Consider the following 144,179-nt stretch of genomic DNA (forward strand, 5'->3'; position numbering starts at 1 on the left):
GTTTTTCCAGGGGGAAGTTAAATTTAAGTGTAGCTAAAGCATCTGTGAGGATTGGTCCAACAAGTGGGCGGAAATTTTAGTATAAGACTCAAGAAAGAAAGAAAACTTAGACAGTTGTAACAGTCACCGCATAGTGATACTGTGGTTGTGAGTAACATAAATAAGGGCAGGGGAGAGAACCAAGTGTGTCTCCATTAGAGGAAGACAAGGAGGCAGTTTAGAAGGTCGGATGCAGTGGCTGATGTCTGTAATCCCAGCATTTGGGAGGCTGAGGAGGGAGAATCACTTGAGCCCAGCAGTTCGAGATCAGCCTGGGCAACATGGCAAAACCCTGTCTCTACAAAAAATACACACAAAAAAAAAACTATCTAGGTGTGGTGGGGTACACCTGTGATCCCAGCCACATGGGAGGCTGAGGCAGGAGGACCACTTGAGCCCAGAAGGTTGAGGCTGCAGTGATCCATGAACACGCCACTGCACTCCAGCCTGGGCAATGGAGTGAGACCCCATGTCAAATAATAATAATACATTTTTTTAAAAAAATGAGACAGTATAGAAGGAGAGTCTGGGAAGATCTCAGACATAGGAAAAGCACCAAGTAGTGTCACAGAGTCAAAGGAAAGGTTTCATGAGAATCAGCAAATGATTAAGGTCAAGCAACCTGAAGGCTGAGAAAGTCATTGCTTTGATGAATAAGGCATTATGGGTGATCTTCAAGACAACAGCATCAATAGGGTGGTGGAGAGACACCAAATTACATAGGCTGGGAGCAAACAGAGGATGCGCTGGAGGCGTCACACGCATATCCTTTTTAAAAGTTTTGTAGAGTGGAGAGATGTGATAGCACATTGCAGGGATAGCAGAATCCAGAATAAAGGTGGTTTTCTGAATGGGGAGACTGAACCTATAAGTAGGGGACAGAAAATAAATCAATGGAGAAAGGGAGATGGAATGTACAAGAGAGATCAAAGGAGCAAGGCCTCCTAGAAGGCAGGAGTCAGGAGAGAAGGTGCAAAGATAACCAATGGTCTTGGAAAGAATATTTTTCCTCAGGGACTGTAGAGGATATGTGAAGATTCAAAATAATTTTAAGGAGGAGATTGAAGAGGAATATTAGAAGTTAAAATCAGATAGATGTGATTACAGTAGGGTAGGAAATAAGGTACTTTCCAATTTAGTAAATATTGGAGTGCCTACAATATGCCTGACACTACAAATACACAGATGAATACGGTATCTCCTGCCTCAAGATCACGCTTAATTAGTGTTTATAGTCCTCAAAGTTATCTCAACCATTATTCCAATGACCTCCTCCTCACTCCTTGAGGGAGAAAGGCAAATATTATTCCTTCTTAACCCCAATGTTAAATATTCAGCCAAAGTACATTAAGTGAGTTTGCCAAAGTCTCAACAGACAGTGTTGATAATGAATATTGCGCTTGAACATAGTGTCATTTCCTGTATTTAACTGCTGCTATAAAATATGGCTTCTGCCATATCTTACTTCACAAATCCTTGAGTCTTTTCAAATGTCCTTAGTCCACCTCTCATAAATGCAAAATTTAAGAATCATAAAAAATAAGACAATAAGAGGGATAATATATACCCTAATATGCTTCCTAGATCCTTCAGGAATATCAATATATCTTCAACAGACATTACTATCTACTATATGCATGGCACTGTGTCAGATGCCAAAACTACAAACATTAAGAATAATGCTCTGCTCTCTTGAAAGAGTGTCATAGAAGAAATAAGAAAAGAATGAAAATAAAAACAATATAGAGAATTTGTAATGCCCAAAGATAAATAGAACTAAGGCCCTGAAAGTTACATAGAATTTATAAAACAATATTTAATTCATTGCTTTAATGCATCCTATGGACTTATAACATTAAGCAGGTTATTTCATGTCCCTGGGCTTCTGTCTTGCCAAGCACAAACATTCTATCAACTCTTCATAGTTTTTACAACTATCATTGGAATAAATTGTCAAAAGTATAGCTACTTTAAACTCTACTAAAAAATGGACTTTTGCCTGTACGCAAAATATTCAGTAATAGAATTATTCATAAATTACATGGATCTGTATCTGTTCAATTGGATTTTCAATGAAAAAGAAAGATCTAACAACTACCAACAAACATAACTGAAATGTCTTTGGGGTTTAATAGAACAGATCAAATTATTTCCACATAGTATTTTCCAAAGCTTATGTAAGGTAGAAAAAATATAGTTGGAAGTAGAGAGGTAGAAAAAAGATAAAAAATATTTTTTAAAAAAAGTGCATGCAACATTTGGGACAATATAAAGAATTATATGTGTAGTCTAAGTCACATAAGGAAAGGAAAGAAAACTCAAATGATATTTGAAGAACTATTGGCCAAGCATCTTCCAAAACTGATAGGAGACATCAAGCCACAGATTCTAATAGCTCTAAAAAGTTCAAGTAGGATGAACATAATAAAAACACACCCAAGCACATCACTGTTAAATCACCAAAGGAAAAAAAAAAAACAAAAAACAAACAAACAAACAAAAAAACACTACTTTCCAGGATACAATAAGATCAACAGCTGACTTTTCAATAGAAATAATGAAAGCCAGAAAACTATGGAATGGCGTATTTCAAAATGCTGAAACAAAATAACTGTCAACCTAGAATTCTATACCCAGAGAAAATATCATTTAAAGATGAAGGTAACCTAAACATGTTTAGAGAAAAATAAAAATAGAGAGGATTGTCTGCTGGCAGATCTACATTAAAAGATTGCTAAAATGAGTTATTTTGTCAAAAGGGAAATAATCCCAGATGGAAGCATAGTAATGCAAGAAGGAATGAAGAGTGCCAGAGAACTAAACTAGGAGGCTAAATCTAAGCCAACATCCATTATTTAAAACAATGATAATAATAGTATAGATTCTTTCCATTGAACAAGGTTTTGAAACTGTGCTCCAAAGAGTTGAAGAAACCAATGACTAACAGAAATTATTGAGTTTTCAGGATGGCAGATAAGAAAAGAAAGAACTTGATAAAATGCTGAAACTACCTCTGCTTATAAGATATTTTTTTAACTAGCTGAAATTGGTTTGAACCAATATGGCCAACCAGAGTCTGTGCAGAATGAGCTTGCTGATGTAGCAGCCGCAACTTCTACCATGTTTCATACTAACGTCTCCTCATTCTGTACATGCGTCCCATGAGGAAGCATGAGGAAATAACCCATGAGGAAGCATGAAGACCTTCCAGACCTTCCCTTTCCTTCCACCAATCACCTACTAATCCCAGAACCTAGCCACTAAACCTTTTCTAATAAAAATACTGTCTTAGACCCAGCACAAGGAGACAGATTTGAGCTGAATTTCTATCTTCTTGTTGGTCAATTCACAATAAAAGCCTTTCTTTTCTCAAAAACGCAATGCGACACTGTTGGCTTCTAGCACATTGGGCAGCAAGCCCTTTTGCTCAGTAACAGTTTTCTTCCACACTTCAATAAAGAGCCAATTCTAGATATTGTTGGTCTATGTTGGATATAGTGAAGACACACTAAAGTTCACCAAATCATTCCTTTTGTTTGGACAAAATAATTTTTTTAACTTACTTTCCTCCAAATGTTTGATCCCATCAAGTCAGAGACATGAGAATGACAGTCATGTTCCTTTCCCTGTTACTATACCAGGAATCCTGGCACATCTCAATTAACAGGCTCCAAACACAACCCTGCTATGAGGTTGTTTTCATGTGAACAGAAGTTGAGCCCTTGGCAGAGAAGCTTGGAAGTGGAGTCCAAAGGGGACACAGCCAGATACTTAGAGACTTGGCGACTGAGCAAAAACTCAGCGATAGTTGTCTGTGCTGGGAAAAAAAAAAAAATCCTTACTGGCATTGAAGAGTAGCTAAATATCATTTCCACCAAACAGTGGTCATTGGCTTCCGTGGTGAGAATGGTTTCAACTGAAAGCAGGCAAAATGGTACATTGTTTGAGTACCACTCTTAAAGGCCACATCTCAGGGGAGTGATTTTAGTATGTAAAAGAATCTCCCAAGAAACTGTTAGAAATGGAGGGTTATACTTTCCACTCAATGTTGCTGAGAACCTATAAATACTCAAAAAATAGATCTTACCAAAAAAAAAAAAAAATACAGAGCGTTCATTTTTGAGTCCAGTTGCACAAGCAAGAAGGTAGTAGCCTTGTAGTTTGAGGAATCTCAAAACAGATACACAACTTCATGCCTCCAGCCAAGGCTTTAGTGCCTCCTGTCTTCCGATGTCTACCTGAGCCAAAAGCATGTACCCAGTTGAGGCCAAGAGTATAGCTGAAGGGTGAGGGCTGACAGGTTAAACAGCGCAGGTGGATGAGGCTCCTGAGGATTATCTACCATCAGTCCAAGAGCAACACCTCAGCCCAACTCAGTACCTTTGCAGCATCTAAGTTGCCTTAATTCCAAGTATTAGTGAGACAAAATATTGTGGTTATTTAAAATCTCACTAGTGGTTTTAATGCATTTATAGCTTTGTCCAGAGTAAATTATTTTCTCAAATGGAACTATTCAGTGCCAAAAATTAATTCCATTTAGTGTTTTTGTAAATCTCAACTCCTTAGGACACAGCCCCTCCAGCCCCCAGGATTCTAGCTTAGCAAGTCAATAGAGAAGCTCAATGATCTGCATTTTTACTAAACTTCTGAAGTAACTCTGGCACTGAGTTAAGCGGGCGACACTTTGAGAACACCACCTCCAGGAAAGGGAAGTGGAAGAGACGGCTCTCACCTCTGACCTGCAGGACACCCAAATTCAAGTTTTAGAAAGACCCAAATTTGTTTACATAAAAAGCAAACTGAGCCCTTTGGGCACACATTTCAAAGAAGAATAAGAATCATACTGAAAATATTTATGATTTAATCAGTGTAAAAAATGTAGACATGGGGGAAAAAACATTCGTAATCAACATGTGCTGTTTTCTACTTCCGGTACCAGAAAGGAAAAGCATAAACTTTAGGATTTCATTGTCTCTTGGTAAAACAAAAAAATCCCACCTAGACGTGACTCAGCAATTCAAAGGACTCTAAGCTTCCAAAGGCTCCCAGGTAGCAGAGCTGACTTGTACCAGTAGACCAGGAAATAATGTGTTCATTGTTGGTACTGACCCACTTAATTTAGTGTGGAACCTAGAGTCTTGCCTGATTTGAGTTCATTTTTTTTGCTCATCAGGGGAACTACCCACTAGGCATATAACGGCTTGAAAAGAAAACATGCCATTTTAACTTGACATTCATTTGCACCCATCATACATGCCTCAGAAACTTTGCACCACTTCCTCATAGTCCCTCTCCAGGGCTGCCAGATCTTCCCTGGCCTCCAAGAACTCTGCTTCTTCCATGCCTTCTCTGAGGTACCAGTGCAGAAATGCTCTCTTGGCGTACATGAGGTCAAACTTGTGGTCCAGGCGGGCCCAGGCCTCCACAATCGCCGTGGTGTTGCTCAGCATGCAGATGGACCGGTGGACTTTGGCCAGGTCCCCACCCGGCATCACCGTGGGCGGCCGATTGTTGATGCCCACCTTGAAACCAGTTGGACACCAATCTACAAACTGAACAGAGTGCCTCGACTTCGTGGCTGCGATTGCTGCATTCACTTCCTTAGGGATCACATCCCCTCTATAGAGTAGGCAGCAGGCCATGTACTTCCCAAGCCGAGGATCACACTTGACCAGCTGGTTGGAGAACTCAAAGCAGGCAGTGGTGATGTCTGACACAGAGAACTGCTCATGGTAGGCTTTGTCAGCAGAGACGATGGGGGCGAAGGCTGTCATGGGGAAATGTATTCTCGGATAAGGTACCAGGTTGGTCTGGAATTCAATTAGGTCCACATTCAAGGGCCCTTCAAACCGGAGGGAGGCAGTGATGGAAGATACCACCTGAACCACCAATCTATTGATGCTGGCATGAGAGGGGCATTCAACACTGAGTTTACGATGGCATATATCATAGACGGCCTCGTTGTCCACCATGAAGGTACAGTCCGTGTGCTCTGTGGTGGAGTGGGTGGTGAGGACAGAGTTATAAGGCTCTACCACGGCAGTGGAGATCCTGGGGGCTGGGTAGACCGAGAACTCCAGCTTAGTCTTTCTGCTATATTCTCCTGTGAGCCTCTCCATTAAGAGAGACGTAAACCCTGAACCAGTGCCTCCTCCAAAGCTTCGGAAAATCAAAAATCCCTGAAGTCCACCACACTGTTCTGCCTGGAGAAAGTAAATGAGATGTGAGAATTCAGCTGAATAAATCCAGAAGCAGTGAATTGGACGGTAGTGGTAGGATACAACGGGTTTCCCCAAAACAAAATCTTTCAGAAAGGACTCCTTTGCCTTTGTTAACTCCACAACAAACATAGCTACTTTGAAATACTCTCAAGGGGACTTCTGGAGTAGGCAAAGCACTTCAGAGCTTTACTATAAGCAGAGCATAAATATCCACCTGTCTTTCACTGACCTCTGTGCATTTATCGGTATGTGATCGCAAACAAGGCCTTCATCAGTAACAAAGAAAATGACAAAACACTGAAGCAAAATAACACTCCCCACACGTCTATGCTCCATCTGGCATGCTGGTGTAAAAGGCGTTGTAGTAGCTAACAAATGTGACAAACACCAAAACTCTTACTTAGCAAAGGGTCTCCAGACTCAGGCCCCTAAAGAGGAATTAACTATCAGTAAATAGAGTCACGCATCTCCAGATAGGGAGTGCCTCTTGCTAACTTCATAAACATCATTTACTCTTGGAAAATGACAGGTTACTCTTGGAAAGTGACAGGTTTTAGAGTGCTATGGGAGTCTCTCATAACAAGATGAACCCTGTGTTAGGAGAACCAGGGATGATCAGGTGATCAGGGGACCCCCCAGTAAGTATAAAAGTTTCTGTCTCCTTCCTAGTAACAAGGGGAAATCAAAGCCAAGATGAGAACCCCTCCCCAGTTCTGAGCACCCAGACCAGAGCCCAGGGAGAGACGGTTGGTGGCGATGGTGACAGCAGATAATGCTTGTGAGTTCTGCCGCAGGACCCCACATGCCCCAGGCACAGCCCACTCGGAGGAGAGGGGGAGCCACTTGCCAGCTTCCGGGTCCTCTCCAGCACAAGGTCGATGACCTCCGACCCCACAGAGTAACGGCCTCGCGCGTAATTGTTGGCAGCATCCTCCTTTCCGCTAAGGAGCTGCTCGGGGTGGAAGAGTGAACGGTGCTGGCCCGTCCGGATCCCATCTGCAGAGGGTGAAAGGAGGTCAGTGCAACTCACCCAGTGCAATTCAGCCGTCCACCTGCTGCTAGTCCTCCTGGAGCCTCCCCGTACTTGACTCCCATGCTTTCTCTCAATGTTGTGGTCCAGGAATGGAATTTAGATAGTGCTGAATTAGCCCGTCTTAGTCCAGGAAAAGTGGAATTTTTTACATATACGTGGAAAGTATGTTTTTCTACCATGCACCCCTTATTAGTTTCCTAGTGCTGCCATAACCAATGACAACAAACATCATGGCTTAAAACAATAGGAATTTATTTCCTAACAGCTCCAGAGGCTGGAAGTCTAACATCAAGGCGTTGGTAGGCTTGGTTCCTGCTGGAGGCCCCAGGGAGCGTCTGGTCCAAACATCTCTCCTGGCACCGGGTGACTTACAATTCTTAGCTCTCCTTGGCTTCTAGCTACCCCCTTCCGATCTCTACCTCTGGCATACAAGCCTTTTCCCCTGTGTGTGTGTCTGTGCTCTCTCCTCTGATAAGCACACAATTCTTTAGCTTTAGGACCCACCCTAATGCAGCAGGACCTCATTTTAACCAGCTACATCAGCAAAGACCCTGTTTCCAAATAAAGTCACATTCTGGGATTGCAGATGGGTATGAATTTGGGGGGACACACTTCAACCCACTGCCCACCTTAGGACACATTGGCATTTTGAGACAAGTATTTTTATCTACAAATTGCCAACTGTGTGCTGGAAAGGCACACAGAAAGGCATATCCAGGGCGCAGTGGCTCACACCTGTAATCCCAGCACTTTGGGAGGCTGAGGCAGGTGGATCACTTGAGGTCAGGAGCTCAAGACCAGCCTGGCCAACATGGTGAAACCCTGTCTCTACTAAAAATACAGAAAATTAGCCAGGCAGGGTGGTGGGTGCCTGTAATCCCAGCTACTCGGGAGACTGGGGCAGGAGAATCATTTCAACCCAGGAGGTTGCAGTGAGTGGAGATCACGCCATCGCACTCCAGCCTGGGCAACAAGAGTGAAATTCTGTCTCAAAAAAAAGTAAAATAAAATAAAATGAATTTTAAAAAATAAAGGAATATCCATCTTTTAAATCTGCTTTAAAAGAGGATTTAACAGGGAAGGCACGGCAAACTCAAATGCCCACACGACCCAAATGCTGAGTGCATAAATGCATGACGCAGGACAATTGGCGTTAAGATGTTGGCAGTATCCAATACAACTGAGGGTAGCCCCTGCCAGGTCTCATTGCCTTTTAAAAACCTGGGCAGCATGCCCTACTCCTCCACCTTAGAATTACTCAAATAGCATTATTCCTGATGATTAAACAGCAGTGTTTCAGGGCTAAGTAGGCTTTGGGACGGCTGCCCTGGTTACTGTGGGATACTGCATTGCTTAGTAGTTAAATGCATGTTTCAAGAATCAGTTTCCTGGGTTCCTATCTTGCCTTCCTCACTAAGCTAGAGAGAAGTTACTTAGTCAATGATTTTAGCTCATAAATAAGGATTATAACAAGATCTACCCCATTGAGCTGTTACGAGAACATAGGGCACAACGCACGGCCCATATAACAACAGCAATTATAAGTAACAATGATAGAACTGGCTTCATGACATGCATTTATGCAGATTTACCTCATTATACACCACCAGCCTTGGCAGCAGATAGCTGAGCCAGTCCTAGAAGCTCACAGCCTAAGGAGAAATGCATTGTGTTTCTGTTTAATAAGAGCACGATTGTTTTTCAATTCACCATGCCTTCCGTGCGTGACCATGAATTTCTAAGCTCCAATTTTGCAACCTCTCAAATAATATTTATTGAAATTGAGTTTAAATAACTTTTAACTAGCTTACACACAAACCTCCCCCAGAGCTAGAATGTTTAAAAGATATATTTATAAACAACATATAAGTGAAAGTGTAATTCTGGGTGGACTATTTCCTTCTTATCTGAAGCTATAAGGCTGCATTCAGGCTAAGAAGGTAATTTACGGAAGCTTCCTTCTTCATGACAATGTTGAGTCAGGATCTTGAGGGTCAATAGGTTCGTAAATTATTTCCATAAAATCCATTATCTCAGGGCATAGTGGTTGCAGCACCTGCCATTCATAAGTAATCCATGCCATCCACTCTAACTTCCCGGGCACAGGTTGCTCAGGGGCTTTAGTACCCAGCATGGTGCCCTTAATATCCTCAGAGACATCAATGGCTTTTGAACAATTACATGATGGCTCCTTAGCTTCCTTAACTACGGTGTCATTCAGCTGCATTCCACTTCAATCATCATCACTCAGAACTCTCCCACTTCCAAAATCTTAAACATGCAAATTCCTTTTTCTGACCACAACGTCCTCACTTTGCCCTAACTTCACCTTTGAGCCTGCCCCAGACCATCTTCCCAGCCTCATCCCCTGCTTTGAGCTCCTGCTCACACCTATGCCTGGCCAAGCTGAACTCCTGGTTACACTTGCGGGGCATTCCTTCATAACTCTGAATTTGCAAATGCTGCCACCTCATGAGAACGTGTGTGAGGCTGGGTGTGGTGGCCCATGCCTGGAATCCCAGCACTTTGGGAGGCCAAGGTGAGAGGATTGTTTGAGGTCAGGAGTTTGAAACTAGCCTGGGCAATATAGTGAGACCCTATCTCTATAAAAAACAAAAAATTGGCCGGGTTCAGTGGCTCTTGCCTATAATCCCAGTAGTTTGGGAGGCCGAGGCAGGTGGATTACTGGAGGTCAGGAGTTCAAGACCAGCCTGGCCAATGTGGTGAAACCCTGTCTCTACTAAAAATACAAAATTAGCAGGGCATGGTGACATGTGCCTGTAATCCCAGCTACCCAGGAGGCTGAGGCAGGGGAATCGCTTGAACCCGGGAGGCGCAGGTTGCAGTGAGCAGCGATAGTGCCATTGAACTCCAGCCTGGGCAAAAAGAGCAAAACTCTGTCTCAAAAAAAAAAAAAAAAAACTTATCCACATGTAGTGACATGTGCCTGTAGTCCAAGCTACTCAGGACCCCAAAGTGGGAGGACTGCCTGAGCCCAGGAGTTCACTGAGCTATGATTATGCCACTGCACTCCAGCCTGGGTGACAGAACAAGACCCAGTCTCTCTCGCTCTAAAAAACAAACAAACAAACATATTGGATGACTCCCTAGTTATTCATTCCTTCTGCCTTGCAGAGCAAGCTTGTCCATCCTGCAGCCCAGGATGGCTTTGAATGCGTTCCCACGCAAATTGGTAAACGTTCTTAAAACATTATGAGATTGTTTTGCAATATTTTTTTGGTTCATCAGCTATTGTTAATGTGAGTATATTTTATGTGTGGCCCAAGATAATTCTTCTTCTTCCAATGTGTCCCAGGGAGGCCAAATTACTGGACACCCTTGTTGTAGAAATGTCTATTAAGTTGTATCATATACAATACAATTAACTTTTTTAGATTAAAAAATAGTCATACACTGGCAATTTTATATGGCTCAATTTCAACAGTGTTGTTATAACTATTTATTTTTTCTTCTTCATTAGATTAGGCTACTTTCCTGTTAAAAGACAATAGATTTAATAAGAAGGCAAACCTAGGACCAAACCCAGCTCTACTCTAATAACTCAGTGATCTTAAGCAAGTTCCTTGACTTCCCCAAGATTTATAAAGTTCCTCATCTATAAATTGAGGATGATAATAATGTCTCCTGACAGAGTGTTGAAAGAATTAGAGGAAAATACCTGTGCAGTTCCCCAACTAGTAAACAATAGCTGCTGTGGACTAAATGGCTGTGTCCCCCCACAATTCATGCATTGAATCCCTAATCCCTGATGTGATGGTATCTGGAGATGAGTCTTTGTGAGTAAATAGGTCATAAGGGTAGAGACTTCATTATGGGATTAGGGCCCTTATAAGAAAAGACACAGACTATTTCTCTGCCATATGAGAATACAGTGAGAAGGCAGCCATCTGCAAGCCGGGAAGAGAGCCTTCACCAGAAGCCAACCACCAGGCACCCTGGTCTCAGACTTCCAGCCTCCAGAATCGTGAGAAATCAACAACTGTTGTCTAAGCCACCGGGTCCATGGTGTTCTGATACAGCAGTCCAAGCTGACCAAGACAGGCATCTTCATGTCAAAGGCAAAAATCAACATTTAGTCATCTTTGTACTTCTATCACCCAGCTGAAGTGTTTATGGGGTTGTATTCAATTCCTTCTTATCATGACCTTGAATTCGTCAGCCTCTCGTTTTCTCCACCCCTCCCACTCTCTCAGTCAACAGCCAGCACCAAGGGGCAACGATGTAAATGAGTGACTTTCAAAGTGGATGCCCCAGTTCCCACTTGAGCCTTCCAAGCTGGTACCACATGGAGCACAGGAGAGCTGTCGCCTCTGAGCCCCACCCAAACTGTAGATTCATGAACAAACCAGCAATCATTATTGCCTTAAACCACTAAATGTAGGGGAAGTTTATTACACGCCAACAAATAATGGAATGCACAACATCAAACCCAAATCTACCCCACTGTCTTGCTTTTCTCTTAAGTCAGTAAGAGCCCCTTCTCTCTCCTTTATTTTTCTAGCTCCATTTCAAGAGTTTTTGCATGACATACTACAAGTCTATTGTTAGTAATCATAAAATTGTACTGTTTTTCCCATAACTAGGGTATATATTTGGCCTCTTGTTCCTTTAGGATTCTTTTCAAATATTCTACTCTTTTTAAGCAGCTATCGAAAAACTTTTTGATTCTTTGCCAGTGCCTTCTAGCAAATGGCTCTCAAACCCAGGAAAAGACTTAGCGTTCTGTTATGATATATGTGTGGATCAATTAGCAGGTCTTAATTCATTTCATCACACAGGTAAAGAAGGCTAACCTAGGCCAAGCGTGGTGGCTCACGCCTGTAATCCCAGCACTTTGGGAGACTAAGGCAGGTGAGTCACTTGAGGTCAGGAGTTCAAGACCAGTCTGGCCAACATAGTGAAACTCCATCTCTACTAAAAATACAAAAATTAACCAGGCATGATGGTGTGTGCCTGTAATCCCAGCTACTCGGAGGCTGAGGCAAGAGAATTGCTTGAACCCAGGAGACGGAGGTTGCAGTAAGCCCAGATCACGCTACTGCACTCCTGCCTGAGTGACTCATCTCAAAATAAATAAATAAATAAATTTAAATTTAAATTTAAAAACACTAATCTGGTCTTCCCTTTGGGTGTGTTTGTCATGTTAATCACCCATGGCCACTGAGTAAGCCTCTACATTTGGGAAAGGTCCATGTGATTCCATTCAGATAGACCTGTATAATCTGCTAATCCCACCCACTTGATTTGTTTGAGTGTGGCTCCAGGTAAGTATGCTAGAATGGAACATTTATTGTACCTATAACAGTTGGCTCCAAGTCCACGAAGAGTGCTCTAGGCACATGCTTCCCAGCTCTTGTCTCACAGAAGAAGGTATCGAAAGATGCATTTGTGTGCTCCATTTTTGCATTTTCCAGCTGATCCTGCTGACTGTCAAGAACAACACCGTTTGGCTGGATTCCATGTTCCAGGCAATAGAGTTCCCAGCAGGCGTCCCCAATCTGGATGCCAGCTTGACCGATGTGGATGGAAAGGCACTCCCTCTGAAATAAGCCATGGTGAGTTGGAACTGAGCAGGTGTTTAGAAAACAGGAGATCTGTTACTCAGCCCTTCTGGTTACAAATGACAGAAACCAAGCTAGCTTAAGGCCACGGAGGAATGTGTTATAAGGATAATCAAAAGCATTTCATGGAAACCAAGACCCAGGGTACAGCTAAGCTTCAGGGAAAATTAAACATGGGATTTAAATTCCATTAAAAAGTTTATTTTAACAACATAAATTAAGCACCTACTCTGTACTGGGCTAAGAATTGAATTAAGACAAACACACACAATGCAAATCAAAATACAACTAATTTTACTTTATTCTTTCAACATAGGTGAGATGTATATGTGTGTGTGTATGTGTGTGTGTAGTTATATATATCAGGTGGGCTTGTCTAGAAAGAAAATTAGCTAGTTATTGGAAAGAAATAAAACTAAAATCAATATATAGCCTTGTCAAGTACTAAAACTCATTGCAGATAAATTTAAAATGTTATCTTTACCATTCATAGGCACTCTGAATAAGGATGGATATACTAAACTTAAAACTAGTGGGAAATTTTACAAGGCAAAATGCAATAGATTTAACAGTTCCAAAATGTAAAAGTTTTATAACAAACATATAGAGATAAAAATTGATTTTATATACATCAACTTTCTAAAAAAAAACACTTAAGACATCCACTAGATAGGCAAATGATATAAACAAACAAATTACAAAAGAAAGACTCTAAAATGCAAGGATGTAGGCTGATGGCATTCACAAGCATCACAATTCATAAGCATGAAAACCAAAAACCAATCTATTTAATCTAACCATTTATATATTGTTGAGCATTTAAAGGATGTTACATCAACACAATGACATGTTATGCAACCCTTAAATATTTTCCCAAAAAAAAAAGATTTATGACATGGGAAATGCTTATGATAACATATTAAGTAGAAAGCACATAAGATGCATAATTGCATATAGAGTATGATGTCCAATATGTTCAAAAATAGGCATAAAAATCTAAAAGAAAATGCATCAAGATATTAAGTTTAGTAATATCTGGGTAGTGATTTTATTTTCTTGTCTAAACTTTACTATTTCTTCCACCTTCATATTCCCCCATCCCACTTTAAATCATCTTTTTTTTAAGGCAAACAACTATTCTGTTAAACAGACAATGATCTACGTTTTTAAGAGAGGGAAAGAAAAAAAAAGAGAAGGAAAGTAAAAGCTAAATCCTAAGAAATCTAAGGTGATAGCAATCGCTGTTCTCAATATTCTTGTGGTTTGATTGACTGTGGTGCTGAAACAAATCTATTTAGGGGGTCCTGTAGAATGAGACCCCCATGTCTTCTGCATCATCAGGACCCTTTGGGCTGTTTGACCAGATAAGCTGAGGGGAGCCCTGCCCTTGTTCATGGCTACACTGCCCTAAAGCCTGAGATTCAACTACTGAAAGACCTCAGGCCTCCTGTCAATCCCTCACCTGTGGTCTACACAGGGGTCCCCAACCCCCGGACCACAGACCAGTACCAGTCTGTGCCCTGTTAGGAACTGGGCTTCACAGCAGGAGGTGAGCAGCAGGTGAGTGAGCATTACTCGCTGAGCTCTGCCTCCTGTCGGATCAGCGGCAGCATTAGATTCTCATAGGGGCACTAACCCTATTGTGAACTGCGCATGCAAGGGATCTAGGTTGTGTGCTCCTTATGAGAATCTAACTAATGCCTGACGATCTGAGGTGGAACAGTTTCATCCAGAAACCATCCCCACCGCCGACTCCATGGAAAAATTGTGTTCCACAAAACTGGTTCCTGGTGCCAAAAAGTTGAGGACCACTGGTCTACACAGACCACTAGTCAGAGGAAAGTAAGGAGAGGGCTCTGGTCGGCCACACCCCTGCAATCTGACTTGGACTCTGTTCATGTTCAATGGCATCAAACCTTTGTACTTTGTCTCTGTGATTCACAAGGCATAACAGCCCTCTTTGCTTCATGACCAATTCAAGTTCACTACCTTAGTAGGGCTTCCATCTTGTTTATTTTCTGTGCAACTATCAGTCTCTCTAATTTAGAAAGCACTTCACTTAGGACAAACTAATATTCCACCTCTCAGGACAGCATATTCTGTTATAAACAGGCTTCGGATACCCCTTATCAGGCTTCAGATAACCTTAATCTTATTCCTCTCCCCGTCTGTCGGACTTACAGCGCTGCAAATACATCAGCTGCTGTAATCTGATCAAAACTTGGCTCTTTAAATTTAAGTTAACATTTTTAAAGGAGAGGGTGAATGTTCATTGTTTCTACATCATTAAAACCTCTTACTTTGTAAAGTTTACATGTAGATTTCTCTGTCTTCTCCACTGGCTACCACCCAGTCCTGTGTTACAGTGACGAGTAAAATTCAGGTGTACATGTGGTATTTGTTCATAATAGTCACAGTAAAAATAATCACTAACATTAAAAAAAAAAAAGATTGTTCCTCTTCACGTGGTCTGTTCAAGTGACTCAGAAAGCAGAGTGATGCTGTTCTTTTTGAACTCAGCACGAATAGCCTGGACTAACAAGCATCCTTCATCTTTGAAGGAGCTTAGCTTATAACATAACTCTGTCCAAGGGTGTAGAAGACTATCTTTGCCTTATTCTTCTCTTAGCCTCTCCCTTTTTTCCAAATTCTCTATGAAAATATTAGTCACACTATAAAGTAGAAGACTATAAAATGTCCACTGAACGTCAACACTGATAAGTCATAGCACATTATTAAACGCTGCTATAAGGATTATTTGAATTACTAGAAAAGCATAACTCTCAATTAAACTTTTAATTTTGAGATCTTTGTAGATTGATATGCAGCTGCAAGAAATAACATAGGAAGATCCCTTGTATCCCTTACCCATTTCCCGCAGTGGAAATATCTTGCAAGACCATAATACAAAATCACACCCAGAATGTTGACAGTGATAGTCAAGATACAGAACATGCTATTATCACAAGTCTCTCTCATGTTGAAAGACATAATTTTTAAAAGCAAAACAATTTAAAAATTTTTAAATGTTGGACAGAGAGACCAGTGGGGTGAGAAATCAAAGATCAAGAAGCAGTTCGAAATGTTGCTTCCATTGAAGAATTAAAAATTCAAAGATACTGAAAAACTGGCACAGAAGAAAATAAAGGGGAAATGGATCTGAAAAGGTCATCCCAAAACAGAATTATTGTAAGTTATTCTATTCATTGTGGTGCCCAAAGAACTAAACTCAAGGGAGGGCAAGGAAGATGTCTGCGCACTTTACCCTGCCAGGCATTTATGAGGTTAGCCATGGTTACCTAAGTCTGAAGTCCTCAGAAACTCTTAACAGCCTAACGAAAAGTGAAGCAATGAGTATCTACAGAAAAATCAGCACTCTGGGCCTAAAACAAAGGTGAAAACTAAAGGAAGGAAAGGTTTTTGCTTCAGTGCTTCAATTAATGGCAGTGAGATACTGCAAATCAACTGAGCTTTACCTTGAAAGAAGCAACATTACAGAGGAATAGATTATAGCCTGTCCACATCTGCTCCCAACTCATCTACATGGACATTGAAAGAAACAAATGTTTCTTTACAAATGTCTTCTCTTGCATTACAATTTTATTAAGAATTGTTTGCTGTGGGAAAAGGGCCAAATATGATTAGTAAAATTTCCTACAACAATGCATAGGCGTGTAGTCACTTACCATGCTGATGAGAACGTGCCCCTCCTGCCCTGTAGTAATGATTGAGGAGCCTCCCAGCTGAGCTTTATCACAGGGCCCGGAAATGACTCCACCTGAGGGCTGGAGCTTTCTTCACTTAAAGCAGTATAGCTTCTTTTTAGTTTTTTAGTTATCTGGTCTCAGAGTAGCTGTGTTGGGCCTGAACAACCTGGGATAAAGTTTGTACACAGCTACAGATGAACTACTGAGAGCTTATCCAAATCTGGGTCCAACTTATAACTATGTTGAAAAGAACATGTGTCTTTTAAAAATCACTCTTTTGGGTTAAGAATTTATTTAGCATTGGCAGAGAAAAGGAAGGAGTATGAGTAAAATTTTCTGCAACAGCAAAGTAGCTTTTTCTATTGCATGAGTACTATATGAATATCTTCTTAAATAAATTTAAACAATCCCTGAATACATACAGCAAACCAAGACAGTGTCCTTTTTACATCTGTGTCCTATGCATGCCTCTCAACCACTACCACATCCAAACATATGGGAATTTTCTGTTTTTATTATTATTGTCTTTTGAACTTTTATATTATTATACATAATATATACTTATGTTATTATTTTTTATTAATTGCACTAAGATCAGATCACATCTTAATTGATTTCTCTCCTTATATATTTGCTAAAGCTTCCTTTATATTCTACTATATGGTCAATTTTTGAAAATATTCCATGAGTGTTGAAAAGAATATGCATTCTACATTTGTTGGATGCAATATTTTAGATAGACCGATCACTCAATCAATCTATTAAATCAAATGGATTTATTGTGTAGTCCAAATTTTGTGTATCAATTATTTCAAAAGAGGTATTAAAAATTTTCATTATAATTGTGAATTTACCCATTATTTCTTTTTCTGTCAATTTTTCCTTTATATATTTTGAGGCCATGTTATGAAGAGCACATAAATTTTAAATTATTATATTTTCAAAAACTTTAACAATTTTTTATTTTTAAATTACCCTCCTTATATACATTAATGATTTTTACCTTAAAGTTTTTTTTTTTTTTTGAGATGGAGTCTTGCTCTGTCATCCAGGTTGGAGGGCAATGGTGCGATCTCAGCTCACTGCAACCTCCACCTCCCAGGTTCAAGCGATTCTTCTGCCTCAGCCTCCCAAGTAGCTGGGATTACAGGTGCGTGCCACTATTCCTAGCTAATTTTTTTGTATTTTTGATAGAGGCAGGGTTTCACCATGTTGGCCAGGCTGGTCTTGATCTCCTGACCTCGTGATCTGCCCGCCTTGGCCTACCTTAAAGTTTTTATGATCAAATATTAATATTACTACTTTAATACAGTTTTTTGGTTCACATTTGAATGATGTATTTTCCCATCATTTTACATTCTTAGAAACTTAAAACCTTTCCATATTCTCATATTTTGGATGTGTTCTTTGTATGCATTGATATAACTGCATTTTTTTTCTATTTTTGTATTTGAATTGGAGAATTCAGCTCATTACATTTAATATAATAACTAATATAGTTGGGTTTAGATATAGAGTACTATTTTATTTTGTGCTTTCTGTTTGTCTCCATTTTCTAAGTTCTCTTTTCTTCCTGATCTTCTTTTGAATTAATGACATGTTTTGTTAGCATAGTAACAATTTTATTATTCAGTAATCAAAACAAAATTTCTGTTACTCAAGAATCTTGGTTTCTACCAATTCTTCCTTACAACTTTGAGAAAATGAAGAAATCATAGTGTTCTTCAGCAGTTTTCTCCTGAACTTATTATAAATTATACTCTCTCTCATTTTGATCTTCATAAAGTCAATCCTATCTGTCTCTGTCAATAACTCCCCAAATGTTTAGCATCCTGGTAGTTCCATATAATAAAAAGAAAAATTAAGCCAGTTCCATTTTATAAAATCAGAATGATATTTATTTTGTTGCTGTATCAAATTTTCTCCTACTGGTCCCAGATATTTTCAGTTTGAAACAAGATGAGGGAAAAATCAGATAATGTGAGTATCTCATTTCTGGTCCACTGATGTACTCAGTATCTGTCATTAACTTTTAAAAATTGTCAGTCTGACGTGGAGCTATGATTAACTTAGATTTACATAGGAATTAGAAACTAGAAAAATCTCTTTTGTAGTATAATTTAAGAAATGCATCTTATCTTTTAGTAATTCCTTATTTCTTTGAAAGACTAAGTCTTAAAGAAAAAAGTTTCCTCAAGTGATAATAATTGGAATTTCAAGTCTGAAGAGGCCTTCTGGGGTGATAGTTTTTGTGTCAACTTGGCTAGGCTGTGGCACCCAGTTATCCAATCTAACACTAGTCTGGGTATTGCTGTGCAGGCATTGTGGAGGTGTGGTGAACATCTCCAGTAAACTTTGACTTTAAGTAAAGGACATCATCCTCAATAATGTGAGTGGGCCTTATCCAATCAGTTGAAAGACCATAAGAGTAAAATGGAGATTTCTCTGAGGAAGAAATTTCTCCTAAGGATGGCACCTTTAGTTTCAGCTTTAGCTGTTACTCAGGAGTTTCCAGCCTGCCAGTCTGCCAGCCTGCCCTACTGATTCCAGACTTTATAGCCCCACAATCACACTAACTTATTCCTTAAAATAAATCACATACACAATACTGACTCTGACATAATTGGTGGCCACCCTTAGGTTCTGAGAGTGAAAAAATGGCAGAGTGATAAAAGTATGGTATTTATAGTTACGATGTCCTTGTTCAAAGTTCCTTTCTTGGCCAGGCACAGTGGCTCATGCCTGTAATCCCAGCACTTTGGGAGGCCAAGGTGGGCAGATCACCTGAGGTCAGGAGTTCAAGACCAGCCTGGCCAATGTGGTGAAACCCCATCTCTACTAAAAATACAAAAAATTAGCTGGGCGTGGTGGCGGGCACCTGTAATTGCAGCTACTCTGGAGGCTGAAGCGGGAGAATCACTTGAACCCTGGAGGCGGAGGTTACAGTGAACCAAGGTCACGCCATTGCACTCCAGCCTGGGCAACAAGAGCAAAACTCCATCTCAAAAAGAAAAAAAAAAAGTTCCTTTCTTAAGTATTTTTCATTGTGAGCCAGTCAATTCACTGGCCAAGTAATGAGACAAACAAAACCTTCTAAGCATGAAAATTTGTTACAAAAAAAAAAAATTATTCAACTCTGAGCAATAATTCTGATTGACATCCTGACATTTCTGAAGTTCTCTTTGGTAACTCTCTGTTGGCAGCCTCACAACCACAGCCAGATCACTGTCCTTTGCCATTCTCTCTGGCCCCTACCATTGCACTGAAACCCCTTTCTCCTTCCTCCTCTGTTCTCCTCTCCTACTACTAATATAAATCAGTCTTTTAGACCTGCAATGTCTTTAGGAAGACAGTCTAAGCATTAAGAAAAATGAATTACAGTCTACTTTGGATTAATAGCAACTTCTCTGGCCACACATATTTCATCTCAAATTTTATTCTTCTCTAAGCTCAACAGCTAGATTTTGGAGTTTTCCATTTTCCTCATTGGAATACCTAAGAGTAAACCAATATGGTAAACAAATGATTCATAGATGATTGATTGATTGATTGACTGATTGAGGCAAAAAATGAAACAACCTCCCCCTACATCACACATACACACACAGTGATAGATTTTAAGGGATGACAAACCTGATTTCAAATATTCTGCCCTATTGTGCCTCTAAGTACACTTCTGCTTGTCAGAATGACAATCAATGCAGTCCACATACTTAGCTGTTGGACTACACTCCCTTTCATTTGGCAGGAACAATTAAGTTTGACCCAATTAAAAATTACAGTCTAATAAACAGTTTTGTAAATTAATCAATAGTAGATATAGTAAATATATTTTTAAAAATTTCAGACTCTTATAACATTCTATATATAAATTATATGTATATGCACACATGCAGACATTCATTCTCCTGAATGTAATTGCTGTTAGTTCATGAGAAGCTATGAGAAGATTCAGACGAAAAAGAAAAACGTTGATGCAAAGGGCAATTCTCTAGTTATTAAGACTACTAGTTTTCTAATGGTAGGTCATTGTTTGCAAATTTGCTACATTTTTCTATGGGAACCTACAGACCAAAGGGGAATCATTTAGCTAGTGATAGCAATGGCAAACAAAATATCATATCAAAATCATCAAATAATTTGGAAATTAATAGAGTGTTTTGATGAACACTTTGTACTCTAATATATACGTATATATATATATATAAAACTTGGTAAGCAGTTTTGCAAAAATAGTTTGATTTACTTAGATAATGAAAGAAAATAGATTTTTAAATTATTGATTTACATAATAATTTACATTCATTTATTGATTGTTGAATTTATTTAATATCAACTTGCAAAATGATTGGTGTCATCACATAGGGCTGAAGGTTTTGGAAATAATCTTTGAGGAAGTTCCCCAAAAGAATATTTGTTTTGCAAATCCATGGTTGAAAAAGTTTGGGTTACACTTTGCTCTAGTCAAGTTAGCAGGAATATCTTCTCAGAGAGGGAGTTCTAGAATCTGATTTTATATATATGAAAGCTGAAATCGAAACAATTTCCTCAAACCCTATCCCGGTGAATATTTTAAGGGAGAAGGATGATTTGTGGGGAACTGAAAGAGAGAGGATTCAGAAAACATTTGTCATGGTTTTGGGACTGTTCTATACAGTGTAAGACATAGAACATGGGGACAATGGCATTCAGACACCAGAAAGTTGATCTCTTGTAAGATCAAGAGATGTCACCAGCCTTTCCCAGGTCTTCAATGACCAACCCTCAGAGCGGTCACTTTTCTTTGTTCTTCTTCTATGGTACCCAGCCATTTTCTGATGAAAATTTGTCTTCTATTCCTTATTTCCCTAATGTCTAGCACAGATCCTGGCATATTATAGCAGGAATTTAATAAATTCTTGTGAATAATTGAACAAAATCATAAGTTCTCAAGTGAATGAAAATTGAAACAGTTGCTCTGCATAAAACAATAGTATTCAGGTCACTGGAAAGAAGTGCCCACCCCCACCACTGGAATCCCCACATTGACATCCTGCAGTATCTATCACTTTGTGAGTAGTTATTACAAGTTACCAAAGGACTGACCACCTCTGATGACACAATCAAAACCAGTTTCAGGACCTGCAAAGCTGAGGACAGACCCTGAATTCTGAGGATCTCACCGAAGTATGTTGAAACTATTAATATGAAACGGCTGTTTCTGTGGGTAAAAAGACCAAGCGTCAGCGATTCACATGGTCCTATCTTGTGAACAAAAGTTCTCTGAAAAGGAAGTTTGGAGAAAGGAGACTTTATTCTAGTGAACAGTTTGCAAACCAGGGAGACACAGCCTTCGAAGTAAAAGAAAGGTGATTCCAGAGAATAAAGGGGAGGGTTTGGCTTCTATAGAAAAAGTTCTTGTCCAGGTTTCCAATCAGATGTGTTTATGCAAAGGAAAGATTCAGACTTGCTCAGTTCAGATTGGGTAATACAGCTGAACCCTGATTGGATAAAGCAGATGAGTTCTGATTGGTTACATCAGGTGAGCCCTGATTGGTCAATTCGGGTAAATTGTGAAAATCCCAAAGGGGTGTGAGTTTTCTGGACACAGAGTAGTTGTGACCTACTTGGGACCTGACTTGAAGAATTGCTCTTACAGGTTTATTTTTGTTCATAATCTAAACATCTGCATCCTCTGAAGCTCTGTCTTGGTGGAGACCAACTCCCCAAATATTAAGAACATTTCTGTATTCTTACACTCTAACTGCTACAAAGCAGTACTTTCTTCTTTAATTTTTGGGGAGGGATGGGGAAGGTAGAACAGAAGTGGTTCTTGACCAAGGTCAACTTGTGTTCAGAGCTGGTTCCTTCCGGTGGGTTCATGGTCTCGCTGACTTCAAGAATGAAGCCATGGACCTTCATGGTGAGTGTTACAGCTCTTAAAGGTGGCACAGACCTAAAGAGTGAGCAGCAGCAAGATTTATTGTAAAGAGTGAAAGAACAAAGCTTCCACAGTGTGGAAGGGGACCCCAGTGGGTTGCCCTGCTGGCTGGGGTGGCCAGGTTTTATTCCCTTACATGTGCCCTCCCATGTTCCATTTTTGTCCTATCAGAGTGCCCTTTTTTCAATCCTCCCTGTGATTGGCTACTTTTAGGGTCCTGCTGATTGGTGCTTTTTACAGAGCACTGCTTGGTGCATTTTACAATCCTCTTGCTAGCTACAGAGCACTGATTGGTGTGTTTTACAATCCTCTTGCTAGACAGAAAAGTTCTCCAAGTCCCCACTCTACCCAGAAAGTCCAGCTGGCTTCACCTCTCAATGTTACTCCCTAATTTCTTACTCTTTTTAAAACAAAAACATTTTTCCCTCATGTTATAAAGGTACTGCAAATTCAATATGTCCTTATTTTTAAAAAAATTAAATGCAAAAAATAAAAATAAAAATTTTGAATACCTAAAGTCTACCTAGAGACATTTTAATACATTGACTTTTTAATACATTTAATACATTTTAATACATTATCTTTTTTCTTTGTATAATCTCTTGTAATTCATAACTTTGAATATACTGAATATACCTCTATACTTCATGTTTTTATTTCAAATTACCAGTATACTATTACATACTTCACACTTCATTTTTGTTGGCTGAAAATATTCTTCTCAGTGGATGAGCTGTAAATCATTGTTTATTTAGGTTGTTTTAAATGTTTCTATTATAAACAATGTCATTAATAGCTTCATGTTTATATAATTTTATTTTTTTAGGATAAATTTCCATAAGTGGAAATATACTGGCAAAGGAGAAGTTTTTTTTTGTTTTTTTTGGAGACGGAGTCTCGCTCTGTCACTGGGCTGGAGTGCAGTGGCACGGTCTTGGCTCAATTCAAGCTCCGACTCTCTGGTTCAACTAATTCTCCTGCCTCAGCCTCCTGAGTAGCTGGGATTACAGGCATGCGCCACTCTGCCCAGCTAATTTTTGTATTTTAGTAGCGACGGGGTTTCACCATGTTGGCCAGGATGGTCTTGATCTCCTGATCTCGTGATCCGCCTGCCTCAGCCTCCCAAAGTGCTGGGATTACAGGCGTGAGCCACAGCGCCCGGTCAGGAGAAGCTATTTTTAAAGACTTTGACACATATAAAGCAATATTTAAAATCAAAGAAAGTGTAATTTGTTTAACAATTTTTTTTTTACTTGAAGCGGTCTTTTATTTTATATTATGTCTTTTGCTGACTTTTACAAGCAAAGGATGAAGTCACTTCATTCTGTTTTGCTAGGGAGAGACTGTGTCATGCTTATTGGAAGACATAAGGGCTCATAATTAGATTTTGCTGGTTCCCTAGATACAGTCCCGGGAACACACTTGCATAACCTTTGGTAATTGGAAATATATCTCATATTGGCCACGTGCACAATAATTCAGTGTGAATATGGCCAATAAACAAGCCTTGTTTACAGGTCATTAGTTTGGACCTCTCTTCTCCTCAAATGCTAAGAAAGATATGGGGAATTAAAATGCTTGCAGTCCATTTGCCTTGGCCTGTAGTGAAAGTCCTAATGAACAATGAAGGAGGTACCGGGCCTTGGGGACTCAGGGATGCGCTCAGGAGTTAAGGGCAAATTTTCCTAGGTTCTTTCCTAGGCAAGTAGATCCCGGGAGCGGCGGAGGGGCGGGACTCCACGTCTCCTAGGAACCGCTGCGCGCTCACTGATTGGCTGGTCGCTGCTCAGCCGCCATTTTCAAATCCCCGGATGACGGCGGTGGGGGCTGCAGTCCGCTGACAGGCGCTTTCTGCCTGGCAGAGGCTGGCGGGCATCGTGCCCGTCCCTGCCGGTCTCCCGGGCACCCGGCCACCGCCCCACCCCCTCCTCCGTGCCATGGAGCCCGAGCTGGCGGCTCAGAAGCAGCCTCGGCCGCGGAGGCGAAGCCGCCGGGCCTCTGGGCTCAGCACGGAGGGAGCGACGGGGCCTTCGGCCGACACCTCCGGGCCGGAGCTGGACGGGAGGTGAGTGTGGGGGAGGGGAGGGCCGAACGGGAGGTGAGTGTGGGGGAGCGGAGGGCCGAACGGGAGGTGAGTGTTGGAGAGGCAAGGGCCGGGGGGAGGGGAGGGCTGGCCGGGAGTTGGATGTGGGGGGCGGCGAGTGGGGGTGTTGGTGAGGGCCAGGGGGAGGCGAGGGCCGCTGGGAGGTGAGTGGGGGGTGGGGGAGGTGACCGCGGGGTGGGGGGTGGGGGGACCGGGGCCGCTGGAAGTGAGGGTGGCACAGGCTGGAGTGACAGTGTGCCTGGCCTTGGACCGAGGTCGGTCCTGAGACCCCAAACTGCGATTTTCCCTGCCTGTGGCAAAGGGGCGGGTTTATTGAGTCTCCTCGCCTCCTGACTGTTTCTCAGGGGAGACTTAGGAAAAACCACAATGGTTTTGTTCTGCACACCCAACTGGCTGTAGGCTGGAGTTCCCAAATGCCTTTGCTCAGACCGAAACTGTCATGGTGAGCACCACGAGAATGGGCTTCCATGTCCTGAGAAAGAAAAGACTAAGGGATAAGTTGACTTCGGGATATGTTATGAGATGCCTATTAGAGAGTTCATCACAACCATTTTCGTGTTTTTTCTTTTTACTTTTTGTGGAAGTATACATTGAAATGAGAGTGTATGGCTCGTGTTTGGCTCAGTGAAATTTCACAAAGCGAAGCTCAGGGGATAGCTAGTGAATTAGGAGGAAGGGAACCAAGTGAGAACAGTATCCAGGAGGCCAAATGAAGAAAGAATTTCAAGAAGAGGACGTGGCGAGCTATGTCAGATGTTATTGATAGGTCAAATAAAATGAGGATTAAGTAAAATAAGATGAGGATTAAGCTAGATGAGGAATGAAAATTAAATTTGGTAATGAGAAGAGAGTATTGATCTTAGATGGTTTCCAAGAATGGTTACAATATCGAACTTAGAGTGTTTTGCAACAGGTTGAGAAGAGAATGTGCGATTTGTTCAGAAAATAATGTGAGTGCCAACACTAGGAATATGGAAATGGAAAAATATTGTTCTTACTATTTAAAATTTATAATCCAGTGGGGAAGAAAGATAAGTAGGTTAATAATTATTATAATGTGTGATAAAAGTTATTATAGTGGTATACACAGAATGCCGTAGATTAAAAGGAACACTTAATCCTGACTGGAGAGAATAGGAAATGATTTCCTATTGTAATCCCTGAGTCTTTAAGGACCAGTTTAGAGAGCAGATGTAAATGGATGATTTCAGGCAGAGAAGCATGTAGAAAGGCCCTGAAGCAAATGAGTCTGATGAGTTCTGGGTATATATTCTATTTTATTACTATATTAACAGTGCTGTTTGTATAGAGGAGAGGAGACCAATATGGGGAGAAGGAGGAGGTAGTCATGAGAGATGATGCTAAAGAGGTAAGCGCCACGTCATGAAGAGACCTTGTATGCCTTGACAGAGTTTGGGTTTTATCTTCATGGTAATGGGGAAATACTGAAAGACTTTAAATGAGCCAATGGCATGACATATTTGCATTTTAAAATATCAGTTTGTCTTCCATGAGAAAAATAAGCAACATTTTGGAGTCATCTCACTCTTCATATTTTATGAAAACTATTCCCCAAAAATGTGCACATATACATAAACATTTCAGGAGATTTGTGGACCCAGCTGTGTATACCAAATTAAAATTTCCAAGTTTAGCTGATGGATTGGTAGGAAATCAGTCTGCAGTAGTCTAAATGAAAAAATGATGATTGTTCGAATCTGATAGCTGGCAATGGGATTGGTGAAGAGAAGTTTCACTGCAACAGGAAGACAAGAAAGAATAGAGAGAAATAACACAATTTTGTGGGATAGACTCTTAAGAAAGAATAAATTCCCTTGATGTGCTGTGCTGAGTTAACAAATAGAGGGAGAGGTTGAACAGACAGTAGAGGAGAAAAATGGTTGAACAAGGATCCAAGAAGGCAGAAAAGGACAGAATCCAAATTCAAGGTAGAGGATTTAGCCTAACAAGAAGCTATGGATAGTATATAGTTTTGAAGAATGGGGTGTGTTGTGAGCAGGAATTTGAGGACTTTCCCACCAGGCCTCTATTTTTTGTGTGAGGTAGGAAATGATACATTGTGAGAAAAGCGTAGTAACACAGGCAGCATGAGGAGAGTGAGACACAGTTAGAAGAACCATGGAGGGAAAATGGAGAATTAAATAACATATTCCTTTTCCAGAAAAGATATAAGATCATCTACAAGAATACGTAAAATATTACAAGATAGTATTAATTGTGAGGCAAGAAGCAACTAAGCACTGTATCAGATTCAGAAATCATAAGGAAAAAGATTTGTGTGTATGATTATGTGACTATTGAAAAACGTTCTGCAGGCAAAACTCAGTATAAACTAATTTGAAAGACAAATACGTACAGTACAATTTACCCAGTTAAATCATACTACTTAGAACATTTTCATCACCTCAAAAAGAGCATTTGTACCCTTTAGCTATTGTTCCCCTCCTACCCCTTCTGCCCCAAAACCTAATCTGTCGGTCTGTAGGAATTTCTCTGTTCTGAACATTGCATATGAATGGATTTATGTAATGTGTGTGGCCATTTTTGGTGGGCCATCCTTTGCTCTTTTTTTTTTTTTTTCTTTTCTTTTGAGACGGAGTCTCAGTCTGTCACCGGGGCTGGAGTACAGTGGCGTGATCTCGGCTCACTGCAACCTCCGCCTCCCGGGTTCAAGTGATTCTCCTGCCTCAGCCTACCAAGTAGCTGGAACTACAGGCATGTGTCACCACGTGTGGCTAATTTTTTGTATTTTTAGTAGAGACAGGGTTTCACCATGTTGGCCAGGCTGGTCTTGAACTCCTGACCTTGTGATTTGCCCGCCTCGGCCTCCCAAAGTGCTGGGATTACAGGCATGAGCCACCGCACCTGGCCCTGTTCATTTTTAAATTTCTTTTTTATTGAGTTGTTAAGAGTTCTTTATTCTGGATACAAGTCCCTTATCAGATAGATTATTTGCAAATATTTTCTCTTATTCTGTGGTTTGTCTTTTCACTTTCATGATGTTCTTCGAAGCACAAAAATGTTTTAGTTTGTAGTCCTACTTGTCTATTTTTGCTTTTGTTGCCTGTGTTTTGGTGTCACATCCAAGAAATCACTGCTAAATCCATTGTTATGAATCCTTTCCCCAGTGCTTTCTTCTAAGAATTTTATCATTTTAGCTTTTACATTTAGGTCTTTAATCCATTTTGAGTTAGTTTTTGTATATAATGTGAGATGACGGTCCAACTTAATTCTTTTTCATGTGTCTATCCAGGTACCCCAGCACCATTTTTTGAAGACTCTTCTTTCTCCCACTGAGTAGTCTTAGCACCCTTGTCAAAAATCAGTTGACCTTAAGCATGAGAGTTTATTTTTAGACTTTGACTTTTATTCTCTTGATCTATATGTAATAGCCCTATGCCATTACCATGGTGTTTTGATTACCGTTGCTTTGTATAGTAAGTTTTGAAATTGGGATATGTGAGTCCTCCTACTTTGTTCTTTTTTCCCCAAGATTGTTGTGGCTATCCTGGGTCTCCTGCAATTCTATGTGAATTTTAGAATCAGCTTAATCGATTTTTACAAAGGTGTCCACAGGGATTCTGATAGAGATTGCATTAAATCTTGTAGATCATTTTCAGGAGTATTGCCCTCTACAGAGAGTTAAGTAGTCTGATCCATGGACAAGGGATGTTTTTCCAATTATTTAGATCTTTAATTATTTTCAACAGTGTTTTGTAGTTTTCAGAGTATAGTTCTGCATGTTTTGCTAAATTTATTCTTAAGTATTTTGTTCTTTTTGATGCAGTTGTAAATGGATTCATTTCTTTTGAAATGGGAAAAGTTCCCTTTTCCCCCTCGCAGGGCGTGCACTGGAGGTGTGCTCGCTTCTTCGGTGCCCTGCTGTTCAAACCTCTAGGGGAACATGTAGATAGGCAGGCTGTGGGGCTCCAACCCCATGGCCATGTCTGTGGGTGAATGTTTACAGCTGAAGCCTCAGTGGGCTTGTGTTACAGGGTACTCTTAGTTTAGCCATCCGTAGGCGGCTTGTATTCGTCAGCTCAGTTAGACCCCTGCCTTATTTCAAGGACAGGGGGCCTTCTGTATCCCAGGGTTCTTGCCTTGATGTACTGGAACAATCAGATGACACGTTGGCTTGGATAATGATTGCAAGCTTTTATAGAGTGGAAGTAGCTCTCAGCAGATGGGGGAGCCAGAAGGGAAATGGTTTTGCCCTGGTGTCAGGTTGCCTGATTCTCCTCCAACCTCCCTGGCCAAGCTCTGCGTCATTCTGCTAATCGATGGCCTGCCAGCGTGCTGGTGTATTCCTATGTCTATGTGTTCCTCTTGACATCCAGCCACCTGTGTGTCTGCCTGCTAGGGTCTCGGGGGTTTTTATAGGCACAGGTGGGGGCGTGCTTTTATAGGCACAGGATGGGGGTATGGTGGGCCAGGGTGGTCTTGGGAAATGCAACATTTGGGTAGGAAAACAGAAATGCCTATCCTCACTTAGGTCCGTGGGCCCAGGCCTGGGGATGGAGCCCTAGCAAGGGACCACGCTCTCCTCTACCCAGCACTTCCCTGCCCCGCTTTGTATCACTTTATTTTCAGTTTAATAATTTCAATTGTATAGGAATACATACAATTGATTTTTGTATATTGATCTTGGATCCTGCTACCTTGCTGAGCTCATTAGTCCTAATAGTTTTTTAGTGGTTTCTTTAGGACTTACTGTGTACAGGGTCATGTCATCAGCAAATAAAAATAGTTTTACTTCTTTTTCCAATCTCTGGATGCCCTTTACTTTTTTCTCTTTCCTAATTGCCCTGGGTAGGGCCTCCTGTACAACGCTGAACAGAAGTGGAGAGACGGGAAATTCTTGTCTTGTTTCTGATCTTAAGGGGAAAGCATACACTCTTTCACCATTAAGTATGATGTTAGTTGTAAGCTTTGTAGATGTCCTTTATCAGGTTGAGGAAGTTCCATTCTGTTACTAGTTTTTGAGTGGTTTTTATTATGAAAGGTTTTAGGGTTTTTTTTTTTTTTTGTCTATTGAAATGATCATGTGGTTGTTGTTATTATTGATGTGTTACATTAATTGATTTTTTGGGATGTTAAACCAACTTTGCCTTCCTGGTATAAGTCCTGCTTGGTCATTGTGTATAGCTTTTTTTAATATATTGTTGGATCCATTTTGTTAATATTTTGTTGAATATTTTTGTATATATATTCATGAGATATTGATCTGTAGTTTTATTATCTTGTACTATGCTTGTCTGGTTTTGGTATTGGGATAATACTGGCCTCCTAAAATCAGTTGAGAAGTATTCCCTACTGTTTTGTTTTTTTTGAAAGAGTTTGTAAAGAATTGGTATTCTTTCAATGTTTGGTAGAATTCAGTGTAAAGCCACCTAGGCCTGGACTTTTCTCTGTGGATAGTTTATTATTATTATTAATTCAATCTCATCTCTTGTTGTAGGTGTCTTCTGATAGTTTGTTTCTTATTAAGTCAGTTTCAGTAGGTTGTATCTCTTTAGGAATTTGTTTCATCAAAATTATCTAATTTGTTGGTGTACCCTTCCTTGTTACACAGTATTTCTTTATAATCCTTTTCATGTAATGTCAATAGTAATGTCCCCTCTTTTATTTCTGATTCTTGTAATTTGTGTCTTCTTTCTTTTTATGATGATGGTCAATCTAGCTACAGTCTTGTCAATCTTGATCTTTCCAAAGAATGTGATTTTGGCTTCATTAATTTTCTTTGTTCTTCTATTCTTTATTTTATTTTCACTTTAATCCTTATTGTTTCCTTCTTCTTGCTCAATCTGAGTAATCTGCTCAGATTAGTCTGCTTGCTTTAGGTTTAGTTGGCCCTTTTTGTTTCCAGTGTCATGATTATAGATTAAGTTACTGATTTGAGATCTTTTTCTTAATATAGGGATACAGCTATAAATTTCCCTCTGAGCATTGCTTTAGCTGCATCTCATAAATTTTGATATATTGTGTCTTCACTATCATTAATCTCAAATTCTGATTTCTTTTTGACTTCTTTGAGCCATTAATTATTTAGGAATGCATTGTTTAATTTCCACATAATTGTGACTTTCACAAATTTTTTCTAATTTCATTACATTGCAGCTGGAAAATACACTTTGTATTATGTATTATTTCTATCCTTTTACATTTATTGAGATTGTGCTGTTTTTATATGCACATGTTTATAATTGTATCTTCCTGATGGATCAATCCTTTTATCACTATAAAATATCCCTCTTTGGTAACATTTTTTTCTTTGAAAGGCCGTTTTGTTTGATGTTAATATAGCTACTCTAGCTTTCTTGTGGCTTGCTATTTGCATGATACGTGTTTATCCCTTTATTTTCAAGCTGTTTATATCTGTGAAACTAAAGTGTATCTCCTGTGGACAGCATATAGTTGGATCTTGGTTGGTTGGTTGGTTGGTTGGTTGGTTTTGATCCTGTCTGGCTGTCCACTTCTTTTGATTGGGTTGTTTACTCCAATCACATTTAACATTATTTATTGATATAGTTGGATTTATGTCTGCCATTTTGTTGTGTTATATATGTCTTTTGTTTCTCTATTCCTCCTTTATTGCTTTCTTTTGCATTAAGTGAGAATTTTCTAATTTATAGCATTTGAATTTCTTTACTGATTTTTTTCATTGACACTGCTTTTACTAGGCTTTTTTGGGTTTTGTATGTGAACTCAGATTACCGTCTGTGGTCACTTGCTTTCAGCCTGAAATTCTTCTTATGGTATTTCTTGTAAGGCAAGTCTGCTACCAACAAATTCTCTGTTTGTTTTTTTCTTTGTTTTGTTGTTGTTGTTGTTGTTGTTTTTATGGGAATGTCTTTGTTTCTCCTTCATTCTCGAAAGATAATTTTGATACTATAGGATTCTTTGCTGAAATTTTCTTTTTCTTTTGAGCACTTTGAATGTGTTATCACACTGCTTCTGTCTTCCATTGTTTCTGTTAAGAAGTCAGAATCTTTTTGGGGTTCCTTGTAAATAACAAGTCTTTTTTTCTCTTGCTGCTTTTAAGATTTTCTTATCTTTAACTTTTACCATTTTTACTATGATGTGTCTGTCTGTGGATATCTTTTTGTTTATCTTACTTGAAGTTTATTGAGCTTTTTCCAAATGTGTAGGTGGTTGTTTTTCAATAAATTTGGAGAAGCTTCAGCCATTGTTTCTTTGAAGTTTTTTTTCTGCTCTTTTCTCTTTTCTTCTCTTTCTGGTATTCCCATTATGTGTATTTGAAGGGAAATATAGCAAATAAAACAAAATTTTAACGCAAATATTTAAACCAAGCAGTTCTACCCACAGAAATTTATCTTAAAGTAATGGGCAAGTATGCATGGATGTATGTACAAGAAAGTATATCCTAGCACATTTGTGTAGTAGAAAGTTTAGAAAAAACAGGAGGAGGAAGCTAAATACATGATATTCTGTACAGTGATATATTATAATATAAAATTTTTATAACTCAGGTGGAATTTATTTGGTATGTTGTATAAGATGTATTTGGGATTTTAGGTTGTTTGTTGATACATCTCCTCTATACACCTGTGCAAGTTTCTCTAGGGCAGCAGTTATGTTTTCTATGTAGATATTGCCTACAATATGACAGGCCTCTTAACTTCTTTCTCCTCACCTCCCAGTTCTGGGTAGTAGGTAGGCAAAGGTCTTTCTTTTTTATTTTATTTTATTTATTTTTTTTTTTTTTTGAGATGGAGTCTTGCTCTGTCGCCAGGCTGGAGTGCAGTGGCGCGATCTCGGCTCACTGCAGCCTCCGACTCCCTGGTTCAAGTGATCCTCCTTCCTCAGCCTCCCGAGTAACTGGGATTACAGGCAAGCGCCACCACGCCCAGCTAATTTTTGTATTTTTAGTAGAGATGGGATTCCACCATGTTGGCCAGGATGGTTTTGATCTCCTGACCTCGTGATCCGCCCACCTTGACCTCCCAAAGTGCTGGGATTACAAGTATGAGTCACTGTGCCCGGCCAGCAAGGGTCTTTCTAAAGAACCTTAGGTTATACTACATGATTGAGAGCTCAGAACGAGGACTGCTTTTCTGGCCTAGTTTTTTTGATACCAAGTCTGTTCTGGCCTCAGCTTTGATTTACCTAATTATTTTCTGTCTTCTCCTTTGAGAATGTATATTCTTTTAACATTCTTTTAGACTAAAACCCATAGACAAAGAGTAATGTTTAAAGATTTTAGGCATTAAAAGCAGTCAGACTTCCTAGGTTCAAATTCTGGCTCTTAAGGACCTTGGGCAAGTTACTCAGTCTCTAAATCTCACTTCATAGTACCTATGTCTAAATTCCTGAAAATTGGACACAAGTAATGTTTAAATAATTTTATTTCTGTCTTTCGGGGCCTTAGGGAAAGCCATAGAACTTTACATATCACCCATATGGCAGAAATATAAATACATACTGATCCTTTTAAGGATTTTATATTTTCCTTTTTTGCAGATTTGAAATAATGCTGTCCATTGGTAGAAAAATAATAGTATGACCTATGATCTACCAACAATGATAAGGCTTACTCTTTGAATTTTGTTTTTCCAGTAAAATTAATTGATGGATTTGTACAGTGGATATCCAGAGTTAAAGGTATAGTCTTAAACCAATTCTTGACAACCCAGGATCTTTATTATTAGTAGTAGTAGTTGCCAAAAATAAAAAGCATGCTCACAAAAGCTTGTAAGGCCATGTGCTCCCAAATAAGTTGACTACGTTTTTAAATAGTTTATTGAGATATGATTTGTATATCATAACATTCACCCTTTGTAGGTGAACAATTCAGTAATTATCAGTAAATTTATAGAGTTGTGCAGTCATTACCACAATCCGTTGTTAGAACATTTCATCACCCCAAATATCCCTGCTCCCACCCCAGCCCTAGGCAGCCACTGATCTGCTTTCTAGCTCTATAAATTTCTATTTTCAGGACATATAAGTGGAATCATACAATGTGTAGTCTTTCTGCTTCTGCCTTCTTTCACTTACATCAGTATTTCATTTTATTGCCAAACCATATTCCATTATATGAATATACTACATTTTGTCAACTCCATTTACCAGCTGTTGTACATTTGATTTGTTTCCAGTTTGGTGCTTTTATGGATAATACTGCTATGAACATTTGCATGTAAGTCTTTGTGTAGGCTGGGCGCGGTGACTCACGCCTATAATCCCAGCACTTTGGGAGGCCAAGGCGGGTGGATCACCTGAGGTCAGGAGTTCAAGACCAGCCTGGTCAACATGGCCTGTCTCTACTAAAAATATAAAATTTAGCTGGGCGTGGTGGCGTGCACCTGTAATCCTAGCTACTCGGGAGATTGAGGCAGGAGAATCGCTTGAACCCAGGAGGCGGAGGTTGTAGTGAGCCGAGATCGTACCACTGCACTCCAGCCTGGGTGACAGAGCAAAACTCCGTCTCAAAAAAAAAAAAGTCTTTGTGTAGACATACGTTTTCACTCCTCTTGGGTAAATTCTTGGGGGTGGAATTATCAGGTCCTACGGTAAACTTACCACTAACATCTTAAGGAATTGCCACACTATTTCCGAAGAGTACTGGATTTTTAATGATGGAAGCCTTCAGAATTTCTCTTTCCTTCTGTTACTTGCTGTTGTCATTATCCCCTGTTCCCTCTTCCCTGAATTTGCTGCTGTGGGCAAGGCCTGAGAATTAATGCAGGACATTAGGATGTCTGGGGTGCTTTGGGGGTGGTGTTTGCTGGTTTCTAGATGCTCAACTGTGTTCTAGACAAGATATTCCAAGATGTATGTATTAGTTGAGACTCTCATGCAGATGAGAAAACCCTAGTATGATAGGAGACATAGTCTACATGATTGTCAGAAGTGGAAGAAGAGACAACTCCTTAATAGCAAAGATGCTGAACAGCCAAAACAGTAGTGGATGTCTACTACATCAGATATTTGACCCAAATAAATGAATTGTTTCTATAATAATTTAGTTTGTTTTTGCCTGATTTGCAAATAAATGATAACATTATCCTTTTTAAAATCTTTTCCTGAAACTCGTTTTCATTCTACATCCATTTTTTTATGGTGAATGCATCTTGAGGGTAAATTATGCTTTTAAGAATGCTTTTTTCCTGTTGGTAATAGTAATTTTCAATACGTTTTTTGAAAATATTTATAATTTCAGGTCAGGTCTTATCTGGCATGATGGAGGAGGTGGTGACACAAATCAGAAACTCTGAAAACATAATTTGGCTTAAGAATGAATTAACAAGATGCTTTTCTTTTGAACAGTAGCTTTATCATTTTAATTATGATTTCTTTAGACTAAACCTAATTTAGTGTAAATACATTGTTCAAAAACATACCAAATGATATGAAAGGAAATACATTAAAGGCCAAGGAAAATCTACAGGAGTCAAATCGGGAACTTAATTTAATACACTAAGCTAATTCCTTAATGTATTAGTTTATTTTATTCCTTAAATGTTGTAATTATTTGGATATATAGAAAAATACATTGGATATATGGACAAAAATTCTTGAAAAGGTGGACTGCCACTTTTTGCTCTACATTTCATCCTTTAAGCCCTCCTTTTTAGGAGGTTATTCTGTGTATCTTCTGGAAAAACAACTTGCAATCTTAATGTTTTATGAAATCATTTTTTTCCCCACAAGGATTTAAAATAGCTATTACATTTTGAGTCTGACCCTTGTGAAAAATGAGTATATGTCTTTCCAAGATTTGTGAAAGTTGGCACTGTCTCACATACTTTGTGGGCACACTTTGTTTTTTGGGTTCCTTTTTTCCATGGGTATTCAAAATAAATAGAATCTTGTTATTGAAGTGGGAAAAAATAGCATTACTGTAAAGCTGGTTACAGATACTGCTGGAAAGAATTTTATCATATGATTGGAAATATTTTTCCAGTTAACCTTTTAAAAATTCTTAAGAACCATTTTTCTTTCCAGCTTTTAGATGGCAAATGCATTCTGAGGTTAGTGTGGTCATTTCTAGGGAATAAAGAAATTAGTAGCTTTGGTTTTGTAATGCTCCCTAATACTTAAACCTGAAAGGAAGTATTTACTGAATATTTTAAGTGCCAAAGTTAATGCCACCTTGTAATGTAGATTTGTATTAGATTTAAAATAACCTGAGAAATCATAATTGTTTTTTTCTTAAGCCAGTGCCCACTGATGGCTCCTGCTAACCATGTAGCATACAGTAGCACTTAATACACTAAGAGTATTAATTCCTAGAGCACTATTTTTAAGTGTGATCTGTGGACTCATGACAGAGAGGTCCTGTCTTTCCCATAATATTTTACCATTTGTTTATGATAGTCATCCTATGTATTTCTTGATACAAATTATAATTTATTTCAGATGACTTTTTTTGTTTAAATACTTTGTTCCAGGGTTTTCTCAAGAAAAAAAATACCATTTTCTTTGTTGATGCTTGACTTTTCTGCAGTAGCAAGAAAAGATGGAATAATCAGCTTCTTAGATTGTTTTGTGCTACTAAAGAGGCCGTCAAAAATAGTTTGAGCTCCATGAGTAGTCTTACTGTGTTTTGATCTTCTCCAAATAATTATTTAGGAAATGTTTGTTTTAAATATCTTAAGATCTTTGCATCTAATTTCTGTTAGTGGCATCATATTTTCCCCAGGTCAAGAACCTTGGTAATAACTGATCAGGTTTAGGGAGGAAAAGGGGAAAGTCTTTCCTGGCAATTTTGACATCAAACCGTCTCTCAAATCAGCTTCTCCTCTCTAATCTTGTTACTGCTGCCAGAGCCCCAGTCATCTTTTGTAAGCAATATTAGAGCTGCCTCCCAACTGAGCAGTCTTGCCTTCTTACAATCCATTGTTCACGTTACTTAAGATTCAATGGCTGCCACACATACTCAAGATCAAGGCCATTCTCTCTGAGTGCAGTAAGTGAGGCCTTTCATGATGCTTTAGCCCTTCCTTATTTCTTTACTCAAATGTGAGGAACTACTTGCAGTTTCCAGAATGTAACTCATTTCACTCCACCTTAATGTTTTGTTAATTGCTATTTTTCTTTCAGATTCAGTAATACTTTGTATTACTTAAGTATTAATTCATCTGTGAAGCTTTCCAGACCTCCTCTTTTACCTTATAGCCAGTTTCCTTTGTGTTCCTTGTCGGAAAAAAACAAAAACAACAACAACAAAATTTCTCCTTCATATTTAGCTTAGAAAACTCCAGAAGCCCTTGATTTGGTTTAAGCTTGTACATTTTTGCAGGAAAAACACTCATCAGTGGTGTTTCTATAACTTGATGAACAACGACTATGAAGCTTAAGGATCACATGTATAAACAGACAATGACTTCACAGTCCAAGAAGCCAAATAACTACCATAACAATTGACCTAAAATGTCCAGGACTTCATTAATAACTGCCAGCTTCCTAATTTTTGTCGCACTTCCAGTTCATAACCAACCTGTGAAAGCCAGATATACCCCTAACCAATCACAGTAGGATACCTCCACTTCTAGTTAGCCTGCCTACAGCTCCACAGGCCAACAGCCTCCATCAGGCCATACCTGAGCCTTCTCTTTTTTCCATTATGAAACTTCACACTCGTCTACCTGTCTTTTAGTCTCTGTCAAGATGCAAATGACAATAGATGACTCCCTTGTTGTAGCAAGCACTGAATAAATACCCTTTGCTTTTCTCTTTTGGTTGATCTTCATTTATTTCCACAAGGAAAAAAATAATGTGTTCATTCTACATTTGTTTACTTCTGAAGTAATTAATAATAAATATACTTTATAAACTGCCTTTATCTCTTGTGCTAGCTATGTTTTTGTAATTTCTACATATTTTATAAACACAGAGGTTTATACTTTATAAACATATGGCGGCTTATATTTTAGAAAGGTGAAGACAGGTTTTGTCATAAGACTTTCTTGCTTTATGTGTTTACATTGAATGGAAAAGAAACACAGAAAAATCTTTCACTTAACAGTAAAGAACAAAATTCTAATCACATTTTAATCTTGAGATCTTTGTCTCAAATGTAGTTATTCATAGCTTTGTATTTTGTTTGTTAAATTGCAGTTTTAAAAAATTAGGGATTTACATGAAATGCAGATAATGTGAAGTTAGGTTTTGTTAAGAGTATCCTTTTATTTTTGTTTTTTAAAATACTATACGTGAATATGTTGCTAAATTTTTTGCACTTAGGAAGTTTGTTTGCTGTTTTTTATTTAACCTATTAATATATTTCATGTTTTTGAACTATATGTATGTTCCTAAGGTAAACTCTGTTGGGTTTGGTGAATTACTTTTTAAAATAATCTGTTCACTAATTTTATATAGGCTTTTTCACTCTAAAGATGCTGAGAATGACCAAAACCTATACCCTGTTTGTTTTTTTTTTTATATATATATAGACCATCTCTCATATTACTAAGATTGAATGACAAATCAGGCCACTTTAAACAGTTTTGAAAGTATGAAAAGTATAGCTTTTTATCTGTTTGATGCTCTATTATGCTAAAGTCAATCTCTTTATTTATTGTTTGAATTTTCCATTAATAGATGTTCCCTTCGGAGAGGCAGCTCCTTCACATTCTTAACACCTGGCCCCAACTGGGACTTCACTTTGGTGAGTAGATACCTGGGTTTTTATTTCAAGACATTAGATAGAATTAATTCCCTGGTTTCTTTCAGTCTGTTACACAGATCAGTGGTCCTTACTTCTGAGTGTCTTGAGGAACAGAATTCCTGTAACCATCTTTGGCAGCCTAATTTAGTCCTTTTCTGTTAACAAGCTGTAATAACTTTTTGTTTCAAGTAAATATAAAACATATTTTGCAAAGTACTCACATCTATTAATCTTTAACTCTATGCCATCCTTTCTCTTATTCCTTTCAATGTTAAATCTGATAATATATTATGAAACATGAAATTATTTGTATACATCCTCTACTGCCTTTTTTTCTTGGTTGAAAATATAAAAATGCTTGATTGCACATTGTGTATATATATTTAATATATATAATGAATGATTTTCTGCTATTAATCATCTCAGCATAGAGGGACTCTATTATTTTTATAGCAGGACTTTACAGAGGCATTTAATTTTGTGTGAAGTGATAACAGAAAATTGATTCTTTTTGTACTTAAAACTTATTAGCTCATAATACATATATAAAGTATGTACAAATAGATCATGATTCTTATGCTTATCTAGGAAAAATAGCAAAAGTGATTCAAAATATAATTTCATATAAATGCATAAGTATGATCATATATGTGCTTTTTTCCCCTTAGTACAGTCTAATTTTGCTAGGCAGTTTCCTCCCCGCTTCTTCTCCTTCTCCATATTAGTCCGTTCCCAGGCTCTGCTCTAACCATGTCAACAGTACCATATGTATCCTTCTATATTTTGCTCATATCATTAATATACACAAAGAGGCTCACAGATAATACACAAGCAGGATTTATGGTTAGTTGGCTTTTCAAACCTGGGATCATATTATTCATAATTTTCTGTATATTCTGGGTATGACCTTGGGATCAGTAAAATATTTCTTGAGTTCCAACACCTCCATTCTGATATATATTGTTCTTTCATGTCTTAGATCATTTTCCTAATGTCTTTTAGCTCAATTCAAAACAGTGTGTTATAATTTTGCTCTGCTGCTTTGAGCATTTCCTCCTGGTGTGCAGTCATTTCCTAGGGGGTAGATTCTGTTCCTTGTTTTCTTTTTTCATAGAATGATATTGTGTAGAATTTGACTTTGAGAATTTTCTGTTCATTTTAATGTGAATTTAGTTTTCAACTTGTACACAAAATCTTGGTTCAGATAGCTTTTCTGACTTCACAACCCTCCTTCGTGTTGTTTTTTATGGTAGCTTGCTATCTGAGACCGCCTGGCTCTGTTACTTTCTCCACTTCTATCTGGACTTTGCCATTCCTTTTTTTTTTTTTTTTTTTTTCTTCTCTATTGGCCCTATCTTGTTCAATTTTGATTCAATTCCCAGCAGTTTCTCCTCACTGTGGGGCCAGGAAGTTGACGGGAACCCTAACTAGTCACTTTTTAAGAGTTCCCAAGAAGTAAGCTGTGTAGGTAACCTGAAAAGTTATTTTGAGATGTGGGAAAATGAAGTGTTACCCATGGGTGCTTATTCACTATTAATTAAGTACCAGAAATGGTAGATATGTACACAGTTTTGCCACTACTGGTGCCAGAAGGGCTGAATGAAAGTGATAAATGGTAAGTGGAAAGTACTCCAGGGACATGGCTGTTCACCTTCTAGTTAATCAATCCTGCCTCAGGCAACAAATCTTAATTACTTTGGGCCATGAGAAAAGGATTTTTTTTTTCTAGTGAAGACCTTGCCCCCAAGATAAATAATGTGTTCCTTTTCAAAAAAAAAAAAAAACTAGCTGATTTTATATTTAAAAAATTTTTACTTTTTCTCTAACAAGTACAGACAGCCCTTGATTTACATAAGAGTTCTGTTCTGAAAAACTTAAGTAGTATTTTAATAGGGTAGCCACTTCACAGCAGTGATGACTTAGTCAGGGGAGACTGTTCAGATAGTATCTATTCCAAAGACAACTCATGAGCGTCTCTCCTCAAAATAATTTTCTTTTTTTTTTTTGAGAGGGAATCTTGCTCTGTCACCCAGGCTGGAGTGCAGTGGCGCAATCTCGGCTCACTGCAGCCTCTGCCTCCCAGGTTCAAATGATTCTCCTGCCTCAGCCTCTTGAGTAGCTGGGACTACAGGCGTGTGTCACCACGCGCAGCTAATTTTTTTTTTTTTTTTGTATTTTTAGTAGAGACGGGGTTTCTCCACGTTGGCCAGGCTGGTCTCGAACTCCTGACCTTAGACGATCCGCCCTCCTCAGCCTCCTAAAGTGCTGAAATTACAGACGTGAGCCACCGTGCCTGGCCTCAAAGTAATTTTCTTGTGACTATAGCCAAAGGCTTAACTTTTTTAAATTGATTTTTCTAGTTTTATAGAGTCTTTGTTTTGTGAGGTAATATGCATTCCTTTTATATGAGAATGAAATCTCTATTTTTCTTTTAGAAAAGAAAACGCAGAGAGAAAGATGATGATGTTGTAAGCCTTAGCAGCCTTGATCTGAAGGTAAGCCCTGCTGCCCTGTTAAAGAAAAGCATTTAAAAATACGCAGATAGCATTTTATTTCTGTGCTGCAAGAATAACGAATGCTGGTTTGGGTTTTTTTGTTTTTTTGTTTTTTGCATTTTGTAAGTGCAAAAGTGAATAATATTAGTTCATAGACACCGTCTTTTTTGCTATTCTACTTCTTTGTTAAGAATGAGGGAGAAACCACTCTCAAAATGTTAGGCTATAACTACTGATCACAAACACAAATGCCTAAGGAGACAGGCTGTAATCTGTGCGAAGGAACGAGGTAAGAGAGGGCCGGTGGTGAAAAGGAGAGCCCCGGGTTCTAGCCCACTGTCACATGTAGGACTGTCAACACCTGGATTTTTATGTGAAATCTCCTGAATTTTAAATGTTGAGTCAGTTTTTCTTAAAAAATACATGCAAGCAAAATAACTTATCTGTAAGTCATATGTGGCCCATGGGCTTCAAGGCTTCAAGTATGTGACATAGAATAAACTAACACTCAGCACACACTTTAAAATACTTGAAGTTTTCTTATATGAAATTGTACTTAAGTCCAAAAACCTAGTATCTTTGGAATTACTAACATCATTTTTGCCAGTTAGTAAATTTTACTGTAGCATCTTGGTTTTGGAGAGTCTTTTTTTAAGGTTATAAAAGAGTTGTACATTTTTAAATGTGATTTTTAAAAATGTTTCATATTATGTTTAACAGCAGCAGCTGCTGTTTCTTTTTAAAGACAAGATATTTTCTAAAAATTAAATTTTTATAACCTGCTCATCAACATCTTAACAAATCCAGCAAGTCAATTTTTTTCTTATTTTTAGTACACAGTGTCTTCATAGAAGAATTATGTGTTTTAAGTTTTCGGCATTTTGCAAAACAGTTTTAGTTGCATTTAAAATATCTTGTATTCAAAAAAAGAAAAAAGTATGAAATGACAACCTTGATTATTTTTAGGTATGTTTCAAATCAAATCAAATACAGAAATAGTATTTGTAGTTTGCCACAGTAAAATACGTGGTCTTCAACTAAGCTTTAGCAATTATCAATATATGAATTATTTTGAAGTAAATCCTAGATGTCATGTCCTTTCATCTGTAAATATTCCATTTACTATCTTTATTGTCTTAGATAAAAACTTTTGTTTTCTTTTTTTTGAGGCGGAGTCTCGCTCTGTCTCCCAGGCTGGAGTGCAGTGGCATGATCTCGGCCCCCTGCAACCTCCGCCTCCTGGGTTCAAGCGATTCTCTTGCCTCAGCCTCCTGAGTAGCTGAGATTACAGGTGTGTGCTACCATGCCCGGCTAATTTTTGTATTTTTAGTAGAGACGGGGTTTTGCCATGTTGTCCAGGCTGGTCTTGAATTCCAGACTTGGCCCCACAAAGTGCTGGGATTACAGGTGTGAGTCACCATGCCGGACCTCAGATAAGAACTTTTTAAAAACATAATAAAATACACTTTCTACAAAACAGTACAAATAATTCCTTAATATCAGATTCAGTTCAGAATTCATGCATTTTCTTGATCTTGTTTGTGTGTTTTTGTGGGGTTTTTTGTTTGTTTAGGGTTTTTTTGGTTTGGGGTTCATTTTGCCTGTTTGTAGTCCAAATAAGACACATACATTATGATTAACTATATCTCTTAAGTCTCTTTTAGTTCATTGGTTTCCCCTCTAACTATTTTCTTGGAATTTTTTGTTGTTAAAGAAACATATCATGCAGGATTTTCCTATACATCTTTTTATAGCCTGAATATTTATGATTGCATCCCCATGGTATCATTGACTATGTTCCTCTATTCCCTGTATTTCTGACAAGTTGGTAATTAGATCTAGAGAGCTGATCCAGTGTGGGTTTTTTGGGCCATGTACTTACCTCAAAAAGTATGTAATGCCTTTCTGTGATGCTCTCAAAATGGATGCTCATTGCCTACATGCATTTTTTTCTTGGTGGTTGCAAAGTGATGACATGTCTTTATCAGACCTCTGTTTATTAACTGGAATACATCTGTAAAGAGAAAATTCACCTTGTCGGCCATTTGATTACTCTGAAGTTCTGATTTATAATAAAAGCAGAACAAGTGCTTGATTCTTTTCCTTTGTCAGTTTTCAACAATAACGAATTCTATTCATTAGCATTCTCTGAAAGTAAGTAATGATTTTTTTTCTTCTTAGTATTATGAACTCATGCATATAAATACTTGTTTTACATGGATTCAGTTTTTTTTAAATTTTGTTTTGTAGAAAAGACAGGGTCTCACTATGTTGGCCAGGAAGGCCTCAAATTCCTAGTCTCAAGCAGTGCTCCTACCTCGGCCTCCCAAAGTGCTGGGATTACAGGCATGAGCCACTGCGCCTGGCCTCATTTCAGTTATTCTTACTGATGCCTCACATATCTGTCTTTGGCTGTTGGATGCTGTTTCAGGATGGTTCCTGTGTCCTTTTGACATGACCTTTATCTCACATCTAGTGGCTTAATAGCCTCCTTGTCTTCTAGGATGACAAATTATTGCAGGTCCTATTTTTTTGCTCTATGCCTGGAATCAGTCATTTCTAAAAGGAGTCTGGTTGCTTTGGGAAATGGTAGAGGCTAAAATCTGGGCATTGGGAATACTCCCTTCTACTGGATTGGTCATTGTTGATAGGCCTTTTTAATGAATAGAGCTAGGAGATAAATATAATTTTAAAAAAACAAAACAAAATATGAATTTATATTGAAATTTCAAATTCAAAGATAAAGGGATTTAACTTAATCTTATCAGTCTTACTATGTAGAGTTCCTTCAACTTCACCAAAAGTCCAGAGACACTAATTTAATTATGCATTTGATTTATACTACAGTTCAAAGACAACAGCTTGCATTATTATTAATGATTACTGAAAACATTTTATGTTTTCTTGCATTTTTCAGCTTTGTTTAAACCTATAGGTTATAACATAGTAGGGATGTACAGTCAAATTACTGTGTTTTTAAATTATTACACTCACTTCTGTGTGTAATTACACCAACAGCTCATTTGGTTTTTAAAAAAAATTTTTATTGTTTAAGAATTACTGCTTTTTAAATTTATCTTGTAATTGTGTGACAGAATTATGTAGAATTTTGAAGTCATTCTACAGAGGATTCTTGTTCCTATTCCTGACTCTTCTACCCTACTCACTCTTTCAGATGAAATCTTTTTTTTTTAATTTTATGGTTTATCCTTCCACTTTTAAAATATATAAGCAACTATATATATATATAGTATTCCACTTTCTTGGATGAACTGTATGTAGCCTACTGTCTTTCTTAATGTTTTGTTTGTATGTTTGCTCTTTGCTTTGGTATATCTTTTGATATTTAGGTAGGTTTGTGTTTTTGTTCTAATGGTTCTTTATACTGATACCTTATGTAATGCCTTTTGGGCTACTATAAATGGGTTAATTCCTATGAGCATTTAGTTAACTAGCACTTCTCCCTACCCTCTTTCTCTTCTGATTTGAAATACTATTGCTTGACTTGTAGTTAATGCATTTAAGGCAGTAAGTGAGCTTATTTTACTTTTCATGTACATTCACCACTTTCCTCCCATTTTTAAAAATAGTTTGTCAGAGCTCTTAGCCATTACGAGCTATACTGTAGACCCTGATAACCATCAGGTAGTCTTAGTTCTACTGGTAAATATATATTTAATTCTCAGCACCAGTCCTCATGTTGAGTCCTTTCTAGTTTTTTTGTTTGTTTGTTTTGGTTTCTGAAGCTCATTCTCTAGTACAGGGGTCAGCAACCATGACCCACAAGCCATATGTGACTGATCTCTCTATGTTTTGTTTATAGCTGCCTTTGTAAACACTGCAGTATCTGGGCTGAGCAGTTGTGACAGGAACCATAGGACCTGTAAAGCCAAAAGTATTGACTCTCTGGCCCTTCACAGAAAAAGTTTGCTGACCCCTGCCCTGGAGTTGAGTAGATTCTCAGGCAGTGTTCATGGTATTCCCCAAGTACTTGCATGTTGCATGTTCTTTTCAGTTTGTTTGCAACCTTTATTCTTGAAGGTTCATTTGGACGGATATGAAACCCATGGCTCACCTTTTCTTTCATTGAGTATATTTAATATTTTACTCCATTGTGTTCTGGCATAAACTATGTCTGTTCGAAGTCATAATAAATGTAGTTTCAGGTCATCTTTTGTTTTAGGAACTTTTTTTTTCTTGAATTATACCTTTTGGTATTTATTGTATTTTGTTTCCCCTCTGTACCCTTTATATTATGTTGGATCTTCATCTTTTAAAATCTTTTCTATTTATTACTTTTTCTCAAAACTTTTTATCTTTTTATTTTTAAAGCCATCCTCCTTTTTTCCCTAATGCATTAAGCATTGTACTTTTCATTCTGAAATTTTTTTTTTATTTAATTCTTAGTTCTATCACCTCTCATTTCAATTCCTTCTCCGGTCACCTAATTTCTGAGTCTTATGTTTCTTCAGAGCTTCTGTAATTTTCTTAATTTACTTCACGCTTCAGAGACATGATTCTACTCCAGTCTCTGTTTCCTTATAATAGTTTTAAGTGGAATTCTTAATACTTCTGTCGCTCATTTTTCAGTGCAGTAAGTTTCCTGTATGGTGAGAGGAATAGGCCAGGATAGCCTTTTCAGCTTCATAACTCTAGAGCTCCCTCTTGTGTTGTGTTCACAAGGTGATTTTTCAAAGTATGGTTTCATCCTTTCTGAGATCTTTTCTGCTCCCTTTCTCTTTTATCTGGAACTTTTCTTGTCTTTGCTTCTGTTGCCCTGTTCTTCTCAGTCCGGAGTCTACTCCTAGGAGTTTTTCTAAAAGAAGTATCAGTTTCAAGAGTTTACATGGCCCAGACTGCTCCAGCACCTATTTGCATGGCATTGTTCTTGTTCTCAGCCTGAGAACAAGATCCTTCAGAGCCTTTCCCAGATGAGGCTGCTATTCTGAGACTAGTATGCCATTGAGGCTTCAGGGGAGGTTGAAGGGATTCTCCTGTTCCCAGGACCATCAGAAAAACCCCGTGCCTTCCCTCTGCCTCATCATACACAAATGCTGATACTTTGTGGGCCTCATAACTGTCTGGTTTGTCACTCTGCTCATATTTTGAGGTTTAAGGGGAATCTTTCTCTTTGTTGTGGACTTTATTTGTGGGTTTTCTTTTTTTTTTTTTGGTTATGCTAGTTGCTCTGTTTTTTTTTTTTTCTTTAAAAGTAAAGACCTTTCAAAGAATTAACTTATTAATGAGTTAACCAACATTATAGAAAAGCTGATCAAAGGACTAGGAAACACTGACATACACTAGTCACTGAAGGAAAGAATGGTGGACTGAGATTACCAAATTATATAGAAAATATTAATATCCTCATCTGCATCTCTACCTACAAAATTTATTTGCATTGGCATGAGTTTTCTACAGAGTTAACTTTTACTTTTTCAGAGCTATAGAAAAGCCTGCTCAGTAACAAATAGTGAATCAAACAAAAGCCTTGAAGTTCTGATGATCCCAGTAGCATTAAGCTGTATTTATACTTTGAAAATAATGATTGGCTAAAACAGAGATACTCAACCCTGGCTGCAGATCAGAGTCACCTGAGGGTGGCTTGTGTAGCAGGAGAAGTGTGCTACGGGACCTATTCCAGACCAATTCCATATATGAATGGAGGAATAGGGGAGGAAATGAGGATAAGTGACATTGGGACCTAGGAACATTTGATTTTTCTTTTTATTTTTTAAAGATACCAGGTGATTCTCATGTATAGCTAGAGTTAAAAACTAGAATGTGACATTCTTAAAGTTATTCCTCCCTCCCCCTGATTTTTGCTTGGACTTACATCTAAATACAACAGTTTTTATGTAATAAGCTAAACATAATCTGTTAGTACAATTATTTGATGCCTGTTGCTAGGAGCCATTCTACTTTATATGCCTCCGTGCTTGAGATAGATAGATAGATAGATAGATAGATAGATAGATAGATAGATAGATAGATAGAATAGATACTCCGTAAATATTGAATTAATGAATGAAATATTAATAATACAGGTCAAATGAATGACATAAGACCTTGGACTTACATAAGCATATAACATGATCATTGTATTAGATATTTGGACTTTGGATATCTTATATGAAGAATTTAATTCTGATGTCAATTGAATTTTCATGTTATGGATCATTAGCTATTTTGTCTTGAAGCTGTGATTATCAGATTTTTCTCTAGGTAAAATTTCAGCCTTGTCTTACTAGACTGACTTACTTCTGTATTATATATACAATTATTCATTTTTAAAAGAACACAGTATTAGTTTTCCAAATGTGTTTCTCAGCTATGTATGTTAGCAACTACAATCTTTCCTTTTTATTTTGATAGGAAGAGTCAAAAGTGACTGTTGACTTTGTTAATGTGAAATAACACTGGCATGAGTATACTGAGCATATTTTTGTGACTTAATTTCTTTAACTCTGATAGTTAATGATTATAACACAAACTAGAACACTTCTAAAGAAATGTTTTAAAGTATGTTCTTTTTCTGAAGCTTCAAATTTAGGATCTCAGTTTTCCGTTTTCCTAGAAGTTAAAAGGAGGTGTGTGTGTGTGTGTGTGTGTGTGTGTGTGTTGTGTGTGTGTGTGTGTATATATATATATATATTTTTTTTTTTTTTTAATGTGGAGTTTTGCTCTTGTTGCCCAGGCTGGAGTGCAATGGCTCAATCTCAGTTCACTGCTCACTGCAGCCTCTGCCTCCCAGGTTCAAGTGATTTTCCTGCCTCAGCCTCCCAAGTAGCCGGGTTAATTTTGTGTTTTTAGTAGACCGAGTTTCACTCTGGTGGTCAGAGTCATATCGAACTCCTGACCTCACGTGATCCACCTGCCTCGGCCTCCCAAAGTGCTGAGATAACAGGTGCGAGCCACTGCGCCCAGCCTGGGGGTTATATTTTGAGTATTGGTATACTCTGCCATTTTTAGATTAAACATAATAATAAGTGTTTTAGTCCTAATAAATAATATATAAATGATAAATAATTTTAAAAGCATTGTGATTGTTTATAATTATAATAATGTCTTGGCAGTTTCTGATTTAACATTCCAAATACCACTTCTGAGAAACAACCTCTTAGAACCATGACAGGTAATTTGATCATGTTGCAAAGCACAGATTTGAATAGTGTGAAGCTAGCTGGCATGTGAAACCTAGTGACTTACCTAGCTTACTGTTGCCCTCCACCTGCACTTTGATTTAGCTATGATTTCTACTGGTTGCCTTATAAGATAATAAAACATTGTTTTGCTGTGACAGAGGTCCAAAAAAGAAAGCCAACTGCTGGTTCAGGTGTTGATATAAGAAAATGGTGTTCTTGGCCAAAAATATAAAAGTTAAATACAAAACAATTATTGCTGATTAGTGCTCTGAGAAGCCATTAAGCAATACAGAGCTACTTATCTTTAAGCTTAATCATTCCTAGACTGCAATGTATTTAAATACTTATGTCTCCTTTTTAATACATGAATACATTGTTCTGGCAAAAAATTGAAACCGTTTTTTTAAAGACCTCTTTTACTGCCTTCAGCCTCTGAAGTATCCAGTTATTATTTGATGTTTGTCCAGGTTGTTTTCTTTTTATTTATCTATTTTCATACAGTATGTGTAATGACTACAGATATATGATTATCCTGTATATATGCTATAGCTTGCTTTTTTTAATTTATGTTTTATTGGTACATATAAAGCAGGCTCCCTAATTCTTCTTGGTTGCTGTATTGTATTCCATAGTGTGTTAAAGTACCATAATCTATTTAACCAGTCTTTTAGGAATGGCTATTTTTGTATATTTCTAATTTTTTTCATATTAAAAACAGTGCTGTACTTTACCTTCTTGTGCACAAGAGGGACCATGTTTGTGTCTCTATTATAGATGTTTAGAAGTGGGTTGCAAGTTTTAGTTTTGTTAATATTGTCTATTTGCCTTCCAAAATGTTTGCCAAATTGATACTTTTCTATCGGTTTATGATAATATTCATACCCGAGTACCCTTTTCAACTCTGTATTTTCCCTAGTATTTTTTTTTTTAACCAACTATTGGGATAGATAACCTGACAGGAAATCAATAAGGAAGTAGAAGACTTAAACAGCACTGAGACCAAACGGACCTAACAGACATACAGAGCCCTTCACCCAACAACAGTAGATTATACATTTTTCTCAAGTGCATGTAGAACATTCCAGGATAGACGGTATGTCAGGCTGCAAAACAAGTCTTAATACATTTATAAAGACTGAAATCATACAGACCATTTTTTTTTTTAACACACAGAGTGAAACTAAAAAGCAGTAACAAAAGGAAATCTAAAAAATTTATAAGTATGTGGAAATTAAACAACACATTATTAAACAATCAATGAGTCAAAACAAATCACAAAGGAAATTAGAAAATACCTTCAAATGGAAATGAAAACACCACATGCTAAAACTTATGGAATGCAACAAAAGCATTGCTGAGAGAGAAACTTACAGGTGTAAACACTTTACATTAGAAAGTAAGAAATATCTCAAATCAGTACCCCAACTTTATTCCTTAAGGAGGTAATAAAAAGAAAAGCAGTCTTAACCCAAAGCTGGCAAGTGGAAGGAAATTCATTAAGAACGGTGGAGATAAATAAAATATAGAATCAAAAAACAATAGAGTAAAACCAAAATTTGGTTCTTTGGAAAGATTAACAAAATTAACAAACCTTTAGGTAGACTAAGAAAAAAAGAGAGAAGACTCAAATTAGTAAAACGAGAAATGAAAGTGGGGCTATTACTACTATATTGTACGGAAATAAAAAGGGTAATATTAATAAAAGTACTGTGAATAATTGTATGCCAACAAATGGATAATCTAGATGAAACGGACAAATTCCTAGAAACACACAATCTACCAAGACTGAATCATGGAGAGAAAATCTGACTAAACCTATAACTAGTAAAAAGATTGACTCTGTAGTCAAAAACCTCTCAACAAAGAAAAGCTCTGAATAAGATGGCTTTACTGGTAAATTCTACCAAACATTTAGAAAAGAATTAACATTAATCCTTCTCATACTCTTTCAGAAAATCAAAGAAAATTGAATACTTTCTAAGCCATTCTAAGAGATCAGTATTATCCTGATAACTAAAGCCAACACTACAAGAAAAGAAAACTATAGACCAACACCATTTCTCAGCTGCTGGCAGGTTAGGCATTCACCAGTGGCAGTGACTAAACCAGCCTTGGTAAAAGAGCGCCCCTGCTGCTGGAGCACACTGAACCTTCATGCCTGCCATCATGGCTCCTGTGCTCATGGGTCTATTGCACCAGCACTGGAATCCACAATGTAAATCACTAGCACCTTAGAGTCTTCAGTAAGCATTAACATGAGAGACAAGGGTCCTTCCACTTTGTGGCCATTCTCATAGGCCCATCCATATGCCTCTTCTCCAAAATTGATTTCTACCTTTTCAATCTTGGTTCCTTCCAAGCTCCTGACCAATCAGCCAACCCATTTGCCACTGCTCAGGAACCTGTGTATATCTGTATGTCATGCCATTTCTCCCTTCACACAGAGTGAACAACCAAGTGCATTACTGACACTGGAGTGTTCTCCTTTGCCGCTCTCTTTAGGATTACCCCTGAATGGGATGCAGTGCAATAGTGGTCCATTTTCTGCTCATACCAACATATGAAGCTAATTCATGTGTGAATGAGGGCCAAATTTTTCTCTTAGTGGTTTTAGAGACCTACTCCACCCCTAGATGAAGAGTTGAAAGAGAAGTACCAGTGTAATGTACTAGGTTACATGGCAGTCTGGGCCATCTGTTCATGTTATATACTGATGCCCTTTGGTCTTCCTTAAGCCAATCACAAATGGACCATTTCCTTTGTATAACAGATTGCTGCTGTACCTCCCAACCTTCTGACTCAGTTGATGTGACCCTGTTTGTTTTGGGCACCTCTGATCACACAGTTAAATGATGTCCCGTAGCCAGGGCCTCACTCTAACTAGGTCTGCCCCACACCTGGGGCTGCTTTTCAAACCGGAGTCATTTTCTGCTGTGGAAAGCAGAGCTTTGCTCTGGAGCCCTAAGGCTCTGCATTGCAGTTCTCTTCCTGGCCTTGCCAGAGCATCACACAGCATCTTTGTCTACCATAAATACCCAACCTTGATGTGATATACCAGGTCATATGGCCTGAACAGCAGGGCAGTTTGCACCACAGCCTGGAGGACCTGCTACAGAGACCTCTGTTGCTCTGGGACCTACTCAAAACTATCACAGCAACATTCCCAAATATAGCAGATACTCCCTCCAAAAGATGAAGAGTCCTGCTAGCACTGTGCCTAGAAGATGCAAGGTGCAACACCTGTCCTTTCCTGTAGAGGGGAGATCCCAGAAAGCCTCAGGCCGTTGGATCTATTAAAACTTTTCCAACATGGCAACCTCTGAATTTTTGTGGCATGCATTTGATTTACTGGGATATTCAAAATACTTTCCACTTCCTATTCACCAGGTCTTTTTGGTATAATGTTATTAATACAGTGGGCCTGTATGATGTTCTGTGAAATATCCGGTCCTTGCTGACTTTGTGACAGAAAACAAAGTGAACAGCTTCAGGACATGAGCAATCACAGGCTGCTGTCCTTCCCACCTAAAAGCAAACTACTTTTGACCCTTCTTACTAATGAGGATTGAAAAGAACACATAGGCCAGATCAGTAACCACAACCATAACCATGTAACAAATGCTAGATGATTTGTTGGTCTGCTCCAGTAGACTCTACATCTTGCACAACAGTTGAGGTTGGAACTACCACTTAAGTTTACAGTGGTCCACTGTCATTTACCACAGTCCACCTCATTATTGTAAGAGGCACTCAGATAAACAGAATGAGGATCTAGTGGAGACTATCACTTGTGCAGTCCGTAACTCTGATGGCTGATCTCTGCATTTTCTCCTGGTGTGCAATACTGCTTCTGACTTACCATCTTGGCCCAGGTGTAAGGGTGAAATTTCAGGGACTCCCACTTAGCTATTCCCACCATGGTGTTGAGAACATTGTGAAAGTTCTGTCGGCTGCTTTTTCAAATCTTTTAAAGCAATTAACCAAAGCCAGTAAACACTACAATCATTACAATTACCACTGCCCCTCTCTTGTTCATTTGCCACCACTACTATGTAAGGCATTGCCTCACTACTCTGTGTCTCATCCCTATTCATACCTGTAGTCCTTATCACCATTTTACTAGTGAGTGAGTCTGTTTCAGAGTCCCATCCTGTTTCTGATCTCTAGGACCAATCTCAGTGTCCATATTTTAGCCTGGGTTCTCCCTCCAGAAATCAGAGCCTAAAACGAGGACTCATTGACAGGTGTCTTTCTTGAGGTATGATCCCAGGGAACAAGCTGAAGTGAAAGAGAGGAGGCCCGTGCAGTGTCTAATTAAGCTGTCACTACCGTGGGCAGTGGGGTAGATCTCTCTGGAACCCTCTGAAGAGCTGTGTAAAACACACCACAGACTTCTCCTCTCAACGGACTGAAGAGGGGAGCTTTTATCCTGCAGCTTCTGTGCTCCGTTAGTCAACAAGTGGCCTTTCGGGTGTCCATCCCACACACCCGTGGCTACACGTGCGCATGTGCCACACAGCAGCATCCAAGAAGCCCAGGGTGGAAGGCAAGAGATACACAGTGCAGCTGAGGCAAGGGACTGTGGGGTCACTCCTGTGGGGAGCCAGTTGCTATGGCAATGTCAAATTGGGCTGAGAAAACAGGAGGCTGGGCACAAGACACAATATCCTTTTGTCTTTAGTTTGGGGCCTTAAGCTGAAGTTCAGGGAAAAATGGGAGGAATCCCATTCAACAGCTTATTACAGAAGAATAAGTGGTCTTACGTTATACTGGAAGTTATTTGTTACCTGAGATAAAAAGTCACCACTAACAGTGCTGATACCCCATTTGATTGGCTATTTGTGTTGTCATCGCACAAAAGAACCATTGTTTTGACAATACCAAACTTATTAGCCTATGAGACTATTTTGTTTAAAGTGTGTCTAATAATACTTAATTGGTCTAAACTGATGTTTTTTCCCCAAACCAAATTCTTAGTACTAAACTTGGAGACTCAAATCACATGTAACTTCATTACTAATTTCTTTCATACTTATCCAGTTCAAATGTAACTCTTTTTGTTTTTAAGTTATTACTAGATATTTTGGAACTATGGTTTTTCAAAAGTTCCACTTTTCAATTAATACTTCCTTTTTAGTAAGATTTTAAATTTTATTTTTAACTAACCTATTTTTAGTGAGATACAGAGTATATGCTTGTAATCTTGAATTCTAGAGTTTTAAAATGGAATGTAGTTTTCTTATATTTAGAAAAAGTTCTTAAAATATTTCTTGTGAATTGTGGAATCTTTTTCATATACTTGTATCATTTTAAAATATATGTTTAATTTAGTAATATAAGACATGAAGGCTGTACAAAGACTGAAAATACAGATTTTACTGGTCATATTTTTCCACAAATTAAGAGATTGTTTATGTAGTCATCTATGTAATGTCCTTACAAATATAATTACAAAGATGAAAAACAGGTTGACAATTGCATTTCACAATATCTCGTGTAGAGGGCAGCAGAGAGCTTAGATTTTGTTTTCTCTTTGCCTGTAGTATGGCTTCCCTAGTCTAATTTCCAATTGCTTGTTATTGTTCCAGGTAAAAGTAGATAATAATGCCTAGACCAAAAAAAGTAATGATTATTCCTAAGCTCTAATTTATTTCTAAATTCCAAGCAGTTTTTCACTTGAAAGGGGGAGAACAAGTAACCTAACACTCCTTTTCTATACATAAGAGAAACATTATCTTTCTCTTTACCTTTACATAACTCAGTTACGTTTATAAATTCTAGATGTTCTATAGAAAGAAAAGACGCTAACCAATCTGTGCCTCAGTTACGCCGTTTGTAGAAAGTTATACAAATAGTTGCTGTTGGCCAGGCAGGGTGGCTCATACCTGTAATTCCAGCACTTTGGGAGGCCGAGGCAGGCGGATCACTTGAGACCGGGAATTCGAGACCAGCCTGGCCAACATGGTGAAACCCCGTCTCTACTAACATTACAAAAATTAGCCAGGCGTGATGGCACACTCGGAAGGCTGAGGCATGAGAATCACTTGAACCCAGGAGGCAGAGGTTGCAGTGAGCTGAGATTGTGCCATGGCACTCCAGCCTGGACAACAGAGCAAGACCCTGTCTTTAAAAAAAAAAAAAGAAAGAAAAAAAAACTCTTCTAAACTTACACAACTGGAACTATTTTATTATCTTTTTACCTACCCCATGTCTTGTTATAAAAAGGCTATAAGGCAGCTAATCTCTCAACCGTTTTTATGGTTTCCTCCTCTATAAAAGTATTGGCAATTTAGTGAATACTACTAGCCTGGGACTCAGGAGACTTTGGTTTTAAACTTAGGTCTACTGTTAACTTAGGTCAGCTAACATATACTGAGCACCTAGTGTGTCTCAGAACATGTGCTAAAGGTTTTACATGGGTTATCTTAATCTGGACAGTGTCACAACAGCTGAGCAGAACAGAGTCATCAGGTCTGTTAAGCCACTGATTAACAAGGTACCTTTGGACAAGTTTCTTAAACTTGGTCAGTCCTAGTTTCCTCCATCTCTAAAATTGAGATAATAAGTACTTCATAGAGTTGATTAAGATAACATGTATAAAGCTCTAGCACAAAGTAATTGAGATAATAAGTACTTCATAGAGTTGATTAAATAAGATAACATATAGAACTCTAGCACAAAGTAAGACCTTAAATTTTTCTTCTATTTTTCACCACCACCCATTAAGTTTCCTTATGAGAAAACTGAAGAGGATGGGTGAATGATCTCAGAGGGCCTGTTTAGTCCTCTGGTTTTATGCAGCATTGTGACAAGACTCAAGATTCTTGAGTCCAGTTGAACTTCCGCATGTTCATCATTCCTTTTTTAGATGCTGTCTACATTTAGACCCTAAACCTGCACATTCAAAATGAAACTAAGATTTTAGTGTTGGTGAGCTGGGGCTTTTGTGAACATGGCTGTCATCAGTATACCGTATTTGTTTTCTATTTCTGTTTTTACATATAAAGATTTCTACCTTTACCTCTTGGGTCCCCAGCTGAAGGAGAGAATGAAAGATACCCCTTCTCATTATCTTGGCTCATTTCTGTTGGAACTAAGTGGAAAAACAGTTTCAAGAAAGACATCGGGTAAGAATCCCAGGAGAACTCCTAGCTGCTTCTTTCCTTAACTCCCACTGCACGTAATCCTTTATTGCCTTAGAAACTATGTGGCCATAAAGTATTGGCCTTACTTACGCCATATTTTAACTGATGAAGCTAACTGAACCAGACTGCTGGGCTCTAGCCTAGGCTGTTCATATTAGCTCTGAGAATGTAGGTAGATCACTGTTCTTAAGAGTAAAATTAGGAGTCCACAATTGCTCAGGTGCTTCTACTTTCATGCTATATGGAAATATCTTCTACAGTCATCCACTCTTAAGGCCAACCACATCACACATACTGCCCAGGACAGACTGGACAATAGAGTAGATGATGAAACACAGCCAATCTCCATTACTTTAAAAAATAAACTCAAAGCAGAAAGATGAATTATTACCACATCTCGTGTATAAAACACACATAGCTACAGAAGGGCAGTGGTGGTCCTTCCTGCAAGAAGTAGCAACTCTCCTGCAAACCTTAGGCAATTACTTTTTATAGATTATTTGTCTTTATAAATAGTCTGCACCCACTATTCTTCTGTATTCATTCTTCAACCCCTGTAATTTGCCTCTGTCTTTACTCCACTGAAGTAGCACACTTGAGATCCTCATTAAACTTGTAATCACTAAATCCGTGGCTTTTTTCGTACCCTCCTTAACCTCTTTGCTGTAATTAACATTTTTTTCTTCCCTTGGCTTTTGCTTTGTTTCTTTCCTTCTAACTATTCCTTTTGCAGAATTCTCCTTCCCTTGGCTTTCCTCCAAAGTTAGATCCTTGGACCATGTTCTTTTTGTCCAAATGTTCTCTCCCAGGCATCTCATTCACTCCCATAGCTTCGATTTTTATCTCTGTATCTGACTCTCCAGTCTAAATCTAGCCTCCAGCCTCTTTTTCAGGTTTTTGTCCAACATTTCCAACTACCAGCAGAATATTTTCATTTGCATGTTCTTCCACCTCCTCACACTCAGTATAACTAAAATGTAACTTAGAATTTTCTTTCAAAGCTTGTTCCTTCTTATTTCTTGATTTGCACTAACAGTTACCCCTCCTATTTAAAGAATTGTAGGCGTCTGTGACTTCTTGCTTATATCCTTTTCCTTCTTCCCTACTGGTCCTACTTTAGGCAAAGTTCTTGTTGCCCGACTGTGATTTTTGCATGATGTTTTCAGTCATCTTTCAACCATCTTAAACACCAGTCACATATATCTTATTACAACATAGCTCTCATTATCTCTCTCACCTATTGAGTACATCCATCTGTTCCATCTTTACGCACAGCCCGTGACCTCAGTGTGGGCTCACTCCCTTGTCCTCCTTGAAATTTTCTCTTGTTCAAATCTATGAAAAATATTACATTCAAGGCCGCACAGACATAACATCTTAAACCTCTTCCTGGCATTGTTCCCAGCCGTGTCTTAGCTTAGAAAACTATCTGAAGTGGTTTCTCTTCCAGAACTCCTGTAGCACTTATTAGCTACACACCTTAGTTTTGAATTTGCAAAAGCTATCTTCTGTTATCTCTTCATGTGGCCTACCTTTACACAATGGTCTCTTTAGCAGATATGAAGCCTATTTTTTTTTATTACCCAAGTATCTAGAATAGTGACTTTTATATAATAGATTTCTCTGATTCTATAAATCCTCAGAATAGAAATATTTTTCCAACATACTACCATCATATTATAGTAGTTTATAGTGTAAAATTTTACCATTCCAAATAGAATAACGAATTTTGTGTTCAAAAGGAAATCTGCTTCACAGCAGGCCTGCCAAGCCAACAAAAGTAGTGTTGTTCCATAGAGGAAAAAACTTAGGCTAGAAATTTGGAGACTGTCACTGGTCACTGTCATTATTGTCACTTCACCTCTGTTAGCCTCATTTCTTCACCTGTAAAATGCAAGACTTTTTAAGCAGTCTTTTGACCCTGTTCGAGCTATATCAAGATCAGTTAATTCAGTTTAGAGAAGGACCCTGTTATATTATACACTTATATATAATATATACACAATTACATACTATGTATACAATATAGAGAACAGAAATCACCTTTGTTATAAAATATCTAGTACACAGATAATCAAGTTTTTAAAAAGATCCAGAAAAAAAATATCTACCTCTAAGAAATACTGAATTTTGAAATCTGAAGTAGCCCAGTTTACCCGTAACCTCATGGGAGATTTTCTTCTGGAAGAGAGGTAACAGAAGTGCACCTGCTGTATTTACCCTGCTAGTCTTAAGAAAAAGTGGGAATTATTTAAAGACTTAGATAATCTATTTTATAATTTTGAATATGCTTGCACTTCTGTAAAATAAAAGCAGGTTTCCTGGAAAATTAGGCTTTTCTTCATTATATACGTTGATTCAGCCCTATCGAATAAGAATTTCTATTTCCTTATTTGAGTTGTCAAGTTGTCCATACTGAACTTATTCCCATGCAATAGGGTTTTATGGGAAAAGTCTGCCTGTCTGTGACTAAGCACCAGAGTAGATAACGTAACAATTTGTTTTACTTCGGGAATGCATTTTAAATCAGGAAGAGAAGTTTCTGCCCTACTTGAACCCAGCTTCACTCTCCTCCTGGGCGAAAGCTGAGAGGCCTAGGTGTGCCCAGCTTTCAGTTAACTGAAGTCATGTGGTGGTGGACCCCGCCCCCAAGGCCCGGTTGGCTGTGGCCCCGCCCCTGAGCCCTGGGGTCGGTGCTTGCTGCCTGCGGCTCTCAGAAGCCTCCGCTCCGCCGCGGCGAGAGGCATGGGCACGTGGCTGCCGAGGGTGGCCGAGCTCTGGGAAGAAAAGCCCGTGTGCCTCTGCGTAGCGTCGCTACAGCGCTGACTCGGTGTGGATTGATTGGAAAGGTTTGAGGGAGTACTTGGGAAGCATGGTGGCACATGATGAGACTGGAGGTCTCCTACCTATTAAAAGGACCATACGAGTCCTAGATGTCAATAACCAGTCCTTCAGAGAACAAGAGGTAAGACTTTAAGAGAAACGTTAGGCAAAAGGAATGTTTTCTAACTCCACGGAGCTTTTAAGATTTTTAACAAGGTATTAACAGTATAATTTTAAACTTTTGATCTTATTATTACAATGTATGTTCCTGATTTATGTGCAAGCTTGAAATGTGTTTAGGGACTGTGGTCTAAGTTTAAATAGTTTATACATAGCATAGCTTGAGTGTACACAGCTTTTATACAAAAGGAAAAGATTTTAAATGTATACGTTACTCTGGTTACGTTTGTCACATTTCTGATGCTTAATATAATTGTTTTTTTAACTTGAATTTATATCATCCAGTCTTAGAAACTACCTTAATGGAGCAAGAGGAAAAGAATCCCGTTCTTGTAAATCAATGCTAGTGAACAAATTGCAACTAAAGTTTAGTCTGACCTGGTGTGCATTTTTCTTCCATCTGATGAGTTCATTGTATGCCACTTTTTTCTTCAGAAGGAAAGAGGCATGTTAGAATATTTAAACCAGTGACTCATTATTTTTACCCTCCTTGCTTTGTCTGAAGTCTTTTTTTAGTCTTTATGAACATTTATCAATATAAATCAAATTACTTTATGCCATTTTACGTAATCTTGATTTAACATTGTGTGATATTCTGTTTATACTATATACTTTAATATATACTACATTGTCACTTATATGCTAGGAATAGTGTTCCTGCATTCAGTTAACTGTGTATCTCTTGATTGTGGTAGTGGTTTCCGTCTCTGTACACACGTCAGAACTTATCTAATTGTGCATTTTAAATATGTAAAGCTTACTGAATACCCCAGCAAAGTTGCTTGTCATGTGTACACATACACACACCTTTTGGTAGTTAAAATAGCTGCCGTCTTCAGGAAGTACACTTTTATTTGGTGTGGTTTGGCTTTGGTTTTTGTTCTTGGTTTTTGGTCTTTGCCTATGTGTCGGTTTTCTCAAAATGTATAAGCATTTCCTTTGAGTAGAGCAGTCATCCACAGTCACTAGTGTGAATCCTGCAGCTTATCATCTGTTGGGCCCATAGAAACTGGCCTTTGTTTAGTATCAGCATGGGCTGTGTTTCTGCCTTACCTTTATTTCTAAGTTACAAGCACTAGGAATGTTGTCAGGGTTTTAGATCTAGTGACACAGCTCTAAATAATTTGAGTATTTCTAGAAAAGGAATTCATCCCATGTGATCATAACTCGTTTTTATCTTTTTAAAAATAACTTTTATTTTCTTTTGATTTTAAAGTTTTTGCTAAGTAGGAGAGAAGATTATTTAACCATTATAACCCAAAGGAATAGACCCAGGTGCATACTATTTTTTTATTCAGTGTCTTGATATGATTGGTTATAGAAGAGACCCTCCTAAAATATGTTCTCTAACTGGCATCATTAGAAGAAAAAGCCTTTCTACAGAATGCTGACTTCTCAACAGGATTTTTCCATGTCGTTGCAGTTAGCTGTAAGGCATAACCTGAAAAATACTTTAACTTATTCTCAACAATTTTCTGTTTATAGATGTCGAGAAATTTTTAAGGCATAAAATCTAACTACAAGTGGATTACTAACATTAATTAATACCCTGATCTGTGGGCAGATTGCCTATAATAATGCATGTGACTGCCTAGCTAACCTAGTCTGATTAAAAATTAACCTAAATTAACAACATAAACTTATGTTAGAGTGTTGGACTTTTTTTCCCTCCAAGTGAACTTTAGCCCTGGTGAAAGGTTCCCTGCAGCAGAAAATTCATTGAGCATGTAAAGCTTGTTGGTATTTTTTGTTTATTCCCATGGATTTTTGGATTTTTTTTTTTTTTTTTTTTTTTGTGAGGAGAGTATGGTTCCAGTATTCGTATCTGTTCTTTAAGCTTCTTGAATTTGCCATAACGTGTTTCCAGGACTCCAAAGTAAAAAATAAACAATCCTAGCAGTGGAACTATGGGTGCCTTCCATTTGGTGGTGGTGAGATAGAAAGTGCCTATTCCACTCACACTTCATCACCTCCAAATGCTGTGTCTGGCCTATCTAAATATTGTATTAGGAATCTGTTTTGTGACTGCAAATATTTAGGTTCTTAATAGTCAAATCAAGATTATTAAGATAGTTCATGTGGACCTCTAAAGAAAACTACTTTTGGTTTCGGCTCACATGGGCCAATTTCTAACGTGTATTCCGAAAGACACAAATTTTTGTCCCAATCTTTTAGGTGGCCTGTGAATGCCTAAACCATGTCACTTTTCCACAGAAGTTTCATGTATGAGTCTGTTTTCAAATAGTATATGTATCCTGAAATTAGTAGCAGCATTATACCTTTACATTTCATAATCACACTTTTCGTTATTTTAGTCATTAAAATTGTTCATACTTTTAAAATATATATACTAAAAGTTTGTTTTGTATTTGCCAAACATTCTTCATGTATGTCCTTTGAGTGAGGCAGGAAAGTTATCCACCATTCAGTCCCCAAAAGCATGTGAAAAACTGCAAAGTGCCCTCCTCCTTTCTCTCCCTCTCCCAACCTGTATTTCCTGAGTAAGCATCATACTTCCCAAGACATCCTAGATTTGATAAACTCTGAAAAGCAGCATTTCCTTTGTGGAGAAGTGAGATTATAGTTGGATTTTTAAAGGACTGTGGAACATATTTAACCACCAAATACCACTTGGCATAATATGCTGCCACCCTAAAGAGACCACATCAACAAAACCCGTGTTCGTTTCAGAAGTATGCTTTAGATATATTTACATTCACTTATCTAAATCTAAATTCTGTAGTTTTAAAATATCACATAATTTTGAGTTACCAGGAAGTTAGTAGTTGTACAGTAACTGGTCCTATAAAGATAATAAATTTTTATCATTAATTTGATTTTATGTGATAAAATAGATATCAAAAATTTATTTCCTGCTAACGAAATTTTCCTTTCATATTCACTGAGAAAAGCACCTTTCCAAAGACCTTTTAAGTTGAAATTAAATATTATATTTTCTGGGAAGTCAAATTTGTTATGCATGAAACAAGGAAGAGGAGTTAACCTCTGTTCCCAAAAAGCGGAACAGAGCTTTCTGACAACTGCTTTGTTCCAGTGAAATGTCGGCATTTCTTACTCTGTGAGGTAATTCTATCTTCAGTCCAACAGGAGACTCTTTGTGCTGTCTTTACTAAATGGAAAGGAATGCCTGTGCTGGCCCCTGCACACGCGTGTGTCAGTCAGTCAGCACAGATGTACGTGGGGGAGGCATCCACACATGTCCTCAGAAGCACAGCGTGTGCCATCTTATTACATATCGTGAAGGTTTCTTTTGCAGTTCGTTTATATTCAAAGTTTTACTTTGGAGTTGATTATTTGGTATGAGAGGTTGATCTACAACTCTGCCTCTTACAGCCTTCAGATTTCCAAATTCTCTTTCATTATCTACCAAGTTTCCTTAATAGTTCACATTCCTTTCTGATATATATGTATACATTTAGGAGCTTTAATGAGTCTAATTGTTTCTTTGGATATTCAAATTATTTACATTTCTTTCCAAATAATGTTAACTTTTCCTGTCAGTTTATTCTTAAATAATTAATTTAAAAAAAATTTTTTTTTACCCAAACCAAAAATGGTCAATATAGTCTTCATTTGTTTAAAGGCATTATTTTTACACATTTTCTACACCCCTTCCTTTTTATATTACTTTAGTCATGTCAAAGAATTTTTAGAAAAAGTTGCTTCTTCTGTTATTTTTAAATGATGTCTTATTTTTCGGTGATAATTTTAATATAATTTTAAATTATATATCCTCCTGGATTCTCATCAAAATTATTTTGTCAAGTATGCCACAATTGTCAGAAGCACAAAATACAAATAGTTATGCTCCATAGACATAAAGAATAGACCTGCTAGTTTTATGATCTGGCATTCTTCATTTCAGTAACTGTGTGAGTCACCTACTGGTATGCCTCCATTCTTCTAGCGATAAAATTAGAATAATGCAATTTTTGTAAAGTTTCAAAATCCTTGAATAAGTGATGTGTTTGCTATATTATTATTTAAAAGCAATAACATGTAGAATCATAACTATTTCTTCTCGATTTGTATATACCTTTCCTTTAAGTTAATAAATTACTGTTTGAGAGAGGATCTAATTTATTTATGAATGCCAGTGTTTATGTAGTAAATGGAAATATTCCTAAAATCTGTTAGTAATAGCTCAAACTGAGTATGTGCCAGGCACTGTTTCAAGCCCTATTATTCATTTAATCTTCACAACAACTTCATAAGAGAAGTGCTACTTTTAGCCCCATTTTATAGATGAGAAAACTGATGCCAAGGGGGTGCCCTAGCAAGTGGTAGAGCCGGGATTTGTGCCCAGTCAGATTTCAGAGCCTGGGTGCTCTTTTAACTCCTCCCTGCCTTGGCTTCAATATTTTTCAGCCCATTCCAGTGTCAGACATGTTGATTGAAAGGTTGTATTTTCTAACGGAAGTAGTTAAGAATGAAATGATACAATGTCTGAGATTTGCTTTAAAACATTTAAGTAGGGACAAAAATGAAACAAATTGTTATACCAGACACTGTGGAGGCCGCTCGATAGACACATGGGATCCATTATGCCATTCTCCACTTTCATGTATGTTCAAAAATTTTCATAACAATAAGGCTTTTTTTTAAAAAAAAAAAGTTATTCCCTGCATTAAACTAAAAAGTTCATTAGATTTTAGGATGTAATTTCCTTGTTTGAATTTTAATTTTTTCCCCTATTGGAAATATTTGACTGGCCTTTCTTATACACTTATTTTTTGAAAAGTTACTGCTACTCAATAGAGTTCTTATTGTTTTGACAATGAAGAACAACTCTTATTTTCATGTTTCTGTATTTTATAATGTACAAAAATTGTTTTGTGAGAGGGCTTTACTTTGTCCAAGTTTGTATGAAATCATTGCACCTAGACATATATTTAGTGTCATCTGGTTTGTTTTTATAGGAGCCAAGCAATAAAAGAGTTCGACCTCTGGCTCGTGTCACGTCCTTGGCAAATTTAATCTCTCCTGTAAGAAATGGAGCTGTCAGACGTTTTGGTCAAACAATACAGGTAAAAAGAGAGGAGGAAGAGTAATGTAGTCAGCGGACTTTATAGAAGCCTGGAATTTGTAGTTGTCTTTGAGCTGTACAAACAAGTTTGCATTATTATACTTAAACATAGTTTTCTTTTTGGAATATGCTAGTAAGGAATATTGTTCCAGAACAATGTGTAGCCTCATTATATTAATTTGCATCTTATATCAATGCATAGTCTTGGCTAGTTTTTATTCCCAAAAATGTAATTTTAGCTGATAAATATGTAAGATTGGTAGGTGGAAACTTGGATAAATTATTGTTTTCTGCATTGAGAAATTCTCAGAACTTTGTCTTTCTTCACTTTAAAAAAAAAGAAAATGGGAATAATTCTGTTTCTTCCAAATCTTATTTTCTCTTTTGTTCACCTTTTCTTTTTTAAGTCATTTACCCTTCGTGGTGACCACAGATCCCCAGCCTCTGCCCAGAAGTTTTCTAGCAGGTCAACAGTCCCAACACCCGCCAAGAGAAGGAGCAGTGCACTGTGGTCAGAGATGCTGGACATCACCATGAAGGAGTCTCTCACCACCAGGGAGATCAGACGGCAGGAGGTATGCTGGCACTCAGTGTACATGTTTTCCCAAAAGAACAGCAAATTGATGCCAATGGCAAAATTAACTCGGATTTTTGTGTTTGAGCAACAATTCCTAATACATGGTGAACAAAACCTAATGATGGGCGGTGGTCAAATTAAACAACTCTAATAGGGTAAAATTACCAAACATATGGCAGCCTTTTATTTGAGATTCCATTCTGAATTACAATTTTCAGACTGAGTTACTTTTTAAAATGCCGTTCAAAACATCAAATAATGTAATTATCAGTTGTATATAATTTTCCTTTCTCGAAGGAATGACCTCTGATGTTTGCTGGATGTTTTTAGGCAATATATGAAATGTCCCGAGGTGAACAGGATTTAATTGAGGATCTCAAACTTGCAAGAAAGGTCAGTAAATAACTTTTTATCAGATGCCCTAGTTTTTAAAAATTACATTTCACAAAATCTAAAGGATAGTTTTCTTAACCTTTAGAAGTAGAAGAATAGAAAATATCTACTGGTGAATACATTTTTTTTAGATGAGGTCTAGACACATCCTCAAATATAAGTATTAGTAAGAGAGTTTATTTGGGGATTAATACATACTAATTTATTTTATGTGTAGCAAACAGAATCCACGCTAGCTTTTATGTAATTAATTCTCTTTGTTTCCAAGTATAGATCCCTCATGTTTTCCTCACATGATCTCTCTGTGACACATTTCTCCCCTCTGACAGGCCTACCATGACCCCATGTTAAAGTTGTCCATCATGTCAGAAGAGGAACTCACACATATATTTGGTGATCTGGACTCTTACATACCTCTGCATGAAGGTTAGATGTGCCACTTAATTGTCATTAAATCTAAAGAGCAGCGGTGCATGTAATTTTCAGTCTAAACTTCTAATGTAGTGCTGACCTATTTTTTAAATAAACCTGTTAATGGTGTTTATGCTTTTTTATCACTTCAGATTTGTTGACAAGAATAGGAGAAGCAACCAAGCCTGATGGAACAGTGGAGCAGATTGGTCACATTCTCGTGAGCTGGGTATGTAGTAAGTTGTTGACCCCAGATACAGTTTCTTACAGATGTGCCATGTTGCAGTTTCTGATGAATATGAGACAGATTTGATCCCACAACTCTGTTCTACAAACACATAAGGCGTTAAAACTGAACAAATTTACAGTGACATAAGAAGTTACAGTCTGTTTAAAAAAAAAAAAACACCTTCATTAATGCTATAGGTTCATTTGTGTTACAAATACGTTCCTGCTTGGATAGAATTCCCACATCATGTGTGATTATCTGTTGCATTCTGTCACATATGTTTAAGCGCATGCCAGATGCTGGGCACTGTTTGAGGAGGAGTCGCTGGGAGTCAGTGATGAAAGGCAGTCTCTGCCTTTATAGCCTAGTGAAGGAATAGTCAAGCACATAAACAGTCTCAGGGCTGGTGGCAAATGGAGGACACTCTAGTGTCCTGGGAGCACAGACTGCCAGTGTCTGAGGTTGGAGGGGAGTAGAAGTCATGAATCTTCACTTGGATTTAGCCAAATTATGAAAATTTGAAGAGCATTTTGATGATTGCTAAAATGCTATTCAGCTTCCATTATTATCTGCCAGAAAATGTCCACAGCTTGTTAAAACTCTCAAGAATAGCTGTACATTTTGTGTTTCATGTTTGCAGGCTTGTTAATGCACTCAGTCATAACAGGAACACATCATACCTTTTCTTTTATTACTCTTCAGTTACCGCGCTTGAATGCCTACAGAGGTTACTGTAGTAACCAGCTGGCAGCCAAAGCTCTTCTTGATCAAAAGAAACAGGATCCAAGAGTCCAAGACTTCCTCCAGCGATGTCTCGAGTCTCCCTTCAGTCGAAAACTAGATCTTTGGAGTTTCCTAGATATCCCTCGAAGTCGCCTAGTCAAATACCCTTTACTGTTAAAAGAAATTCTTAAACACACTCCAAAAGAGCACCCTGATGTTCAGCTTCTGGAGGATGCTGTAAGTAGTCCCTTAAGTGATTGTTTTGTTTTTTAAGTTTATACATTAGGCTGCTTTAGAACGTTATCTTCTGAAGATGCTGATTCACATCAGCATAGTGAATTGTTTTGTTGTTTTAAGTACCCAGTGCGTTAGTACGCTGTGCACTAAGCAATAAGGAGCTGTTTGCTGGACTTCGCACATTTTGTATCTTAAGGGACAGGATTCTCATCTGATCTCACCTTGTCACCTTTGAACAAATCACTCAATTTGGCTAGGACTGTTTCTTGATCTATAAAATGAACAGACTGGCAGAATTAACTGATTTCTAGAGTCCCTTCAAGCTTTAAAGTTCTTCCATTCCATATGACATTTTTGCTCCGCAGGAAGCAGAATGAGTTAATAAACTGAAGCTGCTCTGTCAATTTTATCATTTTATCATTTTCAGATATTGATAATACAGGGAGTCCTCTCTGATATCAACTTGAAGAAAGGTGAATCCGAGTGCCAATATTACATCGACAAGCTGGAGTACCTGGATGAAAAGCAGAGGGACCCCAGAATCGAAGCGAGCAAAGTGCTGCTGTGCCATGGGGAGCTGCGGAGCAAGAGTGGACATGTAGGTGACTTTTGCTGCCGTGGCAGAGCAGCCTTCCCTCCTGCCTCTTTAACTTTTACACGTTTGTTATGAAGCAGGCTTGTAAAGGGAAAGTCATGACATAGTAAAAGAAGGTTGCCAATTTTAATTTTATATTACCAGCTTGATAAAGCTAACATTTGGTTTCTGTGACTACAGAATAAAGGAGATACCTTAAATGTCTCAGTGGAGAATCAGTAATACTTTATTTTTTAGTTTCGAAGCATAAATCAACTTGTTTGGCCAGGGGTTCCTGTCTAAATACAGTATTAGTTCCATAATGCTTAATAAAAAAGCATCCTTCAAAAAAACTTCTAAGAGTTTATCTTATGCTTATGAAAGTGGTTTTTCGCACTACATAACAAATTTCTGAAGCAGATTGAATGAATGCAAATGTATTTTTTAAATGCTAATTATAAAAGTACCTGCTAGAACTAAGTGCAGTCACGGAATGGTATTTTTGTTTCATCATGCATTTTCAAAAGCCCAATTTATAAGTTGGAGTTTTGTTTAAAAAAATTTGAAATCTTGACATCTCTGATTTTTCCCTCACGAGGGGAAAAATTATAAAGGTATAAATTTGTGTGGGACAAAATAGAACCATTAACATTTTACCAGCTTGCATTTTTAATCCCTTCTTTGTGTTAGAAAACTGTGGTATACAACACTAGTGTTTCAAGTCATGTTACTACTAATAGGTCTTTGTGATGCAGAGCATTCACTTAGCTGCTGCTTAATCTGATATTACATACCAATAAGAAACGTTTTATTTATTCTGAGATTGGAAAAACTTTCCAAATAGAACATGCTTAGCCTTGAAATTGCCATCTTTATGGATTACTATATTTGTCACTTAGATCTTCGAAAAATAAATCTGATGAAATTAATAATGTCGAGTTATTTTAGCAATATATTTCAGTCACTTAAAAACACAAGTTTCATATTTAGAGTTTGTTTCCCATTTCTCCAGAAACTTTACATTTTCCTGTTTCAAGACATCTTGGTTCTGACTCGGCCCGTCACACGGAACGAACGGCACTCTTACCAGGTTTACCGGCAGCCAATCCCAGTCCAGGAGCTGGTCCTAGAAGACCTGCAGGATGGAGATGTGAGAATGGGAGGCTCCTTTCGAGGAGCTTTCAGCAACTCAGAGAAAGGTAAAATGCAGGCCTTAAATAATTTAAAGAAATAGAAGCTCAGAACTGAAGTGAATTTAGTTTTGCCTTTAAGAATTCTAGAGATGAAATGGCTCCATTGTCCTATACTTGTTACATCCATTGAGTTGTCCAGGCCTTCCCAGTTCGAACACCCGCAGGTGTATCTAAGAAATAATGCATAGGCTTAATGTATTCACATTGACATAAATAAATTGCCATAAATTGACAGTCACGTTAAGATTGTATGACCACTTTGTCTAGAATAAACCTTTTTTTAGCCTGATTTCTTTTTTTTTTTTTCCAATTTTTTTTTTTCAGCTAAAAATATCTTTAGAATTCGCTTCCATGACCCCTCTCCAGGCCAGTCTCACACTCTGCAAGCCAATGACGTGTTCCACAAGCAGCAGTGGTTCAACTGTATTCGAGCGGCCATTGCCCCCTTCCAGTCGGCAGGCAGTCCGCCTGAGCTGCAGGGCCTGCCGGAGCTGCATGAAGAGTGTGAGGGGAACCACCCCTCTGCGAGGAAACTCACAGCCCAGAGGAGGGCATCCACAGTTTCCAGTGTTACTCAGGTAGAAGTTGATGAAAACACTTACAAATGTGGCTCTGGCATGCAGATGGCAGAGGACAGCAAGAGCTTAAAGACACACCAGACACAGCCCGGCATCCGAAGAGCGAGGGACAAAGCCCTGTCTGGTGGCAAACAGAAAGAGACTTTGGTGTAGAGAAGGCTCTGTGTGTTAACTGATGGGAGAGACTGTTTGTTTATAAATGTGTACAGTTTTGTTTTCTCATAAGGGGAGCATCATAGGGTTACTTTATACCAGTTGTAACATTTTCGTTGTTTTTGGTTGTTCTTTTTTCTTTTTTTAATGGCAGCTAAAGATATACAGATTACTGTTAAATTGCAGTCCTTTTTTTTTTTAAAGATATTTTCTTGAATTATTTAGAACATGGTAAGCCTGGTATTTTTTAATCAAACAAAATATTTATGAAATGGGTTTTCTCTTAATTCTGGATTCATCATGGCTTTCTAATACCAATTGTAATATTTACAGTATTCACCAAAACTTAGAATTTTGCAAATGCTGGAATTCTGCCAGTGTTTCTTTGCTAAGCCTTGCATGCAAAATTTGAAATTTTAACATTGGCACCCAAAACCTACATGGAATGTATGTCTGGAGTATTTCAAACTTTACATTGAAACATAATTTCCTTGGAAAACAAACCATAAGCCTGAGGAGGTTTTTATCAACTGGAATGCTTTATATTAGTTTGTTTTTCACTGTACATTCCTCATTTTACATTCATTTAACCTGCCGATTATTTAATTTTTTTATTGTAAAGTAGTTTTTAGCATTTGCTGTTATTTTTTTACTTTGATGCCTTTTCAAATTGGCATGTCTTTAAAGTATTTTTCTTCCTGATTAAAAATGTGTGTGTATGTGTGTGTGTGTATATATATATATATTTTTAAATCACATTAATTTTACCAAGTGAAACCAAGCCATACTGTTTTTGAGCCAATTAAGAAAACTGCCATTTTTAAAGTGTAGCATTTCAGGGTAAAGACCCATGAAATGGCTTGATGTATTCTAGACTACTGAAAGAAAACCACTTCAAAGATTTTGTTGAAAGTTTTAGTGTTGTCTGAAATGCAAGAGGGAAGGTGATTGGTAGTGAGTTAAAAGAAAAAGAGAGGAAAAGAGAGTAGTTTTGTCTTCAAGTAAAATGTCTGGTTGTGCCAGACATTTCACAAGTGTGAAAGGAGATAGGAGAAGCTCAACTTGAGGGCATGTAGTAAGTTGTAGAAGGCTCGAGGGGATGTGGACTTATTTGCCTTGGTTTGCAATACCTGCAAATAATGAGTTTGAAAAGAAACAATGAAATGTGTTAAAAATTTGACCATATTAGATAAATTTTGGTGGATTTATTCATAAGATGGAAAAAGACTGGTGAATCTTTTATTACAAAATGTTTCTGTTAAAATGGGATCATCATCTTTGAAAGGGGGGAGGAGGAGTAAAAGCCCGATTATAATGGTGATCAATTCAAGTCAGTGTTGACTATTCTGTGAAATATATTTGGCCAGTGGAAATGATAATCAGAAAAGACTGTAAATAGATCCATCCAAATGATTTCTCTGTACAAATGAATGATATACTATTAAAAAAAAAAGCACACACATAATCACCCTGAAGGTTTCTTGCCTGGTGGCTATATTGGGGGCATTTGGCAAAATATGCCGGTGTGGCAAAGGAGGTAGTGGTAAGCCTCATAAAAGTTAGTAAAAATTGTAGTTCAACCTTTGAAATCATTGATGAATCAGCGAAAGATAGATAAGTCTTGTGTTAGGAAATCTTTTAAGAACATGGTGTAATCAGACACAGCAATTGTATTGAAAATAACTGAACACCTGTTACTTTCTGGATAGGATAGTAAGGGTAGTAGTGGCAAAGGATCCTGATTAATTTCAGATTTTAATATAAGTACCTCAGGTTCTTGTCTTTGGAAATTCACATTCATAAGTGTATATTACACCAATGATTGTGATCTGCAACACCAGAAAGCAAGATTTCTAATCATTTCCAGAGGTGTTGTATAGAATAGTTATTCCAGAGTTACCTTGATCAGCTTCTGAAGTTTAAGAAGCAAGTAATAGTTCAAGTGTTGTTAATGGAATTATGTTTTATTTAAAACTGTATCTTCTTTTGGTTCCCTCAAAGGTAAAAATAAGACCCAGAATCTGAGTAAATCTATTCAATGAATGTTCTTCAGAAAGAGCACCTGTGTTTGAGAGCATTCAGTGATTTAGCACATTACTTCTCAAACTTCTTTGGGTATCACAATCACTAGAGGTGCTTTAAAAAAAAAAAAGTAACTGGGCCTCACCCCCTAACATACCCGCTGCAACCCCATATACACCATGTTACTGAATCCAGATTGTGGGGCGTCGGGGTAGAGGGCTGATTGTTTCTGTTCGCAAGCATCCCTCCTAGCAATTCCAGTGCTGTGAATTCCTTGGATCAGCATTGAGTATTCACTCATCTATTATATATCAGCCCCCTTTGGGTAACTGCTATATAATGAGTCAACATGTATCCACCATATTCCTAGTTTTTGCCTTAACCTGTTCCGAGTCAGAGCTGAAGACAGTCTAATTTCCCTGCCTTTTTACCTTTCTCCAGTGGGTGTGCTTACATATTTTCAGCAAAGAATAGTCTCTGCCCTGAAAATCTTCTTAAACTTCATGGTCCATCTCAGGATGTGTGTACGCACAGTGGTAAGGGAAACCAGGTCATCTTATTAGTCATCCGTGGATCACAGGTAAATCACCCTGGGATCTATCAGGACACAACTGACCCATCAGATGTGTTCAGCGACTTTTGTGGTAGCTGGGTCTACTTTGTATTTAATGCTTTTCTCAGTATGCAGACAGCATGATATTTGTTTCAAATATATATGGCTATAATGCTAGTAATTAATTTTACAAGCATCAGAAAATGCCTAGTTAAGGCCCCCATCTGTAAATGTTGATGACAGAGGCAGAAAGACCTAAAGTGGCAATGTTACAGTTTGTCTTCATCATGTTCCTCACTTGAAATTCCTGCCTGTCGCTAGAGCTGAAACTGGCTAAGAAGTATACACTTAGGAGTCCTAGGGGTTCAAAGTAGATGATATCTCAGCCTTCAAATGGGCTTTTTTTTTTTTTTGAGACGGAGTTTTGCTTTTGTTTACCAGGCTGCAGTGCAATGGCGCAAACTCAGCTCACTGCAACCTCTGCCTCCTGGGTTCAACTGATGCTCCTGCCTCAGCCTCCCAAGTAGCTGAAATTACAGGCACGTGCCACCACGCCTGGGTAATTTTGTATTTTCAGTAGAGACAGGGTTTCACCATGTTGGCCAGGCTGGTCTTGAACTCCTGACCTTAGGTGATAAGCCCACCTCTGCCTCCCAAAGTGCTGAGATTACAGGCATGAGCCATTGTGCCCAGCCCAAATGGGCTTTCTAAAATTGGCATGAGAGAACACTGATGAAAGAGTAGTACCCCTTTGTCCATGGAATCTAACTCCGGTGCGAGGAATGTCCTCAAGAATAAATCTCCCTAGACCCAGAGAAGTTTTCATTTTGTCTGCACTCAGCAATCCCCAGGACCAACTGCAAGACCAAAGACTTCTCCCAGAGGGACGGTTATTCGAGTCCAGTGGTACTTACGCTTACAGCATGCATATTTGAGGTTCTAATGACAGCCAGGACCCTCTCCCCAGGAAAATGTATGTACATCCACATCCACATGACTTTGGAACTTCAGGGATATTCCCCAGACCACCCTGTGGATGCCAAGTTGAGATCCTCTTGTCTGTCCTGACAGGACTCCAGGGAACCTGCCGGGGAACACGGATTCACTTTGTTCCTGTGGGTTCTCCGTGCACTGACATCACATTTGTTATATAACAAACATGTTTTTGAAGAGTCAAAAACATCAACCTTTCACACTTCTCGCTGGTCTGCTAAGTCACACTTGTGACACATTCGACCGTGCTGAATATGTTTCTTTGGGATAATATAAAAGTATCAAGTATGCTTTTGTAAAGTACTTTCAATCTGATACCACATAGCCTTAGCTTCAGAATACTTCTCTCTTCTAAGACCTGTTCAGTCAAGAAATGTGCCTGTTTTCTTAGAAGATGGGCCGCTTGTGAGACGGATGAATGCAGACTTGAGTGAAAGCAGGTGCCTTTCCTAAGCCTGGAATGACACGGTCCTGTACAGAGACGCACAGGTGTCTCATGACGAGTGGGGCATTAATTTAAAAGTGCTTGAGACAATTAGAGCTCATTAGGATAATAACTACCATGGATTGAAACATCAGACACATTTAAGCCCATAGCTACATAATGATTCTTCACAAAATAAAAACTTTGATTTCCTTTGGAGTATCTCAGGGAACCAATGTAGGGCTTTGAAAACTGTAAATAAAGGAAAAGAATCAGGCATTTATCCTCCTATTTCATCTACAGACTATCAGAGCAACCAAATAGCTAACAAAGGGGAGATTGTCTGTGGAGCAGCAGCCCAGCTAATAAATGAAGGAATGGTAGAGTGTCGCCATCTCATAGCCATGATGCATTGAAGGATCATCAAAGGCACAGAACACACAAGCCACTAACTCCTGAGGGACCCGCATCCCAGCTAAGGCCTGCCAAGGTCACACATGAATCTGATCTCCAGGAAACTAAGACAAGTAGAATTTCTTCAATGAAATAGAAACCAGAAAAAGGAGAGATGGAGGGGAATCTATGACTTAAGAGACAATTGCAATGCATCGCCCTCATTTAGAGCTAAATCAAACTTTTTAAATAAGAAAATATCCAGCACTGAGTGTATGTTTAAAGTCAAGCAGTTACTGTTAGATTTTCGTGTTTAACAATAGCACTGTGATCAGAGTCATAGAGGCATTTACTGAAATGTTTATGGGTAAAATTGAATGACAATTGGGATTTTCTTTGAAATTACGAGGCAGGAGAATGGTTGGGACAAAAATGAAACAAGATTGGCCGTAAGTTGGGAATCACTGAAGCTGGATCAGACACACAGGAAATTCATCATACTCTTTACACACATTTGTGTGTATATTGGAGATTCTTTACTAAAAAAGCAGAAGTTAAAAAGAAAGTGTGGTGGCACATGTAGCCCCAGCTACTCGGGAGACTTGAGATGGGAGGATCGCTTGAGCCCAGGAGTTTGAGGCTGCAGTGAGCCATGACCCTGCCTGTGACTAGCACTACACTAAGCCTGGGCGACACGCGAAGAAACCACCGCTTTAAAAAACGAAAAGGAAGAAAAGAACTTGTGGAATTCCAGTTATCTATAATGCTTCCAGCTCCTCAGCCTCTTAACTCCCCCCAAACCCTCAGCCTTTGCTTTTCAAAATACTGCATTTGCTATCTACTGTCTCACAGAAACGCAGACCTTTTGCCTGAATTTCACACTTGCTGTTCTCTCCATTACAACTTGGCAGTCATATTAGGCTAATCTGGATTCTGGCTTCATTAATACAGCCCCTTTCCTCCCTCTCCTCTCCTCTTTGTATCTCTCTACCATGATTTGTTTCCTTTGCCAACACCTTTTTCTCTGCCACACAAACGTGGCTGCCACACTCCGTGTGAGCTGAGGCAATGAGAAGACACTGAGGAAGCTCCTCGGCCCCCCAGGAAGCAATCCACCCAGCCTGGCCCTGAGAATTTCACCAACGACCAGTGCACTAGCTGCATTACTGTCTTCTAAGAAAGGAGATAGCGTTACAATACCTGGAAATGTTTGCTGTTGAGCAGACCGGAAAGTAAGGCAAAATTAGCTAGATTCAGAGGAATCTGATAATCTCCCATAGAATCAAGATTCCTCAACAGCTGCTGCTGGGGGCGGGTGGGATAGCCTTTTGTTTTCCTCTTTCACTGGGCAGGACAAGCAGGGACAGATCTATCAAGTCAGACCTGGAAACCCACATGGATCACTTAGTCTGATCCCCTTTGCCAGCTGAGGAACCTGAAATCTACAAACATCAAGTGAATTGCCCAAGATCAGGCAGTTGGCTTGTGGCAAAGCTGAGATTAAATGCATCTGAGTGCCCCTGTATTTGTTGTTCTTCCTTCCCTCCTTCACCTTGTCCCACCAGGCACCGGCTTTTCCTCTCCCGTCCAGCCTGCCCTCCCTCCAGCCTGAGATGTGGTCCCCCTGCCCCATTCTACCCTACCCCAAACTCCCAGGCCATGCTCTAAATGCTGGGCTCAGTGGTGCCCTCCCAGGGCAAAGCAGCTCTTTACCATGCATGCTCCCCACCTCCGATTCTCCCCCAAGTACCAGTATCCAGGGTCGGCCTCCTAAACCTGCACCCCCTTCCCCCTCCATCATCAGCTCACACAACGGCACTCCTGCCCAGACGTCCCTGCTCCCTTTGCATGCTGACTCCCCAGCTTCCTCTAGGCCACCCCCACCCCCACCTTCCTCTAAGCCACCCTCAACCCCAGCTCCCATCTCCAGCAGCCGGCAGCTTCCAGGAGTAATTCATCAGATTCAACCTCGGCAGCACCTGGAACACCTCCTCCACTCTTGGGTACCAGCACACTCTCCTCATCTCCTACCACCCTCGCCCCTTCTCTCTTTGGACCTCTGTTCTTCCAGACCTCTAAATGTTGGAAAGCCATGGCTTAGTTCCCAGACATCTTGTTTTATCTACTGGGGAGTTTGATCCATCCCATGGCTTTAACCACCAACACCTGACAACTTCCAAATTTACATCTCCAGTTCTGACCACCCCTCTGAGCTCCTGACTTGCTACCCAGATCCTACTTGACATGTCCTCTTCAAGTCTGATGTGCTTCATGCTTAACAGAACCCGAGAGGACTCTAGCTTTTCCATCCTGAATCCTCTGCACCCCCAGTCTTCCACATCTTAGTAAACGGCGCCACTCTCCACCCATTCTTGATTCCTCTACTTTACTCATGCTCCCTGACCACTCCATCCACAGGCTGTGTCAGCTCCGTGATGCATTCAGAATTCTACCACTTCCCACTGCCTTCATTGTTCCAAACACTATTAGCTGCAGAAAGCTCTTGCCTGAAGTACAGCATTAGCCTTTCACGGGTCCCCAAACTCTCACCATTCTTCAATCCATCCTCCATATAGCAGCCAAATGATCTTTCTAAAGCAAAAATTAGATAATGATAAAATATCGATTTAGTAAAATATTAGAGCTTTAAACATATTTCTTCTGATGCTAAAATTATACATTTTTATCATGGAAAATTAGGAAAATTCAGGAAAGTATGAAAAAGAAGTTACTTCAAGAGAATGAGAACACAAGCCATGGATTATAAGAAAATATTTGCAAAAGACACACCAGATGAAGGGCAGTTATCCACAATATGCAAAGAACTCTTAAAACTCAACAATAAGAAAATGACCCAATTAAAAAACGAACAAAAGACCTGAACAGATATCTCACCAAAGAAGATATACAGGCTTGGCGCAGTGGCTCACGCCTGTAATCCCAATACTTTGGGAGGCCAAGGCGGTGGATCACTTGAGGCCAGGAGTTTGAGACCAGCCTGGTCAACATGATGAAACCCCTTCTTTGCTAAAAATACAAAAATTAGCCAGGCATGGTGGCACAGGCCTCTAATCCCAGCTACTTGGAAGGCTGAGGCACGGGTTGCAGTGAGCTGAGATTGCACTACTGCTCTCTAACCTAGGTGACAAAGTGAAACTCTGTCTCAAAACAAACCAAAAAAAAAAAAAAGAAGAAGATATACGGATGGCAAATAGGCAAATGAAAAGATGTTCCACATCATATGTCATTAGGGAATTGCAAATTAAAACGACAATGAGATCGCGCTACACACCAATTAGAATGTCAAGTTCCAGAACACTGACAACATCAGCTGCTGGCAAGGATGTGGAACAACAGGAACGCTCATTCACTGCTGGTAGGAATGCAAAATGGAAGCCAGTTTGGCAGCTTCTTTAAAAAACTAAACATGCTCTTACCCTACAATCCAGCAATCTTGCTCCTTGGTATTTGCCCAATTGAGTTGAAAACTTATATCCACACAGAAACCTGCACACAGATGTTTATAGCAGCTTTATTCATAATTGCCAAAACTTGGAAGGAACCAAGATGTTCTTCAGCAGGTGCTATGTATGGTCTGAATGTGTCCATGAAAATTTATATGTTGAAACTTAATGGTCAATGTGATAGTAATAAGAAGTGGGGCCTTCAGGAGGTCATTAAGTGATGAGGCCAGAGCCCTCACAGGTGGGATTAGAGCCCTTATAAAAAGGCTGGGGAGAGTGAGAAGGTTCTTTCCTTTCCATTTCTTCTGCCATGTGAGGACAAAGTGTCCACCTCCCCCAGAGGACGCAGCAACAAGGCACCATCTTGGAAAACAAGAGAGCAGCCCTCCCCAGACACCAAATCTGCCAACAACTTCATTTTGGACTTTCCTGCCTCCAGAACTATGAGACATGAATTTTTTTCCTTTATAAATTACCCAGTCTCCAATGTTTCATTATAGCAGCACGAACAGACTAAGACAGTAGTGAATGGATGAACGAACTGTGGAACATGCAGACAATGGAATACGATTCAGCACTGAAAAGAAATGGGCTATCAAGCTGTGCGAAGACACAGAACACTGAATGCATATGACTAAGTGAAAGAAGCCCATCTGAAAAGCTTACTTCCTATAAGACTCCAACTACGGGACATTCTGATAAAGGCAAAACTATGGAGACAGTGCAAAGATCAGTGGTCGCCAGGGGTTGGGGGAAGAAAGGGATGAGTAGGCAGAGTGCAGAGGATTTTTAGGGCAGTGAAACAATTCAGTATGATCAGTATGATGCTATCATGGTGGAGCTATGTCATTACACATTTGTCCAAACCCACACAATGTACAACACCAAGAACGAGCCTTCAGGTAAACTGTAGACTCTGGGTGACAATGAAGTGTCCATGTAGCTTCACCGATTGTGACAAACGCACCATCTGGTGGGGATGTTGATGGCGGAGGAGGCTTGAGAACTCTGTACTTAGCACTCAATTTAACTATGAACATAAAACTTCTTTAAAACATAAAGTCGATAAAAAAAATCTAGATCCAGAAAAATAGATGGCATTAGTACACTTCCTTCAAGTCATATCTATGGAGATCAAAACTGGAATGAAACCATGCACATTCTATAAACGCTGAATTTAAATGCTGAGCAAAGCGGCCCAGGCTGTTTTCATCTGGAGGTCTGGGCTGCAACCTCTCACTCTCAGACAATAACTACTTAGGAAAATTCGACATCCAGAGGCCTAGGAGCCTCAGGGCCCAACCCCAGGTCGCCCTAGCCTGTGCGGGTGAACCTTTCACTGGGGTGGGCGGGGAGCGGGGTTGCAAAAGAACCAGGTAAAAGGCAAGGACTGGCGTTTTCCTAAATCACAGCCTTCAGCAGCAGCACCCTGATCTGGGCGATGAGGGAACTTACAGCTTTGCCATCCTCCCCCAGGCAAGTCTGTGGGTGTCCCTGGGCTCTGCTCCAGGTAACCTGGAGTCAACCAACCTGGGGACAGATTCCCCTTGTCTTTGTATCTCCTCTTCCCGGCCTCATGGCAGAGAGGAAGCAGGCCGCCTGCTGCAGTCAGAAACACAGCCCTCTCCTCTCTCAGTCCACTCTGAAGTCGCCCAGAGCTGCAGCCCCAGACTCCTCCCCAGCAGGGCTGAGCGATGAGATCAGGAGGGTCGGGCTGCAGCCTTTGGCTGGTGCATTTCTCTCTCCCCTGCTGGCCCCACTCTCCACAGTTCAAACCACAACTGTTCATTGAAGAACGTGACTTGAGAAGTTGGTGCCAGGCCTCCCTCCACGCCTGGAAACTGCTGCAGGGCTGGAGAAACGTCTGCTGTCTGACATCACTTACCTTTGCCAACTACAATCACAGGCCTTGCTGTCCCCACCCCTTAGGCAGACTCTTAGGCAGGTTCTCTTTGTCTTGGGCGATTTCCAGGTGTGAGCTCAGCCCTCTGCTCCCTACCCAAGGTGGGGGAAGGGAAGGAAAGAAGCCAGGAGGGACTGTCAAGGAGGGGAGGGGGAGGCCGGGAGGGCCAGGGCCTCCCAGGGCAACTCTGATAAAGGGGAACAAGACATCAATGGGGCTGACGTAGCCTGCAGGCCTCTCCTGTTTTCTATCACATTGCAAAACTTCATGCGTGCCTCTCTGTGCACCGGGCAGGAGGGGTAGGATTAGCAGAATATCTCTGCCCACTAGGAATATATAATCCAAGACAGGCAGCTCTGAAACAGACAGACCACAGGGAGAGGCCTCGGCAGCTCACACACCACGCGTACAAATGAGTAGATGGTGTGTTATTTTCCATCCATCAAATGCGCATAGATGTGCATTTTATGGGGTGGCAGATGGAACCGAAAGCTCAAAGCAGCCTTTAAACTTTCCAGCCCCAGCAGGCCCGTGAGTCCCTCGGGTTCTTTGCAGCCTCTGCTGATCCCTGTGGGTAGTACACTCTTCCAAAACAAAGGAAAATGACACATGGGCCTACAAATACACATGCATGCACACCCTAGCTGAGAGCAAGTGGGGAGGGGGCCCGAAAGCCACGAAGCTATGTTCGCCTGCAGCGAAGGAGCATGAGACAATCTTTTCCATGATGGAAACTATTTCTTTCATTCTGGCTGGCCCAACATTACACCCAGGTCCTCCAGGGCTGAGTCTCTCCAGAACTTTCTAATGAGCTTCTTGGTTGCAGTAACAAACAAGTTAACCATTGACTTAACAGGATTTTTACAAAGCAGGAGAAATTTTTTGTTGTTTTGGAAGGTTCTGGAATCCGGGCATACTGTGGAGAAATGACACCCTAACTCCGGCAGTGCCCAGCACCTTGAATCTTCTGACCAGCCAGGCCGGCTGTGCCTTTGCTCACTGTGGTCCCCCTGCCTGCAGGGCTGTGCCTCCCCCTCCCCAACACCCTCTGCCAGGATCCCCTGTACCCCTCCACATGCAGCTGAGCCTTCCCTTTCCCAGGCAGCCTTCCCTGAGTCCCTGGGGAAGCCCATTCTTTACTTGCTGGGCCCCACCCCATGCTCTGGTCTTAGGTTCCTGCCCCCAACATCAAACACTTCCCAGGTTGGGCGTTGCCCTCTCTATAAGTCTCCAAGTCTGTTGGTCTGTGTGTCCCCCTAAACTACCACTTTGCGTGACACAGAATGTGTTCAAACTTGTTTGCTGAGTGAGCTGTAAAGACTGACTGATTTCAGCTCTGCATGAGCCAGAGTCCATGGCTCAGCAAACAAGCTGCTCAGGGACTCAGAGCCTCTCAGACCCAGCATTCCAGGAGCCAGCCTTCCAGGAGGCCTCAGAGGACCTCACATCCCAGGATTCACACCCTTCCCACAAGGTGTCACGGCGAGTAACTTAGAGCAAGGCCAACAGAGTAAGATAAAAGGGATAGAATGTGATTTCGGAGGCTACACCATAAGAGACACTTCTGCCTCTGCTTACCCTGTCCAGGACCTCCTGCTCTGGAGGAAGCCAGTATTCATAAGGACACTTGAGCTCCCCTACAGAGAGGTCCAAGACAGGAAAAACTGAGGCCTCCCGCAGACAGCCAGCACCCACTGCCTGCTGCAGGAGGGAGCCCCAGTCGAGCCTTCAGATGATGCAGCCCCACCTGCTGCTCTCTGGCTGCAGCCTCATGGGAGATGCTGAGACAGCCATCCAGCTGAGCAACCCCCAGAGAAATGTGGGGGAATGCCTGTTTATTGTGCTTTGAAGCCTCGATTTTCATGTAGTCTGTTGTGCAGCAATGGGTAAGGACTCCAAGTCCTGAAAGTTGGCTGGGTTGTCACCATGGTGTGCACCACTGGGAAAGCCAGGCCAGAAGGAACTCATCAGAGCTCTCTAATTTGGCCCAAACCAGAGAGAATAAAGCAGCAGCAAATCTCAAGAAAAGGCACCAAGACCTCATCCCCTGAGGCCCCAAACAGAGGAGCAGGCCAAGCAGGCCACATAAATACTCATCAGGCATTGCTTGCAGTCTGAGGCCTGAGGCCGGCTGCCCTCTGTCCCTGGATCCCATGTCCCAGGGAACACCAGCAAATAAGCTGACCTTGCGTGTCCCCATCTTACTCAACCTTGCTTCATTTCATGGCAGGGGAAACAGACCCAGGAGGGAATCAATGCATCTCTAGCAACAGCTCCTGGGTGGCTCGGACGTGGGGACAAGCACAGTTCCTCCCTCCAGCTCAGTGTTGGTCACACTGCCACCCCGGCCACACAATGAACAGTGTGGGGCTCATTCGCTTTTCCTCCTTTCTCCCTCCACTCCCTCCCTCCTCCTTCCTCTGTCTCTTCTTCCTTCCCCCTCATCTCTCTCACACCAGAATGCTTCTGATCATCCTAATCCCCATGCATAACAACAGTGTAGGCTTTGTCAGATGCATGAGCATCATGGTTCAATAGAAACACAGTGAGAGCCACCGCTGATGCACACCCACTGTCTCACCCAGCCCTGCTCCTGCTCTCCGCAAGGTGCAGGAAAAGAACCGTAAGTGGAGGCCAGCAGCCCACAGTCTGTCCCCTTCCTCCCAACCCGGCTCTGTCCTGCACGGAGAGGCCTCGCACATGTCCTGCCCTCAACCCTATGTCTGCCCACGTACCCGACACCCCACACAGCTAGTCCCACAGTCAGAAGCAAACACAGGAAGGGAAATCCAGCTCCCCTCAACCCCCGCCAGAAACACATTCTAAAAGTGGGGTGGATGCTCTGGCTGGCATGACCTCATGCCCCAGCAGGCCCTGGCCTCAGGGGATGTGGGAGGGCTGGAGAGACTCCTGCAGTCTTCACAGTGAGGGCCACCAGGAGCAGAGGCCCAACAACCAGGTCCCAGGAGAGGACTTTTCCAAGCACCTTAAACACAACCCACTATTTTATTTAATCCTCATGATGATTGAAGGTTTGAGGCTTCAGGGATGTGCTCAAGGTTGCCCGGTGGGCGGCAGAGCCAGGGGCGGCACACCGCTACGCCTGGTCCCACAGGCAGTCCAGATGCTAAGCCCTCCAGGTGCTGAGACCAATGGAGTGGGACAGGCAGCCCGGCCCATGCCCACAAGGGAGGAGAGGAGGAGAAGAAAGAGGCTTAGGGTGGAGTCACTGCCGGGCCCTACCATGCCACTCAAGCCTAGAGTCCCAGGACGGCTCAGGACAGAGGGGCCAGAGACAGGGCTCTCAGCTGTGAAAGCAGGCAGCCAGGGTACTGGGGGGATAGTCCAGGCCTAGCGTCCCTGGCCCATCCTGCTACCGATCCACTCTGCTTCAGATCCCGGTTAAGCATGCGTGGGCAACCATGGGGCCGTGGGCAGACAGGAAGGGTCCCCCTCACGGAGGCCCTCCTGGGCTCTCTCCCGCTGCTGATCTGCAAGGCCCCAGATCGCCAGCCTCCAGGGAGAAACTCCTCCATGGTTTAGCCGTGTGTTTGCTCTAGAAGGGAGAAGCAAGCTCCCTGGAGGTGACAGAGCAGCAGCATCTCTGGCCCTTCTAGGGCCCTGCTTGGTGCTGCCTTACTTGGAAGGCCCAGAGTTGCATCAGTGGCTGCAGTGACAAAGCCCAAGGGGACAGTCCAGGAAACTAGCACCCCCATCAGCAGTGTCCACGATGACAGCCACCACCTGCCAGGACACCCTCCTCTGCCTGTGCCTAAGGCGGCTGGGAGCCAGGGCACATGTTAGTGGACAGTGGTGAGTGGGTCCCACCAAGCCTGTGCCAGGGAGGACCCATGAGTGTTCAGTGCAAATGTTGGCGGTGCGGTGGCTGGAAGGAGCCTGTGATCATCACACATTTTTCCCAGTTTTAATTCCATGCATTCCCCATGATGCTGCATTGCTTCCATTTACTAACTTTATTTTCATTAATATAAGTTGTCAGGCCTCTGAGCCCAAGCTAAGCCATCGTATCCCCTGTGACCTGCAAGTACAATCCAGATGGCTGGTTCCTGCCTTAACTGATGACACTCCACCACAAAAGAAGTGAAAATGGCCTGTTCCTGCTTTAACTGATGGCATTGTCTTGTGAAATTCCTTCTCCTGGCTCATCCTGGCTCAAAAGCTCCCCTACTGAGTACCTTGTGACCCCCACTCCTGCCCGCCAGAGAACAAACCCCCTTTGACTGTAATTTTCCTTTACCTGCCCAAATCCTATAAAACGGCCCCACCCCATCTCCCTTTGCTGACTCTCTTTTCGGACTCAGCCCGCCTGCACCCAGGTGAAATAAACAGCCATGTTGCTCACACAAAGCCTGTTTGGTGGTCTCTTCACATGGACGTGCATGAAATTTGGTGCCGTGACTCGGATCAGGGGACCTCCCTTGGGAGATCAATCCCCTGTCCTCCTGCTCTTTGCTCCGTGAGAAAGATCCACCTACGACCTCAGGTCTAGACCAACCAGCCCAAGAAACATCTCACCAATTTCAAATCCAATAAGCAGCCTCTTTTTACTCTCTTCTCCAACCTCCCTCACTATCCCTCAACCTCTTTCTCTTTTCAATCTTGGCACCACACTTCAATCTCTTCCTTCTCTTAATTTCAATTCCTTTCATTTTCTGGTAGAGACAAAGGAGACACGTTTTATCCGTGGACCCAAAACTCTGGCGCTGGTCACGGACTGGGAAGGCAGCCTTCCCTTGGTGTTTAATCATTGCAGGGATGCCTCTCTGATAATTCACCCACGTTTCAGAGGTGTCTGACCACACGGGGACGCCTGCCTTGGTCCTTCACCCTTAGTGGCAAGTCCCGCTTTTCTGGGGGAGGGGCAAGAACCTCAACCCATTCTGTGTCTCTACCCCTTCTCCACTTTTCTGGGGGAGGGGCAAGAACCCTTCAACCCCTTCTCCTTCACCCTTAGTGGCAAGTCCCGCTTTTCTAGGGGGCAAGAACCCCCAATCCCTTATTTCCACACCCCGACCTCTTATCTCTGTGCCCCGATCCCTTATTTCTGTGCCCCGATGCCCATCTCTGTGCCCCAACCCCTTATTTCCATGCCCCAACCTATCTCTGCGCCTCAACCACTTATTTCCGTGCCCTGACCCCTTTCCCGCTTTTCTAGAGGGTAAGAACCCCCAAACCCCTTCCCTCCATGTCTCTACTCTCCCTTTTCTTTAAATTTGCCTCCTTCACTATAGGCAAACTTCCACCCTCCGTTCCTCCTTCTTCTCCCTTAGCCTGTGTTCTTAAGAACTTAAAACCTCTTCAACTCTTGCCTGACCTAAAATCTAAGTGTCTTATTTTCTTCTGCAACACTGCTTAGCCCCAATACAAACTTGACAATGGCTCTGAATAGCCAGAAAACGGCACTTTCATTTTTTCCATCCTACAAAATCTAAATAATTCTTGTCGTAAAATGAGCAAATGGTCTGAGGTGCCTGATGTCCAGGCATTCTTTTACACATCAGTCCCTCCCTAGCCTCTGTTCCCAACACAACTGGTCCCAACTCTTCCTTCTTTCCTTCCCGCCTCTCCCCTCAGTCCCAACCCCAAGCATTGCTGAGTCTTTCTAATCTTCCTTTTCTACAGACCCATCTGACCTCTCTCCTCCTAGCCAGGGCAAGCTAGGTCCCAATTCTTCCTCAGCCTCTGCTCCTCCACCCTATAATCTTTTTATCAACTCCCCTCCTCACACCTGGTCCAGCTTACAGTTTCTTTCCTTGACTAGCCCTCCCCCTCCTGCCCAGCAATTTCCTCTTAAAAAGGTGGCTGGAGCTAAAGGCATAGTCAAGGTTAATGCTCCTTTTTCTTTATCCTACCTCTCCCAAATCAGTTAGTGTTTAGGCTCTTTTTCATCAAATATAAAAAACCCAGCCCAGTTCATGGCCCCTTTAGCAGCAACCCTGAGACGCTTTACATCTCTAGACCCTAAAAGGTCAAAAGGCCATCTTATTCTCTTTTTTTTTTTTTTTTTTTTTTTTTTTTGAGACGGAGTCTCACTCTGTCACCCAGGCTGGAGTGCAGTGGCGCAGTCTCGGCTCACTGCAAGCTCCGCCTCCTGGGTTCACGCCATTCTCCTGCCTTAGCCTCTCCGAGTAGCTGGGACTACAGGCACCCACCACCACGCCCGGCTAATTTTTTTGTATTTTTAGTAGAGACGGGGTTTCACCGTGGTCTCGATCTCCTGACCTCATGATCCACCCGCCTCGGTCTCCCAAAGTGCTGGGATTACAAGCGTGAGCCACCGTGCCCGGCCTTCTTATTCTCAATACACATTTTATTTTATTACCCAGTCTGCTCCTGACATTAAATAATGCTCCAAAAATCAAATTCCGGCCCTCAAACCCCACAAAAGGATTTAATTAACCTAGCCTTCCAGTGTACAATAGAGTAGAGGCAGCCAAGTAGCAACATATTTCTGAGTTGCAATTCCTTGCCTCCACTGTGAGACAAACGCCAGCCACATCTCCAGCACACAAGAACTTCCAAACACCTAAACCGCAGTGGCCAGGCATTCCTCCAGGCCCGCCTCCCCGAGGAGCTTGCTACAAGTGCCAGAAATCTGGCCACCAGGCCAAGGAATGCCCACAGCCCAGGATTCCTCCTAAGCCACATCCCATCTGTGCAGGACCCCACTGAAAATCGGACTGTTCAACTCACCCGGCAACCACTCCCAGAGCCCCTGGAACTCTGGCCCAAGGCTGTCTGACTGACTTCTTCTCAGATCTTCTCGGCTTAGCAGCTGAAGACTGACACTGCCGGATCACCTCAGAAGCCTATAAGACCATCACAGACACTCTAGGTAACTCTCAAAGTGGAGGGTAAGTCCGTCCCCTTCTTAGTCAATACGGAGGCCACCCACTCCACATTACCTTCTTTTCAAGGGCCTGTTTCCCTTGCCTCCATAACTGTTGTGGGTATTGACGGCCAGGCTTCTAAACCTCTTAAAACTCCCCAACTCTGGTGCCAATTTAGACAATACTCTTTTAAGCACTCCTTTTTAGTTATCCCCACCTGCCCAGTTCCCTTATTAGGCTGAGACACTTTAACTAAATTATCTGCTTCCCTGACTATTCCTGGACTACAGCTGCATCTCATTGCCGCCCTTCTTCCCAATCCAAAGCCTCCTTTGCGTCCTCCTCTTGTATCCCCCCACCTTAACCCACAAGTATAAGATATCTCTACTCCCTCCTTGGCGACCAGTCATGCACCCCTTACCATCTCATTAAAACCTAATCACCCTTACCCCGCTCATTGACAATATCCCATCCCACAGCACGCTTTAAAAGGATTAAAGCCTGTTATCACTCACCTGCTACAGCATGGCCTTTTAAAGCCTATAAACTCTCCTTACAATTCCCCCATTTTACCTGTCCTAGAACCAGACAAGCCTTACAGGTTAGTTCAAGATCTGTGCCTTATCAACCAAATTGTTTTGCCTATCCACCCTGTGGTGCCAAACCCATATACTCTCCTATCCTCAATACCTCCCTCCACAACCCATTATTCTGTTCTGGATCTCAAACATGCTTTCTTTACTATTCCTTTGCACCCTTCATCCCAGCCTCTCTTCGTTTTCACTTGGGCTGACCCTGACACCCATCAGGCTCAGCAAATTACCTGGGCTGTACTGCTGCAAAGCTTCACAGACAGCCCCCATTACTTCAGTCAAGCCCAAATTTCTTCCTCATCTCTTACCTATTTCGGCGTAATTCTCATAAAAACACACGTGCTCTCCCTGCTGATCATGTCCAGCTGATCTCTCAGACCCCAACCCCTTCTACAAAACAACAACTCCTTTCCTTCCTAAGCATGGTTAGATACTTTCGACTTTAGATACCTGGTTTTGCTATCCTAACAAAACCATTACATAAACTCACAAAAGGAAACCTAGCTGACCCCATAGATCCTAAATCCTTTCCCCACTCCTCTTTCTGTTCCTTGAAGACAGCTTTAGAGACTGACCCCACCCTAGCTCTCCCTGACTCATCCCAACCCTTTTCATTACACACAGCCGAAGTGCAGGGCTGTGCACTCGGAATTCTTACACAAGGACTGGGATTGCGTCCTGTAGCCTTTTTGTCCAAACAACTTGACCTTACTGTTTTAGGCTGGCCATCATGTCTCCGTGCAGCAGCTGCTGCCACTCTAATACTTTAGAGGCCCTCAAAATCACAAACTATGCTCAACTCACTCTCTACAGTTCTCATAACTTCCAAAATCTATTTTCTTCCTCACACTTGACACATATACTTTCTGCTCTCCGGCTCCTTCAGCTGTACTCACTCTTTGTTAAGTCTCCCACAATTACCATTGTTCCTGGCCCGGACTTCAATCCGGCCCGCCACATTATTCCTGGTACCACACCTGACCCCTATGACTGTATCTCTCTGATCCACCTGACATTCACCCCATTTCCCCCTATTTCCTTCTTTCCTGTTCCTCACCCTGATCACACTTGGTTTATTGATGGCAGTTTCACCAGGCCTAATCGCCACACACCAGCAAAGGCAGGCTATGCTATAGTACAAGCCACTAGCCTGCCTCTTAGAACCTCTCATTTCCTTTCCATCATGGAAATCTATCCTCAAGGAAATAACTTCTCAGTGTTCCATCTGCTATTCTACTACTCCTCAGGGATTATTCAGGCCCCCTCCCTTCCCTACACATCAAGCTCGGGGATTTGCCCCCGCCCAGGACTGGCAAATTGGCTTTACTCAACATGCCCTGAGTCAGAGAACTAAAATACCTCTTAGTCTAGGTAGACACTTTCACTGGATAGGTACAGGCCTTTCCTACAGGGTCCGAGAAGGCCACCACCATCATTTCTTTCGTTCTATCAGACATAATTCTCGGTTTAGCCTTCCCACCTCTATACAGTCTGATAGCAGACCAGCCTTTATTAGTCAAATCAGCCAAGCATTTTTTCAGGCTCTTAGTATCCAGTGAAACCTTTATATCCCTTACGGTCCTCAGTCTTCAGGAAAGGTAGAACAGACTAATAATCTTTTAAAAACACACCTCACCAAGCTCAGCCACCAACTTATAAAGGACTGGACAATACTTTTACCACTTTCCCTTCTCAGAATTCAGGCCTGTCCTCGGAATGCTACAGGGTACAGCCCATTTAAGCTCCTGTATGGACGCTCCTTTTTATTAGGCCCCAGTCTCATTCCAGACACCAGACCAACTTGGACTGTGCCCCAGAATGCTTGTCATCCCTACTGTCTTCTGTCTAGTCATACTCCTATTCACCATTCTCAACTACTCATACATGCCCTGCTCTTGTTTACACTGCCGGTTTACACTGTTTCTCCAAGCCATCACAGCTGATATCTCCTGATGCTATCCCCAAACTGCCACTCTTAACTCTTGAAGTAAATAAATAATCTTCGCTGGCAGGACTACGCTGAACCTCCTTAGGCGCTCTCTAATGAAATGTCCTAGCTCCTCCCAATCCTTAGACCTTTCATACCTGTTTTTCTCCTTCTCTTATTCCATTTTTCAATTCATCCAAAACTGTATCCAGGCCATCACCAATAATTCTACACGACAAATGTTTCTTCTAACAACCCCACAATATCACCCCTTACCACAAAATCTTCCTTCAGCTTAATCTTTGCTACTCTAGTTTCCCATGCCACCCCTAATCCTGCTCGAAGCAGCCCTGAGAAACATCGCCCATTATCTCTCCATGCCACCCCCCAAAATTTTCGCCGTCCCAACACTTTACCACTATTTCATTTTATTTTTCTTATTACTATAAGAAGACAGGAATGTCAGGCCTCTGAGCCCAAGCTAAGCCATTGTATCCCCTGTGACCTGCACGTACACATCCAGATGGCCGGTTCCTGCCTTAACTGATGACATTCCACCACAAAAGAAGTGAAAATGGCCTGTTCCTGCTTTAACTGATGACATTGTCTTGTGAAATTCCTTCTCTTGGCTCATCCTGGCTCAAAAGCTCCCCTACTGAGCACCTTGTGACCCCCACTCCTGCCCGCCAGAGAACAAACCCCCTTTGACTGTAATTTTCCTTTACCTGCCCAAATCCTATAAAGCGGCCCCACCCCATCTCCCTTTGCTGACTCTCTTTTAGGACTCAGCTCGCCTGCACCCAGGTGAAATAAACAGCCTTGTTGCTCACACAAAGCCTGTTTGGTGGTCTCTTTACACGGACGCGCATGAAATAAATAAGCTCCTGTTCTCCGTTTCTGCATCACAAAAAAATGGCCAGAGAGATGTTTTCCCTGAGTCTCAGGGTCGGGCTGGAATGGTCTGACCTGAACTCGCTGGCTGGGTATTTTTGAAATCTACTCTGGGAAGCTTGGAGGGCATTAGCAAACATCTCAAAGAGATGGGCCGTGACCCTCCGCAGCTGAGCACCCCAGTCCCTTACCAAGTGACTGGGATGGAGACATGAGGATTACATGTCAAGGTGCCGTGGACAGAGATAGCAAATGGGGGCTTCAAATATCAGCCCCCAGTCAGAAGCTGCAACCCCAGTGCTCTGCTCAGAGCGGCTGTGATCCAGCTCCAACACCCACGGGGTGAAGTCATGGGGATTAACTGACTTAACTGTGCTGAGCAGTTCTCCCAGGAAAGGCCGGGAGGCTGCTCATCTTAAGTCCGTGTTCCAGATCTGAATTTAGGAATAAATTTATACTCAGGATTTTTGAAAACCTCTAGCAAAATGAATTTATACTAACCCATAACCACTTCTCTCTGGGTCCTTCTCATGTGACCTGATTTTTTTTAAGTGTTTCACTGCTGAAATGTTTGAAGTCCATGGAAATGGTAAATAGCATAACCAAAATGAAAGGAATTTACACGGATTTAAGAAAAGTTTCTCAGCTGCTCAGCTAACACCATGAGAGAAGGTATCAGCCGCTGGGACTGAAATATTTAAGCCAAGATGCCATCTCCCTGCACACTGGCATGCGCGGCTGCCTGCAGGCTCTCCCTCTCCCACGTCCGTATCTCAGGTACCCCCTCATCCACGTGCCCCATTGACAAAGAGACGCTCTGTCCTTAGACGTGTTAATTTACTCAGCTAAGCACAGGCCTGGAAAACTGTCCAGTGAGCGAGTCCTGCCATCTGAGGATCCTTAGTCTCTAAGGACAGTCATTGCTCCCTCGTCCATCTGTCCTTTGGACCCCTCTGGGGAGCTCGTGCACCTCACCAAAGTCCCAGGTTCAAGTCCCAACCTGTGAGGCTCTGTGATCTTCTGCAGGTATCACCTGGTGGTCCCCAGGGGACCCCTAAACTCAGCTATCCCCTGCCCTGGGCCTGGGCAGGGCCTCCGCCGCCCCGCCCTGGGGGCCAGTCCTTGCTGCAGTCTCTGCAGAGAGGGCTCCACCAGAGCCAGAGTCACCTCTCAGCCGCTACGCTCCTGGCCTCTGTATGCAGGAAGCATACCCGGGCAGTAAGATGCAGAGAGAAAAGACCAGCCTTGGGAAAATCACTTGCCTTCCTGCACCCCCACATGACACTTCTGTCTAGAGAGACTTCTGGGGCATAAAGGGGCTTCCAGAAGTGACTTAGTCCAAACCCCTGCAGAGCCCACGCAGGTTTACCACATGACCTTCCTGGGCGTCTACGCTGAATTCCTCCTGGACTTGTTGAAGTTTGTCTCCGTTCTCCAGCTGTCCTAGACCACAAGGCCACTGAGTGCTCTCTCTTCTTTCCTTACCTCAGGACAGACGGCACCCACGTCTTCTAGTCTCCCTGCTCCTCTGCCTCCCTTTGGGTAGGCTGGAAATCTATAGGTCATGGACAAACCATGGCCCCCGCTCTTTTCTTGATAAGCAAAAGCAGTTTTGAGGCCTCAAAGAATTTTTGAAAACCTCTAGCAAGATGAATCACAAGATTTGGAAGCTGTATCTTCAGAAAGTCCGTTTTGTGGCTGGGGCCAGGTTTTTGCCTCTGGCATGGGTTGGGGGCTGTCCCCGGGACTTGATCAAGGGGTGGGAGGTAAGCGGTGCTGTGTCCTCTCCCAGGGGAGCCTCCTCACCAGGAGGTGTTGAGGAGCCAGGGCAGGGGGGCCGCCTGGCCTGCAGGACCAGAGCTAGGCCGCCGAGGGCCTCTCTCCCTCCACCTGCGACTGTCTGTGGCCTCGGCTCCCCTGGAGCTGGGCAAGAGCCATCCATGAGAGCGTCTGGGTCGGTTAAGGTCCCTTTCTGTACCCTGGCGATTCTCCTCTGAGGCCTATGTCTCTGTCCGTCTCCTCCAAGCCCCCCACACCCTGGCTGCACTGCGTCCTTCTCTCCTGGAGGCCCCTGGCTAAGCCCCCCGCCGTGGCCTTGCCTCTTCTCCAGGAACATGAGAGGCTGGGATTACGTCGCGTTTCCACAGGCCCACTCATTTTGTGCCACTGCCACAGTTTTGCACTTTTTCATTCATTATCTACTCAACAGTTTCAAATCTACAGTTTCTGTCTTTAGTGAACATAATTTAAATGAACACTTTATGTGATTATTCTAAATGGAAAACCAGCTTCCTTTGCTTTATATAGAAGGAAATGATAATAAGTATATATGGAAAACAAAATAATGTCAGTAAGCGCTGCCTGGGCCTCTCTGGCTCTGAGAAGGGTCTGCTGTCTCCTTTTCTGTTTGCCCTCACAAGCCCTGAAATCCCTCAGACACCATCAGTGGCACATAGCAAAATTCTGGCAAACCCTTGGAGATCTCTGTGGTCCATTTCAAAGCTACTATTTTCACTATTCTTCTGTTTCTTTCTCCCCTCTCCTCCCCAGATGCCTTAGCTACTTCCCCATGATAATTACAACACACCCACAGATACAATCCTCTGGTCTAAAAGTACCTGCTGAAAAAGACTTTTTATTTTCCAGCGCCCGCCCACAGCAAGGCACCAGGGTTGTGTTTTGGGAGAGATAAGGGGCTCTGTTTCCAACATCCCTCCCCACAGGCCCTGACAGATACCACGATGGTTCCTGATAGGAAATCCCCTCTGCCTCATGGAAAACCCAGAGAAGGAAGCCGAGTGGCCTGGGTAGACTAGGCAGCCTCCACCCGAAGCTACAGAAATAAAAACAGCCCATCTTCTCGGGGCCCCAGGCCCCGAAGCCCAGGGCCCTGATGGGCGGGAGATGAGTGCCCCACTCACAGGGACCTGTCCTGCGAAGACACAGGTGCAGCCACGGCTGTCCCCTGCCACTGTGTCTGCACCACACTCCACCAACCACAGCTGTCCCCTGCCACGGCACCTGCACCACACTCCACCAACCACAGCTGTCCCCTGCCACGGCGCCTGCACCACACTCCACCAGGCCCAGAGTGGCCCTGACTCAGGACTGCGTGATAAAGCAGAGGAAGAAGTGTCCCTGTCTCCATTTTGCAAATGAGAAAACCATGTCCAAGAGGCTCTGCCCAACATGGAACCCAGGCACGTGTTTCCAATTCAAACACGCACAAAACGCTTTGACCCCCTCTCGTACCTGTCATTCCTTCTTTCCCTTCAGCTTCTTCAAAGATGATGCCAAGTTCAAGGTCACGACAACTCCCCGTGACGGAGCCTCTGCTTCTTTCCCCACGTGGGTCCACGTGAGGCTCTGCCACACCAATGCCCGGTGCCTTCTAGAACTCAGTAGCTCAGCTGTCCACTGCCACTCATGAAGCTGATCTGAGCCCCTCAGTGGGAAGGGCAGAGTCAGTCTGGTGAAGGCCCTCCCGCCTCACAGGGTGGTCCTGAGGCTTCCCCTCCTGGCAGTGGTTGGGCTGCCCCCTCCTGCCTTCCCCTCCCTGGAGGGCCCCGAGGTCATCCCCTCCCATCTCCACCCACCCTATCCAACCCTGGGGTGGCAGGTCGTGAGTGACAGCCCCAAGGACACCAAGGGATGAAGCTTCTCCTGTGCTGAGATCCTTCTCGGACTTTCTCAGAGGCCACGCAGAACAGGAGGCCCCATCTCCCGTTCTTACTCAGAAGCTGTCAGCAGGGCTGGGCTCAAGATGAACCCGTGGCCGGCCCCACTCCCCAGCTCTTGCTTCAGGGCCTCACGTTTCGCCCCCTGAGGCCTGGGGGCTCCATCCTCACGGCTGGAGGGGCTCTCAGAACATCTGGTGGGCTCCGTCCTCACGGCTGGAGGGGCTCTCAGAACATCTGGTGGGCTCCGTCCTCACGGCTGGAGGGGCTCTCAGAACATCTGGTGCACGGCTCCCAACTCTCTTCTGGCCAAGGATCCTGTGTTCCTCAAATGTCTTTCTACCAAACACAGTTGCTGTGTAACCACTCATTTCATTTTCCTAATTTGTGTTGATCCAGGACACGGGAGGAGACCTGGGCAGCGGCGGACTCCTTGCAGGTCGCTCTGCGGTGAGGACGCCACAGGCACCAGGGTGTTTCTCCTCAGGACATGCACTTGTAACAACATGTTTGGCCCTTTTTTACCCCCTTGTGTTGGTTTCCTACAACTATGTAGCAAGGTACCAAGACTGGGTGGCCTAAAACAGCAGAAATGTATCGTTTCTCAGTTCTGGGGGCCAGAAGTCTGAGACACAGGTGTGGGAATGTTAGGGGTGGCAAATATCTGAGTTACTGGCAAGTCGGCAAAAACCTCAATTCTTGCCTCCTCAGAAGAAAGGATTCAACAGAGGGGCATACGGCAGAAAAAGAGACCAAGGCAAATTTCAGAGCAGGGGTGGAAGTTTATTAAAAAGCTTTGGAGCAGGAAAGAAAGGGAAGAACAACTGGAAGAGACCCAAGCGGACCCCTGGAAGGACGAGTGCAGCCTTTGACCTTTGGATTTGGGGCTGGAAACATTGGCATCCTTCCGGGGTCCCGTTCCTCTTCCGTGCTTTTTCCCTCAGGGTGGGCCGCCTGCACACGCGGTGCCCTCCTCAGCCCCAGGAGGCGAACACCGGGCCCTGAGTTTAGGAAGTGGTGGGTGTCCCTCCCTGAGACTTTCTTCCCTTTTCCAGTGGAGTGCCCTCAAAGGCCGTACTCCTCCGTTTTGTCTCTTAATGCCCATCCCTGAGCCTACTCGCCCCATTTCTGAGACTTTGTTGGAAGCCGATTACACATCTCGAGACTTTTTATCTGTTTGGGGAATCACCTCTCCCTGGAGCCTGTGATCAATGATTGTTTTTAGATAGGCGGTGGGATAACTGCTGAACTCTCACCCGATGATCCCCTGACATTCCTGGTGGGTGGCAGGGGAGCCCTCTGCTGCCCGGCTGGGCCTGATTAACCACCTGCAACAGGCAGGGCCCTGAGGGAGAATCCCTCCACATCTCTCTGATCATCCAGGGCAGCCAGGACCCCTCCGTGCAGTCTCTGCCTCCGTCTTCAAATGACCGCGGTCTCTGGGTCTCTGTGTTTGTGTCTCCTTCTCTTAGGACAACAGTCAGTGGATTTCCGGCCCACCCTAAATCCAGGTGATCTCCCCTCGAGATCTTTAATTACGTCTGCAAAGACTCTATTTCTAAATAAGGGCCCATTCACATGACTGGGTGTTAGAGCGTGGACATACCCTTTTGGAGGCCCCCTTCAACCCACGGCCCCCTCACCAGTGAACAGTAAGTTCTGCATGGACAGAGACCATTTCTGTCCTGTTCATATCACATCATCAGAGCCTTCACAACAGTTATTCAAACACATTTACTCAAAATACTGAAGTTTGACCTTCTTCTCCTCTGTAGGTTAAGAGAAATTTCCACTCTACTTTTTAAATACAGTAGATGATTATTTCTCTGGGAATCTAAGTATCAGAAGCATAAAAATAACAAAGTGGCTTTTAAAGGGACTCAAAATGAGACCCACCATGATATTCATGCCAACATCACAAATGACAGCAACATATCCTCAACTTTTGCTTATTTCTTCCCAAACATTTTATCCTAAATTGTGTATCATACCAATTTTTCCAAATACATTGTTTGTTTATTTTCAGTCACTGGGATTGTTTGCATTTGGACATCAAATTTGGACCTGGCAGGGTGGCTTAGGTCCATAATCCCAGCATTTTGGGAGGCCAAAGCAGGAGGATCCCTTGAGCCTAGAAGTTTAAGACCAGCAAAGGAAACATAGCAAGACTGTATCTCTACAAAAAAAAAAAAAACAAAAGAAACAAGGCTGGGTGCAGTGGCTCACACCCCAGTGCACTGCAGTGCAGTCTTGGCTCACTGCAACCTCCTCCTCCCGGATTCAAGTGATTCTTGTACCTCAGCCTCCTGTGCTGCTGGGATTACAGGCCGGTTAATTTTTGTATTTTTGGTAGAGATGGGGTTTTGCCATGTTGGCCAGGCTGGTCTTGAACTCCTGACCTCAGGTGATCCACCCGCCTCAGCCTCCCAAAGTGCTTGGATTACAGGTGTGAGCTGGAGATTAGGAAGGGCCTGGGCCTGCAGGCGGAGGAGAGGCAGCTCTCCCTGCTGACTCCCCCCTCCCTGACCCTCCCCTCCTGGTCAGCACCTTCCTGGCTTGAGAGGAGTCCAGGACTTTTCTCCAAATTCTGGAGACAGGCAGGCCCCAGGGTTAGAAGCAGCACATTCTACCCTGTTCCGATCACAGCCTGAGTCTTGGACAAGGGCTCCTCCGGCTCTCGGTGGCTCCAGGATTCTGAGAACTCTGACATGCTTCCACCATCTGACAGGCAAGAGGCCAGATGGGCCTGGTTGGCCCACCCTCCCGATGGTACCAGCAGTAACTCTGACCCAGCAGGGCGTGGACACGGCTCAGCCTGGTGGGGCTGGAGTCTCTCCCGTCCCCTGCTCACTCCCCTCCCACCTCGTCCAGAACTGCTCAAGGCCCCAGGGTTACTAAGTCAGGCCCTGTCCCTCCAACGCCTTCCTCTCTGCTTCCCCTCCCCACGTTCCTTCCTTCCTCTGCTGACTGCCTCCACCTTCCCTCCTGTCCTAATCAGCTCAGGCTTAGGTGGCCGAATCTGCCTCCTACAGGGCCCATCTCCCTGCCCTCCTTCATACCACACATCACTGCCAGCATAATCTTCCTAAAGCACAATTTGGCCGCACGCCCCCACAGGTTAAAAACCTTCCGTGAGTCTCCATCTGATCTTCTGGGGAAGAAATAGCACTAATCTTGGTGACATTATGCAAAACACTTCTGCTGCCCCACAGACGCTGTTCTTAGCACTTTCTCCACATCCCCCCACCCCCCACCGTCCTCACAACCACGTTGAGGCGGGTCTCACTGTTACCCCCAGCTACAGTTGAGGAGACTGAGGCAGAGAGAGCCACTGACTTGCCCAAGGCCATATCACCAGGCTTCACTGGGACTTGAAAAGGATCCAGACTCCTTCAGCAAACCATCAGGCTGTCTGCGACGGCATTCGACCTCTCCCTTACCTCCCAGGCAGCGCGGGCTCCCCAAAAGACACTGACGCTCCCACTTCCAAACCGTCACTCATGCAGTTTCCTCACCAAGAACACCCCACCCCTGTTGAAATCTGCCCCCGCCTCAGTGCCACCTCCTGGAAGTCTGTCCCCTACTCTGAGCACCTCCTCAAATGGGAATCCACTGACGAGGGACCTGACCCACTGTCTTTGCATGGCCATTTATGTTACATCTCCTGGGCCCAGAGGCCGGCGCAGCGTCTCCCTCCAAGTCCCTGCAGACCCACAGTAAGGAGGAGCACCCAAGGAAACACTTGTAGAATAGTGAGTGAGTGAATGAAAGTCACCAACACCTCCTCCACGAAGCCACGACCACAAGGCTCCCGGTGCAGGAAAATACTGTTCATCAAAAGCACTGAGATTTGTTTTTGTTTGTTTTGTTTTTGTTTTTGTTTGAGACGGAGTCTTGCTCTGCCGCCCAGGCTGGAGTACAGTGGTGCGATCTCGGCTCACTGCAAGCTCCGCCTCCCAGGTTTAAGCAATTCAACTGCCTCAGCCTCCTGAGTCGTTTGGATTATAGGTGCCTGCCACCACACCTTAATTTTTGTATTTTTAGTGAAGATGGGGTTTCACCATGTTGGCCAGGTTAGTCTCGAACTCCTGGCCTCAAGTGATCCACCTACCTCGGGTTTCCAAAGTGCTGGGATTCCAGTTGTGAGTCACCGTGCCCGGTCCAAAACACTGAGATTTGACTTCTTCCTAGGCCAAAGGTCATCTGGGCAGCAAGGCAGGAGCTCCCGGATCAGGAAAGTGCAGGCACACCATGTCTCTGAGTGGTGGGGTGGGGACAGAGGCTGGCAGGCCACCAACAGGGCAGCATCTGCTCCCAACCAAGGCGACTCAGACCTCGCCTTGTCCAACCTGCAGGCCTCCCAACAGTGGGGCTCTATAAGGCTGGCGTTCGCCTCCGGGGTTCTCCCCGACACTGGATGCCAACCTGCCCAGGGGCAGAAGGGAGGTTGGGCGTGGGGAGTGCTGGGTACAGTCAGAGTCTCCAGGACAGTTTGGAGCGGTGCCTCTTAATCTTGGCCGCACAGCACCTGGGAGCTTTAAATAGACCCCCACGCCTGGGCGCCCCCACCGCTGACCCACCAGGGCTCAGTGCAGGGGGATGGCTCACACGGCACATTCTCCAGAAGCTCCTGGGGTAGCTTCCAGGTGCAGCCGGGGTTGGGAATCGCTGGCTTATGCAACCCAGCAGAGAGGCGGGAAAGGCAGAGCTGAGATCGGGTGGGGCCACCTGTGGTGGGGAAAGAGATGAGCTCACACCTGGAGATGGTAAACAGTGCAAAAGCAAGAAGAAGCTTGCAGAAGGAGTCGTTGGGCCTTTGCCCCAGCTGCAGCCACGTGAGAGGGAAACCAGGGGAGGAGCAAGGTGCAGGCATCTGTGGGCTGGGCAGGGCCTGACTTCACTGGGCCCAGGCTGGGAAGGCCTCACCTGCTTCTCCAGCGGGAATGGAGGGCGACCTGCGCAGCCTAGGCACTGCGGCCGTGGTTCACATGCAAAAACTAAAAGCTGGACTCATTTTCAGAGAAACTGAGATAGAATACTCTACCTAGATTGTTTCTGGAACACATGATCACCGTACCTGTTGGGAATCTGTTCTTGATGAGTTTTGTTGTTGTTTTTATAAAAGGGGGACCCACTGTGGAGAGAGAAACAATGGCTTGAACTCTTAAAAGCTGGTCTTAGAGGTCTGGAGTCCACATCTTTGACTACCTGGCAGGGTGACATGCCTTTGACTCTCCCTATGTTTGGACCAAGAGGGGATGAGTTGGGATTTTGTGATCATATGAGGACTATTTTCATGGTTCTTGGACAACAAAAAGAGAGAACAAGACAGGAGTCCTCTCTCTGCAGTTGCGTTTCTGACTCTTCCTCTTGTTGCAGAGTACGACTCTGTGAAGATTTCCTTTAATCCCATCAGCACTACGGAAGCCATCTCCCCCATGCTGGAGATGAGGCCTCCCGGGCAAAGGAGCCTGCCAGGTCGTGCCATCACAGTGCATGTGGAGGGTTTCATGCAGAATCCAACACACTTGAGGAGCCTGTCATCTAGTTTAAGCATTGATGGGCTTTATTTCACTATTCAGGGTTCTGAGGATGGAGAATAGGCCTTGTCCACTAGGAATGATGTAAGAGGTGCACTCTGAAAGGAACTGTACAAATAGGGAGAGATCACCTTCAGCCATTTGCTTGGAAAAGAGGTGCAGAGGACCCCCCTCTGCGCCAGGCCCGGCTGTGGAAAGCTTCCAAAAGCAGGAGGCATTTGATGTGGATCTTAACAGAAGGATTGGGTCACCAGGCCTACCAGGATGGATATAAACTAGGATTTAAAAGATCCAGGGGGCAATCCAATGAAGAAAATGTATTATTTCGTATATGAAATTTGAAACATGTATTTGGATCAGAAGTAGAGTAATTCAATCTACCGACAAATCAATCTACTGAAGAACCTCTTGGAAGATTTGGGGGAAGTTTTGCTTTACCTGAGATTAGTTTTGGTTTTCCCAATGCTGTCCCACCCAAGTCAACTCCAGTAGCTTCATGAGTTCAGTTCTCCCCTGCTGAATGTCAGTTTCATGTGTGATTCATATTTCAGACTCCAAGCACTTACCAAATACTTAAACCACTTGCAAAATATCCATTTGATTGAGCCAGTGAATAAATCAGTGAATTGAAAGAAGTACTAAAGCAGTAGATTTAAGTTGAAATTCTATTAGGGGAAAGAAACCTGCCAATCTCTAAAATCCTGGACGTTGAAGACGTGTCCAATGGCTGAATCTTGAAATGAACCAGAAGCTCTCTTTCTCCAAAACCATTGAACCAAAATGCTAAAAATGAAACAACAAAACAAAAACAGACAACTTTAAACACTGTCAGGTTATGGTACAATGGTTAGGTGAACTGACTGCCGCTAAAATAATTTACTAAAAGTAGAACTGAACAAAACTAAAAATTTAAACTCGGTAAATAAAACGTCAAAGAAATAGTCAACAACTTAGAATAGCTCATCCAATGTGAATTTCTGTGATCTTTATTAAGTATCCTTTAAAAAAAACTTTTTAGTAAGTTGGGAAATACCAGCACATTTACCATTTGCAGAACTAAGCTTCTGGCAAGTCAATTTTCAGAGAAGCAGCTTTCAAAGAACTGGGTTTTCCTAAGTAACCTGAAGCTGCGCCAGCTGCTCGGATGCTTCCTGGGCTCTGTCTACTCTCTTTGGTGTTCTGAGCTGAGACCGGGCACCCTTGTGGACCCAGATGTGGAGCATAGCCTGGTCTCTGCCCTTGAGGGTCTTCAAGGCCATTCAGAGTCGGCAGAGAGGCCATGTCTGTGCATCTCTCGTAACTCACAGTCACCAGCTTCCGGAAGACATTCCACTATGTGGGTCCCACCCAACCCCACCACCAGACCCCCACCTCAAAACCAGTCCCTGGGCAGAGTATGCCCAGGAAGCACCCCTTGAAGGCAGTCCCCTGACCCCCTTCTGAGCCCTTGAATTCCACTCCAGGTCCTTCTCAGCACCTCACTCTAAGACCTGAAGTGAGCCACTTCCTCTCCTGTCCCTCAAGTTCCCTTCTTCGTCTCTTGGGACAGTAGATTCAGAGAATCTGCTGCTTTCTTATTGCTTTGTGGCCCCATCAAAGCCCTTCTTAAGAATGGGCTCGACAACAATGAACAACTGGCTTAGAACACCCTGTCTCTGTTATTCTGTCTGCCCCAGACAGGTCTTCTGCCTCCCTAGGCTGTCTGAGTGGCTTCACTTCTCTCCTTCCTTAATGCTTCTCTCTGATTGCCCATTCCCCAGACCTCCAAATCAGCACAGAGCTTCCTGCCACAGCCCTCTTTGTAGGGGGCTCACCCCTGCCCCCCTGCCTGGGTCCGACTGCCAAGGCCATAGCCCTGGCATGGGCACCCAGACTCCCTGATGCCAAGTTGGCCACAAGCCTGGAGCAGGCCTTGGCTCTGGGATTCCAGACTGTATTCCCATGACATGATGGATGTTCTGAGAGGGACAGAATCGCCGAACTCAGGCCGGGGATCCTGTCTCTCCTTCACTGTTCTTCCCTTAGACCCTCATACCCGGGGCAGTGTGTGTGGCTGGGGACTCATGAGTCACACCTGCTGTGAGCACTGAGCACCTGCTACGTGGCAGGGGCTGCACTGGGTCATGTGTGGACTCCACAGGCAAAGGCCACCTTGGGACATGCTCACAGCAGCACGCTTCAGAAGCCTGGGCTCTTCAGTGGGCTCTGAGTGCTTTCTAGTACCTTCCACAGGCAGTGTGCCCAGTGCTAGCCTCACAGCACCCAGTAGCCCAGGTATTATTATTGATCTCATTTTCCAGGTAAGAAAACTGAGACTCAGAGAAGTCAAGGTATTTGCTCAAGGCCACATGGACAGCGGATCTGGGATTTAATTCCTTCTCCATCTCATTCTGGAGGCTCCAGGGGTGACACAACCATTGAATGGAATATGATCAGCCACTAAAAGCAATGGCGGGGGTCTCCATTATTTTCACAAGGAAAGGTGTCCACAATACAGCATTAGATAGAGAATGGTTACAGAGTCATCTGCATGATGCCATTTCTGGGAAGGAAAAGTATGTAGAAATAGAAGTATGTGAGTGGATGGAAAAGGAAAAAAAAAAGGCAGGGTATGTTCCAAAATATTTACACATGGTCTTTGCTTAGAAAATTGTTTCCATTTTATCCTGCTGTCTATGCTTGTGTAGGTGAGCACTGGACTGACAATTCTGAAGTCCCTTCCTGATGACCAGCGTGACCTTTTCCTTCCCAAGAACTACGTTTCTCTTGCTCCTCGCCTCCCCACCTTACACAAGGCACAGCTGAGCCCAGACAGGGGTGGCAGCTGACCTAAAACCACCCAGCAGAGCACATCCCAAGCTTCAGGCCTGGAGTCCAGGAGTCTTGACTCCACACTCACGGGGGGCCTGGGGCCTGACCAGACCAGTGAGGCCTCTGACCCTTCACTCCCTGAGAGAATGCGCCTCAGCCTGTGCAGCAGCTGCCCCCAGGCCCTCCTTCAATACCAGTCCTAGGTAGAAAGGCTGATGGTGGCCCAGGAAGAGGGTCTGGGCTTGGCCTGGCCACTGCAGGAGACTCCAGGGTTCACCTTTCCCCTTTGCTCCCACCACCTGGAATCCCTGCTGCCTGAAGCATCCCCACTATGGCATCCCTCTAAGCAAGACCAGAGCTCATCATTCTTCAGCAGCTGTTCTGGTGGGCTCGACCAAGAAGTCAAGGACCCCCTGACAAGGAAGCTTCAGCGCAAGCCAGCGGCTCTTGGTGTGTGTGTGGAGTGGGCGTGAGTGAGTGTCTCTTCCTCAGTGCACATGCCTGACTCCCGTCCACTCCATACCCTCCTGATATGGCCTGGGGAGGGACTGGCCAACAGACACTCCCCAGGCCTGACCCTCTCCTGTCCCCCTGTGCCTGCCCAAACTGTGCGCTGACATTGGTGCTGCCTCCATGCAGAGCCGGGAAGGATCAGACCCATGGCTGGGTCAGGGATCCTGCCCAAGAAGAGGGAGAGGTGGGGGTTGGCTGATTTGCAGGATTTGGTTCCATGGAGAGCTGGAGAAATGGATTCCAGGAAACCAGGAAGGCAGGGAGAGCAGACACCTGAGGTGGGAGAGAGGGGCCTGGGCAGCCAGAGCCCAGGGTGGGGGTGTGGAATGTCGGCACGTCCCTGGAAGCTAAGCAGGAATGTGGTGGGAGACATACACCCATGGGTGCTTCCAAGAGGCACAGCGAATTCCTGCTGTCAGGCAGAATTCCCAGAAACAGCAGGTGAGTGGTCTCTACTCACCTTAGAAACGCCCACCGCACAGGAGACTGGCGAAGCTCCCTCTCGAACTTTCTCCCTGCTCGACGACCTCCCTCCTGCCCCCTCCTCTCATCTTCAGGCTTCTTGTCTTTGCTAAGACTCCAGGGGAGTCCAGGGAGGCCAAGGGGGTCCCTCCTCCAGCAAACATTCACTGAGGGAGGAGTGGCCCTGTTTATTCAAAGCAATTCATATGTTCTGTGTGCAGCAGGCTACACCCTGGAGGTACAGGAATTAGGAACTGCCCTGCAGGCCCTGAGGGGCTCCAGGCTGGATCTGAAGGAGAAGAAAAATTGAGAAACTGCTGTTTACCCAGAGAAAGGTAAATATTGTCAGTGAGGAATGTGCAAACGGCCCAGGGTTAGAGGATGACCTTCCCTGCAGAAAAGGCCCCAGGGATTGCACAGGATGCCAGGCTGATCCTTCTTTAGTCTCCTGGGCCCTCCTTCAATACCAGGCTGATCCTTCTTTAGTCTCCTGGGCCCTCCTTCAATACCAGGCTGATCCTTCTTTAGTCTCCTGGGCCCTCCTTCATTACCAGGCTGATCCTTCTTCAGTCCCCTGGGCCCTTCTTCAATACCAGGCTGATCCTTCTTTAGTCCCCTGGGCCCTCCTTCATTACCAGGCTGATCCTTCTTCAGTCCCCTGGGCCCTCCTTCAATACCAGGCTGATCCTTCTTCAGTTCCCTGGGCCCTCCTTCAATACCAGGCTGATCCTTCTTTAGTCTCCTGGGCCCTCCTTCAATACCAGGCTGATCCTTCTTCAGTCTGGCATCCTGGGCAATTCCTGGGACTTTTCTGCAGGGAAGGTTGCCCTTTCCTCTACAACCCTCCTCCTTGCCCCATTAAAAGATCCCCCAATAAAAGTCAATCAGATGGCTCGCCCTGCCTGTAATCCCAGCACTTTGGGAGGTGGATCACCTGAGGTCAGGAGTTCAAGACCAGCCTGTCCAACACGGAGAAAGCCCGTCTTTACTAAAATGCAAAAATAAGCCAGCATGGTGCACGCCTATAATCCCAGCTACTTGGGAGGCTGAGGCAGGAGAATCACTTGAACCCAGGAGGCTGAGGTTGAAGTGAGCTGAGATCGCACATCTGTATTCCAGCCTTGGGTGACAGAGCCAGACTCCGTCTCAAAAACAAAAAAAGTCAGTCAGACCAAGGCTTTTGGGGCCCTGACCCCCATTTCCCTCGAAGTGTATGGGTTTCTAGACAGGTTTTTAGCCACCGGGTACCATTCCGTCATCCTCATCTGGGTCGATCAGCTCAGCCCTGGTGCCCTCCACTGTCCCGGTTCTAACATTGCAAGCCCAGCATTCCAAGACCCCTTACACCCCAGCCAGTCAGCATGGTGCCCACCCCATTGCCTGAGCTCTTAGCCCACAGGGGAGCTCCCCTATTGCCTGCAGAAAAAGGAACAGAGTGTGGTCCACACCACAGGTCTGCAGGCCTGGTCTCCTGGCTACTCCCCCAGCAGCAAATCAGCCTGAGCTGCTTTCTCTCACCTACTCCCTTACACGTGGAGCTGATTCCGTTTCTAAGTGAGTGGATAGAGAGGGGGATGGAAGAGCTAGCAGATGCCTCCATTGCCTGCAGAGACGGCAACAGGACCGTGTTTCTGAGGGTGGGCCAGGGCCTTCCTTCCTGGGACCCAGGAACTTCCATTCCAGTGCATTTTCTTCTCAAAGGTTGGACCTTGGTCCACGGTTGCAAGGAGAGCCCAGATCTAACCATCATCACAAATCTGGATGTATATGCTGACCCTAGAGTTGGTAACGCTACTGTAGAAAATGTCTTCTTTGGCCAGGTGTGGTGGCTCATGCCTGTAATTCTGGCACTTTGGGAGGCCGAGGCGAGTGGATCACCTGAGGTCAGGAGTTCGAGACCAGCCTATCCAACAGGGTGAAACCCTGTCTCTACTAAAAAATACAAAAAAAATTGCTGGGCATGGTGGCGCACGCCTATAATCCCAGCTACTCGGGAGGCTGAGGCAGGAGAATCGCTTGAACCTGGGAGACAGAGGTTGCAGTGAGCCGAGATCACACCACGGCACACCAGCCTGGGTTACAGAGCGAGATTCCATCTCGAAAAAAAAGAAAAAAAAATGCCTTGTTTTTTTTTTTCTTTTTGGTTTTGGTTTTTCTTCAGCCCTTCCAGATTCTGTCCCAACCCCCAACTATAGAAATGGAGACAGTCAGGTGCCGTGCTAGCTCCATGGAAAACTCAAGCCCTTTCCTCCTGAGTCAGTCAACAGACTGTGGAGTCGGGGCCAGTGGGGCAGGGGCTTCCCACAGGGGAAAATCCAGCAAAGCTTCACGCAGGATGGTCGAGTTTCCCCGTGTGCTCTCTGTGATTTCTAACCTTCCATGATGCGCCCATATTATTTTTAGTATGAAACATTTCAGACACATAAAAATATAGAGACTAACATAGAGGACACCCACATAACCATCAACATCATCAGCTAAAGAAATGAAACCTTCAGAACCAGCTGAGGCCCCTCTGATGCCTTCCCCAAACCCCTCCCGCCTGCTCCAGAGCAAGCGTCAGTCCTGAATTAGAAGTTTATTTTCCCCATGTATGAGCTGCATGTGTCTTCAAAATCAGGTATTTTTTAAAAGAAAAGAAAATCGATTTTGCCCTCTACAGATTTAAGCTGCTGTTCTCAGACTTTGGGACCCTCCCGGACCAGGAGCATTTCCAGAGAAATTTGTGTAATGGTGAGACTCTCCATTTTGCAGAGTAAGAACATGAAGGAAAAGAAACACCAAAAAAAAAAAAATCTCCTGTGATTCCAGTAGCTTCCTAAGAGAAAGGAATTCAGTGGTGAAAATGCACCATATCCTCAGAATTTAAAAAGTGAACGCAAAGCCTTTATTTTTCTTTTGTTATTTTATTTTATTTTCCCACACAGACCCTGGAAAACCTCTTCTTGACCAGCTCAGCACTGAGGAATCATCACTTCAGAAATGAGACCTCCGTGACCCGCGTCCCTAAGAGGATGGGGCTTTCCTGGCGGACCTCCGGGCAGAGCCAGGATGGGCATAGACTTTGCCGCCGGCCTCCTGCTCAGTCAGGTGAGCAGGCAGGTCTCAGGCTGCCTCTGCTCTGTTACCCTCTCACCTCCCTATCTTCTCTGTTCCACCCCCTCTGCAGCCCTTCCTGTTCAGAGCCCTGAGGGAGGAGACTGGGGTGTCCACCTCTCCTCTCCCTAGCCCCAGGTGCTCCCTGCCCACAGCCCAGGCAGAGGAGGGAAGGTCTGACCCCAGCCCTGAGGCTGGAAGGGCCTGGAGGGCACTGGCCAGGCTCTGAGCACCGGGCAAGAAGGAACAGGTCTCAATGAGTGACCGCAAGAGATCATGGTGACTCCTGAAAACGCCCAGGCCCCGCCTCAGTGCCCCGGGCTACCCCTGGCCCCCCAGGCTTTGTGCTGAAGCCGAGATAAAGTGGACAGGCGCACCTCACTCCTCCACAGGTGTGCCCCACCCCCCCACCCGCAGGTCTGCCCGAGAGCACGGCAGGTGGGAAAGAGACGAATCCTGACTCCAAGGCCAGGGCCGCCACCTCCCCAAAGCCCAATTTCACCCAATGCTACCATAAGTTGGCCTGGGCTGCTCCTGTACCCACCTGGGGCTTCAGTTTCCACATCTGCCAAGCAAGGTGCCTGGGTCCGACCATCTGAGACCCAGGACAAAGGGAGCCCTGGGAACGCCGGGCTGTGATGAGCGAGCCTGGGTCTCGTTTCTAAACCTCACAGCACCAACACAACCCAAGTCCATACAGGGCTGTGCCCTGTCAGGGTGGAGGGCCCTGCCTGTTCAGCCCGGTCCTTCTCCCGCTTGCTCTGCCCTTTCCCCACCTCCCCCAACCCTAACCACACAGACGCACGCACACACACACACAGAGACACACACAGACACAGATGCACAGATGCACACACAGACACACACAGACTCACAGACACATAGACACAAAGATACACACACAGACACAGAGACACATAGATGCACACACAGACACAGACTCACGGATACAGACAGACACACAGACACACACAGACAGTGACACACAGACACACACAAAGACACACAGACAGACACATACAGACACACACGGACACAGACATTCATGCAGACCCACAGATAGACACACACAGACACACAGATACATAGACACAGACACAGACAGACAGACACACACACACATAGACACACAGACACACGGATAGATACACAGACACACAGACAAAGACATACCCAGACACACACACACACAGAGATATACAGACACACAGATACACACAGATACATACACAGGCACACACACGAACACACAGACATACCTAGACACACAGATACACACACAGAGCCACACACAGACACACATATACACATACACAGACACATATGCACAGACATAAACACATACACAGACACAGACACACAGACACACACAAACACACAGACACACAGACACACAGATAGGCACACAGACACACACAAACACATACACAGACACACACGCAGACACAGACACACACAGATAAACACACACAGACACATAGACACAGAGACACACACACACAGATACACACACAAAGCCACACACAGACACAGACACAGACACACAGATAAGACACACACACAAATGGACACACACAGACACATAGACACAGAGACACACTCAGACACACACACAGATACACACATACACATGCAGATGCACACAAGGACACACAGACACACAAACATAGAGACTTACACACAGATGCACACATACAGAGACACACATACAGACACACAGACACACACACAGATGCACACACAGACATACACGTATATTATTTGCAGCCGAAGAGAGGCAGGCTGCGTGCAGAGGCTGGCAGCTGGGCTCCGTCTGTCCATGCGAGGCGCCCGCTCCTGTTTGTGCAGGACACGTGCCCAGGTCCTCACCAGCAGCTCAGGCAGAACCTGGAGCCACAGACACCGCCCAGCACCATCCTCACACATCCTCTGCCCACCTGCCCTCTGCTCCGCGTCAGGGGAGGGAGGAGCTGCCCCTGGGGCCTGCTCCAGGCAGTTCTCCCACCGCAGGTGAGAGGGGTGGGCTGGGAGAGGGGTGGGCTGAAAGAAACCCTGGAAGCAGGTGGGGGCCCTCGGAGGCAGCCGCCCCGCAAACACCAAGCACACATGGAACTCGGCAGTCCTTTATTTAGATCAATGCGGGGCTGAGGGACCCTCATTCCACTGCAGGGCAAAGGGGGACCAGGCCCAAGGAGGCCTCCTTCTGCCCAAGGTCTGGAGGCAGAGAGGGGCTCGCAGGCGGCCCGAGGGCGCCGCATCCAGGCCCCGGAGCGCAAAGCCTTCCTCCCAGGGGGAGGCAGTTTCCCATCCACCGACCAGGTTTCCCCGGAGAGTCCCAGCACAAAAGCAGCAGCGCGCGGTGGCCCTGAAGGCTCAGAGCGCAGCCGGGGGGACACAGGCGGGGAGCCTCACTCCTGGGCGAGCATCCTCGCGAACTCCTCGTAGTTCACCCGCCCGTCCTGGTCCACGTCGGCCTCGCGGATCATGGCGTCCAGCTCCTCCTGCGGCAGCGGCTGCCCCAGCCCCGCCATGGCCTGCTTGAGCTCGTCCACGGTGATGTGGCCGTCGCCATCCTGGTCGAAGGCGCGGAAGGCGACCTGCAGGTCCTCCAGGCCGGCCCTGGCCTTCTTCGCCGCCGTCAGGAACTCCTGGAAGCCGATTTCGCCGTCGCCGTCGCTGTCAACCTGGGAGATGAGTTTCTTCAGCTGGGCCTCCGAGAGGTTCTTGCCCGTGGCCTTCAGCGCCGCGCCCAGCTCCTGGGCATTGATGGTGCCGTTTCCATCCGTATCAACCGCGGAGAAAGCCGTTTTGTACTGGGCCTCCTCCTCAGGAGTCAGCTCACCGGCCATGCCTGCGTCTCCTGCACCTCGCGGAGCTTCCGAGCTGCTGCCCACCGGCCCTCAACCTGCTGTTCTCAGAGCTCGTGGTCCAGAGTGCAGGCAGCCACAGGGATCCGGGCAGCGTCTGTCCCAGACAGTTCTGCCTTGGCATGGGAACCCCCTCCTTTTCTGCAATCGGAACAAAGGGAGGAGGGAGGCTCCCCACCCTCCAAATGCCCTGGAGTGAGAGCCTCCTCCCAGGGAGGGACAGATCAGCTGCAGACAGGAAATGCAGGAATGGGAGTGGGAGAGCTGTCAGGTGCCAGGTGGGAACTGCCATGGGGTCGGGGTATCAGATGTCTAGCCTGCCAACCCCTCCTGGCCTTGATAGCAACCACCTCCCTCCAGGAACATTCTGCCCAAGGGATAGTTTCCCCTGCAGCTGATTCTCGGAGATCCTGACCAAGCCAAGGGGTTCAAGACAGCTTCTGCAACTTCACAAAGACTGAGACTGGAGGGGGAGGTGGCTTGAAGAGGGCTCCCTCAAGGGCACAGCAGGCCCCAGTGTTTGGTGTTTCCGTACCACTCTCTCCAGTGCTACTGCCTAGCTCTTGCCCTGAGGCTGGGGCTGGTGGAAGGGAAGTGGGTGGTAGCGTTGATTCTGCCAGGGCACAACTGTGGGTATCATGAGATTCCCAGTCCAGGGTCTAGAGACAGAGGATGGGGCTCGCTGCCTGTAACTTCAAGGAAGCAAGGGACCAGGGCTGCCTTCAGAGCCATAGCTGGTGCTGAGATGGTGTTTACAAGTGAACATGTGACGTGCAGTTTCAGAGGAGAGGGAAAGACTTTTTGTCTCCCCAGAATACTCCCTTCTAGCTCAGGGATTCCTACAATTCAATTCCATCGCCAAGTCCAAGGTTCCCTGTGCAGACACCCGGGGAGCTCAGTGGCAGTCGTTCCATTCACAGGGCGTCAAACAGTTACAGCTGGAGTTTTGCTGCAGCGAGACATGGGGGGCCTCAGTGCCCAGCATACCCCAAAGGTGCAGGCAGAGGGGCAGGAGGATGCAGAACAGGTGGCTGCCATCACGCTTGGCCCTCCTTGTGGTTTTACTAAGCATCAGCCCTAAGCACAGAAACCCATCTGGGAACCTACTGGGGTCCTCAATCTGATCTGTTCTCTGGAAGGAAACCCCCAGGGCCACTTGCCTTGACCAACTTTTAGAGCAACAGCTGAGCTTTCAGGGGACCATCCCCAAGTCCTTCCACTGATGTGATCTACAGTTGTGAGGGGACATTTGCCTTGGAGTCCCCAAAATGCCTTTCCCAAGCAAGTCCCCTCTGATCTCCATAGATTCCCATTCTTCTCCCCAGCCCCTGCCCGTACACAGGGAACAAACTCCTTTATTCCCCTGGGAAAGTTTATGCATTCCACCTCCCTCCTGTTCAGCCCATCAAATAGACCAAGTGCCCTCTCCTTCCCTAAAGTGCAGCCAGACAAACACCTCCCAGCCCCTTGGTGCTGCACACATTCTCCAAGGGAAGCCGGAGGCTGGGGTGCCCAACCACGCACTCCATGACCCACAGCTCAGTCCCCCAGGACCACACAAGGGGCAAACCAGGCAGAGCAGTGAGAGGAGGGAAGATGCCCCAGCCAGCCCTAGTGTGGCAGCTGCTCCCTGAGCTGCGTGTGAGGGGCCAGAGGGAGATGCAAAGGGCTCGGAAGCACCGCAGCAGAGGGAGAGGCTGAGGTTTGCAGAGAGGGAGCTCCATGGACCAGGTACAAAAGGGAAGGTCATGGTCAGCAGGGAGAGGGAAGGAAGGGGGTCACCCCACCGGAGTTCAGGAGGACCCAGCATAGACAGAGAGATGCAGAGAGCAGTGTCCCAGTTGTCTAACTCATTTTATAAAGATAGCTTGAAGATTTTCTAGCTCACCTCAGTGGTGGAATAATACAGAGGCCTCAATAAATATTGAGCAACCAATTTCTCAATGAAATTGACAACCGGTTTGGGGTGGAGAACGTGGGTCTGGCCAGGAGATGAGAACAGAGAAGCATCCTGCCTGGTGAGGGGCCCAGGGAGGGCGGAACTCTTAATAGCTGGATTCAGCCCAGCTCCTTGCTTTATTTCCTTAAAGAATACCTGAAGATTTAAATCTATAGTTGAAATTTCCTTTCCTTCTCATCTTGTTGATGGGACCTGTGATTAAAATCCAAATGCTTAATAATTATTTCATGTCATTTTCCCCAGGTATTAAATACTACTTTGCAAACAATATTAGGAGACTTGAGCTCCCGGTTCCAGTTTTGTCAGTGATGTGGAAACGTGTGTCTCAATATCCGCATCTATAAACTAGGATGATGCACCCACCATATCTGATCGGAGCGTGTAGGATCAGAATATTAAGTACAGAGCCAGCAGCAGGTGTTATTATTCTATGATAAACCTCATGTCAATAACAAGCTGATTCATGTTTGATGTAAACCAACACTCGGGAAAACATCTACTTGAAGGGGAATCTCACAATTTTGTGATTATACCTCTTTTGATTGAACGGAAAAATTAAATGCGTCCACCTCGAGGTTTAGTTAAGTCCAACATGCCAAGGCTCAGAGCATTAGCTGACTTTTCAGTGTCAGCTCCAGACAGAGGCAGTTCCATGCAGAGCAGAAGCACCTATTTAGAAAAAGCCTCAGGCTGTCTCATCACGAGACAGGACGATGGTCACTATTCTCACGATGTGCACTTTCTAGATGGAGAGAGGCCGTGTCCATAGGGAAAGTCCCCTGACTTCCCGCTGCGTGTTTCCCCATCCGGGGTCATTTCCTCCCTAACACATTCTCTTTTCAGGGCATGTACAAGCACTGAGATTGTTTTTTTCATCCTCCCCTCAGCCTCCCACCACAGTATGCAAGCCGTCAGCTGCCTTGGCTCAGCCTCTGTGGGTGAAGTTTCCACTCCCCTCCTCTGGGTTCAGCACTAGGGACACCAAGGACGGCCATGCCTGAGTGACCCGCACCACAGACGGCCTGGCACAGCCCAAATGGGGGCTCCCGAAGAGGGACAAGATGGCATTTGTTGTCAAATCTAGGCAAGCTTGGTCAAGCCCCTCTGCCTTGGCTGGTTTAGCAGGGCAGCTGGGTGCAGAGCCTGGCTTTGAGGAGGGAGAAACCCTTCTTTCTAGCTAAGGTGCATTCTCAGGCGACGCCTTCTGCATGTATCCCTGTGTGATGCAGGGGCCAAGGGCATCACCCGTCCTCCACTCCATAAGGATCCTGAAGCTGGGGTGCCCAGCCGCTGGCTCCACATCCCACAGCTGAGCTCCCCCGACCCAGGGGCCATGTGCGAAGCAAACCCAGCAGGGAAGTGAGAGGAAGGAAGATACCCCAGCTAGCCCTAATGTGGTGGCTGCCCCCGGAGCTGTGTGCGAGGGGCCTAAGGGAGGTGCAGAAGGCTGGGAAGAACTGCAGCAGAGGGACAGGCTGAAGTTTGCAGAGAAGGATCCAGGGACCAGGTGAGAAAGAGAAGGTCGTGATCAGCACAGAAGAGGGAAGTGGGGGGGTTTGCAGGGAGATGGCAGCTTTGTGATTGAGTGCTGGAGGTGGGCTCTCCTCCCCTCTCCCGCGCCTGTCAGCTGAGCCCCTCATGGAGACGCCAACTCTCCCTGCCACCCTGGAGGAGAAAGGGAGTCTCCTTCATTGAGGAGGACTGAAGACGTCTGCAACTTGCTATAGAAAGGATGAAAAACCTCTCCAAGGTGGCTGGACAGGTCCCCAGAGGCAGGAAGGGGAGAGTTATCATCAGTCATGGGACTGCCTTGTGCATTAGCTGTGTGCACATGTGTTTTTGTGTGTGTATGTATATGTCTATTTGTGTGTGCATGTGTGTGTGGGTTTGGGTTTGTGTGTGCATGTGAGCACAAGTTTGCATGTGTGTGCAAGTGTGCATGCATGTATGTGTGTGTGTGTTGGGAGAAGATATGCAGGGTGTAGGGTGGCTGTCCTTCTGTTCAGGCAAGGCCAACTCTAGCTTTCACACCAGACTCACCCCGGGAACAAAAACACACTCTGGCACTTCCACTACACTTTGGCTCCTCAGAGTGGAGAAACCAGTCAAACAGGCCTTGGAGCCTCAACCAGCACAGAAACTCCTCACACTTCTGTGTTTGCAGAAACTGATCTCACCTGGCACCTGTGCTGTCTCCACAGTGTTGGCACAGCCCTGACCTTCTCTGAGGACAGGGCAGCCCCAGGGAAATGAGAAGGGCCTGTGTGGAGGGTGTGATCTGTGGAAGAGAACACGGGGGACCCAGCTTCGCAGAGCTCATCTCCCTTGCGATTATCCTCAGCAATGAGAAATAGAAATGATGAGCGATTGTGCTGGTTGCACAGGCAGCTGGCTCCGAGCCCCCTTTCCTGGGTACTCCTAGACACTACCCACCTCCCCTGCACACCACACACCTCCCCTACACACCACACACCTCCCCTACACACCACGCACCTCCCCTACACACCACGCACCTCCCCTACACACCACGCACCTCCCCTACACACCACACACCTCCCCTACACACCAAGCACCTTCCTCCCCTACACACCACGCACCTTCCTCCCCTACACACCACACACCTCCCCTACACACCACACACCTCCCCTACACACCACGCACCTTCCTCCCCTACACACCACGCACCTCCCCTACACACCACGCACCTCCCCTACACACCACGCACCTCCCCTACACACCACGCACCTCCCCTACACACCACACACCTCCCCTACACACCACACACCTCCCCTGCACACCACACACCTTCCTCCCCTACACACCACACACCTTCCCTACACACCACACAACGTCTTCCCAACAGCGTGTGGTCAGATCACTGGGGGTGAGCTCCTGGCTTCTGCACTTTGCTCCCTGTGTGGCCTGGGTGAGCTGTTTCACCCCTAAACGCTGCATGCCTCTCTGGTGAAGAAGATGGTACTAGCACCTGCCTTATAGGAGACTTGAGAGGGTCAAAGCCCTGCAGGAAAGCCTCCACCCAGCACCTGGTGAGAGCAAGCACTCAGTAGGCAGAGCCCCTGCTAGCTCCTGCACCCCCTGCCTGCGCCAGCTCTCTGCTGGGTGCCATGCCAGGCTGCTTCCTGGGCAAAGCAGAAGTATCCTCACTGCAGACCTGGGTGGCAATTCTAAGTTCTCAGGGCTTCAGCTGAGTAAAGAAACGCCTGATTTCACTGATGCCATGGACAGCATTGACCTTGCTGTCCACTGCACTCCTGGGGTCCCCCACGTGGTCCACGTGTGTGGAACACGCTTGACAGAGGCTTATAATTCTACAGGAAACCATCACAGGGTGAGGACTCGGAAGGTGGAGAGCTCTGTTCCAATCTAGATTCCTGTCCAATTAATGGTGTGATTCTTGGGCTACAACAACCTGAAGTCACGCCAGTGGGTTCCCTGGGCAAAGGGCAGAGGCTCCCCCAACTCCCTCTCCTGGAGAGGATGCTTGTGCGTTCTCGGGTGAGGAGAGGCTCTGGGGCTGGCGTGGGTTGCTATTTATCCAGTGCCTGCAATCTGTCTAGACTTGCTGGGCTAGTTGGCAAAAGCAGTCCTCCCCCAGACTCTTACCCATCAATGACACACCTGGGAACCTGGCAGGACACACCTGGCTCTGTGTCCCAGACCCGGAGCCTGTTTATCGGTCCCCATCCCCCATCCCTGATTATCCAGCACCTCCTGGAGAAGTGTCTTGAGAGAGGTACTTATCCAAGAACTGAAACATTTCAACTCGGACCGTATTGGATGGAAATCTAAGGTGGATTACATGTTTTATTCCCCATCATTTTAAACAAATTAGATGGAGCATAATCCCAGTGGTTTAAAATGATACATTAGGACCCTCCATTCACTGCACAGAGGTTTGTGTGGGGTCTGCCATGGGTGAGACGGTCCTGGTTCGTGGTGATTTCCCAGGTGACCCTTCCCACCTGCCGTCGTGGGGTAGGCGGCCCCTCTCCCTCTCCCATGGGTCTTCTCAGCATGTTCTGAGCTCCTCTTCAGTTCACAGCTAGTGTTGGCAGAACTTAAGGCATAACTCAGTTGTCAGGAAAAAATATCAGCAGCTTTCGTCTAAAATCAGTAGTGGTTCTGAGGGTAGAGCAGTGGTTCTGAGGGTGGTGCTCCGGACTGCCGATGTATTTCAGGATTCAGGACCATATTCTGAAGCGTGAAGATGGCCGTGAGCCTGAACACTGGACAGGATCAGGGATTATCATGATCCTGTTCATTGCTATAACACATATGTACAAAAACCCTTTGGGGAAGTTTAGACCCAAACAACTAAATGCAAGTAGATGGATGTACAAAGTGAGAGGCGAGAGGGAAATCTATTTAAATAATCCTGGAAACCCAGAAGTTCTCAAAGAAAAGGTAGATGTATTTGACGACCTATAACAAAGGTAAAACCTTCTGTGTGAACAGCAAAAAAAGACAATATCTAGATAAAGCAAAATGATAGATCTTGGAGGAAATGAAAATTATACAAATGATTTTACATATAAAGAGCTCTAAAATTGTTAAAACTACAACAAAAACAATAGAAAAATAAGCCAAGGATGTAAGTAGCCAGTTCACAGGAGAGCAAATTCAAATGGCCAACAAACAGTAAAGATGATAAATTCAGCCATAGAGGAGGAAATATAAATTAACATAATAATGAGGCGTCATTTCATGCCCAATCTAGCTGGCAAACATTGAATTCATTAAAATACCTACTGCTAGAGAAGATGTGAAGAAATTTTTATCATTCCACATTGCCGGTGAAAAGGTCAAATGTGACAGCTTTGTTCTAAGTAATCTGGCAATGTGTCATGTCTTACAACTAATAACAGGATTATACATCTATAAACAAAAATCTAGGATATTAATATGGGTTGCAGATATACCAATACGCAGAAAAGGGGGTGAAAAGATGAAAAAGGCTGAATGATATGGCCATTGTGTGTGTTTGTGTGTATGTGTGTATGAGAAACTGGATAAAACATTTGTAAAGGATCTTTGTTTTGTTAAGTATTTCCTATTTATTTTTATTTTTCCTTTTTTTTTTTTTTTGATACAGTGTCCTGCTCTGTCACCTCAGCTGGAGTGCAGTGGCACAATCTTGGCTCACTGCAACCTGTGCCTCCCAGGCTCCAACAATCCTCCCACCTCAGGCTCCCGAGTAGGGCCCATCCCAGGGAGAGCTGGAGACAAGAAGGCCCTCGGCTTAGGAGCTCTGGTTGCATCCACTGTACAGGAGGTTAGGAATCCCTACCTCTTCCTGCTATGGGGCTGCTGTAAGAAGCAAATGGGAAAGTGCCTGTAGCCTGCAAGGCACCCTACAAAGGCGAGGGACCAGTCTTCCCCCACAGTGTGAGTTCCACCCTCTTGAGATCCCACCTCCCACCAGGAGCTGCGGGTGCCTGGCCAGTGGCCCGTCCGGTAAGTTGGTGGTCACTCAGAGGCTTTCAGGAAGCAACGCCTCCGTGCCGTGCCTCTTCATACCCGGATGGTGCCAAGCAAGGAGACGATGGCTCTGGGGTCACAGTGCCAAGCAAGGAGACGACAGCCCTGGGGTCCGACATGGGCCAGGAAAGCAAGAGAGATGTGGGTTTGTGGTCAGAGAGAAAAGGAGGCAGGTGCCATTCAGGACCATAGGGCCGTCTGTGGAGGACAGGGCTTGCCAGATGGTGTGCTCTCCCCCTGGCACTTGCTCTCCTCTGCACTTGCCGTTGGACACATGGGCCTGGCAGAGACAGGAAGGGCACTGGCTTTGACTCAGCAGAGCAGTGAGCCTGGGAGAGCCGCCTCCTTCCTCTGGCCCAACAGCAGCCCAGTGCCTACGCTCCACTCCTGCTGACCCCACAGGCTCAGTCCCCTCGACAGGAGGGTCCTCAGTGTAGTTCCAGGGGAGGGTTGGCCGCTCCCCGCCTCTCAGGAGCTCTTTCCAAGGGAAACCTATTCTGTGGGAGCCAGCCCATCTGCAGGGATTGATGTGTGTCCCCTCCAGGCCAGAGCAGGTCCAGGCATCAAGCTTAGCTGCAGGGTGCCCTGGGTGGGGCTGCGGCCTGGGAGGAGAGCATGGCTGCCCCAGAGAAGGAAGGGGGAGAAAAGGACAGGGGTGCCCTGCCCTTGCAGGCTTCTTGGAGGGGAGCCCAGAGACAGGAACCTGGGTTACCAGCAAGTCTGGCCCCGTGTCTATAGTGGAAATGAATTTGGGTCCCACAAGAGGCCACTGGTGGAAGTGAAGCCTGCAATGGCCAGGGGGACTGAGGGCAGGAAGATCCCACTCCCAAAACCACCCTGCTGCCGTCCCACCCAGCCTCCCTCTCTGGGCCTCCCCACGCTGCATCCTCTCCTCCCAGGACCCCCTTACTGCACCCTTCTCAGGCCATCCAGATGCAAGCAGCCCCCTAAAGCAGCTCTGCCCTCCCGCGGGCCACAACTGCCCTCCTGCACCCGCAGCACTTTGCCCCAACCTCCCGGGGGGATGTCTGTGTACCTGTCGCCTCCCCTATCTGCTGGGCTGAAGTCCAGCCGCAATGCAGGGGTGTTCTCCCTGCCACCCTTGAATTGGTCGGGGCTAGTCACAGACAACAATTTGAGGGGTCAGGCGCACTAACCGAGTAACCTCACAGGGCCCCTGGCAAAGCCACCCTTCACCCGAGGCCCAGCCTCGCAGGGTCCAATGCACGTGGACTGATCAGCAGTTGCTGGGCTCTGGGCTTAGAAGCAGGGAAAGTGCAGCAGGGCAAACCAGGGCTTCCAGGCAGGAGACCCAGTCCTGCTCCTCCTCTCAGCTCAATTTCTACATTTGCCCAGAGCTCAGTGCCAGTGGCCTGTGAAAACCTTCAGCCCTTTCTTTGGTCCTGGGATTTTCCGACTGTGCAGTGAGTGGGTTGAGGAGAAGGAATGTGCTTCCAGGTAAACATGCCCTCGGCTGACGTGGACGCGCTCACCAGACACTCATGAACAAGCCTTTCCTCCCAGGCCTGCAGCCAGGCCCAGGGCAGCCGTCATGGTTAACCCCATTTCAGAGACTGGGAAGCCAAGGAATGAAAAGAAGGAGCTGCCCCTCGGAAAGGGACGCTGGAATCAAAATACAGGCCCCGAGACTCACGTGGTGTTCGTCCCTCACCCGCAGGCCCCGGACTCACGTGGTGTTCGTCCCTCACCCGCAGGCCCGAGACTCACGTGGTGTTCGTCCCTCACCGGCTGCCCTGGGTCCAGGCCCTTCCTCAGGCACGTTCAGCTCCTGATCGCAATCAGGGGTCGACAGCTCCTTGGGCCCCTCTTTCCCCGCCCGCGCCTGACCATTACCCAGGGTCCATCCCCACTGGACTTGGCTGTCTTTAAAACCCCACTTCGAAGAACTCTACGCCTTTTCCACAGATATGTTTTCAGGTCTTTTCTTGGATCCCCTGGCTCTTGGGTGGAGGTTTAATTGTAAAATATACACATTTGCTGTTCTTTTCCAGCACCACATCTTCCCCAGCTGCTACATCCCACTTTCTTATGAACCCAGATGTCCTCCGCCACTCACCCCCAACTCCGGTTTCACTCTTTCTGTTCTTTTCTAGGACAGGCTCTACTCCCACACCCCCTTCTTCTCAACTGGGTGACATTTAAGAAGCGTTGGCGTTTCTGCTGGCCCAGAGGCTGGGACGTCCCAGACCTGGCTGGCCGTGTCTCCTCCTTCCTCCTCCCTTGGCATAAGATGCCCACAGCCCTTTCTGCACCACTGTAGCTTGCCTTCCCTCTCCTTCCCACAATGGGTTCAGTCAACCATGGCTTTCCTAGCACCGAGCTGTTTCTCCTTCCTGCTTCCTTCTTTCAGGAAGTTGCTCTTCCCTGTTCTGGAGCTTCAAGTTGGCTTCCGCCAGTTCATGAGAAGTCACTAGTTCATAACTAGTTCATGAGGGTGGGATGCTGATGTGAAGTCCTCAAGTTCCCTAAATACAGAACAACTCTGTGCTGTATGTACCCCAGCCCTGGGGTTCATGCCACCCTCTGCGGTGGGATTTCCGAGAACCCCCTGCACCAGGGCTCAGTAAAGTCAGCTGCCACCAGCTTTATCCTTTACTCAAACATCCATTGCAGCCCGGCCACACCTCGGTGCCCAAACTGGGCAGAACCACATCGAAGCCACCACTGCCCCGGTTACCTGAGGAGGACAGGCGATGTGCACCTGCCCTTTCTATGTGCCAGGCGCTGGGCTGAGGGCTTTGACGCATGACCTCATTCTTCCTCTCCTTTTATTCTTATTAAAATAAGAGTAAGCAGATGAAGCAATTGAGGCTCAGTGAGGTCACAAAACCAGTTCATCAAAGAGGTGGAAATGCGAATCTAGGTTTGCCCGATGCCAGAACCCAGGCTCTTATCCAGGGCACCATAGCGTCTGCTCATTATCTGATAGCTTCATCTTTCCTTCATAAGCCATTGAAGACAAAACTCAGTTCCAGCAGCCCCTGACTCGACGGTGAGTCTTCCTAGCGCAGAAGCCCAGCCCAGGGCCCCAGCATTGTCCCGCACCCCCAAGTGGAGAAGCACATTCACAGCTTCACCCAGTCCTGGCACGGGCAGGGGCCTGCGGAGGTGGCCGGGAGTGGGAGGAAGAGCACTGGCTGTGCCAGGAAGAGGTGGCAATTCGGGCCCACTCTGCCTCCCACCAATTACGTTCTTTGGAAACACACTTAACTGCCTAAGTCATTTTTAGATTTTTATTTTATTTTATTTTATTTGAGACGGAGTCAGACTGGAGTGCAGTGGCGCAATCTCGGCTCACTGCAACCTCTCAGGTTCAGGTGATTCTCCTGCCTCAGCCTCCCAGGTAGCTGGGATTACAGGCACATGCCACCACACCCTGCTGATTTTCGTATTTTTAATAGAGACAGGGTTTTACCATGTTGGTCAGGCTGGTCTCGAACTCCTGGCCTCAAGTGATCCACCCGCCTCGGCCTCCCAAAGTGTTGGAATTATATGCATGAGCCATCACACCCAGCAGTTTTAAAATTTTAATACAGTCATCTGGTTACTGTACATTTCCATGAAATACACTTCTATAAAATCCTTGGAAGCAATTTCACCAAGAACTCACTATCACCTTGATCAGTCCCTATTTATTTAAGTCTCATTATCTTATCTTCCGGAACATTCTGCAACAAGCTGGCTTGGCCTTCTCTCTTCCTTGATAACTCAGCCTCTCTAGGTTAAAAATCTCTTTACTTGAGCTTTGACTTCTCCCTCCTACTTTCATTTAAGTTTCTCCTTTGTGCTTTAATGTCTGTGTTCTTCATGACATGTGTGGAAATAATGATTTGATTCCTAAAGATCAGTAGCCTTACTCTTCTGGAAGAGCTTTCTTTGCTGGTTTTTGTTTGTGTTTGTTTTGTTCTTAGCATGTCTGACTACTTTCTGGCGTCTTAAAAAGAGAGCTGCGCTTTTCCCCTTCCTCGAGCCCCACTTTTGTTACAGTGTTAACATCTTTCTAATCTGATGGGGGTTGCCTCATCCTCCCGCGGCCCCTGCCAAATACATCAGCTTGATTCTATGACTATCTATTACTTGATTATATTACTATACACAGATGTCTTGCTTTGACACATCGCACACTCTCGTTTTCCTTGCCCATAGTCCTCGCCGATACTGGCTCATTTTCCTTTCTTCAGCACATTCCGGGGCGTGATCACTTACAGTAAAAGCAGCGTTTAGAACTCCAGTCCTCTAAACCCACTTGAAATATTTGGATTCACGGTCCTGTTGTGTTTGTTTCCCAAGCTAGAACATTTTCTCCTAAGATACGCCTGAGATTCCTTCCTCAGGGCATAGTTTATACATATAGGACCCAGAATTTTGCAATTCGGGGCAGCTGTTTTTCCCAGTGGCCAGCACCTTGAGCCCCAAACCTGGTTCATTCTCCTGTCATACCGTTTCCTTTCCACCTCCTATGAAGATGGCACCAGGGTCTTCTCTCCCCAAGCCTTCTCTCTGCAAAGGGAAGGCCGCTACTGCTCACACCTCGACTTCTCAGGGAGCCAAAGCTGCTCCGTGGAGCTCTCAGTGGAGACCTGCCACGCTTCCTGCTGGGACATCTTACGGGGTGACAGAGCCCCCACAAAGGCCGATCTGCCACGCCCCATTAGCAGCAATACCTGTTCCAGCTTCTAATCCCTCTTCTCCGAAGAACTGAGACCAGGCAGGAAGCTTTGGGGTCTGGGAAAGGACACGCAGGGTGGGAGACAGGCATCCAGCTGGGAGTGGGCGTCAGGTCCCGCCCGCCCGTCTCTCACCATCAGGGGTATGATTGGACAAACCCCGAGCCTCCGCCTCTTTCTTCCCGCAGGGTGAGATCTCACACAGAACCTCCTCGGGCTCCACGCAGGGAGTGTCTGCGGCCTGGCAGGAAACACGGCCCGTGAACTCCTTGGCAGCGGAACTTTGCCGAAACCACCCTGAGGTCCTCAGGCCGGGCGCTGCGCTGACACAAAGTGGCCTCAGTGCGCGCTAGTTTGATGAATGATAGCGAAAGGATGGCTGGCTGAATGAATGCATGCATGAATGAGTGGAATACAAAGTTCTGCCAGCATTTAAAGTCTTTTCCTGCCCCCCACCCCCCACCCCCCACCGCTGGTCCATTCTGCAAAACAGAGTCCACCTTCTCTGCGGATCCGAAATGCGCGTCAAATCTTATTTCCACAAATGTGGCTGCCTTCGGATCTGTGCCGGGACGCACCTCGGCGGAATTCCTACTAAGGTTCCCATGGAGAGCTTCCTTCCCTGGAGCCTGCGACCCGCAGCCTCGGAGCCCCTGCTCCCCGCTCCCCTCCAAGAAGCCGTGTGTGACCTCTAGTCCGTTCTCTCCTTTCTTCTGCAGGATTCTCCGCCCTAACCATCATTCCTTCAGGACTCCCTGGAGCCAGGAATGGCAGGAGAATCTGGGAAAAGCAAGCAGCTCCAGAGAAGCCCTTTCTCCTCCCCGTTCCTTTTGGTTTCCTCCCTTCTTGCCTCCAGTTCTCTATCGTGTCTTCTTCCTTCCTCACCCACCAAGCTCCCCTCGCGCAGATACTCACCCGTGGCGTGTCCTCAGCCAAACCGTGCAGAACAAGCTCAGAGCTTCGCACACCCCATTTCCCTCATTTCCTCCCTAATGGCCTTCTTCACTGAGTTCTCTTGGGCCACGCACCCCTCACTCCCGCCCCTTCCTCGCCGTGGGCACCTGCCACCTTTCCGAGGGCGTCCCCGCGCGGAAGCAGCAAATCCGGCCTTGCGCTGGCTGCAGTGCTCAGTCTCCGGCGAGGGCCTTTCCACCTCCTCCGTGCGCCTTTAGAGATGAGGTCGGAAGCTGTCTGTTCTCCTCATTTTACACATGCAGAAATGGAAACACAGAAACACCAAAAGGTTTGGACTGAACCGTGTACCCCTCAAATTCATAGGCTCAAGTCCTGCCTTTCCATGGGATGGTATTTGCAGGGGGTGAGACGGGGTCATGAGGGGTGGAGCCCCATGGAAGTCATCTTACAAATGAAAAGCGTACCCCTAATAACACAAAATAATAGTGACCATTTATGGAGATCTTATGACGTGAGAGGCCTGACCACTCTTTGGAGTCCTCTCGTGTCTTAATTCATGTCACTCTGGTCACCCTCTGACCTGGACGCTGCCATGGCGCCCACTGTACACATGAGGACCTGAGCCATGACAGCTGCGATTTGCATGATGCATATGAAACAGTTGAAAGCAGACGTGGGGAAAGGAAGGAGGCCGTGTGGCCTGGGCTCCTGCCCCTCACCTTCCTTTGCCCCCACGAACCTCTCGAAGGACTTCTGCAGAAACCAAGGGTTTCGAAGAGCAGAGTTTAAAACCACAGCAGTAAATAACTAAGGCAGGGTCTGAAGAAATGATGAAATGGGAGCTGCACTTTGCCGAATCCCTTTGCCTGCTTTAAATCTCTCATCAGGGTACTGAGCCCACGCCCTAAACCCTCCTGCCTTCTCCACACATCCCACGCTTACCCGCAGGCAACCCATTGTCACAAGGAAGCTTGAGCCACATGTGTGGGTACAAACACATGCACACACACGTGCATGCCTTCCTGTATTAAATGCTAAGGTTTTCTTCTGAAGCATAAACTTCAAAGGCTGGAATTGGGAACAGAAGCTCTTCCTGCTGCTTGGGGAACTCCTTATCCTTCAAAGAAGATCAACTTGTTCTCTGGGAGATAATTATCTTGCCCCTTTGGTTGTGGAGGCTTAAAGTAACAAACTGTCCAACTTAGCTAATCATTGAATGCATCTTGGTATAAAAAGATCTGTAGCATGTGGCTAAGCCCCTCAGCGACATCCCCCTAGTACACCTTTTTTTTTTTTTTCGAGACAGAGCCCCACTCGGTCACCCAGCCTGGAGTTTAGAGGCACCATCTCGGCTGACTGCAATCTCTGTCTCCTAGATTCAAACAATTCTTCTGCCTCAGCCTCCCAAGCAGCTGGGATTACAGGCATGTGCCACCACACCTGGCTTATTTTTAGTAGAGACGGGGTTTAACCATGTTGGCCAGGCTGGTCTTGAACTCCTGACCTCAGGTGATCTGCCCACCTCAGCCTCCCAAAGTGCTAGGATTACAGGCGTGAGCCACAGTGCCCAGCCCACATTTTCTGTCATTTTTTTCAAAACGTCAAGCATCAAGTTTGAAAGGTTCCGTGGATCATGAAGCTATCCCAGAGCGAACCCCCCATTCTTCCTCCCCATCCCCCTGCCCCCTCTCCTCCCTCTGCCTCTGTCCAGACCCTTCACTTGCACCTCTCACCACCCACCACCCCCCAGCACAGGCAGGGGCAGTGAGTGAGCTCACGGTGGGCTGTCGGGGAAAGTTCCAATCGCTGCATATTTCACAAGAAATAGCCCTTTTCCCAGGAAAGTAATAAGTCCAAGAATAGATTTTTATTATTATTATTTGGCTGCTTTTATCATGAGACCTATTACTGGTCTGCTTTGGTTTAGGGCTGATCCTTTAATCCGGGTTTAATCCCGCTTGCTGTCAGGAACTAAGCACAGGCCACGTTAATGCCTCTTACTCGGCCCTTTGCAAAATGCATCCATGGAGGTGCTCAGCAAGGCTCCAGAGCTGACCTCTGCAGCCGAGGCAGCCGTAGAACTCCACTGTGCTGAGAAGGCAGCTCTTGCACGGCAGGATAGCCTGGGGCTACCTGGTGCAAACTGCAAGACCTGACCAGGACGGTTTCCGTACAATCTCATTGTTTGGCTTGGGGGCCCGTGGTGCAGGTGAGGCCCCCAACCATGCAAGAGGACCGCCTCTACGTGATGGCCAGGCAAGAGGCCGCGCAGGGCCCTGCAGGCTCTGGGAGCATGCTTACATGCCAGCTTTTTACATGATGATCTATCAGATTTCAATTAAACCAATCACTGCTCTGTTCCAGAACAGTGATCTCCTCCCTGAATGTCGACTCCAGCCCTGCCCGGGACACAGCCCTGTGTGAATCTTGATGAGTCACATGAGAGAACAAAAGTCACCCAAAGAGCTGAGCCAGGCAGCACATCTGGAGGAGGCTTTCAAGAGACAGTGGGAAAGGAAGGCCCAGGGCCCATGCTCCTGCAGAAAATCCCTCCATCTGCGGGGAAGCAGTGAGGCTGACCGAGAAAGGGTGCTTTCACCCCATGGTCAATGGGAGTTGGAGTATAGAGCAAAGCGTATCAATTGTCAGGTCAATCCGGGCCTTGGGAAGCAAAAGGAAGCTGCAGTATCTGGTCAATTTCACGAGCAGGACACAGATACCATTGCGGTCCTTATACACGTTTCATCAGCATCTCCAGTAGCTCATGTTCACGTCCTCCATCTCCGTTTGGTTGCTGTTGCACATTGGAGTGTGAACTGCAAAAATCCCCAAAAATCCCAGATTGACAGCATATCTTGTGCAGGCCCTGCAAATCCAGGCACATCTGACAATTTCCAGAAGACTGGAAGGGAGCTGTGATAGAAAGTCGCTGGTAGGAAATTTTGATACTGGGAACAAAGACCCCAAAGTCCAGTCAGGCAAACAGGCCAGATGAAAAGACGGCCCAAGACAAGAAGTAGCCAAGGAGTTTGCTCTGTGATGGGTTTGCTCTGTGATGAGTTGTGGGGGACACGGGGTGTCCTAGCAGATATTTTTAAATTCTTCCATTTGTGTGTTTCCCAGGTGATCCTACAAGTCATGCGAGGAACACCCTCCCACTAGTGGGTGAAGGTCAAGGTCCTGATGAAGTGCCGCTGGCCATGCTCCAGGAGCGGGGCCACTCTTCCAGGCTTCTCCTTCCACCTCTTTCCTGACTCTCCCACATCCTCTCTCCACCTGGCTCCTCCAATCTGCCCTAGTTGGGCTGTCAGCCTAACTTTCAAATTTGGCTTTGAGCCTGGAGTGTCTTTCCGACCTCCACGGGTTCTTTACTAAGGAGAGAAGTCCTCTCTTCCCCCGAGACCTGCTGTCACTTATCACCTTGGCAGTTTCCTGGCCTCTCTCTAAGGAGCCTGCACCAGAGTCCCTGGGTGGTGGCTGTAATAGAGAGCTGGGGGTGAACACTGCGATGTACCAGAGGGCTTGCAGGAAGCTGGATGCGTGAGTCCATGCCTCCTGAGGCCTACACAGCACAAATGGTATGGGGGCAGGTTCTCATTCTTGCAGAGACATGAACAGAAGAGAAGCCTGGTGGTCGATATCCACAGGTGCCAAGGTGTCCTGAGGCGCCGAGCCTTAGCAGCTGCTCCCAGGGGCCAGCATGGAGGTCTCCAGCCACCACCGAGCCACATGGCAAATGAGGACAGTGGGGAAGAAAGAACAGACAACCCAGGCAAATCAAACAGGCACCTGGGCAAGGCCATGTGAGGCATAGCATGGAATTTTTTGAACCAGAACTTGAAGGAAGGATGAGGTTCCAACAATCCTTTCGCAACTGGAGGCAGAGCTGCCCTTTGATGACAACATGATCCTCTTGTGCTCTGTTTACTTAGCAAATACTGATTAAAGTCGGTGAGGCAGAGGACCTGTCCTATCTAAGGAGGCTTGACAGGGAAAGAAGTCGGAAACGGCCCTGGCTCTTATGAAACTAAGATAGGAAGGAACTAAAAGAGGGGGTAAAACAGAAGTGATGGGAGGAGGCAGAGAGTTAATTAAAAGTGGGTATTCAGGGAAGCCCTCACGAGGAAATGGAATTTGACTTTCAACTGAGTGACAGGGAAGGGTGAGCACTTCAAGGTTGGGGGCAGAGTGTCCAGGCAGACAGGGGATTCATGCGAAGTCACAAAAGTGGGAATCAGAGTAAGGGTGTTGGTCGAGGAGCAGAAAGTAGGCTGGAACATAGTCTTGAGGGGTCAGTGATGGGATCATAGTGAGGAAGGCAGGAAACAGTCGTGGATGGTGAAGAGAAGCCTTTATAGGATTTTGAGTAAGAAAAGACATGCATTGAATATAACACAAATAGGGAGACCACTTATGAGGCCGTTGAATATTCCTGCCTCTAGGTGATGGTGGCTTGGTGCACTGGATGAGTAAAGAAACATTTTCAAAGTAGAGATGAATGATTGGTTTAGAAGTGCAAGAGGAAGGGAGGAATTAAATATGACTCTAGGGTTTTGTTCTGAACAATTGAATTGTTTTTTAAAGAGATGGGAAGACCCAGCTACTCAGGAGGCTGAGTTGGGAGGATGGCTTGAGCCCAGGAGGCAGAGGTTGCAGTGAGCCAAGATGGTGCCACTGCACTCCAGCCTGGGCGACAGAGCCAAACTCTGTCTCAAAAAGAGAGAGAGAGAGAGAGAGAGATGAGAAGACTAGAGGAGGCAGGGATGAAGGCCAAGAAGTCTGCTTGGTTACATTAGCTTGAGATGGTGATTAAACACGCAAATGGAGGTGTTACATTGGCAGCTGCATACATGAGGTGCTTAGCAGAAAAGGTGGAGAGAGATATACGCTACGAACAAGACTGTCTTGATACTTTCCTGCACTGAAAGCCATCTAAGGCAGGACCAGTCCTGGCTTCTGTTGTCTGTTTTGCAGCTTCTGGACAAGACGGTCAAAAACTGCATTAGTGATGACCACAGAGAAGATGGAAAGGGAGGCTAGCTGTAGGAATCGGAAGATCTAGGTCCCAGTCCAAGTTTTAAACTTGCTAGTTGTCCAACTTTAATTCATATTCATCATCTGTGACATGGAGACATAACACAAAGGATAGTCATTACTCAATGGATAGTAAGTAAATCCATGTCTTACATTATAAATGTAACCGTGAAACAGTAAAAGAACGAACATAACTAACTCCATTTTTGTTTAAGGGGCCTTTACCCATTCCTGCACAGATGCTAGGATAATTTTAGAACACTGAGATAATACATAAACACAGAAATCATGTAGTTTTTGAAACTCACTCTGAGATTAAAAGTAAAGCATATAAACAATTAACTATGTGTTGTTAAAGATTTACAGGAGTCCTTGCATGTGTTGTTAAAGATTTACTATGTGTTGAAACTATATATAGTTTCAACACATATATATGTATATATACTTATATATATGTATATATACGTATATATATATATAGTTCAAAAACTATAGTTTTTGAAACTCACTCTGAGATTAAAAGTAAAGCATATAAACAATTAACTATGTGTTGTTAAAGATTTACAGCAGGTCCTTGTGACCTCATCAAGGACAAAAAAGTTCCCAAACTCCTCAGACCCTCATGGGCACCCAGATGTCTGCAGTCCTCAATCCCCTTTTGATGCTAATCCTGCCTTCTTCCCCATATCCGCCTCCCATAAAAAGAAAAAAAAAAAAAAAACCCCGACAAGCCTGAAATTTTTGAGATGGTATAATGGTTTAGAACACTAGCTCACTACCATCTCCTTTATTTGCTGGCTCTCCAAATAAACCTGCTTTTCCTCCCACCACCACTTGTCTCTTGAGTCCAGCTTTCAAGCAGTGAGCAGCCGAAGCTGGGTTCAGTTACATAAAAGTGCTAATATTTACACTGGGGAGGAAGGAATTTGATGAGCAAGTGTTAGGGCTGGTGGATGGCTTTATCAAGGAAAACAGAGAGAGTTCAGAACTACTCAGCCACACCCATTCCAGCAGGGACACAGGAATGGAACTGGCTAAAGATTGGAGAATCTTCATATCTTTATATCACCCAGCAGGAGAGGCACATTTAAAAGGACACTTAACAAATTCTTCTTAACAAAGGCTATTACGACACCACTTCATGGGGGAAAAGCAAATCACCTTGGGCCTTCTGGCTTTAGGGTTTCTAGTTTTCAAAGAAAGCAGCTGCAGTTGGTGTGTGTGGGGGGGGTGGGGTAGGGGTTCCTTCTATCTGTATCTATTGGATTCTTCGTTAATACTATTCTCTGCAAGGCCAGCACTGTCCCACCACAATTCCAGAGTCCTTACCTGATAACTGCAGCCCGGGGAATTCTACACCCAGTTCACACTCCTGAGTCCCAGCACCCCAGGCACCCAGCTCTCAAAGCCTGTTCCATGGATCTCTTTGGGAACAGGGTGTCCCAAGACCCTTACTGAGGGCCTGAGAGGTCAAAACTTTTTCACAATAAACCAGTGTTTTTTCCCCTTTTCACTGTGTTGATATTTGCGCTGAGGTCAAAAGCAACAGGGGTAAAACCAGTGCCTTAGCATGAATTAGGAACCCTGTGCTAGGCATCATGACACTCTCCACTGCCACATTGTCTCATTAAACAAACAAACAAACAAAAAAGCTGGTTGCACTTAAAAATATCCTTGGAGCAGCAGAATTATTTTTATTAAATTTCAAAGCTTACTTGTACATTTTTAATAGTCTGCTGATATTGAAGTGTGATGATTGTCATGAGGAAAGCATTGTGTGATTGATTAAATGAGTAGCAAGGTGAGCTTTTTTCATGGAACATCTTTTTTGTTGGAAAGAACAGCGGATGGACAAACCATGATCACTCAGACCTAGTATTTGGCAGACATCTTTTCGAGAATGGATGAAGTGAGCCTGTCACTTCAAGGAAAACAACTAACAGTATTTGTTGCCATTAAAAATTTTTGAGCTTCTGAATGAAAATTGGAATTTTTGAAATTTTGTATTTGTCACCATGAACTTGAGCCTCTCCAGTACTTAGCAGCTTTTCTAATGAGATTGGTGGTGACATTAATGAATGTTTTTTTTTTTTTTTGAGACAGGGTCTCACTCTGTCACCCAGGCTGGAGTTCAATGACATGATCACAGCTCACTGCAGCCTCGATCTCTCTCCCATGCTCAAGCAATCCTCCTCCTGCCTCAGCCTTCCAAGTAGCTGGGACTACAGGCACACACCACCACACCCGGCTAATTTTTCAATTTTTTGTGGAGACGAGATCTCACTATGTTGCCCAGGCTGGTCTTGAACTCTTAGATTCAAGCAATCCTCCCACCTCAGCTTCCTGAAGTGCTGAGATCACAGGTGTGAGCCACCACACCTGGCCTAATGAATGTGATTTTTAAATGTTATGTATGTAATTGTTCAACCAGTGAACCAGTATTTTCCAAGTGACCAATGCATGGCATTACAAAACCATGCACGGGTAACAGATCTGTTCAAAGGGCAAAAGAAACCAATGGATTTTCATTTAACAGTATGAAAAGGTCTCTGACATGGTCTCAGATTCCACACTGCAACTCATCTTTCAGAAACTACCACTTGTCAAATTTTGATGTAGTATCAAAGAAGAATATCCACAATTTTTTGAAAAGACTATTCAAATGCTCCCTCCTTCCCCAGCTGCATACTTGTGTGAGGCTGGATAATCATACACTCCAAAACATTTTGCCACAGATTGAGCATAGATGCAGATTTGCTTCTGGAAAGCCAAGCATGAAAGATATTTGCAAAACTACTTTGTAAAACGCTACTCTTCTCCCTATTCCTTGTCTTGGAAAATACTGATTTTTCATTTAAAAATGTTGTTTTTCTTTAACTTTTATTTTAAGTTGAGGGGCACAAATGAAGGTTTGCTGCGTGGGTAAACTTGTATCATGGGGGTTTGTTGTACAGATTATTTCATCACCCAAGTTTTTTTTTTTTTTTTTTTTTGAGATGGAGTCTTGCTCTGTCGCCCAGGCTGGAGTGCAGTGGCACGATCTCTGCTCACTGCTAGCCCAGTGTGTGTTGTGTTCATGTGTTCTCATCATTTAACTCCCACTTATAAGTGAGAACATGCAGTATCTGGTTCCTGCATTAGTTTGAAAGAATAATGGACCCCAGCTCCATCTCTATCCCTGCAAAGGACATGATCTCGTTCTTTCTTATGGCTGCATAGTATTCCATGGTGTATATGTACCACACTTTCTTTATCAGTCTATCATTGATGGGCATTTGGTTAATTCTATGACTTTGTTATTATGAACAGTGCTGCAATGAACATACACGTGCATGTGTCTTTATAATAGAGCAATTTATATTTCTTTGGGTATGTACCCAGTAATGGGATTGCTGAAAAATATGTTTTTATGTGAACAAGTAATGGGTTTATTTCTATTAAGTTATAAATATATAAAAATATACTTAAATATTTAAATATTTATTGATTTTAGTTGCAAACACAGTATATATATATATGTGTATATATATGTATGTGTGTGTGTGTATATATATATATATATATATATCCCACATAAACACAAGCTCTTTGGAGTCCCCAATAATTTTTAAATGTTTAAATGTATCCTGAGACCAAAATAATATCTATTCTGTAGGGAAAGGAGTTGCTATATTGGGGTGAGAGGCTGCAGGGAGAGAGTTAAACAGAAAATAAAAAACATTCCCTCTGTCACAGTTTGCCAACCAGCGAGTTGCAACAGCATGGCCCATCGTAAGGCGGTCCTCTGTGAGTCACTTTGCACTAAGCAATGCTGTTTAAAATTCTGAGTCCTCTTTTTTTTTGAGACAGGGTCTTGCTCTGTCTCCCAGGCTGGAGTGCAGTGGCACGATCTTGGCTCACTGCAACCTCTCCCTCCCTGGTTCAAGTGATTCTTCTGCCTCAGCCTCCCAAGTAGCTGTAGCTGATATTACAGGCACCACCCACCATGCCTGGCCGATTTTTGTACTTTTAGTAGAGACCTTTAGTAGAGGTTTCACCATGTCAGCCAGGCTGGTCTCGAACTCCTGACCTCAAGTTCAGGCCTGCCTCGGCCTCCCAAAGTGGTAGGATTATGGATGTGAGCCACTGCACCTGGCACTGAGTCCTCTTTCAATGTGCCTTTTTGAGAAGGACATTTAGGTAAAAGCTAATGTTTGAGCCACAGAGCCGTGACCCAGAAACCAGCAGTTACCTGTTGGCTTCTCATCCTGGTCGTTGGTCAAGTGGGCAGGAGGTATGACCGTATTCCTGTCCTTGTCCATCAGGGCACTGTCTCAGGCCAGGTTTCCCCCTGATGCCATCCGGGGCTCTCCAGAAGACTGTGTCAGCCACATGTCCGAGTCCCTTGGTGCTCCTGTCTCCTGTGACTGTCCCTGTATTCCTTCATGAAGAAGTCTCTCCAGCCCCTAGGCAGGGAAAGTAGAAGAAAAATGCTTCATAGCATCTTTTCCACTAGATGGTCACTCTGGCAGTCAAATTGGGGGTGTGGTTATTGGCTATTAATTATTCTGCTTTTCTATACATAATAATAGCTAGGCTCACCATAGTCTCATATCTCTGAGAGATATAAAGCTGACAATATTACCAGGCCCTCCACATTACCTAACCTCAGAGAAAGAGAAAGAATTTTGGGAGTTCAGTAAGATATGCAATATTTTTTATCAGGGATGGTTTTTGAATCTTCAGTCATTTCCCCTAATAATAGAAATGATATATGGCAAATATAAAACATTTTTAAATGAGCAAAGATACTACATTTATAAGAAAATTAAAAGCACTTATAATCCTATTATCCAAAGTATCCACTATTAAGAGTTTGGTACATGATTATCTAGGCGTTTCTTCTGTGAATGTATATAAATAAACATATATAAATGTTTAATACATGAAATCATATCACATATACAGTTTTCTATCTGCTTTTTAAAAATTTTCCATGGAAACCTTTCCATTGTTATATCCTCATTCTCATTTTAAAGGCTGTGTATTATTTCATGGTGTGGAGGAAAGTTCAGGTATTTGTTACTAACCTGCTATTGTTGGATATTCGGGTGATCTAGAGCAGAGATATTTAAATATTTTTAAAGTGCGTTTGGGATATGAATTCTAACACTCAGGCATCAGGCACCAGTGTACAATCAAGAGCCCTTCTCAGAAGGTGACAGAAGGTCCCCATGTCCCAGAATTAGCCCCCAAAAAACCCCAAAATAAAAAAGGGACCTTGATCCCCAGCTGAACTTTTCATGGGGTGACCTTGAGCAAGCTGTGTGTGCAGCCTTTGCTGGGTCTCCCCACCACAAAAGAGATCTCCAGAATATTCGAGGAAGGGCGGGGCTCCCAGGAGCAAAGCACACACTCTTTCTTGCGCAGCCCCCCGTGGACAGAGCTGTAACCTGGGCCCAGGGCATGCTCCCAGCCTGCAAATGGAGATGCTGCCTCATTTTTCTCTCTAAATCTAAACTTTATTATCAGCCCCTCTCCTACCCCAGGGAGTCCTGGCCAGCCCATCTCCCCACTCCCCTAGAGCTGTTGGGGTGTGAGGTCTCAGGCAAGGCCGAATATTCTGGGGTGAGAAAGGAGGGGAGGGTGGGATCTGGTCACCAAAGTGTCACCCACACTCGTGGCTTCCAAGATGCCCATCACCTCGTTCCCTCCACGCCACCCCTGGGCCCCAGGGCTCTTTGCCAAGGCTGCCTGTGGCCACCACATCCCTGAGCCCTGCTGCTCTGGGGTCCACAAACTTCTCTTCTAAGGAAAAGATTCCATGGGGATGGAGGGATTCTTCAACCTTCCTGCTTCCTCCTGCCCAAACCCTCAGGACACAGGCTTTGTGGGAGCCCTCAGGTAGGAAGGAAGGTGTCTTGCAGGTGGCTTCAATTTTCCCCCTACCACAGACCCCCTCCAGACCAGAAGGACACACTTGCCTCTACTTGAATAGAGAAGGGAAGGAAAATCAGAGAGAAAAAAAATGAATATCCGAGCCCTTCTCCTGCCATAGTCTCTCCTCGGCAAGTCCAGGTCCTCAAAAGGACACTTTCTTTCCCTTTCCGGTCTCTACCCCACCCCCACACACCCAGCAAAAAATAGAGTGGGCTCCATGTTTCTCCCCCAGTGTGGATTTCTTGGATTCCCACAGGTGAAGCGCCTGCTCCTGCCTCTCTGGGGGTCATGTCTCCAGGCCCCCTAGGAGTGGGAGCCGAGTCTGTGCTGTGAACACCCCACCATCCCCCTGAGCGGGTCTCCTGTGGGAGAGGCCGCTCCACAGCCCCAGCTCCATGCTGCCCGGAGCTCCTGGGGCAATGTGGACCAGAGAATGATAGTGGGACTTCCTGGCTGAGCTCTTCAAGGTCTCCTTTGTCTCTCCTCCTTGTCCCCTCCCTCACAGGCCTGCAGCCCCACTGATCATCTTCTAGCCCTTGGCCCTGCCATGGCCACTCCGGCCTAGACAGCTGCTTCTCAGCAGGAGGTCTGTCCTTGACCAGGCTGAAAGGTGACCTCGGGGTCCTGTCCATCACCACCTTGTATGTCCATCAGCATTTATCAATAATCCCTAGTCACCTTGTTTGCATTCCTCGATTAGTTTACCTGCAAACTAGCTGTCTTGCTAGTTAACCTCAGAGGACTGGGGGTGGCTTGCCGGTCCCACTGTGTTCCCAGCTTCCAGAGTGACACTGCACTTAGTAGGCACTCAAATATCTGTGAAAGGGTGGATGAGTGAATGGGTTGGAGGAAACCCCTCCCTATTCATGTCCATTCTGAAGATAAGAAAACTCGCTGCTTCTACCTGAAGGGAAAACCTTCCTCCTCCAAAAACCCTCCTGTTCTATATAAGGCTTTAGAAACCAAAGGCAAGGAAGTTTCTTTCATCTGCCTTTCATCCTGCAAAAAGCCCTCCACTCAAGGGAAGAAAGGGCACTGGAGTTTATTGAGTGGGAGACAGGCGGCAGGTGGGAGACGGGGAGGGAGGAGAGAAAGGGAAATTCAGGAGGAAGGAGTCCAGCGTGGATTGCTCCAAAGCTCGCCCACCACGCCCTGACTGCAGGTGTGATTCGGGGGCCCCCGTGGCTCTGCTGGGTCCGGGTGCAAGCAGGCACAGAGGTGCTGGCGTCAGCTCGATTCGCAGGCCCTGGACTCCTGTCTAAACAGGACAGGCCCGGGCAACCGCAGGGCAGGGGCGTCTGCCAATGATGGGGGAGGACTCTGCTGCTTCTTAAGCTCCAGCGTCTCAAGCCAGGGCGAGACAGCCCGCCGGCCGCCCGGATCTCCACCTGCCACCCCAGAGCTGGGACAGCAGCCGGGCTGCGGCACTGGGAGGGAGACCCCGCCGTGGCCTCTTCTGCCACCCACGCCCCCACCCCTGGCATGGCCGACCAGCTGACTGAGGAGCAGGTCACAGAATTCAAGGAGGCCTTCTCCCTGTTTGACAAGGATGGGGACGGCTGCATCACCACCCGCGAGCTGGGCACGGTCATGCGGTCCCTGGGCCAGAACCCCACGGAGGCCGAGCTGCGGGACATGATGAGTGAGATCGACCGGGACGGCAACGGCACCGTGGACTTCCCCGAGTTCCTGGGCATGATGGCCAGGAAGATGAAGGACACGGACAACGAGGAGGAGATCCGCGAGGCCTTCCGCGTGTTCGACAAGGACGGCAACGGCTTCGTCAGCGCCGCCGAGCTGCGACACGTCATGACCCGGCTGGGGGAGAAGCTGAGTGACGAGGAGGTGGACGAGATGATCCGGGCCGCGGACACGGACGGAGACGGACAGGTGAACTACGAGGAGTTTGTCCGTGTGCTGGTGTCCAAGTGAGGCCGGCGCCCACCATGCTCCTGGGCGCCCACGCGGCCCACAGGGCAAGAACCCCGGGCCTCCCGCCTCCTCCCCCATCCCCCTGCCTCCCCTGGGCACTGTGGCTTCCTCCTGCGCCTGGTTGATTCAGCCCACCCCTCTGCATCCCGCTTCCCGCATCTCTTCTCTGCTCTCCTGCCGACCTTCCCACCTGCTCATCTGAATGACATGGAACGCTCCCACTCCAGGCAAACCGTGAAGCCCTCCCCACTCGGGAGAAGCAGAGCTGACCTTAGGACCGAGCACCAGGGCAGGTTGCGCTGACTCTGCGGCCCTCCAGGACGGACACCGGGTGACCCCTTAGGGCACCCAGGCAAGATCCCTAACAGGCACCCAATGCCCAGGCCAGGGGGGCTGCAGCCCTCAGCCCCCGCCAGGATTCCCGGAGGCTCCTGGACTGGAAGCTCCTTCCGCGGTCGGATTCTGGAGGGTGGGAGGCATCTTGGCCTGCAGTAAGCGGTGCTGACGGGGACTCTGGCCACAGAGGTCAGGCCTCCTGAAAACGGCACTGCCTTCCACGCTGCCCCAGCTTGCCCCATTCCTTGTCCGCCAACCCACCGTGATTCATTTTCTGAAGCTGGGAGTGAAACTGGGTCAGCTGTAACCTGTTCCTATTCATCTGGAAGGAGGGAGGCTTGGATGAGCGGGGGATGAGAGCTGCAGGGAAATAAATGAGATATTCGTCCTTATTTCCTTTCCTTTTTTTTGGTTTCCACGGAAATGATCCTTGTTAAATTCAGGGTTGAAACGAGGCAGGAATCTCCATTTTTGTGCTTTTTGAAAATGCAATGAATTCCTATACGGGGGAGCGGGGAAGGTGCCTCAGAGAGAGAGAAGTCTGGATGAGGGAAATATTGAATATTCTCAATCAAATGGATACGCTGGCAGCAAAGAGTGGTTAAAAGTCCATCCGGGCTTGAAAGACCTGAGTCCATTACATTGAGAAGGGACCTGCTGATTGCTTTGATTCCCCCTGGCAAGTGCTCCCTGGTTGTGAAGCGCCAGGCACTAGAGATGGTGAGGGGCTGGGGGGCAGTTGGGCACACACAGTGTAAGAGCAATTCAGAGCCGTTAGTCCTGCACTAGCCCTGCAAGCGGCTGGCAACACCTAGAGAAGGTCGAAGGGGCCCTGCCAGAGATCCCTTCAATTCTAAAGGGAGGTATGTTTTGCGGGATGGGCACTAGACGGAGCTCATCAGAAAAGGCCATGGTGGATGTATCCTCTCTCCCTGACACCCCACCCCCGCCCACCACCACCCAGTGTTTCCTCCTTTGTAAAACAAAGAGCTGGGCCCCAGCCCCAGCCTTGCCATCATCACTGCATCACTGGGACCTCCAGGATGACAGGACCCTCATGCCACGTGCTTGGGCTCAGGGCACCATCAAGCACTTGGCCTGCATAGACAATTGGCACCTCCCTATGGGGCAGCCACTATTATTACCTTCCTCATCTTACAAACGAGGAAGTGGAGACACAGAGGGCTTTAGAAAGCAGCCCTGGGTCCCACCAGTGGGTAAGAGGCAGACCTGGGATTTCAGTCAGGTCTGTGCCCTGACCACTCAGCTACAGGTCTGCCACCAACCTGTGCTTCCACCATGGTAATTACGGTAGCGCCTCTCTCCAGCACTTGTGAGGAGCCAGAACAACATTCTTAACACACCTGGCATGTAGTAGGTGCTTAATAATGACAGCTATTGTTACCATCACCTTAAAGATCCCTTCCTGCTCTAATACTGCAAGACTGTCCAGGGTAGTCACCCCTCTCCATAGCTCGAGAACAAGACAAGAGCAGAAAGGGGCAGAAGCAGGTGCTCTGGGGCTGGATTCCTGAGGGGATGCTGGATGGTGGGGTGTCAGGTGAGCACTGGCCCAGGGCCAGTGTAACTGCAGGTACTCCTGTCAGGGGAACAGAAGCAGAGGGCAAGCTAAGGCTCAGCTTGCCGAGTAAATCCCCAGCCCTCCCTGCCACTCTCGGGAGTCGGGGTTGATTGGACACGTCCTGGGGAAGATTTGGGAACAAGCCTCATAAACACCTGGACAGAGTGTCTAGAGTTCACTGGGCAGCAGCACCCCAAGGGGTGGGGGGCTGTGAGCAGGAGGGGCAGGCAGAAGCCCCCACATGGCTGCTGACCGCCGGCCAAAAGGAATAGTACATCAGGCCTGAGTACCTTTTGTAGAATGTCTCCTAAATTCTGCAGGAAGGAGAGAAACCAAGGTCTCCCTGCACAGGGCATCTTTGTAGTCACTGTCAGACACATGGCTGAGGTTTGACATCTAAGCCCCTTCTTCCCAGGTGCAGGCTTGAGGAAGCTCTTACAAGGGTTGGGACCTATGCGCTGCCAATGCCTGAGCCAGGAGGGCACGGCAGTGTCTTTATTTGTCTTCCTCCCAGCCTCCCAGTGATTCCGCCAGGGCAGGTCTTTTTGCAACCCCACACACCAGTCATTCTGGAGCCACCTGGGCCTGGATTTTGCAGGTGCTGGGAGCCTTTCATCAAGAGCTCTTTGTGCTCAGGCAGGCACTGGCTGGGGTGGTGGAAAGGTCCTACCTGCTCTCAGCTTAGAACTGGCAGCCCCAGATCCTCCCTGAGGGGGAGTCCTCAGAAGCAGAGTAGTAAGTGGAGGTGTCTTTTTTTTGAGACAGAGTCTGGCTCTGTTCCCCAGGCTGGAGTGCAGTGGCGTGATCCCGGCTCACTGCAACCTCTGCCTCCCTGGTTCACGCCATTCTCCTGCCTCAGCCTCCGGAGTAGCTGGGACTACAGGCACCCACCACCACGCCCGGCTAATTTTTTATGTTTTTAGTAGAGATGGGGTTTCACCGTGTTAGCCAGGATGGTCTCCATCTCCTGACCTCGTGATCCGCCCGCCTCAGCCTCCCAAATTGCTGGGATTACAGGCGTGAGCCACCGCGCCCGGCCGGAGGTGTCTTCTTTATACAGACAGAAGCCAGAGGCAGCAAGGTCAAAGTGCGTCCTGTGGCAAAGGTGAATGACCCCTCCCCTCCCCCTTGGTGTTTAAACACTTTTTTTTTTTTTTTGAGATAGGATCTTGCTCTGTCGCCCGGGGTGGAGTGCAGTGGTGCAATCATAGCTCACTGCAGCTTCAACCTCCCAAGCTCAAGTGATGGTCCCACCTCAACCTCCCGAGCTCAAGTGATCATCCCACCTCGACCTCTAGAGTAGCTGGGACTGACGCGTGCCACCATGACCCACTAATTAAAAAAAAAAAAATTGGAGGGGTGAGGTCTCTATGTTGCCCAGTCTTGCCCAAACTCCTAGCCTGAAGTGATCCTCCTGTCTTGGCCTCCCAAAGTGCTGGGATTACAGGCACAAGCCACCGTGCCCGGCCCTGAATATGATTGTTCAGTAACATCTTCTGTCTTCCCTTCTCCTTGAAGCTGGGTCACTGCCCTCACCACAGTGAGCACCATCTGCTGCCACATGGCTCTGCCCCCTCCCAACCTTCTGTGTTGGGGTAAGGAAGACCAGGCCAGAGGGGGACGCAGCTCTGACAATGCTCTCTGACACTGCTCCTTCTGCCTCACCGGGTGTGATGCCCAGGGAACCCCCTGCCCTCACCAGCAGACCCCAAACCCACAATGTGAATGCATCTCTCACCGGGCTAGCATTGCTGACCTCCACGGCATAGCATCAGCTACCCTGACTCAGTTCACCCATGGCAGTGAGTGTGTCCTCTCACACAACAGCCTCGGGATCCAGGTCTACCTAGGTCACACCTGGGCCTGTCTTTAGCTTCCTCCCCGTCTCCCCTTATCTTATTTTCCCTTCCTTTTTCCCACCCTGGTCAGCACTTCCAAAGAGTCTGCCCCAAACCCAGATGTCAAGGTAAACTTTTTGGTTGGTAAAATGTGGTCACTCCAGCTGCCAAGGGTGGGTGCTCACCTGTTGGACATAGGCAAGGGGAGGCCTGGGGGCTGGAGCAGGAGGAAGGAGCCACCCAAATGGGCATACAGGGTTCCCCAGAGGGACCCAGCCCTGCGGGTGGAGCTTTCTTCCACCCTGTGTTTTTCTGTGGCAGAGACTTAGAGGCAGTTGCCCAACTGGCATATCCCTTTCTTTTCAGTCATTGAATAACCTAATTTAAACAACCTGCCCTCAGCCCCCAGAAAGGTGCAATCTGACTGCAGCTCAAAACAACATTCCAGCCATCCTAGGGGAAAGGAATTTATAAATATTACCTTGGCTTCCATGTGCTTTACTGAGCTCCCTCATAAATCAGGACTTGGGGCTCCTGCACTCCCAGACTATATAAAGCTCGCCTCTGACTCCCGTGTTTCCAATTTTAAATCGAATGCAGCCCAGCCCTGCTGGCTCCTGTTTATCCTCAAAGATTCCAAAGGCCTGTTCAAAGGCTCCCAGAACCAGCCATCTAAAAATGACCCACGGCTTCCGCTAGAGAAATGTGGTATCAAAACTCGTGCATGGGGTGAGACTGCTCCATGAAGAATGGTAGCAATGGGGAATATGAGTTGTGTTTCTCCACCAAAAAACAAAGCTACATAAAGTAAGACAAGACCAAAAACCACCTCTGAGAAAGGTCTGGCCCCAAACCATGTGTCAATCTCCTCACCATCTTGCTTTTCTGGTAGTCATTTCCATAGCAACAGGTTCTCAGGGGTCTGGACTGGGCAAGAAGGGGAAGTGCCTGGGAAAGGCCTCCTCTGAGCCCTTTCTAACAGGGACAAGGCTGGGTGCTGAGTACTGGGTGGGACAAGCGCCTTCCTCAAAGTGCAGGGAAGTGAGAAGCTTTAAATAGACCTAGAAACAATGGCAGGTTTTCCATAATTGGAGGAGAAAGTACCTATCGGAATAATAACAGAAGGAACCACATGCAGTCCCCTAAACACCTTCTTCAGGTATTTCACGTCTTTGTAGTGTGTGCAGAACTACCCGGGAGGGGAAAGGAGCCAGGCTCTTAGCACATAAGGAGGGGAACATCTGAAGGGTGAATAGCAGGTGGGCCTAGGCCTCGGAGAGCCAACTGGGTGGCCCTGCACACCTTGGGGAGCTGAACATCCAGGGAGTGACTTCCTGAAGACTGACCACATGTGGCCCTGCTGGCCCATGGTGAAATTCATCTCCTGTCATCACTAGCCAAACCAGTCTCACCTATAGCCTACTGCACACCTGAAGACTCTGGTCTGAAGGCCCCCCATGATAGAAGCTCAGCCTTCACTGGGGCACACTGTCGGGAGGCACTTGTCTTGCATTTCATTAGCTCCTTTAATCCTCCAAACAAGTCAGAGCAGTAGCTTGTTTTAGCCTGTTTCAGAGAAGAAAAGATTAAGACTTTGAGACTTTGAATAACTTATCCAAGGCCATATATCTAGTGAATCAGAGTTTGACCCTGGGTCTGACCGACCCCAAAGCTCACACTCTTCCCACTGTGCCAGAGAGGAGTTCTTAGAGCAAGGAGCCTGAAACCGAGAGGTGCTGAGCTCACAGAGGCGGTGAGTGCTGGAGAGATCTCGGTGGGAAAGACCTGGAAGTGGGAAACAGCTGTCAGGCAGAATTTGTCTGGGCAGAGAGGACCTAGAGAAAAGAAAAGGAATTGATCGATGCCAGGAATATCCAGGAGCCACAGGACCCCTTGTGTCTGGGTGTGGGCATCTGCAGAGGGAGTGCCGGTGGACTGCCCACTTGCCACGTGAAATGTGATGTCTCACTGCCCCTCTGGCCCACCACTGGACCCCATGCAGGTGCTGGGGCCGCTGCAGTCCCAGAAAACAAGAGGGAATCCTGCAGTGGGCACATCTTTGCGACAGGAGGTCCCAATCTGCTCCCTGCTCCACACACGTGCATCTGTCTGCAGCCAAAGTGCTGCACGAACCTTCACCATTCATTACTGCAGAGCAGCTGGGAGGTGTTGGGCTTCTCAGCTTCTCATCCAAACTCACATCTCGGGGTGCAGGTGATGGGCAGTCAGAAAAAGCCACATGACCCTACTATGGTTGAATTGTGCCCCCTGCCTCCAAAAACTCATATGTTGAAGTCCTACCAACCAGGACCTCAGAACATGACCTTATTTGGAGATAGTCTTTACAGGGATAATCAAGCTAAAATGAGGTCATGAGAGTGGGCCTTCAGCCAATATAACCTTGTCAGGGTGGGACACGTGGACACACATGCCCAGAGGGAAGACAGTGTGACGACACAGGGAGAAGACAGCTGTCCACAGGCCCAGGAGAGAGGCCTGGAACAGCCCCTCCCCAGAGTCCTCTGGAAGGAACCAACCCTGCCAACACCTTGACCTTGGACTTCCAGCCTCCAGGACTGTGGATGAGACCTTCCTGTGGTTGAAGCATCTGATCTGTGGTGCTTTGTTATGGCAGCCCCCAAGCATCCACTGTAAGGGGGTCAGGTGTATTCACGGCCTCTCTCCCTGCTCCAAGGTCCGCAAGGGCTGCTGGGGACTTGGTCCAGAGCCGTCCTTTGTCTGAGTCCAATTCTGACTTCATAGTGACACCCCGGGGGATGCAGGGAGTCAGATCCACTTGATTCTGGAGAGGATCCAAGGGTAAAGGAAGGAGAAGGAGGGAAATAATCCCTTGAATATGGGAAACTGTCTTTTGACAAATTCTGGTGTGTCTTTCCAGACCGTAGATGCGTGGATGGGATTCAAAGTCTGGCCCTGCTGAGGAGCAGCGGAGCATCCCAGGAAAGCCCCTGCTCTCCCAACCCCAGCTCTGCTGAGGAAGTGAAGGATCCTTGGAGGCGGCACAGCCATGCACAGGGTGTAGCCACCTGGGATGCAACCTGGGCATGAAGACAGCACAGCCGTGGTACCGCAGGGCCCGAGGCTGGGTGAGAGTCAGGCTGAGATCAACGTTTGGGCTTGTAGACGCCTAGGTTTGCACAGCATCATAGAGGTTATCTGGCCTAATTTCCCATGCAGGATGAGAGGGCTATGAGTGATGACATCGTAAGCAATGGCAGGTGTGCACGACCTTGAATGCGACCATGGTAGGGAGGTCAAGGCAAGTTGCCCAAAGGTTGGAAAATTGCTATCCCCAGAAAGCTTTTCCTTAAACAGGTCTGAAAGGTGCCTCCATGTAACTGCCCCCACTGGCCCCTTTATTCTCTCTATGTTTGTGAGAGTCTAGAGCAGCAGCCCCTCTCCATGTGTCCACGTATTTGTGCCTCCGGCAGCAGCAGGTGCCTTCATGCCCCACATGGCCTCCTCTCCTCTCCAGGCTCTGTCCAGAGGTTCTTACCTGACAGTGGGTAAGGTTCCTCCCTTATCCCCCAGTGGTGGCTCAGCTTGGGACACGTGTCAGCTTCTCAGAGTCCTCCTTGAAGATGGGACCAGTGCCTGTGGCCAGAGCTACTTCCCCCTGCTCTGAATAATACAGCATTTGTAAGAATAAAGCTAGTGGCTCAATGCAGACTCACATTCTGCGATGCTGCTGAGTGCCGGGCATGTGCTCATGTGTGTGAGCTTCGGGGGAGGCCAAGAGAGAAAGACTCACACATAACAGGGGAGGTCAGTGAACAGACGAGGATGAGACACTCACAAGGGCTGGGAGAGTGCCCTGGAGCCAAGAAGAGGAGGTGTCTGCCATGGCTCAGCACATGGAGGGAGCAGAGTGGGTACCGGGAAAGACTCCACAGAGAAGGGACTTGTCCGCCGGGTCTGCAGGGAAGCCAGGCCAAGGCGGTGTCGGGTGTCCCAGGCTGAAGCACAGTGTGGGAAAAGGCACAGGGCCCGAAGCAGGCCTTCTTCTCCTCTTGAGCGACCACTTCCTACCCATCCTGATGCCCTTGATCCTGACATCAGATCCTCTAGGAAGCCCCTCCTGACTTTCCAAGCCCTGACCTCCGGCCTCAGGCTGGTCTGGAGACCCTGCACCTGCACATCCGGAACCGGGGCACTCACCTCGATCCATTCCCATGAGGGTTTCTTTTCCGCCCTGCTCCCCACCGAAGCATCAGCTCCTCTTGTTAGCTAAAGCGGAAGTTTTAGCTAAAGGTGAAGAGCTAAAGCGGAACCTGGCTTAGTGGCCGTTTGAGTGCGTGTGTGGACTGGATGCATGGGGCAGCCTGGTGTGCTCTGGGAGGAGATGCTGGCGAGGACGGTGGGGAGATAGGCGTGCCGGGCAATGAGGCCCACCCACTTCCATCCTGCGGAGCCTGGGCTCAACTCCAGGGGCAGTGGACAGTCGTGGGTCACACGTGTGAAGGAGGTGGATGGGAAGCACGCTGGCAGCTGTTAGGGGATGAAGATTAGGGTCAGGGTGAGACAGGGAAACTCATTAGGAAGCCTGGGAATGGCCCAAGTGAGAGATCTGGGCTTGAAGCAAGGTTGTAGCAACTGGGAGCGAACAATGTCAGAAAAAGGAAAATGGGTTGCAACTACATTTTGATGGTTGGAGGACATGGGAGGGGGGATCAGATGATAAATTCTAGGTTTTCGTTGATTTTCAGGTAATAGGATTTCCAAATAGAAGAATGGATGAAGTTTCCCAGGGAGGGTGCAGAGCGTGGAGAGAGACGGTCCACAGGTGGGAGGGTCACCACATGCCCCCACCTCGCTCCCTCGCAGGCGCACAGGCCCTTTCTCAGGAAAGCCCCACACTTGGCTTAAGGCTCTGCTGTTGCTGCCTTGAACTCTTAATGAGTTTTGAACAAGGGGCCCCGCATTTTCATTTTGCATTAAGCCCCCCAAATTATGTGCCTGCCCTGCTCACCACGTCCCACTGCGCTCCCAGGGCAGGACCCGCCCCACCCAGACGCAGACTGTCGCTGCTTCATCAGACCCTCCATCCTCCCACGATGAAGATCAAAGCAGGCTCTTTGCTGATGGGCTGGCGTTCGTTCCGCCCAGCCTGATGACACAACTTTGGCTTTCTTCTGTTAGCTTCTTTGTCCGGAAAGCACCGCTGATATTGTCAGGTTACACACTGAATGGAGGGTGACTAATAAGCGATGCCAGTTGCCTGTGGACTCGAGAGAATCCAGATACCAAGCGACGCCTCACGTTGCGCCACCCGCAGGACCCGTCGGCCAGGCTGGGCTCGGCTCATACCTGGTCCTCAGTTTCTCCCTCTGCACAGCAGGCTTGAAGCCCCAGAACTTTTCCCTGAACTCTCCCGGCCTAGATGACAGATGTAGTCGGGAAAGAGCTTCTAACAACCCAGAGTGTGTGGTCAGCCTGCCAGAGACTCTAAACGCTCCCCAACACTCTTCCCGCCCGTGGTTATCAATGCGCCAAAGAGCAGAAGCTCAGAGAATTGTGATTCTTTCGCTTGGGAAAGAAAATACTTCACAGCGATTAGATTACAGTCTTTCAATTCAGAAAGGGAGATTAGGCAGAAGGTAAAGAGCTGTTCCTCTTTTCCTGTAAAAACTAAATGGCCTTAAACAAAAAAGTGGTCTTAAACATCAACAGAGAAGATTTTGATTCGACTTGAGGAAGAATTCACCATAGCACAGATTTGGAGATGTCTGCAGGGGAAACCAAACTGCAGAACAGTTCACCTGCGTGGGAACCTGGCCTGCGCAGAATAAAAAAGCCTCTTTGTGTTTCCTGAAGTCCTGATCACAGCACTTTGTGTGGAGACCTCTCCCCATCAAGACTTACAAGGAATAAGTAAATGCCTGAAGCTATGCGTGACAGTTTTTATGGAATATCCCAAGGGATACCAGCTGCATTTCCAAGAATTAGGCTATCCAAATAAAAATCCTGGTCCAAACTCCCCTACCTAATTTTAAAAGGAAATTTTCCATTTCTGAATCCAGAGTCTTGGTGGCCTTATGCAAGCCCTGGTTCTGCACAGTCACAATTCTTAAAAAACTGTGATCCCAAAGGAGACTCGGGGATGGAGTAAGACCCTATCTGTAACCCAAAACCTGTGAGGAAACTTTAGTTCTATTGCCAAACAGAGTCTCCACTGAAAGAGAAGAAAAACATGCAAAGAGGTTTTGCAATAACCAAGCCTTCTGTTAAAAAAAAAAAAAACCTGCAGGGACCTCAGGAAACTCCAAAGAAGGAAGGCTAAAAAGAGATTTATTTAACCTAGAACACAGAGGCTTCAGCAAGGAAAACAGAGCGTGATGCTGGAATCTATTCCCTTCCACATTCTCTTTTCTTTTTTTCTTTCTTTTTTTTTTTTTTTTTTTTTGTGAGACAGGTCTTGTTCTGTCACCAAAGCTGGAATGCAGTGGCATGATCTCAGCTCACTGCAGCCTCTGCCTCCCAGGTTCAAGTGATTCTCCTGCCTCAGCCCCCAGAGTAGCTGGGATTACTGGCGCCAGCCACCATGCCCGGCTAATTTTTGTATTTTTAGTAGAGATGGGGTTTTGCCATGTTGGCCAGGCTGGTCTCGAACTCCTGACCTCAGGTGATCCACCCACCTCGGCCTCCCAAAGTGCTGGAATTACAGGCATGAGCCACTGCAGCTGGCCTCACATTCTCATTTCTAACCCTGCATCAGCCCTCTGGAAGGGAAGGTAGTAGGTGTGAAAAGAGAATGGCCCCCCCATAAGTAGTGATTCTATCTTTATTGCTATGGCCTCTTTTGCTGTAATGAACACAAAGATATATGGACGGCATTTAGAGAATGAAAAATCAGAGATTTATTTCAATGCATATTTCATTCATTCATGCATTCGCCAGTCTTACAATTATTTGTTGAGCATCTGCTGTGGACCAGGCCCTGTGCTGTTTACCAGGCACCGAGAGCCTCCTGCCTTCAGGCAGGCTGTTTAATACAACATACAAACAGGCATGGTACACATCTTGGAACTAAAATCACTCCAATATTGGCTGTGGGATCCAAGAGAGGACAAAAAAGGTGCACAGTGCATTTGTAATTGCATAAGCGCCATTATTGTGGCTCTTTCTGACAGGGGAGAACTTCAGCTGTGATTATCAGGCCTTGATAGGAACCGCATCCTCCACTTGCTGTCTTACGTCTGATGGTTGTGAGAATTCCATGGTCCAGCCTCTGGCTGCCTACATTTCAAATCTCCGTTCTCTTCCACTTCCACCATCCTTCTAGGGCCCAGCACTGTGGGATGCATCCCATGGCAAT

The 144,179-nt window shown here is 44.7% G+C and overlaps 4 protein-coding genes across 5 annotated transcripts; 2 read left to right on the forward strand and 2 right to left on the reverse strand.

Moving 5' to 3' along the window:
* Positions 1-4,882: 4,882 nt before the first annotated feature.
* Positions 4,883-57,692, reverse strand: TUBAL3 (tubulin alpha like 3). Its single transcript, XM_055092374.2, has 5 exons — positions 57,154-57,692; positions 42,638-42,769; positions 12,611-12,854; positions 7,104-7,256; positions 4,883-6,238 (listed from the first exon to the last, which is right to left on the reverse strand). The coding sequence occupies exons 2-5, from the start codon at positions 42,686-42,688 to the stop codon at positions 5,298-5,300; spliced, it is 1,389 nt and encodes a 462-aa protein (XP_054948349.1). The 5' UTR covers positions 42,689-42,769; positions 57,154-57,692; the 3' UTR covers positions 4,883-5,297.
* NET1 (neuroepithelial cell transforming 1) lies at positions 24,272-69,625 on the forward strand. 2 transcript variants are annotated; one of them, XM_003827784.4, is made up of 12 exons: positions 24,272-24,567; positions 38,194-38,260; positions 40,696-40,755; positions 62,986-63,093; positions 63,500-63,667; positions 64,000-64,062; positions 64,392-64,488; positions 64,626-64,702; positions 65,405-65,662; positions 66,090-66,260; positions 67,249-67,435; positions 67,754-69,625. In XM_003827784.4, the coding sequence occupies exons 1-12, from the start codon at positions 24,440-24,442 to the stop codon at positions 68,158-68,160; spliced, it is 1,791 nt and encodes a 596-aa protein (XP_003827832.2). In that variant the 5' UTR covers positions 24,272-24,439; the 3' UTR covers positions 68,161-69,625. The 2 variants fall into 2 exon arrangements, with proteins under 2 accessions (XP_003827832.2, XP_003827831.2); XM_003827783.4 differs by lacking the exons at positions 24,272-24,567; positions 38,194-38,260; positions 40,696-40,755 and adding an exon at positions 57,721-58,007.
* Positions 69,626-106,380: 36,755 nt separating this feature from the next.
* On the reverse strand, positions 106,381-107,254 carry CALML5 (calmodulin like 5). Its single transcript, XM_003827785.5, has one exon. It carries the CDS (start codon positions 107,120-107,122, stop codon positions 106,682-106,684), a length of 441 nt encoding a protein of 146 aa, XP_003827833.3. The 5' UTR covers positions 107,123-107,254; the 3' UTR covers positions 106,381-106,681.
* A 24,937-nt stretch (positions 107,255-132,191) lies between these two features.
* CALML3 (calmodulin like 3) lies at positions 132,192-134,320 on the forward strand. Its single transcript, XM_003827786.6, has one exon. The coding sequence runs from the start codon at positions 132,638-132,640 to the stop codon at positions 133,085-133,087; it is 450 nt and encodes a 149-aa protein (XP_003827834.1). The 5' UTR covers positions 132,192-132,637; the 3' UTR covers positions 133,088-134,320.
* The last annotated feature ends 9,859 nt before the right edge of the window (positions 134,321-144,179 follow it).

The sequence above is a fragment of the Pan paniscus genome, chromosome 8, assembly GCF_029289425.2.
Source record: "Pan paniscus chromosome 8, NHGRI_mPanPan1-v2.0_pri, whole genome shotgun sequence".
NCBI lineage: Eukaryota > Metazoa > Chordata > Mammalia > Primates > Hominidae > Pan > Pan paniscus.

Bases quoted from the DNA above. Each gene is read 5' to 3' on its own strand.
- NET1 (XM_003827784.4), top strand. From the start codon at position 24,440: ATGGAGCCCGAGCTGGCGGCTCAGAAGCAGCCTCGGCCGCGGAGGCGA. The intron at 24,568-38,193 runs GTGAGTGTGGGG...TTCCATTAATAG, and splicing joins GGGCCGGAGCTGGACGGGAG to ATGTTCCCTTCGGAGAGGCA. The intron at 38,261-40,695 runs GTGAGTAGATAC...TTTTTCTTTTAG, and splicing joins CCAACTGGGACTTCACTTTG to AAAAGAAAACGCAGAGAGAA.
- TUBAL3 (XM_055092374.2), bottom strand. From the start codon at position 42,688: ATGAGCATCCATTTTGAGAGCATCACAGAAAGGCATTACATACTTTTT. The intron at 7,257-12,610 runs GTACAATAAATG...CACCCTCTGCAG, and splicing joins CTTGGAGCCAACTGTTATAG to ATGGGATCCGGACGGGCCAG. The intron at 6,239-7,103 runs GTGGCTCCCCCT...TTCTCCAGGCAG, and splicing joins GAGGACCCGGAAGCTGGCAA to AACAGTGTGGTGGACTTCAG.
- CALML5 (XM_003827785.5), bottom strand. From the start codon at position 107,122: ATGGCCGGTGAGCTGACTCCTGAGGAGGAGGCCCAGTACAAAACGGCT.
- CALML3 (XM_003827786.6), top strand. From the start codon at position 132,638: ATGGCCGACCAGCTGACTGAGGAGCAGGTCACAGAATTCAAGGAGGCC.